This window comes from Vigna unguiculata, chromosome 10 (genome assembly GCF_037176805.1).
Source record: "Vigna unguiculata cultivar grain cowpea cultivar isolate G323 ecotype 2 chromosome 10, ASM3717680v1, whole genome shotgun sequence".
Taxonomy (NCBI): domain Eukaryota; kingdom Viridiplantae; phylum Streptophyta; class Magnoliopsida; order Fabales; family Fabaceae; genus Vigna; species Vigna unguiculata.
In genome coordinates, this window is record NC_140801.1 from 13,767,331 (window position 1) to 13,911,509 (window position 144,179).

General features: G+C 32.6%; 6 protein-coding genes, 3 long non-coding RNA genes and 2 pseudogenes across 25 annotated transcripts; 5 read left to right on the forward strand and 6 right to left on the reverse strand.

The window, feature by feature from the left end:
• Positions 1-329: 329 nt before the first annotated feature.
• Positions 330-6,995, reverse strand: LOC114166837 (uncharacterized). Of its 15 annotated transcripts, none has more exons than XR_014985099.1 (7): positions 6,501-6,994; positions 6,142-6,253; positions 5,164-5,552; positions 2,645-3,643; positions 2,488-2,566; positions 863-932; positions 330-794 (listed from the first exon to the last, which is right to left on the reverse strand). XR_014985099.1 is itself a non-coding variant. In XM_085667675.1 (5 exons), exons 1-5 carry the CDS (start codon positions 6,514-6,516, stop codon positions 927-929), a joined length of 315 nt encoding a protein of 104 aa, XP_085523801.1. In that variant the 5' UTR covers positions 6,517-6,992; the 3' UTR covers positions 330-926. The 15 variants fall into 15 exon arrangements, 4 of the variants coding, with proteins under 4 accessions (XP_085523801.1, XP_085523803.1, XP_085523802.1 ...); XR_014985100.1 differs by having other exon boundaries at positions 2,645-2,722; positions 6,501-6,992; XR_014985098.1 differs by having other exon boundaries at positions 2,488-3,643; positions 6,186-6,253.
• A 21,489-nt stretch (positions 6,996-28,484) lies between these two features.
• Positions 28,485-29,396, forward strand: LOC114167251 (multicystatin). Its single transcript, XM_085667603.1, has 2 exons — positions 28,485-28,927; positions 29,019-29,396. Exons 1-2 carry the CDS (start codon positions 28,529-28,531, stop codon positions 29,205-29,207), a joined length of 588 nt encoding a protein of 195 aa, XP_085523729.1. The 5' UTR covers positions 28,485-28,528; the 3' UTR covers positions 29,208-29,396.
• Positions 29,397-47,047: 17,651 nt separating this feature from the next.
• Positions 47,048-48,799, forward strand: LOC146882181 (uncharacterized; annotated as a pseudogene).
• An 11,952-nt stretch (positions 48,800-60,751) lies between these two features.
• Positions 60,752-79,357, forward strand: LOC114166447 (disease resistance protein RPV1-like; annotated as a pseudogene). The gene is made up of 10 exons (XR_014984934.1): positions 60,752-60,816; positions 60,981-61,085; positions 61,168-61,269; positions 64,235-64,345; positions 64,424-64,522; positions 70,570-71,673; positions 71,717-71,748; positions 71,924-72,199; positions 75,684-76,482; positions 79,245-79,357. The product of XR_014984934.1 is annotated as a disease resistance protein RPV1-like (transcript).
• On the reverse strand, positions 67,540-69,573 carry LOC146882182 (uncharacterized). Of its 2 annotated transcripts, XR_014985438.1 has the most exons (3): positions 69,281-69,573; positions 68,513-68,684; positions 67,540-67,935 (listed from the first exon to the last, which is right to left on the reverse strand). It is a non-coding gene; the product is annotated as an uncharacterized LOC146882182 (long non-coding RNA). The 2 variants fall into 2 exon arrangements; XR_014985437.1 differs by having other exon boundaries at positions 67,540-68,684.
• Positions 79,358-82,117: 2,760 nt separating the features above from the next.
• LOC114166448 (uncharacterized) lies at positions 82,118-84,740 on the reverse strand. The gene is made up of 3 exons (XR_014985439.1): positions 84,581-84,740; positions 82,827-82,861; positions 82,118-82,736 (listed from the first exon to the last, which is right to left on the reverse strand). It is a non-coding gene; the product is annotated as an uncharacterized LOC114166448 (long non-coding RNA).
• A 759-nt stretch (positions 84,741-85,499) lies between these two features.
• LOC146882183 (uncharacterized) lies at positions 85,500-86,363 on the forward strand. The gene has a single exon (XM_085667311.1). The coding sequence runs from the start codon at positions 85,500-85,502 to the stop codon at positions 86,361-86,363; it is 864 nt and encodes a 287-aa protein (XP_085523437.1).
• A 9,532-nt stretch (positions 86,364-95,895) lies between these two features.
• On the reverse strand, positions 95,896-100,126 carry LOC114167335 (glycinol 4-dimethylallyltransferase-like). The gene is made up of 13 exons (XM_028052395.2): positions 100,020-100,126; positions 99,848-99,901; positions 98,815-99,095; positions 98,240-98,326; positions 98,066-98,140; positions 97,901-97,984; positions 97,735-97,824; positions 97,224-97,325; positions 97,038-97,133; positions 96,863-96,934; positions 96,682-96,777; positions 96,392-96,496; positions 95,896-96,184 (listed from the first exon to the last, which is right to left on the reverse strand). The coding sequence occupies exons 1-13, from the start codon at positions 100,069-100,071 to the stop codon at positions 96,143-96,145; spliced, it is 1,236 nt and encodes a 411-aa protein (XP_027908196.2). The 5' UTR covers positions 100,072-100,126; the 3' UTR covers positions 95,896-96,142.
• A 5,950-nt stretch (positions 100,127-106,076) lies between these two features.
• LOC114166371 (glycinol 4-dimethylallyltransferase-like) lies at positions 106,077-111,134 on the reverse strand. Its single transcript, XM_028051090.2, has 13 exons — positions 110,978-111,134; positions 110,808-110,855; positions 109,118-109,398; positions 108,666-108,752; positions 108,493-108,567; positions 108,258-108,341; positions 108,092-108,181; positions 107,587-107,688; positions 107,403-107,498; positions 107,226-107,297; positions 107,037-107,132; positions 106,503-106,607; positions 106,077-106,411 (listed from the first exon to the last, which is right to left on the reverse strand). Exons 1-13 carry the CDS (start codon positions 111,027-111,029, stop codon positions 106,370-106,372), a joined length of 1,230 nt encoding a protein of 409 aa, XP_027906891.2. The 5' UTR covers positions 111,030-111,134; the 3' UTR covers positions 106,077-106,369.
• Positions 111,135-126,421: 15,287 nt separating this feature from the next.
• Positions 126,422-128,825, reverse strand: LOC114167434 (universal stress protein PHOS34-like). Its single transcript, XM_085668282.1, has 4 exons — positions 128,552-128,825; positions 128,307-128,416; positions 128,089-128,207; positions 126,422-126,714 (listed from the first exon to the last, which is right to left on the reverse strand). Exons 1-4 carry the CDS (start codon positions 128,724-128,726, stop codon positions 126,627-126,629), a joined length of 492 nt encoding a protein of 163 aa, XP_085524408.1. The 5' UTR covers positions 128,727-128,825; the 3' UTR covers positions 126,422-126,626.
• Positions 126,957-132,840, forward strand: LOC146882184 (uncharacterized). The gene is made up of 2 exons (XR_014985443.1): positions 126,957-127,796; positions 132,450-132,840. It is a non-coding gene; the product is annotated as an uncharacterized LOC146882184 (long non-coding RNA).
• Positions 132,841-144,179: the final 11,339 nt, after the last annotated feature.

The window sequence follows — 144,179 nt, forward strand, 5'->3', positions numbered from 1 at the left end:
ACTTTTTCCTATAGAATTCTACTCCTTTCCATCGATGCACGTAATGTAATCATCCACTTGAGTTTACTGAGTTATTTTACCCCTAATCTCTTAGTAGGTAAAATCTATTTATTGAATTCGAACTCTCAATTCCTTAGGTCAGTTTACAAAAATTCAATAAAATCATGAAAAATCAATAATCGTCTCTATTGCTAACTAATTAGATATGCCCAATTTTCCAATTATAACATAATCTATCCTGTCTTGTTTATAATCGCAAACAATCCCCAATTTTCCAATTGTGAAATTGCTCATAAATAAACGATAAAACCATAAACAAAGCACTGAGATGAAGAACATTAACAAAACATCAAATTTAAAGAGTAGAACCTATAATCTGAAGTCTTACATCAATCCTCCAACAAAGAGAAATTTGTTATGCATAATGAAAAGAAAAACTCTAAACGGTACCTAAAACAACAGACGAAAATAGAGAGAAAGAAGAAGGAAAGTTTTTTTTTTTTCGTGAACGCCTCCCTTTTATCTTTTCCCCCACGTTCTTTGCTGTGATGATTTTCTCTCTCCTCTAACTATTTCCCCCTATCTATCCTCTTTATATTTTCTTTTCCTTTTAAATCTTTGTGAGTCCACGTAATCTTTAAGTTTCTCCCTAGAAAATCCACAGGTTGTGGAAAAACCCATAGGTCACCTATGGAACACTCTGTTTTTCGCATGATCTTCTGAAGCAAACTCCATAGGTCGTAGAAAATCCACCAGGCACATGTGGAACACCCTGTTTTGTATCCTCCAATTCACTGCAAAAAACCACAGGTCATGGAAAAATCCATCAGGCACCTGTGGAACAAATTGTTTTGAAACTCACATCTTTGAAGCCAAATCCACCAGACACTTGTGGAACATGTTGTTTTGTGTCTAACTTAGTTCCTTCATACCTGTTTACACAAACAACGCATCAATCCAAATGTATGATCCAAAACTAGATAATGCATGATGAAATGAGTCCAATAATGCACAAATGAATAAAAATGTCCTAAACTAATGCATGAATATACCTATATATTATATGCTCATCCTACGAAATCACAGCGTCAGAAATTATCTACGAAAACTGTTCGTGAAAAAAAATATTTGAATTACCTACAAAAGATTTTGTAAGTAATTTACCTGCGAAGATTTTTGTAAATAAATTACCTACGAAGATTTTCTTGGATAACTTAAGTATAAAAGAATTGAAAAACATTTTGAATTCGTGGAACGATATATAGACCTCAATGCAATAGTTAACAATATATTATTCTTAACTTAGTGGTAGAGCATTTGTCTAATCTTCAAAGGGTCACGAGATCAAACCCACTTCGACCATTTTTTTATTAGCACTATAATTAAAATATCCAAAGGGGAAAAAACATCTAACAACTAACTATCTCAAGTAATAAAAGTTTCAATCATGGATTAACATTCACCCAACATATGATAATCAAAAACACTCACTCTGCTTCCTTTATGAAACCTAGGAAAATAGGTAATATCAAATAAATAAAATCCTGAGAGTAGTATGAGTTCAACAAGTTTCATATAAAAAATTAGAAAACTACTAGAATGAAATAAATGCTAAAGAGACTAATCCGACAAGTTTTAAATGATGAAACAATATTTAGGAAAATCATAACAGATCAAAATGAAAACTTATACTAAAATTAGAATGGCAAGTTTACAATACTATTGAGCTATGCAAAAATTAGAAGACTACTAGAATGAAATAAATGCTAAAGAGACTAATCCAACAAGTTTTAAATGATGAAACCATATTCAGGAAAATCATAACAGATCAAAATGACAACTTATACTAAAATTTACTATTCAAAACTAGAATTTAAAAACTATTCTAATAACTAGCAACTAGAATGAGTATGCAAAACTAAGACATGGCTAACACTATTAGGATTAACTAGAAATAACTAAACAAGTTTGAATGCATCAAATTAAACTACTTATACATGTATTTACGGATATAAATTTGAATTGCACAAATACATTATATGCCTAGAAGTATACCACTGAAACAGAATCAAAGAATAAAATCTAAAATTGACAGTAAAGAAGTCTAAACAATTATGGTTTATTTCTTATCCTCTTTCAGGTACAGTGTGTGCGTGGGTTGAGTTTTGAAGGAAAATTTTTGGTTTGTGTGAGCCAAGTAATGTAGTATTATGAGAAATTAAGAATAACTCAATTTGTCTTTTAGTGAGTACGTAAGTCATGTATTGCAATGAAGGTTCACTCACATGGCAACTATATATATATGAAGAGAGAGAGAGAGGATCTGCATATTATTCTGCTGGGATGAAGGAACCATGAATTTGGAGTTGGAGATAGAGAAATTAACAATCTACAGACAACTACATAGTAGTGAAGCTAATTTCATCTATTGAACATTAGTCAACTATTCAACAATGACAATACCTCAAAACAGGCTAACATTAATACCTCAACAACCTTTAGAGACTTCTTCAGCCTTTTGGGCTCATTCTGGATAGATTGTAAGATGCCAATTCCATATTGGATGCTCGCAAAAAAAAAATCTAATGATTAATAACATGACCCTTAAGAGTTTTATATGTGCACATGTATATTAAATAATTACCTCTTAGAAGACAACACGAGCTTTGCATCATGATCATTTTCAACATTGTAGCCGAACCAACAATATTCTTCTCCACATCTGCAATATAGTCAACCAACAATATTGTCTTGTATGGATTTAGATATCAAGAATTACTTAGATATTGTTCTGGTCAAGAAAAGTGCCAGATAATTCTTAACCAAAAACAAAAAGAAAGAAATATTTTTAACCATAGCTTAAGACTTGCTTAGGTCAAAAAAATCTCGGTCCCTTGACCATGGGAGTAATTCTCTTATTTATATCATAATTAGTTACAAAATATTGATCCCCAAGATTCACCAAATAATAACTAAAAGAAAACCCCTTATCTAATTCTAAAATATTTCTTAAAAATAACAACATCTCTCAGAAACAAAATTATCTTCTACTCCTAAAATATTTAAGGATATAACAACCTCATTAACTCCTAAAAACGACACCAAACACAGAACTTAATTCAGTTAATATTCTCCCTCGGTCTGCAACCGAATCACTCCTCTGGTCCAGTACATAGCTCTCCAAATTTTGCACGGTCTCATCTTCAAAACGAGGCGAGCAGAATTTGTCTTGTCAACAACCACTCCTCACCACTTTCCATAAAATCATCATTACTCCCTATCTTCACGCTCCACAATTTCAACCTTTTAAATTAATTTAATCAACTGTTTATAAACCGAGCTCTCACTCCTGCAAATATCAAAACTCCAAAGCAAATAATGACTCGTTTATAAACCGAGCTCTCACTCCTGCAAACACCAAAACTCCAAAGCAAATAATAACTCGTTTATAAACCGAGCTCTCAATCCTACCAACTCGTTTATAAAACGAGCTCTCACTCCTGCAAACACCAAAACTCCAAAGCAAATAATAACTCGTTTATAAACCGAGCTCTCACTCCTGCAAACACCAAAACTCCAAAGCAAATAATAACTCGTTTATAAACCGAGCTCTCAGTCCTGTTCATAAACCAAGCCCCTCATCCTGCAAACACCAAATTAAAGAAAATAGAACTCCTTTTAACCTCGAGTGTACAAACTCGTAATTTTATCATCAAGTGTATAAACTCGTAATTTTATCATCGAGTGTATAAACTCGGAAATTTATCATCGAGTGTATAAACTCGTAATTTTATCATCAAGTGTATAAACTCGGAATTTACATCAAGTGTATAAACTTGGAATTTACATCGAGTGTATAAACTTGGAATTTACATCGAGTGTATAAACTCGGAATTTACATCAAGTGTATAAACTCGGAATTTACATCGAGTGTATAAACTCGGAATTTACATCGAGTGTATAAACTTAGAATTTACATCGAGTGTATAAACTCGGAATAGAACTCATAGGTTCTTTAAACCTCAAGCACATAGGCTCTTTCATCTTATTTCCAATGAAGCCAATCTTCATTGATTTAAACATGATGAATGAACTTTTAATATATCTACGAAATTCCCGTTAATAATTCACATAACATCCCATGTATATATATGACAATTGTAATATTTATATATAAAACATTTTATAAATTTCTTAATTTTAATTAAATAATTTTCACTTTAAGCTGATTAAAATAACATACTATTATAAAATAATTACGTTTGTTATTTAAATAAAGTAACACCAGAACACATTTATATCTAGTAACAATAAATTTATTTTAAAGATAACTAGTAATATTTACTATAATACTCACATTTTAACATATGTATCAAAATCTTAGTTTATATATTTAAACAATCTTATTTTATAATTCTAGCACCATATAAAATAATTATATTGATATTTTGAAACAACTTTACGGTAGATTAAATCTCCCTAAATTGTTAAGAATATTTTCTTAAAACTCCTCTAAATATAAAATACTTCGCACTAAAAGTTATTTATTTAATAATATTAAATAAAATATTAATGAGAAACATACATTTTAATATAAATAACACAACACATATTTCATTTAATAATTCAAAGGCAAACTTTAATGTAAAAGTCATTTAGTTTTATGCATTGAAAAGGACGACGAGTAATTAATTCATAAAACTTGTATTATTCATTAATTTCACTATTTTGCTCTTTTTCTAATAAAATGGTTAAAAATAAAAGGAAGAATCGATAATAATAATTCTTTTATATAAATATATTTTACTATCTTTTAGCAAATCAATTTATTATTCCTGTACACCCAATTAAGATTACATTATCCGACTATATATTTAAGTTAAAACAACATAACAATGTATATTTTATAAATTACAAAAATAATATTTTTTTATTAATCATTCTAGCTTTTTATTTTTAGTGCCCTAAAGAAATCATTTAATCAAATTTGTAAAACTATTAAATTTATACTTGTGACCCCTACATAATACAAGAAGAGTAGAATGATTTATGATTGTGATCAGGAAATTGTTTAGATTTTCTGGTTTGTAATTTTTGTCCAATTTTCTTTTTTTTTTATATCAAAAAATAGCAACATACTTGGAACTTTGGGTTTTTTCGTACCTGTATCGAGAAAGAGCGTAAGCTTCAATCGCAATGAATAATTGTTGATCTGTAAGTAGAAACTGAGCATAGAATGATCATCTTCTCATGATTTGCATATGTCAAAAGTTTCTTGTGAGTATTGCAGAGGCGTAATCTGCTACTGCATGTTTTCATTGAGTTTTTTCAGTTGCTTTTGATGATGAAGGACTTCCTCCAGCCGACGATGGGTATCCTCGGTCTCCTTCCGAAGTATCTCCCTTTCTTTGAGTGTTTCTTCCCTTAAGAGTCGTAGATCTTCTTCTGCCTTCTTGCGCGATTCATCTCTATTTTTTGTTGTAGCGTTTATTATTGAAATTTGGTGGAGTTGGGATCGAGTTTTACCGAGCCCCACGGTGGGCGCCAATGTTCTGGTCAAGAAAAGTGCCAGATAATTCTTAACCAAAAACAAAAAGAAAGAAATATTTTTAACCATAGCTTAAGACTTGCTTAGGTCAAAAAAATCTCTGTCCCTTGACCATGGGAGTAATTCTCTTATTTATATCATAATTAGTTACAAAATATTGATCCCAAGATTCACCAAATAATAACTAAAAGAAAACCCCTTATCTAGGACTGCAACCGAATCACTCCTCTGGTCCAGTACAGATATCATAAAAGGAAACTACTCTTTCATTAGTGATTTAGAAAAAGCAAGCCACTAAACTTTACATATCTAATTAAAAGAAAGTAAAAACATGTTGTCCCATGCATTTAGTAATTGTTTCAGAAAATTAAATTTAAAATACAACTTTTTCCCAAATTTCAACCAATAAGCATTTTTCTCATCCCATCGAGAAGTTTAATTCAACACACCAAGAACAAAGATATAGCACATGCAAACACACCAAGAATTCTTCTCATCCTATGGAGAACCAAGGGCATAAATTTCAAATTCTTAAAAAAAGGTGACAGTTTTTAGTTTTGTTCTCAATGGGGAATCTTATCTGTTAGCAGTACTTGTGCTTTGAAGCAAAACCGTATAGTGTCACGTCATCTCTTACGAGGATTTGGAGATTTATCTTTTTCTTCCAAAACCCCTGAACTTTGAACTGATATAACCTGATCAAGACTGGAAACAAGAATTCATCAATCAACAAATGGCTTTTATATTTTGCCTAAAGCAATTATATTAAAACATCAAACACAACTTCGAAATTAATTCCACAGAAATTGGATATATCATCACCGTAAAAGGTAATAGAATCAAATTAATGGAATTTAACATAAAATTCAAATTAAAATCTTCCAAGGCTATGTCATGTGCGTTAATGTAAGATCTAATTAAAATCTAGTGACCAAGATTCACCCAAACTTACTTGCAGACCACCACATACAATCCCTTTCACCATCATGTTAACTAGGATATGGAAGACGAGGGCATGGGAGCAGACCACATGAGTGCCATCAACAATATGCACATGACCTTCACAGTGACAAGGCGCACTAAGAAGGGCGTGTTGTCGAATTCGAGCACAACGTCAACATTAGTTGAGATAGCGCCCGTCTCCTCTACACACGATGGCTGACATTCGAGAGGTAGCGGGCGAAGAGGATCTTGGTGGCAGGTTTGGAGAACGCGAGGCTACTCGTGCTCAAGGTTGGCAGAGAAAGCAAGTAACTCCAAAGAAGGATTGAGCGATTTGGGGGTTTAGGGTTTTCAGACACCTTGGCTTTGCGGACCGAACATTAGTCCTGTTGCTGTCGATGAAGTCACTTTGTGTGGGTCGATGAAGGTCGACGTGAGCTGTTGTGCGGGATGTTAGTAGAAAGAGGCTCTAGAATGGAAAACTTATTCACTTCTTGTTGTGATTATTCATGCCATAAGCAATACAATTTATAGGCTTTACAATTTTCGTCCGTTGTACTCCCAACGGCTATAAACGACTAGTACATTAACTACCCAACGGTTAGTGCATTAACTATTCAACGGCTAGTACATTAACCATCCAATGACTAGTACATTAACCACCCAACGGCTAATACATTTAAGTTTATTAAAATAAAAACCCAACAAAACTCCCCCGTAAACTTAAATGTTTCTTTTATCCTCCATCCCGATCAGTTTCTTGCAGTTATTGAACAACACAGTCGGTAGTGGTTTTGTAAACAAATCTGCAACTTGATCTCGGCTTCCCACATGCACCAGCTCCACATTACCTTCCTTTACCTGTTCTCGGATGAAATGAAAACGCACATCAATGTGCTTGCTCCTTTCATGGTTGACCAGATTCTTCGCCAACTCAATGGCCGACTTGTTGTCCACTCGTATCACAATACCTTCTTGTTTCATCTCTAGTTTTCTTAGAAGATTTCTAAGCCATACCGCATGACATACACACCATGATGCTGCAACATACTCAGCTTCACATGTTGATAATGTTACTATGGGTTGCTTCTTTGAAAGCCAAGTGAACGCTGTGTGGCCCATGAAAAATACATACCCAGATGTGCTTTTCCGGTCGTCTACATCTCCGCACCAATCACTATCTGAGTACCCTACAAGTTCGTAGTTGTCTGACTTAGTATAGTATAGTCTGAGTGATATTGTTCCTCGAATATACCTTAGTATTCGCTTCAGAACCTTCCAATGATTGTAGCTCGGCTCCTCCATATACCGACTTACTATACCAACACTTAGTAGTAAGTCTGGCCTTGTACTCATCAGATAGCGAAGGCTTCCAACCAAGCTTCGGTACTTGTTGGCATCAACTCGGTCTCCTCCATCAAACTTCGAGAGTTTTGTACCCGGTTCCATTGGGGTCAAAACCGGGTTGCAGTTTGTCATCTTGAACTTGTTCAAGATCTCCTCGGCATACCTTTCTTGGGACACAAAAATCCCTTTCTCACCCTGATTGACTTCCAAGCCAAGGAAGTACTCCATCAATCCCATGTCTGTCATCTCAAACTCCTTTGTCATTATGTCCTTGAATTCTTGAATCATCTCAGCATTGTTCCCCATGAATATAAGGTCATCTACATAAAGAGCAACAAACATTACATCACCTTTACTTTTCTTTATGTACAGAGCATGTTCATATGGACATTGCTCATATCCTTTCTTCTTGAAGTACTTGTCAATGCGGTAATTCCATGCCCGAGGAGCTTGCTTCAACCCATAAAGCGCTTTCTTCAATCTTAGTACTTTCTTCTCTTCTCCTCTTCTCATGTATCCCAGTGGTTGTTCAACATAAACTTCTTCCTCCAGGATTCCATTCAGAAATGCTGACTTCACGTCCATCTGATAGATCGACCATTTGTGCTGAGCTGCCATTGAAATTAGCAACCGAATTGTCTCCATTCTAGTGACTGGCGCAAACACCTCAGCATAGTCAATTCCCTCCTTTTGTTTATAGCCCTTAGCAACAAGTCGGGCTTTGTAACGCTCTATTTCACCTTGAGCATTCATCTTCTTCTTATATACCCATTTCACACCAATGGGTCGAGCTCTTGTTGGGGGATTGGACAACTCCCACGTGTTATTGCGCTCAATTGCATCGATCTCCTCATCCATTGCAAGTCTCCACTTCTCATCTTGCACCGCCTCCTCAAAGGTTATGTTCTCAGAACCTACCAAAAGACAAACAACATGTACCTGTTCAGTAGACTCATACAATTCTTGTATGGTTCGTATTCTGGGTCGTCGGGGTTCATCTTCATCGTCAGTGGTTTCAAAATTTTCTGTAGCCGATGGTATAGCAATTGAAGGGCTAGTATCTCCACTCATCTCTTCAACTGAGTTGTTCCAACTCCACTCATTGGCTTCACCTACTCGAACATCACGACTTACTATCACTTTTTGGTTTATTGGGTCTAACAATTTGTAGGCTTTTGTCATCTCATCATACCCAATAAACACATACTTCTTGCACTTATCCTCGAGTTTCGTTCTTTGCTGACTTGGTACGTGGGCATATGCTACACTGCCAAACACCTTGAGATGAGACACACTCGGCTTTTGTCCACTCCATACTTCTTGTGGTGTCTTTTCGTTCAACCTTGCATGTGGACACCTATTTTGTATATAAATGGCACATTGTACAGCTTCTGCCCAAAACTCCTTTGGCATATTCTTACTCTTCATCATGGACCGAACCATATCAAGAATAGTTCGGTTTTTCCTCTCAGCTAAATCATTCTGTTGTGGTGAGTATGAGACTGTCAAAAATCTTCTTATGTCGTGCTCATCACAGTACTTCATGAACTCTGTTGATGTGAACTCGCCTCCCCTATCAGACCGAACAGCCTTAATGTGTTTGTTTGTCTCCTTCTCCACCATCACTCTAAACTTCTTGAACACCTTGAACACCTCAGACTTTTCCTTCAAGAAGTAGACCCATGTCTTTCGTGAAAAATCATCTACAAAAGAAATAAAGTATCTCTTACCACTGAACGATTCAGGAGTAATTGGTCAACACACGTCGGTATGAATTAGGCCCAGTTGTTCCTTTGCTTGGTACTTGGCATTTCTTGGAAACGAAGTCCTCGATTGTTTGCCGAGTATACATTCTTCACACAATTTACTTTTGAACTCCATGCTTGGCAACCCATGCACCATACCTTTTTTCACCAATTCCATCAACCCGTCAAAATGTAAGTGACCAAACCGGAAGTGCCACATCATTGTCTCATCCTGGACATCAAGTTTCAAACACTTCTCTTGTATGATCTTTAATTCCAACTTATACATTCGATTTTTCTTCATCTCTACACGAGCAATCAAACGTCCAAGTTTGTCCTTCAAGTTTAGTACTCAATCTTTCATCAAAACCGAGTAACCCTTTTCCATCAACTGTCCCATGCTAAAAATGTTACTTTTGAGATCAGGTACATAGTACACGTCTCGAATTTCCCCAACTCGACCATCCTTCTGCAAGTACCAGATCGTTCCTCGACCTTTTACCGCAACCTTTGAATCATCTCCAAAAGACACATCCCTAGCTTCTACTTTTGCTAAGTCTTTAAAGAAGTGCTCATCTCCGCACATGTGGTTGCTTGCACCTGTGTCAAGGTACCACACCGAGTTGGTTGAACTTCTTTGTTATCCTGTCAAGTTGTTCAATTGCATATCCTCGGCTATTAACATCATCAACAACCCTTCATTCTCTTCAACATCTTCTGTGAGAAAATTGGTCGTCACTTCCTTCTTACTTTCAGATCGACACTCTTTTGCAAAGTGCCCAACTTTACCACAATTGTAACACCTATCCGAGTTACAATCCTTTGCATAGTGACCGTACTTGCCACACTTGTAGCACTCAACGTTTGAGTTGCTCACCCGACCTCCTCTCCATGAACCGCGACCTCTTCCGCGCCAATTTTGGGTGTTGGTATGTTCTCTCTCTCCTTCCTGTCTGTCTCGACCTCGGCCACTGCGACCGTTTCCTCTACCTCCCCGGCCTCTTCCTCTGCTTTGAGTGTTCTGAGTATAAAACGCCTTTTTCTCCTGGAAATTTGTCTTTGCTTGGAGTGCTTGGCCAAAGTAGTCTTCCTTCGTCTTTCTTCTTCTTTGTTCATACGCTTCCAAGGACCCAGCGAGCTCCTCCACCGTGAGTTTTGAGAGGTATTTGGATTCCTCTATGGAACACACAATGTTGTCAAAGTCAATTGTCAATGACCTCAAAATTTTCTTCACAACTCGGTTTGCAGGCAACGGCTCCCCATTCTTGCCGAGTTGGTTTGCTACCGTCTCCACCCGAGATATGAACTCGGTTACCCCTTCGTTCTCCTTCATCAGCAGCCTCTCAAACTCTCCTCTGAGAGCTTGAAGACGAACCTGTTTCACACGGTCATCTCCCTTATATGTTTTCTCCAGGATCTCCCACGCCTCTTTTGAAGTCGTAGCGTTTGCTAACTTCTCAAGGCCTGCATCGTCCACAGCTCGGTACAATGCATACATAGCTTTCCTGTCTTTGACTCGTGTTTTTCTCAATGAAGCAATCTGGGCGACTGTCTGTTCATCAGAATCCTCTGGCTCTTCGAAGCCACTTTCAACTACATCCCATACGTCTTGGGATCCGAGGTAGGCCTTCATCTGCATGCTCCACTTATTGTAGTTGGCTTTTTGTGTCAACTGGGGTAAGGACATATTGTTGGCCATCACTCTCTCACTATTTGTTTCACTGAGACACTCGGACAACTGACTCTCTCTAACACTCAAGAACAACCTAGCTTTCTCTAGCTCTCTGGCTGTCTACCTGGCTCTGATACCACTTTGTTAGTAGAAAGAGGCTCTAGAATGGAAAACTTATTCACTTCTTGTTGTGATTATTCATGCCATAAGCAATACAATTTATAGGCTTTACAATTTTCGTCCGTTGTACTCCCAACAGCTATAAACGACTAGTACATTAACTACCCAACGACTAGTGCATTAACTATTCAACGGCTAGTACATTAACCACCCAACGACTAGTACATTAACCACCCAACAGCTAATACATTTAAGTTTATTAAAATAAAAACCCAACACGGGATACGGGCCAAGTTGTTGCGTTGCTGCAATGGAGGCACGGTCCAATGCCAATGGAGGTTTTGAGTGAGGGTGGATGTTTCGAGTGATGTCGATGGAGGTCCAAGTTACTGACTTGGAAAAAAAATGCCTAGATAAATATTAGTTACAATGTCTCTAATTTAAAAAATTATATTTTTAATAAAAGATAATATAATTTTTAGGCTTAATTACTCGGATCATACCCATTTTGATTCGAAAATTTCAAAATGGTACCCAGTTTGAACTTTGTCTCAATTTAGTACCCAATTTTGATTATTGCATCAATGTAGTACCCTCCGTTAAGTCTTCACAAACGTCGTTAACTACCTTGCCACGTGTCAGCCTCTGGATTTTTTAATTTTTTTTTTAATTTTTTTTAAAAAATTTTAAATTTTTATTTTATTTTTTAATTTATTTTTTAATTTTTGTTTAAATTTTTTTTTTGCCACGTGTCAAATCCTTGATGTGACACGTGGCATTGTCAGTGACACGTGGCAAGGTATCGCCACGTGGCAAGGTACTTGACAAGTGTCATTGTCTTCATTTCAACTTAGTCCTCATATATGTCTATTTGTTTCAATTTAGTACCCATATATGTTTATTTGTTTCAATTTAGTACCCCATTTTTTTGTTTGAATTTTATCTGAATATTTTTTTACAAAATAGAGAAATATTGTGTCTCCCTTAAGATCAAATTTATTATTTATATAAATGTTATATTTATATTTGTTATTAAAAATGACTTACAAATATGTTATTCATGACTTTTACCATTAACTTTAATATAAATTTCAATACTTAATTTTATAATTGTAGGTAACTCTTTTTTTAAATAATTTTTATAATTTTTTATGATATTTATTATCTACACTAAATTTTGTAAGTAATGTTTCGTAGAAAAAATTTCTAACAAAGTCTTTCATGTTTATATACAAAATTTTCGTCAATAATTTTTTTTATCTTTATTCATGAACGTTTACTTTATCTACGACCAATTTTTTTAAATAAAATAAATTATTTACGAAAAATTTCGTAAATAATTTTTTATAAATAATATAACCAATTTTTTTTAATGTATTAAGACTCTAACGACTAATTTATTTAAATCCTGTATGACCCCTAATTTTATATCAGATATTGTTATTTTGTATTAATATGTGAAGAATTATAAATATTTAATTACTACTACATCACTATAGACAACCTTCGCATATCCTACAACATATACTATAGGGTGTTAGAGATTATACTAAGCCACTTTTACACATAAGCGTGCAACTCTTCCATCATATTCCTACAAGACACCTTCGTACAAAAGTAACCCAAATTCCTATAAGACATCATTGTAGAAAAGTTAGTGTATAATGTACACATAATGTTTAATCTCATATTAGAGTTAAAGGCAATTCACAATATAAAAATGAAGATAAACTTCACCTTACAAATCGATTTTATAGGGTTGCGTTAGGTTTAAAATTTACTTTTAACGACTTTCCTTCCCTCTCTATTTACTTTGGCAACCCGCCAAAACATTATGCAGAAGACTTCAACTTGCATCACTGTTGGGAGGGTGAGGATCTTTTCTTCCCATGAATGTATGCATATATGTTATTTGCGCCAGGGTCCACATCATTTATCTCTTCTCTTCCATCTACTTGTTTGCTTGTTTTTTAGCACTCCCTTAATGTTGGTTCTAACCTGCATTTCATATGTAGAACACAAAGTCCTTCCCTTGCGTAAAAATTGTGAAGACTTCTACCCATAATTATACTAATTTTAGGAGTTTACTGTCTTTGTAACCTTGTAATAATACTAAAGAGTTTACCATTTATTAGGTATCTTCTATACAACATGTTTACTTGTAATTCCAAATCCTCTCATTATTTGCATTGTTTAGATCACTTAACTATCCACTACTAAAAATTTTTATATTTTATGCAATTTTTTGTTTAAATTTATTATAAAACTTTTTAAGAAATGATTTTTTTACTATTTTTCCTAATAGTTTAAATTTGTAGAAAATTCTTTCTGAATAATTATTTCTTAAAAATATATAAAATTAAAATATTTCTTACAAAATTTTCTGCATAATGCAAAATAATTTGTAAAAAATTGATAACAATCTTACAAATTATTATTCATAACAAAGTTTAAAAGTATTTTCTAAGAAAACTTTTATAAAAGAAAATTGGGAAAAATTGTATGCTTTTTTAACCGTGTACTTCATAATTTGACCTTTCGAATTTTCCAATAAACTAAAAGATTTTTATGTTTTCTTTTTCTTTCTTATGAATACCTATAAAAGATGAAAATAAAATCAATAATAATTTTTTTTTACAATTAGTTTATTGGTAAGTTATTTATATTACGTTCTTGGAAAGCTTATATTTTGTTAGAAAATAATTACTGAAATAATACTATTAATAATAAAATTATTATAATAATTAGAAAAATAATAATATTGACATGTGTATGAATCAAAGAATATTGATCAGAGTCTCAATAATGTTTATAACAATAATAAATAAGAGATAAAAAAATAAATGAGATAAGGAGTACAAATAGCCTGAGTTGAAACACGCATAGTGCTATCCTTAGAGAGAAAATGTCGCACTACACATGGCAATACAAATACACAGTTGTATGTGTTTCAAATCATATGTGTTTCTCTCCCAAGATACAACAACCCATCAGATCGATCGAGTGTGCAACAAAGGATCTCCAAACTTTATGAACACCATTGTTTTAAAAGATAATATAGAGAAGAAAAGAAGAACACTTATGAGAGAACTCTAATATTTGTTTGTCTTAGTTGTTGTATTTTCTTCCATGACTATGTGATATTTATGAGTAGAAAATAGAAACACAAGAATAAATTGTAATAAAAAGATATAGTCGTTAACCATAAATAGTATTAACCCATAAAATTAAAAAATTCATAAAAATATAAATAACAATAAAACTTTTATTTTAATTATTTACTTTTTAAATTATATTAAAATATTTTAAACATATTTAATCATGCACGTGTTCTGATAAGCCAGTAATGTTAAATAAATAAAATTGAATAAAATAGATTAATTCAGTAAAATCCAAAATTCTATCCATTTATAGCTAATGTTTTGTCATAAAATATCCTTGTCATTTTGTTTTGTTTTTATTAATTATATAAATTTCCAAAAATAATTAAGAAAAATAAAACGAAATAAAAAAAAATTGTACTTATTCACATCAAAACACATTCTAAACATTGGGTGAGTTGTGTCCACAAACCTAAATATCGCCTGTAACTTTCATATAATTTGTACGACTTAAGAACGATGACAAAAAAGTCCTTTTGTTCACATACAAACACGTTCTCCACATTGACCAAGTTGTGTCCATAAATATTCACCCAAAAACTTAATTTAGAATAGGAACGTTCTCCCAACGGTGTTCTTAATGTCTTTTGTCTTACTCTTAGATAATGTAGAATTATCGACTGTACCTAAATATGACACACGCTAAAAAAATTGTTAAATTTACGAAGTAAAAACAGAAACAATAATTTGAAAATGAAAAAAAAATCTTGAATTTAAATTTTCTGTTAAATTTTACTATATTGTTTATTTTTAGAATATATTTATGTATATTAATTTTAAAGTTTTAAATAACTACAAAAATACAACTTAGTAAAATAACTATAATTTTTAAATAAGTAAAATATTATTAAAAAAACTTGTATTTTCTATCAATTTTATTTTAATTTTTTTAAAATACTTATAAATTTTATTCATGAAACGATTATTTGTAGGAAATTTCTACTAATTTTTTTTTAAATATTTTATATAAAATATTTTTTATAATAAATTTTATAAAAAATGTTTACAAATTTTATAAAAATAATTATTCATGAATAAATTTTTTAGAAAAAATAGTAGAAAGAAATATTGTTTTTAAATTTTTTTAATAAATTTGAATAAAAATTATGTAATATAAGAATTTTTATCGGTGATCTAGTAAAAAATTGACTCAATAAACATGCAATAAAATACAACCTATGATTCAAATTCTTGTCGGTATAAACATCCACGTGTAAAAAATAAGAATACCTCCACAAATGAAATCTCTCGGAAGACAGAAAAACGAGATACATTGTTTTTTGTTTTTTTTCATATCACATTATTGTACTATTTCCCAACCACTTTGGTATATTTTTGGGTATAAAGAGTGGTAGAAGAGAGAGTGATGAAGAGCAGAGAAATATGGCAGCAGCAACAGAAACTGCAGGTGGCATCATTGATGTGCCTGGATCTGCTAATTATTGTCTTAGTTGTCGTATTTTTTTCCATGTATATTTATGAGTAGAAAATAAAAATATAAAAATATATTGTAATAAAAAAATATAGTCCTTAATTAATAAAATTAAAAAATTCATAAAAATATAAGTAACAATAAAACTTTTATTTTAATTATTTAATTTTTAAATTATATTAAAATATTTCAAATATATTTAACCATGTACACATTCTGATAAATTCTTACTGTATCAAAAAGTAGTTGAGAAAAAAAAAATCCATATCTGCCTAACAAATTTAAAATAAATTTGAACATACTATTCAATTAAATAAACAATCGATTAGATAAACCAGGAATGTTAAATAAATAAAATTGAATAAAATAGATTAATTCAGTAAAATCCGAAATTCTACCCGTTTATAGCTAATGTTTTGTCATAAAATATCTGTCATTTTGTTTTGTTTTTATTAATTATATAAATTTCCAAAAAGAATTAAGAAAAAGAAAACGAAATAAAAAAAATTTACTTATCCACATCAAAATTCATTCGTATTGTTTACATTCTGTTTTATAAAGTGGAGATGTCTATCACACTCGACCTGAATAATTTTAAATTTACTATTTTGTAGGTTAGTTACAACCACACACAAAATTAATTTTAATGCAAAATTAATGTTTATTAAATTCAAGTTTCAGTTTATGCATTACAGGACACCTATTATTAATTTTTAAAATTATTATTTAATATCGTTGGTTACACAAACTAAAATATTTAATTTTTATAAAAAATAAGTTATTAAAACGTCGATTAAATTTTACTGTCTGAGCCCGCTCTAATTTTGTTGCATGAGCCCTACGTGGCTAACAATAGACTTAATAAAAAATTTTAAGTCATTTTTATTTATGTTAGTTAAATCCATGTTATTGTTATATTATTTAGTCATTCTCTACTATTTTATTTCTATTAAATGATGATGTAAGTTATATTTTATTTTAAAAATTATTAACTAGACATTAGAGTGGGCTTAACCCACTTTAAAATATATGACTATCTTGTCTTTATATAAGGATGGACTAGACCGTCTCCTACAGCGTCCCATTTTTTGCCTTCACTTTTTTATGGAAGCTAATTTGTCGCATTCTTAATCCATTATTATTTTTTTCATTAATATCAAATATTTGTTATTAAAATAGATCCACTATCAAATACTTTTGAAAATAAAATAGATACGAGTATTTTTTAAACCCTCATACTAACGAGGCAAGTATAGTATCACAGTATCCATACTCGTGGATACCCATATCCGCTATACTCTAATTTAAATTAAAAAAAATGCTTAAAACATTAACACATTGATTCTGAATGGGTTATTTTTTACCAACTGGTTTTACAAAATCTTCATTTCTTTGTAAACTGTCATTCAATCATGTTTAAATGGGTTATATGGATTTTGTTTGAAATTTATGAATGTTATATATTTTATTTTATTTCAATTTATAGTTAAAATATTTTATTAAATATTTTAATTTGTTTTTTTTAAATACCCATGGGTACTCGTAGATATCCATGTATATTAATGAAATATGTGGTTACCGGCATAACGGATACCTGCACCGATATGAGGACCGGCACGGGATGAATATTTATCCAAGGGGTTGGGTACATGAGAATTATTACTCGTACCCTACCTGGCCCATTGACGAATGAGTGAATCGATTAAAGTTTCACGAAACTCTTGTTTTGTTGAAGGACATGCTTTCTGATGGAAATACACTACCTAGTCATTATGAGGCTAAGAAAATTCTTTGTCCAATGGAAATGGAATATAAAAGATACATGCATATTCAACGATTGCATATTATACAAGAAAGAGTTTAAAGGTTTGAAAAAATGTCTCAAGTATAGGTTATGAAGTTACAAGTAGAAAAACAATAGTGAAGAGAGTAGTCAAGAGATAGAAAAGGATGGACCCCTGTTAAAGTTGTTTGGTACCTTCCGATCATACCCAGACTTAAGTGTTTGTTTGTGAACCCAAAAGAAGCTAAAAACCTTTGATGACATGCATAGAGATGATGTGATGGACTACTTCGTAATCCGACTAATTTTATGCAATGGAAAAGCATTAATCATGAATCCTTTTGGTAGTTTAAATACCAACGACAGGTTTTGGCCTATTATATTATTTATTTACAACTTATCTCTTGGATTGTGCATGAAGAGTGGAGTTGTCAAAGTGGGTCACCAACCCACCCACATATAAAGGGTCACACTATTCTTTTGAATTTGGGTTGGGTTGGACTATTTTTTTTTTTAGCCAAAATATTGGGTTGGCAAATGCAAACCTAAAATTTTTGTAATTTTGGTTTGTATTTAAGGTTGAACATTATTTTTGATTGTATTTGGATTGTATTGAAGTTTATTTAGATTTTAATCACAATTATAATTTATTTTTTTGGGACTAAGAAAAATATTATTATTTTTTTAATTAAGTGAGCTACTGAGCCAACTCATTTAACCCACCAACCTGTGGTGGGCCGAGTTGGGTAGCCCATTTTTACAACTCTAATGAAGAGAAAGTACATGATGTTGTCTGTGATGATCTCTGGTCCAAGACAAAAGGTAGACAATATATCTTTGGCATCTCATCAATTAGGTATATAATTTTGTATTGTATGCATCCTCCTAATTGATGAAGTATTATTTATCTTTCAAAAGTTTTTTTATGTTTTTCTCATGGAGAATTTTTAAATACATTTTATATATACATTTTATAGCAATGTCAGTATTGCTAAGATAGTAGTCAACAAAATAGAAAGGATAAAGTAACCCAAAGTCGTCTCCCAACGAACACAGAATTGATTTTTAACAAGTTAGTTCTTATAAAATCTATACAAAACGGTTAGTCAAATAAAATAATAAAAATGTGGGAGGATTAAGATAAAATGATAAAATAAGATAGAAACAATAGTAAAGAAAATAGATTGATTCCATTGCTTTTTCAAAATAGATTCATCATCGGTTATCTAAAGATTATTGCTCAATTAATTATTGTCGCATATTTACAAATTAATCAAGGTAAAGTCTCAATTAATTTGTTGGCATTCTCACTTTTAACCAAAGTACAATCTCAATTAAAAGTGAGAACTTTTAGATTATCCACAGTAAATTCAATCAAAGTACAGTCTCAATCAAATTTTACTATGCCTAATCATATCTATTCTTTAATCTCCTCACCAAATAAAAAGCTTAATTAATCAAAGTAAAGTCCCGATTAATTTTCGTTAGAGTAAATACCTTTAACCAAAGTAAAGTCTCAATTATTGATAAAAACTCATTTAATCACATGAAAGTTTCTAAACAAAATCAAAGTAAAGTCTCAATTAGATTTAAAAACCCTTGAAATCATATGATCAACATGCATATAGATTTGAAATCATTACTTTCTACGTGATTCAAAGATAAAAGACATAGATGAATTAAAACCTCAACAATAATAGAAAGAACAAAGAAATTAATTGATCTAACCTCAGAATCCAATTAAGAATTTACAATGGAATCAACCGAAGAAATTTAGAACTCCATGAATGCAAAATAGAAGAACGGAGAGAGAGAGAAATTTAGAACTTCAAAATCCCGAGCTTGTTTTTTCTTCTGCTTTCCCTTGGTCTCTTTATATAGGACTTGGAATAGGCTTTTCGGTTGTTAAAACCTCTCAAATATATTTTAAAATAAAGATAAATATTATTTATCTTTATAGTGATTTTAAAAATATTTGGAGAAATAATTAGTTTTAAAAATATTTAACAAACATAGTTGGTTAATAATTTATGATGTAATTAAATAAATAAATAATTTAAAGATATCTAATAAATTATCACCAAATAATATTTGTATTAATTTTCTAAATAACCCATTTTCAATCCTATAGTCCAATTTTGCAGAGACATCCAAAAATATCAATATTTGCAATTAAACCCCTCTCCTTTGACTAGAGTTGAGTGCTGCTTTGACCAATTGACCTGTTGACCTGTTTGACTGTGCAATAGCAGATTGACACGTGGCAGAGTGCACTTTGTCTCTCCAGACTAGGGTTTCCGCCATGGAGGAATGAGTGAGGCTGCGCATTTGGCCTCTTTGACGGTTACTGCCATGGTGGACTCCGACGCATTGCTGTTCCGAACGCGATGGCTATGGTGGTGTGCGACGCTGCTCCGACGAAGGTGTGCTCACGGTGTTGTGGTGCAAATTTGTTTCTGGCTCAAGCGTGGAGGCTCACAGTGGTCGCGCTTCGTGTAGGTTGAGGTTTCCGCTACTGTTTCACGTTTTCCAGCAAGTGTACTGATGGAGGATGGATGTTTCAATGGCTGGTGCGGTGGCTGACTGTGAGGTTTTGCTGCAGATCTTTGTGAATCTAGTTCGTCCCACCCGTGGATTGACTTCGTGTTGCAGTTTCCATGGCTGTTGCTCTCACATTTCCGCTGCAGGTGCATCGCCTTGGTTGTGCGGTGGCGGCGCAGATGGAAAAATGGTGACGGTGAGGTGCATAGATGATGGAGGCTTGCGACAGTGGACGGGTCTCGCAGGTGCAGGCACGGTGCTGGTCCAGGTGCCTGGAGCTCGCTACATTTGCACGATGGTGCAGAAGGTTGAAGATGGTGGAGTTGCGGTGTCGGCGATTGACGGCGAGAGTGGCGGCTGCCGTAGCTGACCTGATGAAGGCTGCTAGGGTTTCCAAGAGAAGAAGCTAGGGTTGAAGATGATGACGTGGCACGCCCTTATTGGTTCACATGCATGTGCAAGGATTAATGCCACGTGGAATGTTTTAATTAGACAGATTTAAAAGTTGGGGATTGCCATATGGAATGATCTGAGTGAGTTGGGTTTAATTGGTAGGAAGGGTGTAAATATACATATTAGGAGGTGCATAATAGGTTTTTAGTGAGACCCATTTAGAAAGAAGGGAGTGTATAAGTAAAAACTGGGGTGCAAAAGTGATTTTTCCAGAACGTGCTAAATTCAGCCTTATTTAAAGTTGTTCTGTAACTTCAATCAATTTGTTTTCCCACCTTGAATGAGCTTAATCTTCACTTCAGTTGCATCAACAAACCTTAAAATATCCAAAAATAATTTATGCAGCTAAAAATCACTTTTTAAGACATTTTTATCACACAAGCTCAAATAGCCTAATTATCAGAACTGTTAATTAAATCACTCTTTAAGCATACAAATTCAATTAAATACCCAGAATTAAACACTGAATGAGGACAAAAATACGCACTCATCAACAATCATATTACAAGGAGCTTTGTGATTCATATTGTGGACAATCTTCACTATGACCAGTCATTGCACCAATCATTGCAAGCTTGTAACTCATACTTTAAGCAGCCACCTGTCCAAACCAATTTTGAACCATCTCTAAAGCACTTGATGAAGCAATTCCAAAAAGAAAAATAGTACCATTATTCAGGAGATTAAAAATCAGATTGATGAAATTGTTACCACATTGAATAACATGTAACAAAAAAAAATAGTACCATCATTACATTTTGATTTATCACAAATTTCAAAAACTTATACAGGTTGTACTTGTGATTCTAGCATGTGTGATATATGTGTTGATATAAATTATGTTATATTTCCAATTCTTATTTCACTTGCATATCCAAACTTTTGTTCATATGACACGATTCTTGATGACATTCATAAAGCACATGAAGTTCCTGTTCATATTGATATTCCTATAATTTATGCTTATGTAGATTGCTTTGTTTCTTAACTACATATTGAACTTTTATTCTTCCCAGTCTTCTTTTAGGGATGAAATCTTTATGACCCCGTGTTTAAAGATTAACGACACATATTTATACACACATTTATAGATTTATTGTACAGTGACTACACTTTCTAAGTGTTTATTTTCAATTATTATCTCATTTCCTTTCAATAGTAATAAACTGGTTTCAATGTACATATTTTCTTTAATTTTTTATTTTTAACTCATTTAACATTTGCTCACCATAATTGTTTTATAGATATTATTTTTTGTTTATTCTAGTTGTATTGGATTTTTGTTGAAGTAGACGAGCCCCTCAAGCTAAAAGAGTTTTCATGATAACAAAATGATTATACTACCAAACGAGGAAGTCTCTAGTTAAATGAGAAACAACATTATACAAGTAAAATGGAATCTCTAATTGAAATATATACCTGAAGTGCATGATTACCGTGTTTTGCATATGAAAATATATATTCTAGACAAGTGTTCTCATATGTTTAATCTTTGATATTTAAGTTTCATAAGTGTTTATATAAGATGGATGTTTGGCACATGAAATAGACAATTTAGAATGAGTTGTGTCATTTGGTTAAGATTTTTCTTTTCTTTAATATTTGATTGATCATTTGAATTAATATTTTTATCTAGTCATTTGAAATTGAGAATTAATTAAATGAGCCACAAGGTTAAATAATTATCTTGTGACAATTGCATTCCAAAAGAATAAAGTTTTTGAATTAAATGATAAAGTCATATGGATATTTGGAAATAATAAATCTAACTAAAGACCAAATTATTGATTGATTATAATTATAAAATATTATTGCTTCAATGAAACAATTGCAAAAATCATATTAAATTGAGTTTTTGATGAGTGCACATTGATGCCTTCATTTAGCCTTTAGTCTTGGACTCTTAATTTGTTTTTGTGCTTTAAAAGACTATCTTAATTAAGATTTATTATAATTGGGTTTACTGAGCTTGAGATATAAAAATATGTTAAAAATAGCTTTTTAATTTCACAAATGTTCTTTGGATATTTTAAGGTGTGTCAATGTAGTTGTAGTTAAGTTGAAGGCATTGAGGGGTGAAAATAAATTTATCAAAGATTCATCAAACCTTAAAGATAAATACAAGAATAGCAAATAATTAAAACCACAAGAATCCAAACCAAGCATTACATGAAGAATGCAAGAAGGCATGAAAAAAATGAAGAAATTTTGCTAAACCAGGAAAAGGGTACGGGCAACAAAAAATTGGACCTTGTGATTTTTTATAATTTTTCTACAAAAAGGGGTTTGATAATATGTAAATCTTTATGATAAAAGATAATTTAGGACAAATATATCTTTAGAAATTTCATTTGATATTTTTAAATAATTATCTTAATTTTTATCAGTAAATAAAAAAAGATAATATTTGCTAAATCTTTTTGAATGTGGCAAGATCTTCTTAAATCTTTTTAGATCTTCACTACAACAAAATATATCCTGAAGATATTGGATTATTTAGAAGATAATTGGAGGAGATTACATTATCAGAAAGAAGAGTACAACAACAGAAAAGCTCAAAACAAAAGCTCAATCCAATTTCTGTAAAAAAAAGACTTAGGGAAATATATTATAGAAGCTTAAGGAACCCTTTTAGGGGACTTAATTTCGTCATCTCCACCATTGTTTTCTATTTTTATGCTATTTCTACATTCCATGGAGTGTTAAGCTTTTGGGGCTGATTATGTTGAAATTTTATTATGGATTTTGAAGTTAGAATGAAATAATTTCTTTGTTCTTTTATTACTTTTGTGGTTTATATGTTATATATGTGTTCTGTCTTCTAATCAAGTAAAAAGTAATACTTTTTACATTGTTACTAACCATCACGTTGTTTAATCTATTTTCATAATGAACATAATAGTTTAATGATTTTTAAATTTAATTGAGACTACTTTGATTTTATTTAGAAACTTCCATGTGGTTAAATGAGTTTTAAGCAATAATTGAGACTTTACTTTGATTAAAGATAATAGATTTTTACTTGTTTAGGAGACAAAGGAATAAACATGGTTAGAAATAGAAGAATTTGATTGAGATTGTACTTTGGTTGAATTTGCTATAAACAATCTAAAAAGTTCTCACTTTTAATTGAGATTGTACTTTGGTTAATACTGAGAATGCCAACAAATTAATTGAGACTTTATTTTATTAATTTAAGAATCTGAGACACTATTTAATTGAAAAATAATCGTTAGGTAACCAATGATGAATCCTATTATGAAAAAGTAGTAGAATCAACCCATTTTCTTTATTATTGTTTTAATCTCTTTTTATCGCTTTCCAATTTTCTTTCTTTCTTTATTGTATTATTTTATTATTTAATCTTTTTATTTTATCTTTAACTTCTTGTGTTATTTTTATTGTATTTGAAATAACCCTTTTAGTGTATAGATTTCATAAGAACTAACTTGTTAGAAATCAATTTTGTGTTCGTTGGAAAGTGACTTAGGGTTGACTTTACACTTTCTATTTTGTTGACTACTATCTTAGCAATATTGAAATTGTTGTAGTTTAGTAGTATTAATTTGATATTGTCAACAATGGCGCTATCAAATTTGGCATCATTGTTGGGGAACAAAATTAGAAGTTTTATTATTTTGGTTCTTATTTTATTTTATTTTTGTTTATCACTAACATTTTATTTTTCTTTATTTTTGCTAACATTTATTTTATTTTCTTTCGGTATTTTAATTTGGTAAAATTATTTCTTTATAATTTTTATATAGTTTGTCTAAAAAAAGTGCAAAATAATTTTTCATATGAATATAATCAACAACGTAATTTTAAAATGGACTATGATTATTATCCACAACAACCATGTGGTTTTCAGCAGCAACCAATTGTTACACCTACTATTATGCTTGATATAAGTAGGTTAACTATGTGTGAACTAAATGATCTATATTTTAGATCATTTTTTTGAAAGATGATTATCAACAACCATATGAGTATGGTTCTCAATAACAACAAACACAATTAGTTGCAACATCTAGGGATCCAACTCTAGCAAAAATGATGAATATGATGGCTGAGGTGATGAATGCATCTCATGAAACTCACCAACAAATAAAGGAATTCAAACAAAAGATGGATGCCATGAACTAGAGCTTGTAGAATTAGTTGGAACAATTGATCACTGATGTGAACGAGTGCAAGATTCAAATGTTAATTCAACCAACAATAGAATCACATCATGATGATATATCTACTAATGAATGTAATGATGTTGCTCATTGTGAATATAAATTTTTATATGTTTATGAGAATATGAGTACATATGATCCTTTTCAAGAGAAACATTGTGAGGATAATGCAATGAAAGAACCAAGTGTAGTGGAAGAACCACGGGAATTAAAAGATACACTTAAAGAACCTACTATTATAGTTGACTTGGTTAATGATGAAGCACTAGAGTCTACTACTTTAGGTTCAGAATTTTTGTCACAAGATGATGTCGGATTATCTTGTTCCTTTTAGAAGATTATTGAATATGGTGAAGATTGATTAAGAAAACCAAGGAAATTGCAACTAGACATTAAGATAGCAAGCTATCTAGATGTGAAGGTTCCTTTCCAAGATTCTTGAGAAGAGAAGAATGGACACACACAAATAAGAGTGGACAACACATAAAAAGAGTAAAACTCAAGTCACACACACAAAGAAGAAAGCATAAAATGGAAATTAAAGGAATGATAAAAATGTGAGAAGCACGCCACTACAAGGCTAGGCTTCATCATAGAAAAGTTAGTTTATAATGTACACATAATGTTTAATCTCATATTAGAGCTAAAGGCAATTCACAATATAAAAATGAGGACAAATTTCACCTTACAAGTCGATTTTATACGGTTGCGTTAGGTTTAAAATTTACTTTTTAACTACTTTCCTTCACTTCTCTATTTACTTTGGTAGCTTGCCAAAACATTATGCAGAAGACTTCAACTTGCATCACTGTTGGGAGGGTGAGGATCTTTTGTTCCCATGAATGTATGCATATATGTTATTTGCACTAGGGTCCACATTATTTATCTATTCTCTTCCATCTACTTATTTGCTTATTTTTTAGCACTCCCTTAGTGTTGGTTCTAACCTGCACTTCATCTGTAGAACACAAAGTCCTTCCCCTGCGTAAAAATTGTGAAGACTTCTACCCATAGTTATACTAATTGTAGGAGTTTACTGTCTGTGTAATCTTGTAATAATACTAAAGAGTTCACCATTTATTAGGTACCTTCTATACAACATGTTTACTTGTAATTCCAAACTCTCTCATTATTTGCACTGTTTAGATCACTTAACTGTCCACTACTAAAATTTTTCATATTTTATGTGATCTTTTTGTTTAAATTTATTATAAAACTTTTTAAGAAAATATTTTTTTACTATTTTTCCTAATAGTTTAAATTGGTAGAAAATTCTTTCTGGATAATTATTTCTTAAAAATATATAAAATTAAAATATTTCTTACAAAATTTTCTACATAATGCAAAATAATTTGCAAAAAATTGATAACAATCTTACAAATTATTATTCATAACAAAGTTTATAAGTATTTTCTAAGAAAACTTTTATAAAAGAAAATTGGGAGAAATTGTATGCTTTTTTAATAGTGTTCTTCATAATTTGACCTTTCCAATTTTCCAATAAACTAAAAGACTTTTATGTTTTTTTTTTCTTTCTTATGAATACCTATAAAAGATGAAAATAAAATCAATAATAATTTTTTTTCTTACAGTTAGTTTACTGGTAAGTTATTTATATTACGTTCTTGGAAAGCTTATATTTTGTTAGAAAATAATTACTCAAATAAAACAATTAATAATAAAGTTATTATAATAATTAGAATAATAATAATATTGACATGTATATAAATCAAAGAATATTGATCAGAGAACCAATAATTTTTATAACAATAATAAATAAGAGATAAAAAATAAATGAGATAAGGAGTATAAATAGCCCAAGTTAAGGCATGCATAGCGCTATCATTAGAGAGAAAACGCCTCCACTACACATGGCAATAGAAATACACAATCGTATGTGTTTAAAATCATATGTGTTTCTCTCCCAAGATACAACAACTCGTCAGATCGATCGAGTGTGCAGCGAAGGATCTCTGAACCTTATGAACACCACTGTTCTAAAAGATAATATAGAGAAGAAAAGAAGAACACTTCTGAGAGAACTCTAATGTTTGTTGTCTTAGTTGTTGTATTTTCTTCCATGACTAGATGATATTTATGGGTAGAAAATAGAGACACAAGAGTATATTGTAATCAAAAAAAATATAGTCGTTAACCATAAATAGCATTAACCCATAAAATAAAAAAATCCATACAAATATAAGTAACAATAAAACTTTTATTTTAATTATTTAATTTTTAAATTATATTAAAATATTTCAAACATATTTAACCATGCACGTGTTCTGATAAATTCTTACGGTATCAAAAGTAGTTGAAAAAAAAATGCATATCTGTCTAACAAATTTAAAATAAATTTGAACATACTATTCGATTAGATAAACAATCGATCAGATACGTCAGTAATGTTAAATAAATAAAATTGAATAAAATAGATTAATTCAGTAAATCCAAAATTCAATCCGTTAATAGCTAATGTTTTGTCATAAAATATCTGTCATTTTGTTTTGTTTTTATTAATTATATAAATTTCCAAAAAGAATTAAGAAAAAGAAAACGAAATAAAAAAAAATTTACTTATCCACATCAAAACACGTTCTAAACATTGGGTGAGTCCACAAACCTAAATATCGCCTGTAAGTTTCATATAGTTTGTACGACTTAAGAACGATGACAAAAAAGTCCTTTTGTTCACATCCAAACACATTCTCAACATTGACCAAGTTGTGTCCATAAATATTCATCCAAGAACTTAATTTAGAATAGGAACGTTCTCCCAACGGTGTTCTTAATGTCTTTTGTCTTACTCTTAGATAATGTAGAATTATCGACTGTACCTAAATATGACACACGCTAGAAAAATTGTTAAATTTACGAAGTTAAAACAGAAACAATAATTTGAAAAAAAAAAAAAATCCTGAATTCGAATTTTCTGTTAAATTTTACTATATTGTTTATTTTTAGAATATATTGATGTATATTAATTTTAAAATTTTAAAATAACTAAAAAAAATAGAACTTAGTAAAATAACTATAATTTTTAAATAAATAAAACACTACTAAAAAATTTATATTTTCTATCAATTTTATTTTAAAATATTTTAAAAAAATACTTATAAATTTTATTATAAAAGAATTATTTGTAGGAAACTTATGCTAATTTCTTTTAAAATATTTTATATAAAATTTTTTACAATATTTGTAAAAAATATTTATGAATTTTATAATTTTATAAAAAATAATTATTTATGAAAAATTACTTGTTAATTAAATTTTTTAAAAAAAATAGTAAAATAAAAATATTTTTTTATAAGATTTTTTTACAAATTGTGAAAATAAAATATGTAATATAAGAATTTTTAACGGTGAAATAACTAAAATTTTAAAAAGCTCTAGTAAAAAATTGACTCAATAAACATGCAATAAAATACAACCTATGATTCAAATTCTTGTCGGTATAAACATCCACGTGTAAAAAATAAGAATACTTGATTTTTGTTTTTTTTTTCATCTCACATCATTGTACTGTTTCCCAACCACTTTGGTATATTTTTGGGTATAAAGAGTGGTAGAAGAGAGAGTGATGAAGAGCAGAGAAATATGGCAACAGCAACAGTAACTGTAGGTGGCATCACTGATGTGCCTGGATCTGCCAATAGCGTGGAGATCGCAAATCTGGCTCGCTTTGCCGTTGACGATCACAACAAAAAGCAGAATGGAGTTTTGGAGTTTGTGAGAGTGATAAGTGCAAAACAGCAGGTGGTGAGTGGGATCTTGTACTACATAACCTTGGAGGCCAAAGATGGTGAAACCAAAAAGGTGTATAAAACCAAAGTGTGGGTGAGGGAATGGTTGAACCCCAAAGAGGTGCAAGAATTCAACCTCGTCACTGATTCAGCAATAGAAACAAAAGACGGTGGAGTTGGCGATGTTCCTTCTGATACCCTTCACATCGAGAATCTCGCTCGCTTTGCCGTTGATCAATACAACAAAAACGAGGTTTACTTTTATTCTTCTTCCTTTCTTTATTTCACTAGGGAACCATTATTCGATGATTGATTTTTGGTGCGTGATTTTGTTGATGACTCAGAATGCAAATTTGGAGTTTGTGAGGGTGATTGATGCGAAGGAACAGGTAGTGGAAGGGTTCATATACTACATAACTTTGGAAGCAAAAGATGGTGAGAGTAAAAATGTGTATGAAGTGAAGGTGTGGGAGAGGTCATGGTTGAACTCCATAGAATTGCTGGAATTCAAGCCTGTGGATGTTGCTGTTTGATCCTCTTTCGGTCTCATAATAGCACTTAGAAAGGTGAAAGTTTCAGCACATATCTGAAGACTGCTTTAGTATGCATGTGTGGTATAAATAAATGTAATTAATGCTACCTACGATGTATGGGGTGCATGAAGTCCACTACAAATAAATGTTATATATCATAGAATTATAACTAATGTTGCGGATTATGTATTTATGTGCGTATTATTAAGCTTATTGTGTGTATTAATTTGTTTGAATCACGGATATGGATGCATTACTGTGGTAAAAAGGTGGATGTTGGAAGTGATTTTGAGTTGATGAAAAACTCTGGTAGAGATCGTGAAGAAGTAGGAAATAAGTTGTTTGGCTGGTTTGCTTCGTGAGGTCAATTACAATAATTATAGTTTTTCACTATAAAAAATATTGTATATTAATTATGAAAAATTCCTTAACTATTTTGTTAACAAGTTTTTCAATAGATTAACTACAAAATTCCCAAAAAATATTCCATCACTAAATCTAGGTAGCCAAATAGAGAGATTAACTGCAATCTAGGAAGTTTTATTATCAATCTATGGTTAAATATCTTCGGAATCCAATATACTCTCTAATTAAATTGTAACTAATTTTTTTGTTTTTTTTTTCATTATGGTGTGTTTGGATGAGACGATTTAAAAGATAATTCATTTAATTAGAAAATTTAAAATTTAAAAAAAAAATATACGTTTGGATGAGGAAATTAAAAGAAAATGAAATTGAGAAATTCTAAGAATGTATTTCAAATAACTAAAATAGTAGAATTTGAAATTCACTCAAAAAAGAAGGAAATTGAAATTCTTCAAGTTGTGGAATTGCTCATTGGTTAGGACAAGGCCTGGCTGGACCAAAAGTCAAGAGTGGTTGGGCAAAAATTCAAGTCGTGTCAGCCCACACTGAAAGACGAGTTCGGTCGGCCTGCTCCGAAGGTCGAGTCATGCCGACCAAGTTCGAATGTCGAGCTAGGCCGAAGGTCAAGACAAGTCAGGTTGGGTCAAAGGTTAAGTCGGACTAGCACATGTCGGAGGTCGAGCCATGCTGATACAGGCCAAAGGTTAAGTCGACACGAGCTAGGTCGGGTTGTAGGTTGTGACGACCTGGGCTACGCATACTCGGATCGATGGTCAAGCTAAGTTAAGTTAGACTCAAAGATAGAGTTAATTTCGCCATAAAATAGAAATTAAATTGCTTTATCTAAACAAGAAAATTGAAATTTAAGATATTTCAATTACTTCATTCAAATTAATTGTTTAAGAAATAAAGAGAATTCCATTGCAAATAATTTAATTATTAGGTATTTCAATTTCTTGAAATTGTTGAAATCTCTCTTCCAAATACAAGGTTAGGTAATTCTCGCAACATTACTCTTACTAATCCCTAACAACGTTTTTATCACGAATCTCAAACTAATCCCTCATATAACAATTCGCTCTCTAATCACTACTAAATAATCGATTGTATTCCATACCAAATTTCACTACAAAAAAAAGCACAAAAAAGAGACGAAATAAAACCCTTTCAAAAGGAGAAAAATTGACTCTTATGCGTCTTTCTGTGTCGGATTAGCGTCCAAAATTAGCCCATCTTTATACCATGGTGACTAATGTAGTAAAGCAACAACAAACACAGTAGTAACATCCCATTTAATAGTTGTTACACTACTAAATAAAACATTATATCATGATAAAACAAAATATAAAGTATTTTTAGAAGGAAGTCAATATAAAGTATTAATACAGTCATCCAAAATAACTATAATAATGCTAGCTATATTTGCAACAAGGCCAGAAAATAGAGTTAGAAGATTTCCAACTCTAAACAAAACATACAAGCAAATACTACCACTAGTAGGTCTTACTCTACCATCTCAACTCCTATCCAAGAGGGGAATATCCTCACCTGCATCTTTCTCTACTCACACCATTTAGTGACATTGCAAAAGGAATAACCAAACACAAGCTAAATTGGATTAAAAGAATCATATAATTCATTTATAAACATAATATTGATTTCATGTTTTCACCAAAAATCACTAAATCATGACAACAACGAAATAGACAGTTGACACTAGACTCAATTATCCAGATCTATGTAAGTGGCTCGCACCTATGTGTGGTTTCTAAACTCTGTAGAGTTTGGCCTCAAGGGATTATCACTCAACCACTCAGAAGGTCATCCCCCTTCTCATCTAGGACCTGATCAAATACAGAGACTAAGACCTTCTACTACTCCTCACGATATAATACATTCTGCTCTATCTGAACGTGAATGATTATTGAAATTTTAGGATACCTTCAATAGTGAGTCCTTATGCCCTTACACACACTGATGACATATCTTTTAGAATTTCTCCTTGAAATTCTCAAATCCACAACATGTATCATATTCTAAATCATTCATTAAATTCACACTTATTATCAAACACCATCTCATACATGCCCATTCAACAATGTCATGCTTTAAAATTTAAAGTACTCATTCATCCATAACTCACAGAAATTAAACACTCCACTGTTGTGACTTTCGCTCAAGCTAAAAGGTCTCACCCAAGCAAAAGAAGTTCTCACACCTAAGCGGGTCATTCTCGCCTGAGCGAGACTCAAACTAGAGAACAAACTAAAACTGTGTGAATTCTCGCTTAGGCGAGATTTTCTCTCCCTCAAGCGAAAACCACTCGCCTAGGCGACAACTCGAACAGTGGGCAAAGATGAGTTTCTGGTATTTTCACTCAGGCGAAAGTCGCTCGCTTGGTCGAAAACATTTGATTCCCAATATGCTCTACATGCAAAATCAGAAAATTCAAGCATAAACTATATTCACAGCAAAATCATGCGATTCAAGCATCAGCCCAACACCAAATCATGCAATCAAAGTCATCAGAAGATGGTTTCTATGCGAATTTAAATCAGACAATTTAACTTCCCTTACCTCTACTGAAATTGAGCTTGGTGAGATCCACCTCAAACAGTAAGGGCAAAAAAACTCAACTCAACCTACAAAATTACAACACAAGGTCACAAGGGAAGAATAAATTTCAGATTAATTTTAGAATAGGGGCGAGATTCTAAATTGGAAGCTGAAAGAAAACTGAAACGGGAGTGTTGACTTACTCTGAGAAAGGGAGTAGAGAGTGTGATCAATAGAGGGCTCTGTAGAGACTTCACTTCCAGAGTTTGATTGCAAGAGAAGAAGGGTTATGGATGGAGAACAAGATGAGCAACAAGTTGAAAGAGAGTAAACTGAGAATAGTGTGGCAGTGGAAAGTGTTTTTGAAGGAAATTGGCTTGGTACGCTTAGTTAATGAGAGAAAAGAAGAAAGGGGTCTCCCAACAGCCTTCTCAGAAAAATGATGGCCAAACCCCCTCTTCGCTCCTTTGAATCCACATTTAGTTTTAAAAAATTATTAATAGTATTAAGGGCAAAGCCCTTGCTAAAACTTTATCTTAAAAAGTTATTAATAATAGTGAAGGCAAAGCCCTTTCTAAGGTTTAATTTTTTAAAATAAATAATTTTTTAAAATGATATCTCTTACGAGGGTTTAGCCCTTTCTACACATATGTTTAACCCTTGCTACACCTATTTATTTTTTAAAATAGTATTTCAATTAACATGGGTTAGACCCTCGCTATGAAATTAATAATTTAATTTGGCATAATATTAATATGATATATAGTGTAGGCCTAGTTGTCTCTTGCAAATGAAATTTAAATTAATTTATCATGTAGCATAGGCTAGGTTGATGCTTATTTGAAAAAAAAAATTGAAGGCCAGGTTGATGCTTATTTGAAAAAAAAAATTGAAAGGTCTTATTTACCTACTACAGAAACCAATATTCAGCAAACCTAATTCAACAAATATACATTTCAATTTTCCAATAGATATATATTTCAATCTCAAAGTCTAAATCAACTCATACTAATTAAATTTATGTCCAACTACAAATAACATTTCCAAATACCATCAAAGTCCTAAACAACTCATCAATTTAAATTTTTATCCAACTACAAATAAGATTTTCAAAGACCAATAAAGTACTAATATAATTTGTTTTTTCTAAAATTAAATTTTGAATAAAGGAGTAATATCATTGTGTCCATACCTATATTTTCATTTAGATGAAATACCAAAACCTATATTTCATTTACATGAAATACCAAAAAGAGTTGTTCTTGACAACAGAACAACATAACATTTCATTTACTTGAAATAAACAAAACAAGTAAATCCTCCATGCAAAATAAAGGTATCCTCCACGACAAAAATAAGGGGATCTTCCACAGCAAAACGGCATTACGGTTATTTCTTGCTAAGGTGAAATAGTTGCAAAAGCAATAGAAATAATTGTTAAAGTTGTTATAACGACTTGTTATATCAGCTACCTTGCATGTATGCATCATACACCACTTATAACCTTTTATAAAAACAATCACAACCTTGCATGTATGCATCATACACCAGTTATAACCTTTTATAAAAATAATCACAACTGCAACTTTTTTATGTCCAAGACATAATAGTGAAAACAAATCCAACCCCATATATATTATATACATTAACATTCCTTCATCTAAATTTGGATCCAAAGCATAATAATTTTCATAGAAAAGAACAACTTGATAAACACCTCCACTAACACAAAAAAGTCCTATAACGTCACCCCAATAATGTCTGCCTAAAAAATGTACAACATTAAAAATGACCAGTGGCATTTTTGTAAACAACGGGAACATTTTAACGTCTGTCCGCTCCACGTCAGATGTTACTTAACGTTGGTTATAAAATACCCCAACGTCATTTAAAAAAGGACGTCGGACCAGCATGCGACAAACGTCCCTTAACGTCGGACCAGCACGCGCCAGACGTCCCTTGACGTCGGACCTACCCACCCCCGACGTCACTTAACGTCGGATACCTCACCCCGACGTTAAGCTTTGTTTATCTTCTGCGCGAGACGCAGAAACCCTTACGTTGTTCATCGTTTTCGCGAGAGTTCCCGCCGGCGACGCCATTTCCGACCTCCTCTAGGTGAGTTTCGAAAGGTTTTCGCCATCAAACTTGTTGGCATTTTATTATGGGTTGATTTTACGCGTTTTGAACCGATTATTTTACATTTTCATCTCTGCACGGCTCTTTAGAATATAGGAATCGTTGTTTTCAAGGATGATGAGTCACTTCCACGGGGAAAGCAAATTTCACCCTCTCTGCGATTAGCGATCGAAGAGTCTCAAATATCTGTTGTTGTTTTCTCGAAAAATTATGCCGAGTCGTGGAAGATTTCGATTGAGGAAGAAGAAAAGGTGCTGGATTGGAAGCAGCGTTGGAGAACGAGACTTGGTGAGACTGGTGGTTTCTCAGCGACTAAAATCCTTAGTGTCAGGCAATGAAGCGCTCCCTGTTTCCTTTGATTTTTTTTAGCACATTGTCTCTAAGAATAACATTTTTTAAATTCATAACATGAATGTAGGTTTGAAAGGGTAAACAAGCCCCTGGAGCATTGGAAAAAGGCACTTTCTGTAGTTGTTCAGAGCTCAGGAGTTGTAGACTTAGATCCAAGGTAATAGAAACGCTTAATACTTCATGAATTTTTACCAAACATTGTCTCTCAAAATACTAATTATGATATTCATGACATGTACCAAGGGGGAAAATGAAGATTGCTGATAGGATATACTTCCTTGTGGAGATGTGGATGGTGGGACTTCATATAGGTGCTGAAATCCCAATTAGGTAAGTAGTAAAATCTTGTTAATTGACGTCGAACTCTTAATGGACCGACGTCAAGTGACGTCTGTTATTTTTCTGAAGTTATTTTGATGTCACCCGGTACGACGTCGGTGTTTGGGCAGACGTCAAAAGTCGAAAATATCGGACGTTAAAAGTCTTTTTTGTGTTAGTGCTCCAAATTCATACATCCACAGTTTCCAACCCTTTATATTAATATACCTTATCACATTATCAAAAATACAATTACCCTAATATATATATATATATATATATATATATATATAGATACATATACATACATATACATATATATACATATACATACATATATATACATATATATATATGTATATATATGTATGTATATGTATGTATATATATAAGCTCTCTCCTCTGGTAAAATTTATGCCAAGAATCTGAAAGCTACTTAGGGTGAAATGATGTTATAAAATCAATAAATAAATATAACAAAAAATAGTTATGACGTCGATTTGGGATATGGCGATTGATCTTGTACAAAGATGAATCTTGATTCAAATGTTAAAGTAAGAAAAAAGTAATAAAGGTTTATGAAACTATGCACTTGGAACTAAGCTATAAAAATTCTTAAAACATTGATTATGCATGCCATAAAATGTTTATGAAAAAATGTTTTATTATTATATTTACTTATATAATTGATACTTGTTTTAAATGATTTTCCCATGAAGACATGGTCCAATTTGTAATGGCAACCATTGTTCTTTCCAGCAAGTTGTTTTGTCTTAGCTTAGTCAACAACAATCAACATAGTAACAAATGAAACAATCATTATATTTCTATTTTTACATACATTTTGTTTTTTACTAAGTCCTTTTACTAATGCATATTGGATTTTTACTATAATATGTCAATGCTTCAATCCTCTACCTTGATGTAGTTATTTGGTTATCCCTAGTACACCTATTGCAACTTAGCTTAGGCATTAACAAAATCTGACTTGGGAATTACACACAATTCTAGTAATGTTATTTACATATTTTGTGAACTTAACTAGAAAAGTTTCAAAAGACATCATAGAATAAAAGAATAAAAGCAAAGGGCTTCTCATAGTAACCTCTTTTAGTACACAATACACATGTCTAACTTTAGCAGAGAATCTTGCTCCTTCAAATACTCTAAAAATATAATGTGCCTGACACACCATAAGTATACAAGAGATACATAAATGACTATAAAAAGGTTTCTAAACAACAAAACTGCAATATAGGAAATAATATGTTAATGTAGCTCCAACATGTAGTGGCTGGTAAAAGCTTCGTAGGCAGTGGAAATGGAATAGAGACAAGTGTTTAAGGCTCTTGTAGCAATGGAATTTAGAGTGGTGAAAGGAGAACTAGACTAGAAACTAGACTAAAGGAAGGTGGCTAGAGGAAATGTTGGAAACCTCTAGCTTAGGTGCTCTCAAAATAATAGAAGAGTTGATGATCTCAACACAAGCATTCTATTAAAAATTTCAAGAGTCAACTCTACAAAGTGCAATAGGACTCTCTTTTATAGAAGAGAAGGTCACTAATGCACATACACATGAAATTGTGTTTGAAATGCAATGCAATCTTGGAGAAGAATTCTCCTTCTTGGCCCTTGGATGCGTGACAAGTGTCATGGCACTCCTTGGCAAGCCAAAGTCGCACCTCCCTTATGGTGAATGGAGTGTCTCGACCTATGATTCCTATTGGGCTTGGATTAGCCCAATTAAAATCCAATGGACAAGTTTATTTAGTCTACTATTTATGAAAGCAAGGCCTAAACAATGGCCCAATTTTAAAGGTCACTCTAATGTTCAATCATGCAATCTTTTCATATCTTGACATCTTCATTGTCCCATGAAAAGAGTAATTGAAGCCCATGAGAAGTGTGGCCATTTTGAGAAAAGCTCATTTGGATCTTCTTTAGAATGCTCCTTGTTATTGGGCCTCTTGGTGGGCTTTGTACTTAAGATACATATGGGTCATGGATTGGGCCTTGAGCATGATGTGGACTTAGAGGGTCTTCATCATATGCGCAATAGATATGTATGAAAACTCGTAAATCATAACAAATGAATAATAATTTCAATTTAGATTAAGGGCATAATTCTTAGATATTACTTTACTTCCAACCACATTGGTCAATAACTATAACACAAACTCATTTTTTCCACAATAACCCAAACACAAACCTCTAAAACATTAACACTTTACAATATATTGGTTTACAACAAAACTCACCTTAGGATGTGTATACAAAGGCTTTCACCTTCTTCTCTGCATCCACCTAATAAGGAACTCCAACTCAAATCCAAAACCTTCAATGCACAATAGGATTCTCAAACACTAAAGACTTCGAAAACAATGGCAATAGGTTATAGTAGAAACGCTTACCTCATTTGCACTATTGGGACATCATACCTCAGCAGCAACAACATTGGACACGGAGGAAGTGGACACGGAGGATGGAAGCATGACTTCCCAAAATGAAGGCAACATAAAGGATAAAAACCACAATTTGCAAAATGGAAGATGGAAGTGAGTATTGAGAGGGAGGATGAAAGCGAGGTTCAAAATGGAGAATGGATGGATTTAAAAAAAGGACAAAATAATGGCTAGCTCTAAGAATATAATGGAGCGCACGAGTTTAGACAGTGGTGAAAAACAAAGAGACAAGGTTAAATTAAAACAAGCAACTTTACTCTTTTACTCTGTTTATTCATTTGACTTAATTTTTTTTAATAAAACGAAAGCGACGGTTTGTGCGTCACTTATTACCTATCAGAAGTTTTTAAAATTTATTATTGATTAATGTATTTTTTAAAAACGAGGGAAATTAAAAATAAAGGGAAATTTATTCGTATTGTTTATGTTCTATTTATAAAATGGAGATGTCTATCACACTCGACCTGAATAATTTTAAATTTACTATTTTGTAGGTTAGTTACAACCACACACAAAATTAATTTTAATGCAAAATTAATGTTTATTAAATTCAAGTTTCAATTTATGCATTACAGGACACCTATTAATAATTTTTAAAATTATTATTTAATATCGTTGGTTACACAAACAAAAATATTTAATTTTTATAAAAAATAAGTTATTAAAACGTCGAATAAATTTTACTGTTGCATGAGCCCTATGTGGCTAACAATAGAATTTTAATAAAAAAATTTAAGTCATTTTTATTTATGTTTTAGTTAAATCCATGTTATTGTCATATTATTTAGTCATTCTCTACTATTTTATTTTATTGAATGATGATGTAAGTTATATTTTATTTTAAAAATTATTAACTAGACATTAGAGTGGGCTTAACCCACTTTAAAATATATGACTATCTTGTCTTTATATAAGGATGGACTAGACTGTCTCGTATAGCGTCCCATTTTTGGCCTTCACTTTTTTATGGAAGCTAATTTGTCGCATTCTTAATCAATTGTTATTTTTTTTCATTAATATCAAATGTTTGTTATTAAAATAGATCCACTATCAAATACTTTTGAAAATAAAATAGATACGAGTATTTTTTAAACCCTCATGCTAACGGGGCAAGTACAGTATCATAGTATCCATACTCGTGGATACCCGTATCCACTATACTCTAATTTAAATTCAAAAAAATGCTTATAACATTAACACATTATTTTGAATCGGTTATTTTTTACCAACTAGTTTTACAAAATCTTCATTTCTTTGTAAACTGTCATTCAATCCTGTTTAAATGGGTTATATGGATTTCGTTTGAAATTTATGAATGTTATATATTGTATTTTATTTCAATTTATAGCTAAAATATATTATTAAATATTTTATTTTTTTTTGTAAATACCAGCGGGTACTCGTAGATATCCATGTATATTAAAGGAATATGCGGGTACCGGCATAACGGATACCCGCACCTATATGAGGATGGGTACGGGGTGAATATTTATCCAAGGGGTTGAGACATGAGAATTACTACTCATACCTTACCCGGCCCATTGATGAATGAGTGAATCAATTAAAGTTTCACGAAACTGCTTGTTTTGTTGAAGGACATGCTTTCATATGGAAATACACTACCTAGTCATTATGAGGCTAAGAAAATTCTTTGTCCAATGAAAATGGAATATAAAAGATACATGCATATTCAACGATTGCATATTATACAAGAAAGAGTTTAAAGGGTTGAAAAAATGTCTCAAGTATGGGTTATGATGTTACAAGTAGAAAAACAATAGTGAAGATAGTAGTCAAGAGACAGAGAAGGATGGACCCCTGTTAAAGTTGTTTGGTACCTTCCGATCATACCTGTAACATCCCTGGCGTACACACCCCTCTCCGTCCATTCATACCGGGTGGTGTCCCGACCATGTCAGGTTACTGCAGCCCAATGCACCCCAACCCCTAACCCTTCTCCGTCCATTCATACTGGGTGGGTTGTTGCCAGTGGGAATCGAACCCCCAACCTGACCTTTAACACCTCTGGCACACCAGCAGATGCTACCAGTTGCGCCAGAGGTGTTAAAGGTCAGGTTGGGGGTTCGATTTCCACTGGCAACAACCCACCCAGTATGAATGGACGAAGAAGGGTGAGGGGTTGGGGTGCATTGGGCTGCAGTAACCTGACATGGTCGGGACACCACCCGGTATGAATGGACGGAGAGGGGTGTGTACGCCAGGGATGTTACAATACCCAGACTTAAGTGTTTGTTTGTGAACCCAAAAGAAGGTAAAAACCTTTGATGACATGCATAGAGATGATGTGATGGACTACTTCGTAATACGACTAATTTTATGCAATGGAAAAGCATTGATCATGAATCCTTTTGGTAGTTTAAATACCAACGACAGTTGTTGGCCTATTATATTATTTATTTACAACTTATCTCTTAGATTGTGCATGTAGAGTGGAGTTGTCAAAGTGGGTCACCAACCCACCCGCAAATAAAGGGTCACACAATTCTTTTTAATTTGGGTTGGGTTGGGTTGGACTATTTTTTTTAGCCAACATCTTGGGTTGGCAAATGCAAACCCAAAATTTTTGTAATTTTGGTTTGTATTTAAGGTTGAACATTATTTTGGATTGTATTTGGATTGTATTGAAGTTTATTTAGATTTTAATCACAATTATAATTTAGTTTTTTAGGACTAAGAAAAAAATTATATTTTTTTAATTAAGTGAGCCACTGAGCCAACTCGTTTAACCCACCAACCCGTAGTGGACCGGGTCGGGTAGCCCATTTTTACAACTCTAATGAAGAAAAAGTACATGATGTTGTCTATGATGATCTTTGGTCCAAGACAACTTGGAAATGATATAATATTTAATTAGGTCCATTAGTTGAAGAATTTGCTATGTTTGATATGTTTGCTAATGAAACTTTTATGATGCAATGTCAAGAGTCATAAAACATGTCTTATACGTGAAGAAAACACAACATTTCATCGATTGACACACAAAAGGTAGACAATATATCTTTGGCATCTCATCAATTAGGTATATAATTTTGTATTGTATGCATCCTCCTAATTGATGAAGTATTATTTATCTTTCAAAAGTTTTGTTATGTTTTTCTCATGGAAAATTTTTAAATACATTTTATATATACTTAATTGTTGATTCATTTTATTGTATTAACTATGAAATGCTTTAAATTAGTAAGGTGAATCCTTCTAAATTGAAACGTTACACGAATTATGAGCAGTTGCCATAGTCCTTTAGTAGCCAATTCATCCTTTACAACCATATTGCAAGGAGCTTTGTGATTCATATTGTGGATAATCTTCATTATGACCATTCATTGCACCAATCATTGCAAGCTTGTAACTCATACTTTAAGCAACCACTTGTGCAAACCAATTTTGAATCATTTATAAAGGACCTGATGAAGCAATTCCAAAAGAAAAATAATACCATTATTCAGGAGATTAAAAATCAGATTGATGAAATTGTTACCACATTGAATAACATGCAACAAAAAAAAAATAGTACCATTATTACATTTCTATTTATCAAAAATTTCAAAAACTTATACAGGTTGTACTTGTGATTCTAGCTTGTGTGATATATGTGTCGATATAAATTATGTTATATTTCCAATTCTTATTTCACTTGCATATCCAAAATTTTGTTCATATGATACGATTCTTGATGACATTCATAAAGCAGATGAAGTTCCTGTTTATATTGATATTCCTATAATTTATGCTCATGTAGATTGCTTTGTTTCTTAACTACATATTCGACTTTTATTCTTCCCAGACTTCTTTTAGGGATGAAATCTCTATGACCCCGTGTTTGAAGATTAACAACACATATATTTATACACACATTTATAGATTTATTGTATAGTGACTACACTTTCTAAGTGTTTATTTTCAATTATTATCTCATTTCCTTTCAATAGTAATAAATTGGTTTCAATGTACATATTTTCTTTGTTTTTTATTTTTAACTCATTTAACATTTGCTCACGATAATTTTTTAATAGATATTATTTTTTGTTGATTCTAGTTGTATTGGGTTTTTGTTGAAGTAGACGAGCCCCTCAAGCTAAAAGAGTTTTGATGATAACAAAATGCTTATACTACCAAACGAGTAAGTCTCTAGTTAAATGAGAAACCACATTATACGAGTAAAGTGGAATCTCTAATTGAAACATATACCTGAAGTGTTTGATTACCGTGTTTTGCATATCAAAATATATTCTAGACAAGTGTTCTCATATGTTTAATCTTTGATATTTAGTGTTTATATAAGATGGATGTTTGGCACATGAAATAGACAATTTAGAATGAGTTATGTCATTTGGTTAAGATTTTTCTTTTCTTTAATATTTGATTGATCATTTGAATTAATATTTTTATCTAGACATTTGAAATTGAGAATTAATTAAATGAGCCATAAGGTTAAACAATTATCTTGTGACAATTACATTCCAAAAGAATAAAGTTTTCGAATTAAATGATAAAGTCATATGGATATTTGGAAATAATGAATCTAAGTGAAGACCAAATTATTGATTGATTGTAATTATAAAATATTATTGCTCCTGAAACAATTGCAAAAATCATATTAAATTGAGTTTTTGATGAGTGCACATTTATGCCTTCATTTAGCCTTTAGTCTTGGACTCTTAATTTGTTTTGGTGCCTTAAAAGACTAGCTTAATTAGGATTTATTATAATTGGGTTTACTGAGCATGAGATATAAAAATATGTTAAAAATAGCTTTTTAATTTCACAAATGTTCTTTGGATATTTTAAGGTGTGTCAATGTAGTTGTAGTTAAGTTGAGGTCATTGAGGTGTGAAAATAAATTTATCAAAGATTCATCAAACCTTAAAGATAAATACAAGAATAGAAAATAATTAAAACCACAAAAATCCAAGCCAAACATTACATGAAGAATGCAACAAGGCATGAAAAAAATGAAGAAATTTGGCTAAACCAGGAAAAAGGAACGGGCAACAAAAAATTGGACCTTGTGGTTTTTTCTAATTTTTCTACAAAAATGGTTTTGATAATATGTAAATCTTTATGATAAAAGATAATTTAGGACAAATATATCTTTAGAAATTTCATTTGATATTTTTAAATAATTATCTTACTTAATTTTATAAGTAAATAAAAAAAGATAATATTTGCCAAATCTTTTTGAATGTGGCAAGATCTTCTTAAATCTTTTTAGATCTCCACTACAACAAAATATATCTTAATGAGTAACAGTAGTCCCACTGGAATTAGAGGCAGATGCCTCTTTCATCATCTTCTGCTCTAATTTATCAATAACCCCCACGAGACAATCTATGGGGGTGGACATTCTTTTTTGCTATCTCTTGTGCAGCTTTCCTCTTAGCCTATGAGCACCAAAGTATAAAGAATGATTTATGTTAGCAATATGTTCAATTAAATAGTTAAACCTACATATAATATGAATTTACCTGAAAGACAGGATTTAATCGCCTTTCCTTAAAAGTCTGCCATGTGTCTTCATCAAGGAATGGATACTTCTCACAACGTTTCTATCACTTAAGGGACCATAGATATAACGATTTGTAAGGTCCGTCTTAAAACCCTTCCATCGTTCCCCAGCAAATGAAATCCATTTCATCCTCAACAGATTACTGTTTGGGACATCATATGTGACCTGTATAATAAGAATGGATTACATATGTTAAATATCAGTTATATATGTACGTAATAAATTATATAAGTTAAGATTTCATACTTGGACACTTAGCCAAATTTGATTCTTTACTGTCTCTGGAACATGGTCCCAATCATCTATAAGAATGGATGACTTGCTCCTACCAAGCAGGGCCATATAGCTGGTGAATTTTGTGCTATTTTCTCCCAAAGCTTTACCAGTTTGCATATCAAACTGGATAGGCAATCTCTGATCTGCACTACGACTGACTGTTAATTCTCCTAACCTAGTTCCACGCCTACCATTTTTTTTTTGTACATGTATGAATCTTGTCCCCACCTTGTGCTGGAAGGTCACCAAATGGTGTGTCACCGGACATTTCCCTATTCAAATAAATAATTGTTAGTGAGAATTAATAAATAATTTCAATGTCCTTATTCAATGAAGGTGATTTAATGATACATTTTGATGTATATGAGAAATTTATAACAGTAAATGATCCACCAGCACATTATATAATTCAAAAAACTATTATTTCATCTTTTCATAAACGCACATGCGTGCCTAAGACTATCAAAGGCTTGCATAATGAACAAGTCAGTACATACACAAACACTTCATGTCAAACAGATTTCACACATTTATTGAGCTTAGTTCTAATTATCTAGAAGCTAAAGGCTTAAAGTTTCCTTTAGATAAACCTAAACAGAAGATTTGGCTCTTAGGTTTACGGGAGGAGTACAGGTGAAGAAAATATGACATGTCTTTTGGCAATATTAAGGTTATTTTGTGTTTAGAATGAAGGAGTGAAAGAAAAATTTTAATTTTTCTTAAAATCAAGTTTTTTCACTATTTCTTTCTTTTCAGCCAATCATACCATGATTTTGGAAAAAGAAAAATGAAAATATATAAGAAATTATCAATTTTCATCATTATCTAGAATTGTGTATACTAATAACATTATAGTAAATAAAAAACAACTTTAATCATTTCAATATTGTATTTCTTTTACGCTTGCATCATCTGTTGAAAAAAAAGTTTCCTTTACTTCTTTCTTTCTCTTTCTATAGTTCACATCATTAACATTTTATTAAACATGGTTATAATTAATAGAGATGGTATTTTGTCAACAGTTATATATACAATTCTTGATGTGGCTACTTTACTAAAAAATATATATAATAAAAGGTGTATTTATAGTTAAATAATGTAAAAAAGCATTAAAATAATAGTAAATTAAGAGTTATGTGAGTATAAAGAAAGGAAGAGTTGCTAAGTATCCTAGTCCTAGATAATTAAAAGGTGTAAAGAGGAATTTTTTATGCAATTTTTCCATGAGTGCATGGGAAACAAGATTGAGAAAAACCATGAACAAAACATTGGTGCAAACAAAACAACATTCATGTATGCACGAACCTTAAGTAGCAGGAGCACACGATGATTTTTAGAGACAAATCAAGAAACTCTAAAGATTGCTATCTTTGGCTACACAAGGTAATAACATAGTGCATCCTTTTCTGGTTTCACCAAAGATAGAGAAGAACACAACAGGGGAACATAATAGGAAAGATGGAGATTGATGCGTGTACGAAGAGCGAGAGTTATAGGAATGGTGTTGATGCAATCATAAAGAGTAGGCGATGATCGTTAGTGTGGAGCTTAACTTCTATCGTTTTCTTAAAAGGTGAGTTTAATTTGACTCTACAGATTGAAAATTATATTCCATTTTTATGTAATGAAATTTAGGGTTAGTGTGATTATGTAGAATAGTGTTGATATTTGGTAGTATCGAAAAAGTTAAACTCAACTCTATGTGAATCTCTTCGGTTTTGTTTTTCATTTTCCCCAATTTTTGGCTCAGTTCTGTGAATCTGTTCGATTTTGTTTTTCTTTTTTCCTCATTTCTTTCTTTCTTTTTGCTTGATTTAAGGATCTTGATATGCTTTGACAACTCATCCAAACATTACTATTATTAGAAAATAGGTTTCTCTTAAATCTTATAATTTTATTTAGTGCTTGATTCGTGACTTGTCAGAGCTCTCTATCAAAAATTTGATATCGGATGCAAATATCTTATTCCATGTTGTTGCTAATAAGCTGACACTGAAAGTGAGTGTGGTGGCTTCTTTGGTCAATTTCCTCTTCGGATTCTTGCTACTCTCGATTACATTGTGGCTTGTCTTCATGTAAGTTCTTCAGTTATTTTTTGTACCTTTTTATCTTTGAAATTTAGCGCACTCTACAATTTGAGTTTCGTAAGTTTGCTTACTGATATATTATATATTATTAGTAGTTGGAATAGAGAAAAGCCTGTTTTAAACTACTTGTCTGACACTTGAAATGGTTGCTTATTATTTAGAAGTCTTGTTTTCTTGTTCAAAGTGTTGTTGAACTATTGTTAGTAATGTTTCCTGAAGATAGTTAGTGTAGTAAAAGGCAACAGAACTGGTTAGGTGTATAGTCGAAGGGGGAAAGTGTTCTAGTTCTAGTGTCACATCACTCTTTTTCGATGGTTATGAAGGAGTTAAGTGATATTGTAACCAAAATTTTGGAGAATTGTTGGGGACCTGGTGTTTTCTTTGTCTAAGGGGAGGAAGTTATTGCTGCCCTTAGACTGTTGGTAAATTACATGAACACAGTGAAAGTGGAATATTTTATTTAACATTAAAACTACACATTGGTCCAACTTCACCATTGTTCAATTTTTCTTAACTAAATACTTTTCCATGCTGTTTAATTTTAATTAGAAAGTAGTGTTCAATTTAACACAAACAAAAATAACTATGCAATAATGATGATGATTTTACTAATGATTCAAATAATGAAAATATCATTTGTCCTTCTTTCTTAATGTCTTTAAATTCTTCCAAAGCTAGCATGTAAACCATTTGGAATGGGGAATTGATGGATTTAGGTTGAATTGCTTGTGAGTTGAATATGTATGAATGGCCTGCTACTTAATTGAATGACAAAAGGTGGATTTAATTAAGTGAGTAAATTGCTTATCCTCTGCCTTAGATTTTGTCCAATTCATAGAGTAAACTAAATTTTTTGTTCTTCAAGCATCGTTATTTTCCTACTTAACCTCTGAAGTTATTGAGAAGTCTTCAAAAGTTTACTAAGATTGCACTATATTAGGATTGCACATCTTATGAGTACCAATACTATAATATTGCTCAAATTTTGGTTGCTCTTATTATGCAAAAATAAATATGGCAAATATAATATCTTGCTTCAATTAGTGTTTACTTATATTTACTTTATTTTAACTAATTTTTGTTCTTAATTTTAATTATGTCTTCAATTAGTGTCAATCAATTCTTTTCAAGTACAAATTTCTTAAAAGCATAATGTTGACCAATGTTTAAACTATCTACAAGGACAATGAGACATGATAAAGGATGGATGTTGCGAAGAAAAGATCAATTTGGTAGTATAACTGAAGAATTTAGAAATGGCGTTGATGGCTTCATTGAAGTAGCTAAAAGAGATCCAAAATTTGTTGATGTAACAGGGCGCATTCCTTGTCCATGTGGAAAATGTAGGAATCGTTATTGGGATATATCATTTAATGTGGAAAAGCACTTATATCAGCATGGATTTATGGATGGGTACACAAATTGGACCCTTCATGGTGAAGAAAGGTGGACAGATGGTGCGTCTATTGTCCAAGACCGTGTTGAAGGAAGTGCAAATCTTCATGTTGGCCGGTTTTTTTAACACCTTACAATCTTCCTCCAAGCATGTGTATGAAAAGGGAATACATATTTCTTACTCTTATGATTCCGGGACCCAAATCACCTGGTAAAAGTTTAGATGTTTATCTCCAACCTCTAATCGATGAGTTAAAGATCTTATGGGATATTGGGATTAATACTTTTGATGCATGGAAAAAACAAAATTTCATTATGAAAGCAGCATTAATGTGGACAATAAGTGACTTTCCAGCTTATGGAATGTTATCTGGATGGAGTACTCATGGAAAATTTGCTTGTCCCTATTGTATGGGGGATATTAAATCATTTACTTTGAAGAGTGGTGGAAAACCTTGTTGGTAAAAGCAACCCGACTTTGGTAAAACCCATAATTGGGTTAAGAAGAGCATATTTTGGGAATTGCCTTATTGGTCTACTAATATGGTTCGTACAATTTAGATGTCATGCATGTTGAAATTTTTTTTTTTGACAACATCTTCAATACTGTGATGGACATAAAGGCCAAGACAAAAGATACTGCAAATGCAAGACAAGATTTGAGGTTGATATGTAAACGTCCCAAGTTAGAGTTGGTGTTGGAGAATGAGAAGTATAAAAAACCCAAGGCAACATATGTCTTGAATTCTGACCAGAGAAAGATGGTGTGTGAATGGATAAAACAAATAAAGTTTCCAGATGGCTATGCGTCTAACATTTCACGTTGCATTAATGTAGATGAGGGGAAAATATATGGGATGAAAAGTCATGATTGTCATGTTTTCATGCAAAGACTTATTCCTTTAGCATTTTGTGATATGTTGCCAAAGCCTATATGGGGTCTTTTAACAGAGGTCAGCTTGTTTTTTAAAGAGATTTGTGCAAATGCAGTGCATGCTTCTGTCATGGAGCACGCTAAGATTTCTACATCAAAACAATTTGTAAGCTTGAAAAGATTTTCCCACCAGCATTCTTTGATTCAATGGAACATTTGGTTATACATCTCCCACATGAAGTTAAGGTCGGAGGACCTATGCAATATAGATGGATGTATCCATTTGAAAGATGCATGTTATATTTGAAAAGAAAGGTTCAAAATAAAGCAAAGGTTGAAGGGTCCATTTGTGAAGCATATGTTTTAGAAGAAATTTCTAATTTTGCTTCCATGTATTTTAATCCATGCAATCAAACAAGGCGTACTCAAGTTTCTCGTAACGATGATAGAAAGAAACAAATATTTTGGAATTGGTTAGCTGATAACTTTCTGAAAGGAGATATGATATGGAGAGTTGGAGTTACATTGTACATGTTTGATATAAACCAACTTCCACACTAACATGGCAGAAAGTAAGATGAATATGTTCTTTTTACTGTTATTAAGGAAAGTAATGAGTTTTTATACATAAATTGCATTTTTTTTTACAGGAAGAAGAATACAAACGCCCAATTTCTTATGGTGAATTATACAACAAAGTTCACAAAAGAAAAGATGGTCAATATGTGTCTAACAAAGCAAAAAACTTCATTGTAAGAATGTGTTTATTTTATAAATGTTAAACTACGTATTTATAATATTGCTAACATATTGATTTGATGTAGGAATCATATGAAAATGCTATGACTGAAAAATATGGGGAAGACACATCAAAGCATCCTATAGTTAACTCTGGTGTTTGGATAAAAACAGGTGGTGAAAATAGGAAAGGTAGAATCTATGGAATTGGTCATAGTTTGGATCTTGGCATTGGTCCACATGTTTCATCCTCAACAGTTGAAGGTCCCTCTTCCCAAAATCTAAATCCAACAGCTAAAGAAATCACTACATTGACTACACAAATATCTAATTTGCAAGAGCAGGTGAAAACACAGTTGCAAGCACAGACTGATATGCAAGCATTGATGCAAGCACAAATGAAGGCACAAGCAGAAATGCAAGCATTTATGCAACAACAGATGCAAGAGCAAATGCAATCTTTTAAGAGAGAATTGTTGTTTGCTTTGAAGAAACAAGAATGAAGACATGCCTCAAAGAACCCAAAACTTTGTTTGTCTTCTAATTGTGTTAATGCATTACTCTTTGTTGATACCCTCCACTTTTGTGTCCTAAAACTATTATACATTGGTGGAAACTTTTATGTTGTTTTGTACTGTTGGATGGATATACTTTGATCATTGTAGGATTGATTATCTATCCTTTTTAAATAGGTATTGCAAATATTGGAGGTATTTAGACACTTTTTGTTAATAATTTATTTTCTGTTTTCTTTTTTTATTATGGGCATAGGTTTATGGACATGACTCATAATAGATAATGAATATCAGTTAAGTAATTGCAATTAACAAAATAATATTTATAGGAGATTAATAGAATTGAGATAAATTAACTAATCAATTGTGATACAAATTAGTTATATAAGAATTGCGACAAATTAGCTACAGATTAGCGAGAAAAGAATTGCGACAGATTAGCTACGGATTAGCGGGGAAAAATTGTGACAGATTAGCTACCGATTAGCGAGAACAAAATTGCGACAGATTAGCTACAGATTAGCCACAACAGAATTGCGACAGATTAGCTACGAATTAGCGACAACAGAATTGCGACAGATTAGCTACGGATTAGCGACAACAGAATTGCGACAGATTAGCTACGGATTAGCGACAATAGAATTGCGACAGATTAGCTACGGATTAGCGATAACAGAATTGTGACAGATTAGCTACGGATTAGCGACAATAGAATTGCGACAGATTAGCTACGGATTAGCAACAACAGAATTGCGACGGATTAGTTATGGATTAGCGACAACAAAATTGCGACAGATTAGCTACGGATTAGCTAGAAATTTTAAAACTTTTTCACCTCAATTAACGATGGAATAGAGAGGGATTAGCTATGAATTAGCTACGAATTAGCTAAAAATTTTAAAACTTTTTTATTTCAATTAGAGAGGGAATAGAGAGGGATTAGTTATGAATTAGCTATAGATTAGCTACGGATTTTTCCCTCTCTAATTAGCTACCTGTATTTAGCTACGAAAAGTTCTCTTGCAATTTGATAGGTAATCTGTCGCAAAATAATTTAGCTACGGATTAGCTACGGATCAGCTACGAAATGTTCCGTAGCTAATATATAAATTTTTTGTAGTGGCATTCATGATGTTTCCAATAAATTTTTAAGAGTGAATCAATCAGTTTAGATCATGTGAGTTGCATGCACATTGGAATTCCACACTACACATGCTTTTTGGTTAAAAAAATCAGAAAAAGCAACACATTTGCTTCTCCACTCTCATCTTGTGAAGAACTACTTTTTGAATCATCATTGTCCTCCCATGCAATGTATGCACGTCTCTCCTTTGGTTTCTTCTCCTTTTTCCTATCAACACTCTTCTCCTTTTCTTTGTTAGCATTTGGACATTCAATTTTGATATGTCCTTGTTTTCCACAGTTTGATTCATTTCATTTGGATGTATACCTCTTGAGATTACCTTTGCTACCTTTCCTTTTGAGATACTTACCAAACCTTTTGACAAGAAGATTCAAGTTCTCACTATCACTTGATTCAGCCACCTCATCATCGGGTTCCTCACTTCTTGGTGCTAGTCTTCAAGGCTATGTTCCTTACCTTTTTCTCATTTGACTCTAGCTCATTAGGCCTTTGCATCTCAATCTCATGCTCCCTAAGGTTACCAAATAATGTAGTTGTAGTCAATGTAGATAGATCTCTTGTTTCTGAGATATTTGTGACCTTTGGTTGCCAAGATCTATCAAGACACTTTAACACCTTGATGTTTAACTCCTTTTTATCAAATTCCTTACCCAAATTTATGAGATGGTTGACTATGTGAGTGAATGTCTTTTGTACATCCGCTATAGACTCTCTTTGTTGCATCTTGAATAGATTATACACTTGAATCAAGGCATGCATCCTTGCTCTCTTCACATTATTGGTTCCTTCTTGAGTCACTTCAAGAACCTCCCACATTTCCTTGACACTCTTGCATTGTGAAACACAAAAAAATTCATCCATGTTGAGAGATGATGTAAGGACATTCTTAACATTGCAATCATATTTAGCTCTTCTCCTTTCTTCACCAGTCCATTGAGTCCAAGGCTTATCAACCTGCACATTTTCAATAATATGCTTAGGAGTACATAGTCCATTTATGATTACATCCCATATCCCTTGATTTATTGATTAAATAAAGATTTTCATCCTAATTTTCCAAAATTGGTAATTAATGCCACTAAACATAGGGGGCCTATGAATTGAGGCACCTTTAGCAAAGGGTAACTTGTTTTCAGTCATTTCAAGTAGTTCAAAAACAGATTTAAGACCTTACTTGAGCAAATTTCAAGTACCTAGCTCTAGATACCAATTGTAAGTTTTGAAATGGTTGAAATGCTAGGAAGGGGGGATTAAAAATTTAGGCAATCTTTAAAGGCTAAAAACTATCTTGAATTGAATCAATTCGATCATCAAGTTTGGATGCAAAAACCTCTGGGCAATATATTTTCAATCGGTTAAAAACAAAGTTAGTCGATTGATTTGGCTAATCAAACTTTGTACTAGTATAATCAATTGACTGAAACAGAAAAAACAGTCGACTGAAATACTAGGAAAAATGCAGAAATGCAAATTTGAAATTTGGAGCAAGAACAATGTAAAAGAACAATCAAGATAGGTTTTAATTGATTATGCAAACATGCTCATTGCTCCAGATGTCACCAAAACACTCAAGAATATGAAAAAGATGGTTTAAATCCAAGTTCTTTGAACTTTAAATGATAATGGAAGATAGAAGGGTTAGAGAAAATATTGGATCAAAAGATTTTTATACTGGTTCACTCAAACCTAAGCTACATCTAGTTTGTCTAGGCAACCCGAACCTGACTTTGCACTATTTCAAAAGATTTACAAAGTTTACACTCCTACACTTTCAAAATAAGCAAAACACACATACACACACACAAGACTCTTGAATCCCATAAGAATCACAGAAGCATAGCAAGAAACCTCTTGCAGACCTGGAAAACTACCAGCCACACACAAAGCTTAAGAAAGATCAAAGCTCAGTGGTAGCACGACCCTACCTACCACAAACACCTTCTCCAAGCTTCAAACACAAGCTAAAAGCTCCAAGAATCAATCAAAGATCAATCTTCAACAGCTGTAGTCTGAATGATCACGAAAGAGAGAGAATTCCAAGGTTTATAGAATTCGCGTTCAAATATGGCCTTGTTACTTCTCTTTTGAAAATCACTACACTTATAGTCAAACTATTACGAAATTCAACGGGTTGATTTCCAAATCAATAAGTTGATTTCACTTGACTTAAGTGAAATCAGTCGATTAAAAAATAAATCAACTGATTGAATAAGTCACAGTTTAAGACTACTACAACTAACCTTTTAATTTGTTGAACATCCATTCAATAGATTAAAAGACACATTTTAATCTGTTGAAAACTATTTCAACAGATTAAAAAACACAAAAAGACCAAATACATCTAACTAATGCTACAAGGTCTACAATGTGAATTACAAACATCAAGCATTCTTTCCTAATGATTAATCATGTGGATGGCACGTGTTTAAGGCTTGTTCAACATGAATAAGATCAAATCTCCATAACTCCATCAATGCAGCATGATTCCAAACAAATGGCTTCAAGTTAGTTCAGTAAAGCTTCATCAAATCTTCATGAGACACACCACCATGCTTCCATGTCAATAATTTTATGTTCTTAATTTTAATAAAAATTTTGTTATAATTGGGTTTATTGATCATGAGTATAAAAGAATGTTAAAAATAATTTTTTAGTGGCGTAAATGTTATTTGGATGTGGAAATAAATTGATTAAAGTTTCATGACACCTTAAAGATAAATCCAAGAAGAGCAAATAATCAAAATGACAAAAATTAGACCTTGTAGTTTTCTCTCTTTCTTTCAACAAAGAGGACTTTGATAATTGATAAATCTTTATGATAAAAGATAATTTGGAACAAATATCTCTTTGAATACTTTATTACATATTTTTAAATAATTGTCTTATTTAATTATATCAGTAAATATCAAAAGATAATATTTGCCAAATCTTTTTGAATAAGGCAAGACTTCTTAGATCTTTTAGATCTCCACAACAACCAAATATATCTTAAAGATATTGGATTATTTGGAAGATAATTGGAGGAGATTACATTATCAAAAAGAAGATTACAACAATAGAAAAGCCCAAAACAAAGTCTAGTCCAATTTCTATATAAAGAGACTTAAGGAAACATATTAGAGGAGCTTAAGGAACCCATAGGGGGACCTAATTTCTTCCTCTGCACCATTCTTTTCAATTTTCTTATTATTTCTACATTCAACGGAGTGCTATGTAAGTTAATTTGTAGTTTTCTTAATTCATTCTAGAAAACTACTCTAGGATCTTAAAATTCACAATTCTCACACATTAACACGCATAAATTGTAATAGAATGTTAACCTTGATCGATGAGAGATCCAATAAGAATGCATTCTTTAATCTTTGTTCTTCAACTTCCTTTTCCCAATCTATCTATTTCCCTTTCTTTGTGAAAGAACCTTATGGCAAGAGACAAAATCCTTATCCTCTTTTATAAACTAACGCCCATCAAGTCGATTTTTGTTTTATCTTTATTTTATTTTTATTATAACTTCCCATAATAACCAATAGGTCCTTAAATTTTATTAAATCATATTTAGAACTTTCATAATATTTCAAATGAGTCACATAATATAATTAATTTGTTGATTAATTATGGCTTGTTAAGCCTTTGGAGTTGATTCTACTATAATTTTATTATGGATTTTGAGGTTAGAATGAAATAATTTCTTTGTTCTTTTTTATTGAGATTGTAATTTGGTTGAGTTTGCTATGAATAATCTAAAAAGTTTTCAATTTTAATTGTGATTGTACTTTGGTTAATATTGAGAATGACAACAAATTAATTGAGACTTTACTTTGAATAATTTGAAAATCCGAGTGAATAATTAATTGAACAATGATGGATCCTATTATTAATTGAAATATTAATTGAATAATTACTTTGGGTAACCAATGATGGATCCTATTAATAAAAAGTAGTAGAATCAACCCATTTTCTTTATTATTATTTTTATCTTTTGCCAATTTTATTTATTTCATTCCTTTAATATTTTATTGTTTAATCTTTTTATTTTATCTTTAACTTCCTGTGTATTATGTTTGACTAACCCCTTTTTAGTATAGATTTTTTAAGAACTAACTTGTTAGGAATCAATTTCGTGTTCGTTGGAAAACGACTTATAGTTGAAAGTAGGTGATAGCAATGTGTGGACACCTTGACTTAGGGTGGGGGAAGCAAGGTGTGGAATTGTCTTAAAACGGAGGAAGTAAGGTGTGGAAAGTCTGACAAGGTGTACAAACCTTGACTTATAACAAAATGTGAGAACCTTAGTAAGGTGTGGAATGTAACACCCCAATTTTTGGGACGTCACGGAACATTAAAAAAATTTTGCGTTTAGCGGAAAAAGAATTAACATTGAAAATGTACTAATAAAAACTTTTAATTTAATTTAAATTACATAGTTCATACTGTCACTTTCTCAAAAACTTCCAATAACATTTGCGACCAAAAGAAAATTACATAATTTCTAGTATCTGATTTAAAACACAACTAAATATATTATAAAAACTCCCGAGTCCACCCCAGCCTCTCGTCAATCTACTCCATGCCAAGATTATCTGCAATATCATCTGCTCCCGTATAACACACACGTTATATGGTCATCGCACATACAACAAACACACAAACAAACAAATAGGGATAAGCTAACCATAAACAATGATATTCATAAAAGAAATTCATAAATACAACTTGTCCAATAATACTCAACATCGCATTCAAGTAACACGGAAACTTTATGATCACATTCCATCCTTGGTTTGAACACACAAACCCCAAATCCAAACAATCATACTAAACCAAACATAGCATCACATTCATCTAAAATCTTCATTAAATTCCACCAAGAGCTTTCAAACAAGGAAAAACACTCCCAACATGCAACCCATGAGAATTACATATTGCCAACAAAATATACACCATCACATCATGCATGGGAAAATAAACCATAATATAAACCCATCAACTTATCAAATAATACATTCATACAATGAACCCAATGAGTGACATTCATTCAAACACAATATAACATCACACTCAAATAATTATCCTCAAACCACCGCTTAAACTACATAACCATGCAACCCATACAAACCAAGAAAAACCACTAATCACATAACTCATTTATTCACGTCACTCTCCCACCATGAATCACAACCTTGGACACCTTCATGCCTACTAAGTTCAGGAAACATTTTCTTTAACTTGGACAAGTGAGGGTGACCAAGCCGATCATGTAACATTTTAGGATTTGGAGCTGCAACACATGACACCCGTGGACGAGATCCAAAATGGTATAATCTGCTTGCTTCATATCCTTCTCCAATCTGTCTCCCTGAGCCATACTCCTGTATAACAAAAGATTTGTTATCGAAGGTTACAGAGCAATTCAATGTTTTGGTTAACTGACTTAAAGAAATTAAATTGAAAGGACAATTAGGGACAAAAAGGACATATTTTAGATTTAAGGAGGGAGATAGGATGGCTTAACCGACTCCCTTTGAGGATGTTTTAGAACCATTCGCAAGGGTTATAAAATGAGATTTTTCTTGGAATGAAATGGTTAAGAACAAGGAGGTATTACCAGAAATGTGATCAGAAGCACCAGAGTCAATTACCCATGAATTGTGACCTTCCATGGATTGAGAGATGCAAACAGTTGATGTACTTGGAGCTTGAGATGACTGTGCCAAGCTGTTGGATTTGAGTCGTAGGTACTCTTGATACTCGTCCTTAGTGAACTTGGAGTCAGTAGTCTCTGCCTGGGAGACATGGGCTGTTTTGGTAGGAAATCCATGTAAAGTGTAGCAGTTTTCTTGGGTATGACCCATCCTTTTACAATACGTACACCGAGGACGCCCACGACCTCCACGTCCACCTCCTCTAGTTCCACGACCTCCTCTTCTTCGGGTGGCAACCATGACAGATAGTTCCATTACAGCAAGAGTTTTTAGAGTTTGAAGAGTTGGAACACGTATCATGTGGGAGATCAAAGTTTCCATAGAAGGAACCTCATGAGAGGTCAAAAGCTGATCTCGGATATGATTAAAGTCTGGGTGTATAGCACGGAGAATCATTACCATATAGTACTTGTCAAGCTTTTTCTTCATTTCATCTAGAGAGTTGACTTCCAAGAACATTCGAAGTTCTTCCACAACAGCTTGAGCGTCATTCATGAATGAAATCATATCATGATTAGACATTCTCATAGATGCCAACTTGTTCGCCGAATCATAGAGGCGCTGGATATCATTTGCATAGATATTCTGAGTTCGCTTCCAAAATGAGTGGCATGTTTTGAAGGCTCGTAGGGACATCAAAAGTCGTGGTTCCACCGACTGTCACAATAGAGCACATAATTGGAAATCTGCTTGTTTCCACTGTTCAGCTTTTTCAGAAGGTACGTGGCTGCCATCTTTCTCAAGGTGGTCGTGATGTCCTTGACCGAGAAAGCACATCTCGACGGCAGCGGACTAAGATAATTAATTTTGGCCATTTAGTTTCTCAGAAGTAATGCAGGGGCTTCCGAAGAATGAAATAGCACTCCCAGTACCTCCAGTGGCCATATTTGATGAAGAGAATAAACAACAACAGAGAGGATCTCGGAAAACAGTAAAACAGTGAAGCCAAGCGCGGCTTTCAGGCTCTACTAAATGAGAATTCCCGACTCTTAGTCATCGCTCTGTGAAGGAGTGGGCGAATAAACATCCGGCAAAGGCATAGCTAGCGCACGGAAGGTGACACCAATCACACTCCTGGTCGATTTCTCAGAGTAGATCCTTATTCTTGATAGCACCGAAAAGGGACGATTCTCTGTGCCTACCTATGCCCAATCACACACAAGTCCTATTTGAAATGGATGGTGTGAGTTTGTCAAATTCTCGACAAGCCGCTACATTAGCGGTGCATAAACCATGTTCGTCAACCAATGCAGAAATTTTTCTCATTATTACAATGGATCTGCAAAAAAAAAGAGTTTGATTTTCGAATACCTTAGGGAGATTTCCACAAGGAGTGCTACTGGACTTCACCGGAACAGAGGTTTGAAGGTCAAAACGGGTAGAGGAGGCTCCGGCGACGGCTATGGAGGTGGCGCGACGACTGGACGGCGGTGCATGGGCTGCACGTGCCTGACTGTAGCGAATAGAGATGACGCGCGTGGGGGTGCGTGGCGACGGTGCTGCCTGCGACACCGGTGGGGTTGGCTGTCGCGCGGAGAGGCGGTCCAGATCCAGTGGTTTTCGGACGGAACTGCGTCGGTGGACGGCAGCGGACGGCGACGGACAGCGGCGGAGAACTACAGACAATGGCGGATAGTGTTGAAATTTTGTTTGACAGTGTTGGGTAGTTCAGAAATGAGGTTCAAAGAACTTGGACAGCCGCGGACAGCGGCAGTGACTAACGACGATCAACCGCAGACAGCGGTGACTGATGATGGCGGACCAGATGAGACAAAAACCAGATCGGGATCGACCCGCTCTGATACCAACTTAAGATTGAGACTTAAAAATATATGAGTAGTGGACAACAAGACCACTCTCCCTCTCTTCTATTGATAATGAAGCAAGTACATATGGAATATGAAAAGACTGCTCTAAGATACTAGGCATGATTAGGTACAGCAGTAGATATGGCAGTAGATAGTTTCCCACACTCAACACCCTATACATAGGGTTAATGATACAATAGGTAATAATTCTAACACTGTCGTTCTTTTTTAATGGGACATGCTTACCTGGAATCCTCAATTTTGTAAGGTTGAGTTAGGCTTTCAGTCCACTTCTTAACATTTTTCTTACTGCATGTTATCTTATTAATCGTATGCCATTTTCTATTTTAGATAACAAAATTCCTTCTTCTATTTTATTTCCTCATGAATCTTTCCATCCCTTGCCTCTTAAAGTTTTTGGGTCTACATGTTTTGTTCATAATTTTGATCTTGGTCTTGATAAGTTATCTCCTACATCACACACATGTGTTTTTCTAGGGTTTACTCGATCACAAAAAGGATACAAGGGTTTTTCTCCTTCTCTTAATCGCTATTTTGTGTTTGCAGATATCAACATCAATATGTTTTCTTTTTACCTTAAGGGTCCCTCTTTCTTCTTTTGATATGTTTCCAGCTACTATAGTGACTATTCTTGTTATATGTGATCCTTTTGTTGTGCATAATCCACCGTTAGCTTCCCCTTCTCCACCATCTCTTCTGGTTTATAGTTGAAGACATCATCCCCAGCAACCACCAAATGACTCACTTCAAGTGCCAATTATTTTGTCTCCCCCAGATCCGACATCCTAGTCTGACCTTCCAGATGCCCTCTTTTGAGGTATTCATTCTACTTGTAATCCTTCTCCTTATTATATTGCTTTGAGATACCATAGATTATTTTCACCTTTTTTTTACCTTTCTTTCGTCTATTTCTTTTGTGTCCATTCCTAAATTTGCCCATGAAGTCTTACCTTATCCTGGTTAGTGTCAAGTCATGCTAGATGAACTAAATGCTCTTCAGAATAGTGAAATTTTGCTATCAAAGTTGGTGCTGATAGTACTACTAATCACCTCAAAGCTCGAGTTGTAGCCAAATGCTACACATATTTTTGGATTGGATTATGGTGATACTTTCTCTCTAGTGGCAAATATGACTTCTATTCGCTTATTTCTAGCCATGACTGCTCTTCGACAATGGCCTCTTTATCAATTGGATGTCAAAAATATTTTCCTTAATGGATATTTGTAGGAAGAAAGTTATATGGAGCAACCTCCTGGATTTGTTGCTTAGGGAGTGTCTTCTAAATTGGTGTGTCGTCATCGCAAACCTTTATATGGCCTAAAACACTCTACTAGGCCTGCTTTGGAATGTTTAACGTTGTTCAACAATTTGGTGTTACTTGAAGTGAGATAGATCATTTAGTTTTTTACCGTCACTAAAGTGTTGGATGTGTCTATTTGATAGTATATGTTGATGACATTGTTCTTACATGCAGTGACCACCATGGCATCTCCCAGATGAAACAACACCTTTGCCACCATTTTCAAACCAAAGATTTTGGCAAACTCCGATATTTCTTGGATATTGAGATAGCGTAATCCAACAATGGTATTGTTATTATCTCAAAGGAAGTAAGCGTTGCATATTTTGGATGAATCTGGGTTATTGAATTCAAAACCTGTTGACATACCTATGAATCCTAATACTAAACTTCTACCAAATCAAGGGGACCCTATTCCTTATACTTACTCGTCTTGACATTTCTTTTATCATCAGTGTGGTAAGCTAATTTATTAATTCTAAATGTCAGGATCATTGGAATGCAATCATTCGTATATTAAAGTACACTAAGGGATGTCTTGGAAAAGGTTTGTTATATGGTTCCAATAACCATACAAAAGTTGTTTGCTATTCAAATGTTGTTTGGGCATGATTTCGTTCTGATAGAATATCTACTTCCGGGTATTGTGTCTTTATTGTGGCAACTTGATTTCTTGGAAGAGCAAGAAAAAAAGTGTTGTGGCAAGATCTAGTGCAAAAGCAAAGTATAGAGCTATGGGCTCAACCACTTGTGAACTTGTTTGACTTAAGGAATTGCTTAGAGAGTTACAATTTGGAGATGTCACTCAAATTATACTTATATGTGACAATCAGGCTGCACCAGCTTGAGGGGGAGAGATATATCGTGTTAATTAGGGAAATATAGTGTCTATTATTTATTAGGGAAAATAGACATTGTTTGATATTGGTAGATATTGTTTATTACAATATCTTCTATTTAACATATTTATATTTGGTTGCCATGTATACTTGTATCACTCTTTATTATAAATACATTCATCCTATGTGTATTTTAGGTACAAGGGAGATTAACCCTATACAGTTTTTCTCAATATTCAACACATCTGATATATATATATATATATATATATATATATATATATACACACACACACACACATAGATTAATTGTATAAATTTGGAAATAAGGTCTGCCTATTCTAAGAAACTGTTAAAAAGTGGACTTTAAGTCTAATTCAACTCAACAAAACCGTTTTGTAAGGTGAGGTTTGCACCCACTTATATACTTTAAATCGGTCTTATTTGTAGTCGATGTGGGTGTTCCAACACACCTCCTCTCGTCAAGGTATATACATCTCGAGTGTGAGACTTGACATTAATGGATGGTTTGATAGTGGCCTGATAGCGGGTGGAATAATATGCCAACAAACAACAAATCTTGGTAGGGTAGGTTCTAACCTTGGCTCTGATACCATGTTAAGAAGTGGACTTTAATCTAACTCAACCCTTCAAAACTTGCTTTTAAGATAAGGTTTGCACCCACTTATATACTTTAAATCGGTCCTATCTCTAGTTGATGTGAGACTTCCAACAAAAACAAATCCCTAAGGTTGTAGGATTGATATGCAAGGAACAAAATCAAGATATAACTAATATACAAAATTAAAAAATTGTTGAATTTAGTTCAATAGGTGTGCTTGCTGGTTTGTAGGCTGTTTGACCAGCTTCTTGTAAAAAATCAATAATATAATTTTGCTGAGATATGAAGATCCTTATTTGGAATGGGCTAATTTGATTCTCAAAAAATATTTAAACTTTCCTAAAGTCTTGATTTCAAATTCTTTGGCAAGACAATGGCTCAAACCACTTCATAATATAGTATTGGAGCTACTAAGAATCTATTCTAGTCAAGATTTGGGAATATCGTACCATTCACTATTAGGCCTCTCTCAATTCCCATGCAGATGTCATTGGCGTGATGTGATGTGGTGTGTTAGATATCTTATATTGACTAGAAATAAAGTGAATCAAAGGTTAGTCCGTGTGAGGTATGTGACATTTCCAAGGACAAATGTCTCTCTGATTCATAGCCAAAACTGGAAATCAATGGCTTAGGGACGAAGATTGATGTTGAAATCTTGAATATTGGAGACAAGACATTTGAACATTGAATCTAAAAGTATTGTTTATGAAATTGATTACATATATGCAGTGGAGAAATGAAGATTGCTAATGTGATAGAATTCCACGTGAAGAATTGTAGGGAGGCACTTTTTGCGGCTGCTGACATCTCAGTGGGTGCAGTCTTGAATTCCTGGTAATTACAACATTCAATGCTTGATCATATTTTCACTGAACGTTGTCTCTAAAAAGTAACATTTATGATCACATGTATGAAGTGAAGAAATGGAGATTCGTGATGCGATAGAAATCCACATGAAACATTGGAGGGACGCATTTTCTGATGAAGTTGGTGAAGTCTTAGATTCTGATTCTTTTAGGTAATTAAAACGCTTTCTGCTTTTAGGTTGTTATTGTATCCTTTTTCTAAAAGTATTGTGGGAGGTTGATTGTGAGATACGGATCCTCCAGAATCATTGGAGGGAGAAACTTCATGAGGCTTATGGTACATCGGAGGATAAACATCTATATTCAAGGTAATTGAAGCATTTCCAGCTTTCAGATTTTTACATTACATTATTTTGCCTAAAAATAACATTTATGAAATTCATAAAATGTATCACATTATTTTGCCCAAAAATAACATTTATGAAATTCATAAAATGTATCAAATAGAAAATTTGAGATAGAACGCGACTTGAAACATTGGACAAAGGCACTTACTGAGGCTGTTGACATCTCAACACACGCAGTCTATAAATCGAGGTAAGGGGCAACTTTAGTAACTCTCAGAACTTTTTTTTTTCCAACTGTACAATTAGTTAAAATCTGTTTATTATTATAATTGTTTATACCTTTTGTGTAACATCACATCAACAGTTATTTTACTACTAATCATCATAAGATAAATAAGCATAAAGATAATATTTACATTACACTTTTAAGTTTTTTCAAAATAAACTTCCCTCCTCATAGGGAATTGTAATATATACATCTCTTAAATAACAAAGTTTTGAGAAAACAAAACATATATTCATTTTCTTTTTCTCTAGCCTATCCCAAATTCCATAGTTATATACTCAACATGATTAGACTCATGATTCCTCTTACCAAATCCCAAATTCCGTACACAACCTAAACCTCTCATAGTATTCCCTCTCTTGAAATAGCTACGTTTATAATACATAACATAATTGATATATATTCTTATATTAACATCTTTTTACATTTCACTAGTCATTATTCACAACTTATCATATAAACATATATATGCACACTCCCACACACCAATATGAACATATATCATACTCAACTCAACTACATTATTCATACATATATGTATAGCCCTCATATTCATTGAATTAAAGAATTCCACCTTTTGAAACCAAAGAAGTGTTCTTGGTCTTTACTACAACGAAAATTGTACCAAGATCACTCAAATTTCCAATTTAAATTTTGTGTGAGAGATACAGTTTTTCTTAAGTGGAAATTTTTCGATTTAGCAAAAGTTGTCTCGATATTAACTTCACAAAATTTTCCAAATTTTTCCTTGGGCTAAAACTTCTTTCTAGAGCGAAAATTGCCTCGAGAGCAACTTCACAAAAATTCTGAGCGAAAATTTCAGCTTTTCCAATAAGCAACTGTAACACTTAATTTTTGTTCCCAAAAGTTTTAGAGAAAATATTTTCCATCTAATCATTTCATTCTAATATGATAAAACAAAACATTTTTACACTAAAACTCAATGTATATTGAAATCAACATATATCTCAAAGACTTAAACTAAAATTCAAACCAGTTTCAACCGACTAAGTTCATCAAGAACTTGCACAACTTTTCAGCCACAAACAATTCATAACATAAATCAATAATTTTCAACAATCTTTACTATATCAAAATCATAGCTAATATATGAAAACTCTCAAAATTACATATTTTTACATTTTCAAAATATACAAGTTCAACAACTCTTACAAAAAAAACATCCCTGCGTAAAAGATATTAGTATGACCAAGTGACATTTAGGCAGTCTAGCTCTTCTACCCTAAGGTTATATTAAAGTCCTTACCTTTTCAATTTTTTTGTTAATCACGCTTAAGTTTCCAACTTCACTACTCTCACACGAAGGTTAAACCTGCACATAAAATACTCTAATCAATGATCTAAACACACTATCATGCTCTTGGACTAACAAAAATTCATCTTTGCCCCAAAAATGTCTCAAGCTAGATCCTATCTTAATCTTAAGCCTGCCTTGTTTCCCGTAAAACTAACTCAAGAAAAGAAAAGGGGAAAGAGAAACTTAATTAATAGTGACATTTGATTGGACAAAAGTCACTACTAAAACATCTCATATTACATGAGAATTTTCTTATAAATTTGTTAAAAAAATTTGCAAGAAAAGACTTTTTCCTGTTATTTTTTCTAAGAATTTTAATTGACAGGTAATTCTTTCGTGAGTAATTATTTCCTACAAAATTATAGAATTCGCAAGTATTTCCTATAAAATTTGTTGCGAAAAGTGTTTTATACAAAATATTTTGCAAAAGAATTGGCAGGAATTTCCTACAAATTTTTTTTTTCATAACAAAATTTATAAATATTTCCTAAAAAAAAAAATTCAAAACAAAATTGGTAGGAAATATGAGTTTTTGTAGTAGTGAGTACTCTACTCTTCTCTAGGATCTCTAAGGTGGACTTAAAGTTAAATCTATATGATAAGATGAATGACTATTTTAGAAATTTAGAGAGAAGGCAGAGGAAAATGATTTTAGGAAGATAATGGTTTATATGAAATTAAAGTTGAATAATTAACTTACATAATCTTTATAACTTTTGTTGAATATTAAGAAAAACTATATAGGTTTTATCTCTCTTGTGTCTAAAATACACATAAGGTGAATGTATTTATAATAAAGAGTGATATAATATGACAATCAAACATAAATATGATAAATAGAAGATATTGTAATAAACAATATTAACCATATCTACAATATCAAACGATGTCTATTTTTCCTAATAAACAATAGACGTAATATATCTAACAACTTTAATAAAATATTCGTACTTCATCTCGTTTAAACCATTTCTACGCAAACAATTTAAGTCAGTCCTTACATTTTCTCTCATTTTATGAACCATTTTCATGATTTAGAAATTAAACCTATCTAAAATAGCAAGTTCTAATCAATTTGAACAAATAGTGAAAAGAAGGTTAGAAAGAGTGCCAAAGAGATTCTCTTACCACTCCTCTCCGAGAGATAATTGAAACACTTTGTGGTTTCATGTTTTACTTAACATTGCCTCTTGTACTAACATTTAGTAAATTCTTAATGTGTATAGAAGTATCAAAATGCTGAAGTCTTACAACCGCATAGAGAGCCTTGTGAAACATTGGAGAATGGCACTTTATGAGGCTGTTGGCATCTCGACATTGGTAGTCCAGCATTACAGGTAATGAAACCCCTACTTTCTCCCGTTTTTACTAAACATTGTCTCTAAAACTAACAGAAATTCATAATATGTATGAAGAGGAATAACGGATGATGAGATCAAGTACCACATGAAGCATGCTAGGGACGCACTTCGTGAGGCTGCTGCCATCTCCGGGATTGTAATCCTCAATTCTAGGTGATGAAACACTTCTACTTTCTCTAATTATTTTTTTAGTGAAATACTATTAATGTACAGTACCATAAATGCACAAGTTTTAAATTTTGATAACCTTTTAAAACAGCCTTTTCACTGCAGTTCTTTTCCTCGTTAATTTTATCATTCAGAGGTCATGTATAAAGAATCTTATAGAAAGATAACTATTCAAAAGATGAAATCAGAGGAAATATAAATGACAATGTAATAATAATTATGGTAAATGAGTGCTGATAGAAAATATAAACTTGAAAATTCATATGAAATAATATTTATAATTAATTAGAAATTTAATACTACACTACTAGAAATTTTTATATTTCATGCAAATTTTCTTGCAGAATTTTTACAAAAATTTGCAAGAAATGTGTTTCTTGCCATTTTTCTTATAAATTTTGATCGGTAGGTAATACATTTGTGGGTAATTAATTACCGTAGAATTTAAAATTCGCAGAAAATGTTTTGCAAATGTTTTTACAAAAAACATTCGCAACAAATTTTCTTACAAAATAAAATTCGCAGTTACTTTTCTTGCGAAAAAATCAATTTAAAAAATGACAGGTACTTTTTTCTACAAATTTAATACACCCCAACCCCTCACCTCGGGTTGTTGCCAGTGGGTATCGAACCCCAAACCTGACCTTTAACACCCTCCCAACTGGAGAGATGTCACCAGCTGTGCTAAAAGTGTGACATCCCATTTTAATAGATTAATCTACTAAATAAAGCATCACAAAATTTTGATAACGAGAACCAATCAGATAAACATGAAACATACGAAAGGTAACTATTATAGTCATCCCAAAAGTACTTCGAAAGGAAAAACTAGGCATGCAACCATGCCACAACCAAAGGGAAAACTAATAGAATTTAACAGTTTAGCAAAAGGAGTTGCCATCGGGGCAACCATTACAAAAGGCCCCATGGCCATGAAACTGCCCCTAAGGTCATCAAGACAAGAAAATCTAGGCCGCACCGCTACGTCCCCCGGATCCATCTCGAACATCCCTCTCATCTGCTCCCACCAGAAGGTGATCATCGCAAAAGAGAAAACATAAAAGAAACAAACACAAAATGCAAGGGTAAGCTAGTGCAATGTAATCTTATCATAATATAACGGACAAGTACTTGAACACTCCTTAACATGCAACACAACATACACAGGGAAATCATGTTATAGCAAACAAGCAAGACACTATGACTCAATTATCCGGATAAATATACTAAGATCGGATTCACTGGACGCTTGCACTTGTGGTGGTCTCTACTGCTCTGCAGAGCCATTTCCAATGGGTTTCACCCTACCACGCACAAGGTTAACCTTCAAGCATCTAAGGCCATTATCCTGCCAAAGACTAAGGCCTCCCGCCACTCTCACCACTTGGGTCAGTTTGCTCTACATGAGACTCACTGACCCTTTAGAGTTTCGGGATGCGATCCTTACTTGAATCCATATCTTAATATATACACTACACGCCACCATGGAGTCTCCCCACGAGGCTCATGGAATTACGCCTACCACATGCGATTTTCATGTCTCTCATACCACAACCACCACTTTCATCTCATACATCCAATTCTCATTTCACCCAATCATCATGTACAATTCCATGCCATCACTCATACCAAACATACCAATTTCGTTCATAAAACCCAAACTCCCAAGCATATTCACGTACATCATATTTAGGAAGAATAATCCAGACAGTACATGCAATAAATCATCCAAACAGTCAATAAAATAGTGCACACACTCACGAACTCGCTTAGGCGAGGGGCTGGCCTCACTCAAACAGCGGGCTCTCGCCCAGGCGAGACATGCAACAGTGGGGATTTCACGAACTCTCACTCAGGCGAGGCCTTCTCGCCTGAGCGAGACATGGCGTCGCTCAAAACACGAACTGGTCGCCTAGGCGAGTGCTCGAGGCAGAACCTTAGGCGAGCCTCTGATATTCTCGCCTAGGCGAGACAAGCTTGCTTGGGCGAGACTATCAGATCTCCCCCACTGCTCCACGCATGCGACCCCAGAAACAGACCACATCAAGCATTTTAAGTCCATCTTACACAAATACACATATCCTCCAATCATTTCATGCATAACAGTAGTGGAAACAAGCACATGCAACAAAAAGAGACGAAAAACCTAGCTCCCCTTACCTCTGTTTTGGAGTACCAAAAGCAACCAACCCTAGCTATGGGGTATCGCAGCTACAAGGACTAGAGTAGAGCTGAAACACGAAGATCCGGACCAAAACGGGGTTAGGAGATCGAACCCTAATGTACCCAAAGCGCTCAACAGCAAAGAAAAGGGGAAGAGATAAACTAAAGCTCTAGAGTTCGACTTACCAGGAGTACAAGATGGGTTATGCTATCTTGGAGATGGGAGATGATACGTGTCCTAGTAGAGCTTTGCTTCGTAGAGGGAGACAGGAGGGAGTTCTGTTTCTGAAAACCCAGGCAGTGAGAAATGAGGAAGCAGAAAGGGTATAGGGGGTCCTACAATTGGGCTGGCTTTGGGCCTACGAAAAGACTAGGCCCAATGAATTATAACGGTAAAAAAGGGTTTACACTTGGGGTTTTCAAATTCGCAAGTAATATTTTCTGCGAAAATGAATTTGTAAGAATGCTTTTTCTACAAATATTTTCACAACAAATTCCGTAAAAAAAATAAATTTTAAAAAAATATATAATTTTTTATTTTTATATTATTTTTAAATGACAAAATAGCTTATAAATGACTCATGTTTAGTTATTTTTATAGATGAGTCATGTTTAATTATTTTTATATCGGCTAACATAAAATTAAATAATCCTTAATTTTAATATTTATTATTTATGAGAAATAAACACATTAAACAAGTTATACATTTCTATTATTCCAAATGTAGTTATTTCTATAACTTTTTGTCTAACATTTTTTGTAACTACTGCTGCAATACAAGAGATGTTCATAAAGGAATGTAAGTCATCGTAACACAGTTTCTGTTTCATCCAACTAATTATCAAATATAATCAATTTTTTAATTATAATTTCTTACTGATTAACACTATGAACAACTTTTTTATATTAAGAGTACATAGTAATTAGACTCTAATTGTAAATAAATCTAACATAAATTATATATTAAGAATACTTAGTAATGCGAGTTTTGTCTTCATTTCGAACATAGCTCCCTCCAAGTGTTTGAACCAGATTTACATTCTTCTATGTGACCATTCGTGCCCTTCCAATAGTAGCAGACCTACTTTCCTCTTGGGAGCATTGTAGAGTGAGCAAAGTCATGAAGAAGGAGTGAAGGTAAACACAAGCAGATTAACATAAATTAATAAATCAAAGGAAATATTTTCTCTTGCACCACAACATGAAAATGAGTCTCCCAATTCCTATCTGAAACCTATTAATGTAAAACATAAGGATCGATTATTACCCGTCAGATAATATATGGATAAATTTTTTCATAAACATTGTAAGAGAAGAAAATAAGAAAAATTTCTAAGCAATAGCTAGTAAAAAAAATGTTATCATTAATGCACCAATAACAATATAAATTTCTCCAGTATATGCAAAATCAATCAACACTTGACACTTGGCCCTGTTTTAGATAGATATCTCCTTTTTTTCTGGCTTTTATTTCTCTTAAATTCTACAAATTAGATTCAATGATGTCTAAATCTACTTATATTCTCTGCCATAGTGATTATATCAAGCATTCATGTTTTATCAACATTACAAGTATTGCATAAACATCACGTAAACATTTTATACTTCCTTGGCTAATTAAAACATGTAATTCAGAATCATAAAGGAAATAGTGTATACATAAAGAAACTGTGTGTTAATCATTGCATGACTGATTATGTGAAATGTAGGCTTTACTGACTTAAGGTTACCACTAGATGTGAATCACATAAAGATTAAAGAGTACGGTAGATTTTGCTGCATGAGACAAATTCTGTACTTTGAATAATTACCGTAAAATAGTAAGAGGAATCAAAATTAGTTGTCAAACCACATCTCGCTTCATAGTTGCATATGAAACTCAATGCAACAAAAATGTTTGAAACTCAGTGTAACAAAAACAGCCTTCCTCGCACCATAATATGAGTATCCCTTGACATTGTTTCTGCTGACTCTTCCCAAATACTGTAAAGTTGAGCACGACATTAGTCATAATCAAAGGCTCAAATACTCTAACATACTCTGCCATTAATTCAAATCGGCTAGGAATGCACTTAAGCTTAGTATCTTTGAATGACAGGATCTTCAAACCAACAATTATAAAAAAACAAAAAAAAAAATTAAAAAGGAACCAAAATTTTCCACCATCTCTCAAGATCCTCCTAGCTTCTCTCTCCTTTCCCATAAACACACTACACTTCGGCACAATCTCAATGGCCATCGACGGCAACCCTTACAAACAATTACAATTCAACCACAGCAGGCAAACAACTAATCACTAACTAACACTCATGCACATAAACCGAAGAAATCCATTGGATTAATTAACAAACACACAATTACTAATTAACATCAAAACCTTAAGATCGCAACGAGCATAGAATAATCTGGTAAATTCGCAAAAGATCTAAACTCTACAACACGGAACACAATAATTAAGCAAAACAAAAAATAAAATCATCCAAAAATAAGAAATACGACGAAGTCCAACGGTGAATCTGAAGCTTCGGATTTTAATCGGAGGCGGAGAGAGGGAATTGGATCGGAGGAAAGTAAGTTACCTTAATATCTGGATGATCCTTGAGGAGAATGTCGTGGTTACGTTCCTCGGGGAGAGCTCGTACCAGAGGCCAAAAGAGTCTTCCTGATCGAAGTCTTTGAGTCTCTCGAGCAGAGCTTGCAGCTGCAGAGAAAACGTCGTTGCCTTTGAATCCCACCGACAATTCCCTCATTTCTCAATCACTCTCACATGCTATCTCTCAATTCCATTTGAATTCAGATCTCTATATTCAATTTTGATTCAGAGCTGAATTGTGAAGAGAATGAGAAAGTGAGGTCAAGTGTTGCTGTTATAGTTAGTTTGTTACCCAAAAAACAAAATAATCGATCATTTAATTTATTTTGTTGCGAAAAAATATCATAGGAAGATGATAAATTTCCTGCAAATTCTAAAATATCATAAAACTTATTTACGAATTTCTTTTTCTAAGAAAATATGCATGAAAAAACTTAAAAAATCTGCTGCTTTTGCTGCTCTTTTTTAATTCCCAAAATAAAATAAATAAATAATAAGTAAACTACAAGTTTTGTAAGAATTTTTGTAAAATATTTTTGCCTCAAATTAATACTCATATCAAAATTGATAAATATTTTCTGAGAAAATTTTCTAAAAAAAATTGGCAAGTAATATGTATATTTTAAATAGTGAAGTTCCTGCAAAACAAAATTAGTACTTTCCTTGCCAAATTTTATAAAACATTTAACTTTTTCTTACTAATTTAAATTTGCAGAAAAATTTACAACAAATATAAATTTTTTATGTGAAATTTTTCAGAAATTTAAATTTGCAGGAAAAAAATCATATATTAAGGTAACTTAATTACCTGCCAAATTTATTGCAAATTTTTTTTACATGAATTTCATGCAAATGGTTTGATGATATAATAGTTCTTGTTTACTTAGCTGTATTTTCAAGAAATCAAACAAACATTGGTTAAAGTACCAAGAACAAGATCATGCTTGTTTCATGTTCATAAATGGATTTGTTTTTATAAAACAGAAAAACAGGGATAAAAATGTTTCAAGAGAAGTAATTTCTACAAACTATTCAAAAAATAATCCGTTTCACTTTAGTTTTCGATTACTTACATTCTTAGTTGTGTCGCTCCAGATTTTTCTCCACTAAATTTCTTGTCCCATTCTAAAGGATAGTTATCGACACGTGCTACAAAATAGTTCTTAAAAATCAAAATAGTGCATTAGATGAATGAAGAAACACACATTTGTACAAGTATAACTTACTAAAATTTTCCTTTTATTTTGATGCATATAGCACGGCTTTTTGTTGTAGGAATGAAAGCGAAGCTGTGAAAAATATTGTTAAAAATGTTACAAGTTTGTTGGACAAGACAGAGTTGTTTGTTGCCAGTAATCCAGTCGGAGTAGAATCTCGAGTGCAAGAAATGGTTCAATTGCTTGAACAAAAACAATCAAAGGATGTTCTCCTACTTGGGGTATGGGGGATGGGAGACATTGGTAAAACAACTATTGCAAAAGCAATTTACTATAAGATTGGCCGTAATTTTCAGGGAAGGAGTTTCCTTGCGGATTAGGGAGGTTTGGCGGCAAGAAGCTGGCCACGTTTGTTTACAAGAACAACTTCTATTCGATATCCACAAAGAAAACAATACAAGGATACATAACATTGAAACAGGAAAAATTATATTAAGAGAAAGACTTTGCCATAAAAGGATACTTCTTATACTTGATGATGTAAATAAATTACAACAATTACATGCTTTGTGTGGAGATCGTGAATGGTTTGGTTCGGGGAGTAGAATAATCATCACAACCAAAGACATACATTTACTTAGAGGGAAAGGAGTCGACCAAGTTTTTGCAATGACAGGAATGAATGTAGATGAATCTATTGAGCTTTTTAGTTGGCATGCATTCAAGCAAGCAAGTCCCAAAGAAGGTTTTATTGAACTTTCAAGAAACATAGTTGCTTATTCTGTGGGATTGCCACTTGCTCTTGAAGTCCTTGGGTCTTATTTATTTGATATGGAGGTAACAGAGTGGAAGAGCGTATTGGAAAAGCTTAGGAAAATTCCTAATGATGAAGTACATGAGAAGTTAAAAATAAGCTATGATGGTTTAAGTGATGATACTGAGAAAGGAATATTCCTTGATATAGCATGTTTCTTTATAGGAAAGGATCGAAATGATGTTATAAATATATTGAATGGTTGTGGACTTTTTGCAGAAAATGGGATACGTATCTTGGTAGAGCGAAGTCTTGTAACCGTGGATGATAAGAACCAACTTGGAATGCATGATTTGGTACGGGACATGGGAAGGGAAATTATTCGTTCAAAATCACCAATGGAGCTTGAGGAGCGTAGCAGGTTATGGTTTCACGAGGATGTGCTTGATTGTGTTATCAAAAGAAAGTGTAAGACCTTCATTTATTATTCTAGTATTTGAAATATATAAAGCTAATGGAAGCATTGCGCACATTTATGAGTTGGTTATTAACATTCATTTGTTCGATTCATTGTCACAAGAATTTTAAAAATTAGTTTGGTTGTGAATTGTTTGTTTCTTTGTATGTCCTAGAAAAAAGGATTTTTTTTTCGATCAGGGTTTTAACTGCTATGTATCTTTAGCTATGCATATTTTACCGTTCCTTTTTTCTATTATAGGGAACAAAATTTATCGAGGGATTGACTTTGAAGTTACCAAGAAGTAATACAAAATCTCTAAGCACTAAAGCCTTTATGAACATGAAGAAACTTAGGTTGCTGCAACTTTCTGGTGTAGAACTTGTTGGAGATTTTGAATATCTTTCCAAAGACCTTAGATGGATTTGTTGGCATGGATTTCCTTTTGCCTTCATACCAACAAGCTTTTATCAAGGAAGTCTAGTTTCTATTGAGTTAGAAAACAGTAAGATTACCATGGTGTGGAAAGGGACTCAGGTATTAATTTAGTTTTTTGAATTTAATGCGTTGTTTTTGATTTATTTAAATCATATAAGGGCATTACAATAAAACATTAACATCCCAACTAGGTTGGCATCTTAAAGTCTCATCACCACATGAAAATTCAATAAAAGAAAGTGTTTTGGTATATGTAATAGTTTCATATCGCTTAGGAGTTGAGGACAGGATAATTTAAATACACCTTTCTCCTTTCCTTCATGCCTCCAAAGCGTTTTTTAAGAATAAAACTGATAGAAACGAAAATGAAACTGATAGAAACGAAAATGAAGTTCCTAAGATAAACTTCATTCTCCTTAGTCCCCGACTTGAGGCCTTGTTTCAGTACGCCCAATAGTTGCATGACCCTTAGAGTCATTGCCTAGAGTAAATTTAAATACATCTTCGTTCTCCAACCCTTGTAGGTGCCTTTTAGGGGCAAAACCGTGATAGGAGTTCCAAACTTCAAAGCAGACAATATCTTGGATGTGGTTATTGTCACTAACACGAGAAGGTAAAGCATCAAACCATAGAAAATCAAATCTATTAACAAGACCAATGTTAGCAAAACCATGGCACATCCATTACCCACTAAAGATATGAGAGACTTTAGAATCCATAACTTTGAGGATGTTAAGAGCATTTTTCAGCCTCCACAAAACAATACCAAAATTATGGAAAGCATGGCAAATCAAAGAGGAGTCACACTCAAGCTGGACATGTCCGTAATTGTTAGCTTTAGAAATCTCTATTGCAACAATGACGACCATCAACTCAGCATAAATTGAAGACTTGATGCCCAAATAGATAGTACATTCTCCAACAAATTATCCTCTACTGCACCTGAAGAAACCACTACTTGTAGCATGAATGGGATAGCCTTTAACACCTGTGTCAACATTAAACTTTAACCAGCTAACATCAGGCATAAACCAATGTTCCTGTTTAGGTCTAGTAGCTTTGTAATTTCTACTCTAAACATTGAAAAACTTAAAATTGCAAATATCAGTTATATCATTTTGTATATATTTAGAAGATCTTTTACTTGCCATCTGAATATTCCATTGAACCCAATGAAGTGTTGATTGAAAGAGGATTGGTTTTTTAAATCTCATGATTTCTAGTTTTCCAAATGATCCAAATAATAAAGGTGATAGTAGCAAACCTAATGTCACAAGTGATACGACTAACTCTTTCATATGAAAAGGACAAAATATCATTAATAGAGTGCACGAGAAATTAGGAAGAACATAATTTAACTAGGCCCAAAGATTCTTAGCAAAAACACAATAAAAAAAAAAAGATGAATCAGATTGTATTCGTTAAGATTGCATCAACTACAACTGCAACATAAGCTAATGCCTCTTGTCTAAAATGTTTATCAGACGGTGAACAATTATGCTACAACTTCCAATGAACTAAAGATTTAGCTGGTGGAATGATATTAGACCAAATAATCTTCCTCTAACAATGTGAAACAAAATTGGTATGAATAAAGGGATGAGTCTTCATATTAAGGAAATCAAACTCATCCATTATCCAAACAGGTTCGTCAATCGTATCAGTAATAATAATTAAAATTGATGTTTTAAATATCTTCAATATTATTTAAAAGACTTGGGATGTACCAACTAATACCATTCAAGGCATCACAAACCCTAAACCTGAGCTTATACCTGGGGGGTTTTAGGAATGCCAAGACGCTGAAAGATAGAAATATCAAAAAGACAAGAATCATTCCAAAAATTAACATATTGACCATTACCAATGATCCGATTAGGATTTTCAATAACAACATCATGCCAATCATTAGTGTCGGGCCAAATAGATGAAGTTTTATGAAGAGCAATTCTTTTATTATACTTATTTAGAAAACGTGCTCTCATAACTCGAGACCAATTTAAATTACCATAAGTAAAGCTCCAAACCAACTTAAGCATGTCTAGATTGTTTTCTTATCCAAGATTGATCACACCCAACACTCCATCATGCTTATGAGAACGGACAGTCACAATATAAGCTTTCAAGATATCTTTGGTTCAAATGTAAGTACAAATCCATCCCTCCACCCCTTTTAGAACAAATTAATAGGTAATCCATAAACCTAAAAGCTGTAAATCCCAGTGATACGAGAATTAGCTAATTGGATCCTACCCATCATACTAACAACTTACCTTTCCAAGAACTCAATTTATTTTTAATATTATCAATAATAGCTCTAAGAAATTTGGATTTATGCACACTTTTAAAAAAGGGAACACCCAAATAAGTGTTTAAACCCAAGATATCTTTAATAACTCTAGAAGGGGTTAAGAGAGTTATTTGTATAAAAAGGACTTCTACCACTATTGAACCATTGACCTGAATAGCTGCATAATACTACCAAGACTTCTCTTATTAGCGCTGCAAAAGACAAAAACATCATCTACATAGAGAGTATGAATACAGAGTATGAGAGGGAAACAAAGTACCTTTAAAATTCACCATAGGGAGGATGTGCTTCATATTAACCAAAAGTGCAACATTCTGCTTATAGATTCCTTTCACATCAGCTTCTCTCTTATAAAATGAGAATCGGTCTCTAGGTGGTTGTCTTTCATGAAAAGTAGGATTGAAAGCAATATGGAGGGTTACCTGATTATCACAATGCAACTTGATCTTATCAATTTCTTAAAATTTCGATTGTTAAAAGGAGTTGTTTAATTCACACAAGTTCAAATGTGGCTAGAGCCATAGATCTATATTTAGCTTCTGCACTAGATTGGCTAACAACATTTTTTCTTGCCCTTTTAAGAGACAATATTCCCTCTAATGAACAGACAATATCTTGTTGTGGATCTTTTGTCAATAGGACAACCAAGCCAATCTGAATTACAATACCTCAGGGGATCATGAAATAAGTGATCATTTAGAATTTTGGTATATATAATGAGTTTATCCAATATAAATCAGCCTGTGATTGGTTATAGTGTAAACAATCGTAATCTGTTGTTTGCTAGACAACTTACGAAGAATCAAATAGACGATCAAAGTCTAAACTACAGGTGAACAAGAGGCAATAGAAGTCGTATGACTTCTCTGATGATCGAGTCTTTGATGACTGAGGTCGTAGCATTAGAAGATTGAAGCATCGTACAACTCTAATAGCATATTGAAGGAATAGTCTCACATACTTCAAAGAAAATCCTGACACATACAACCTATTTTCTGAACGATGTATGCTTATTTCAATGCAGTCAACTTAGCTACTTAGATAAAGCGTTTCTTTTTACTCATAAAAGGATTATGATAGCCATGTCAACCAAAAGTCACCAGGATAGCCATGTCTATACAAAAGGGAAAGCTAAACCAAAATATAATAGCCCAACAAAAATGGCATCATGAGTATATATGTCACATCCCACTTCACTGTTTATGACATTTTTAATTGCTTTCATTTTTTTTTCATCTAATTTATTTCCATTGTATTTCTTTTTTTTTGTAGCTGATGGAGAAGTTGAAAATTCTTAATCTTAGCCATTCTTATTATTTAACAAAAACTCCAGACTTTCTAAATTTGCCTAATCTTGAAAAGCTTGTACTCATGGATTGTCCAAGGCTGTCTGAAGTTTCATATACCATTGGTCATCTCACTAAAGTTCTACTAATAAACTTTCAAGATTGTATTAGCCTGCGTAACCTTCCAAGAAGTATCTATAAGTTGAAATCTCTTAAAACACTCATTCTTTCGGGTTGTCTAAAGATTGATAAGTTGGAAGAGGACATAGAACAGATGGAGTCTTTGACAACCCTTGTTGCTGACAATACTGGAATAACAAGGGTGCCCTTTTCGATAGTTAGATCAAAAAGTATTGGATATATTTCATTGTGTGGTTATGAAGGATTCTCACGCAATGTGTTTCCCTCTATCATTTGGTCTTGGATGTCACCGGTAAATAGTCTCTCTTCTCGTGTTCAGACATTGGTGGACATGTCTTCTCTTGTTTCTTTAGATGTACAAAATAGCAGTTCCAATCAGCTATCTTATATATCTGAGGAGCTTCCAAAGCTTCAGAGTCTTTGGATAGAGTGTGGCTCAGATCTTCAACTTTCTCGAGATACAACGAGTATTTTGGATGCTTTAAATGCGACAAATTCTGTAGAATCTGAGTCATCTGGAACAGTATCACAGATGCTGAATATATTTACATTAATTGAATGCAACTCAAGATCAAAATTGTTTGAGAAGACACTTTTAATTCTAATGGGAACGAGCACTACAAAAAATTATAATTTTTATGGAGGTTTATTAACGAGGGTTATGATAACCTCTTCTAACAAATACACTAACGGAGGTTTTCCAAACCTCTGATAACTAGCTGAAGTTTTTCTAATTAACCTTCATAAAGTTCATATCCCTGTTATATTTTCAGAAATCCTCTTTTTATTCGTGGAGAGCCTAACATTTTCCCTCTTCTCTCTTGTTTTTATCCAGTGCCCTAAAAATCCTTTTGAAATCTTTATCTCTTAAAAAAAATTCGTTTTCTCTGAATGAACCACTCCTCCCGATTTCTCTCCATTTCATTTTTCTTTTCTGCTATGTGAATCCCAACTTACAATCACTCTCTTCGAATCTCGTTCTCCCGACCGCATATTCCAATTGATAATGTTTTTTTTGTTCTCTTTGGCTTTTGAAATTTTCTTTTCACTCTCTCGTTAGACGTTTGTATCTAAGAATAGTTTTGCTTTCAGGTGTTGCATTTTTTCAAATTTGCGGTGCATTGTTCAGTACCTCTCGCACCCACTATTGAGGCCAGTCGCATTCGAACTCTGGCAACCGCTATCAGTGTCGCACAAGGCGACAAGTCTCTGGTTCTAGTTTCCCTGCCGCCAAGTTTGTCGTAGAATTGGAGAGACTCTGATGGCATGCCAAAGAATTCAGTTTTTAGTACCAATGGATAAGCGATGCCAACGGTAGAGCAGTTGTCGGCAAGGTGAAATGCGAAACACGAGAAATTTCCAGAGGAGGTCGACGAGTTCGTGTTAGGGCACAATTCTATGAAGTATGAGCTTATTGATTAACCTGATTTAGGTATTAAAATATTTTTTAATTTTGACTTGAATAATTGACTGGCTCATTGATTTGTTTTGATTTTGGATGGAATTAAAGTATAATTTAAATTTTGGAATGTATTTCGGTTTTGGTTAGCTCATTGATTTGAATTAAACTGTGTAGTTCCTATTGGGTGTACAGTGTTCAAAACTCCATTTCGATATTAGGTTTGGTGGTTCTGATTCTGCTTGTAATTGTTACTGCCGTGAGAGGCACTCATGTGAACCTGACTTAGTTTGTGTTCTTAAAGATTTTGGTTTTGTCTATAACAAAGTTGTCGGGCGCAACAGTTTCTAGTTTTGTTTAGTTACTCATAAGTTGGGAATTGTGTCATATTTTAAATTTTATGATGGAATGATTGGAAAAAAAAAAAGATGATGAGGTTTGTTTCTCTATTTGCAGACATTCAAGCATATAATGAAAGAGCTCCAGTGGGCTATAATTATTGATTCAACTTTTCAATATAGTGGACATATATCAGTGTTAGTAAGGTATGATTTTGGGATTTTTTCTTTACTTGATTGTTTTTATTTGATTTTACATATACACAATTCAACTTTTCAAGTCAAGTGCACGAAACAAAGATTAAATTGAGGACCCCCTCCATAGCCTAAGCCAATACTATTTGAAAATTTTCACAAAAAATCTAGAAAACTTCGATACTTTATCGAATTGAAGATAGAAAAACATATTATTGATTCCCAACTGAAAAGACACAGAAAAATAGATAGATAAAAAAGCAAATTAATCACAAAGAAAATGGAAAAGTAAAATTAAAGATTGCAAACATGTTATTTTCTAAAAGAAGTTGCTTTGCTTCTTCCTTCTATATAGGTACTGTATGTATATCAGAAAGTGAAGAAGATATGTTAAGAGTGATTTAATAAACCAATAAATGAATTGATATTATCAAATAATTAACAATGAGAAAGGTATTCAATCAATTGATTTTGATACACAGGTTTGGCATCAACCAAAATTCACCGAAGAAGTTTTTTTCTCTCTTTACAATGCAATGAAAGTATTATATATTTATGCATTTACTGTTATTATTATTTAAAAAGATAGACTATCAACTTTTTTTTAGTACTCTTGATTTGTCACTCAATCATTTACTTGTTTTATTTTAATAATATTTTAAATTATAACACAATTTATACTAAAAGATAAAATAAAAAGTAGTATTTACTGTTGTTATTATTTAAAAAGATAGAGTATCAACTTTTTTTTAGTATTCTTGACTTGTCACTCAATCACTTACTTGTTTTATTTCAATAATATTTTAAATTATGACACAATTTATGGTAAAAGAAAAATAAAAAGTAGCATTTACTGTTATTATTGTTTAAAAATACAGAGTATCAACTTTTTTCAGTACTCTTGATTTGTCACTCAATCATGTACTTGCTTTATTTGAATAGTATTTTAAATTATAACATAATTTATAGTAAAAGCTAAAAATAGAAAGTAGCATAAAATACAAAAACATCTAATAAAACTAAGTATTATATCTTTTATTCCAATATGTTTTTATTATTATATGTAATTAATTTAATTTTACAACAGGCTTCTGTATGCTTGCTACCTGTAAACCAATTGAAAATGTTGTCTTATTAGAAACTCAAAATCTAAAGATAAAAGTTTCTCTTTATTGAAATTCAGGTGCTTTCTCTAGGTCAGTTGTTACTTGTTAACAACAACACAGGTGCAAAAGAAACAATTGTGTCAAATGCACTGATTAGTCTCATTGATCTCATTGATTAGTTTAAGAGAGTTGATAGAAAATGGATATAAATGGTAGTTTCCTAAACTAAAATAAGTTGGTAATATGCATATAATACCAGTTTGTATATGCATTATTTACCCCTGTGTTCACTTATGTTTGCTGCATTCTTTGTTAAACAGTAAATAATTAACTTATTTCTGAATATGGTTTCGTTTTTGTTATTGTAGATGTGGTTAGTGCAATGCTCATTTGTGCCACTGGTGAAAAACTCCAGGTGGCATACAATTCAAGCTTACAATTACTTGGCCTTTGTGATTTGTCAGAGAATTCAGGTCGTTAGCATTTGCTTCCAGTATGATCTTCTGTTCAAATTTCATATGATTATGGTTGTTTGTGCTTCTCCCATTTTTATATGTTATTTTTAAGTGATGTATAAAACTGGTGTATAAGATAAAGATATATTGTACAATCAAAGAGAGAAATTTTATTATGTGCATGTTGCATTATAAGAAAATTGTAACATGGTACTTGATGAAGATTACTGCTAGTATTAACCATTAGATATGCAAGGGGTGTCCTTTTTGACTCTTTGCTTGCTTTTCTTCCCTCTTTTGGGATAGTGTGTTAAATGTGAAAAGAAAACATAGGAAATGAAACACCTTGTCAATCATCACATGTTAATGGGGTTTTTGTGAACCAGGAAGGTATATGTTGTCTCCTGAGTTAGATTAGATAATTGATGAATTTCATGGATATAAGAAAATAATCATTCTTACATAGTGTCCAATACAGTAAGGAGGAGCACAATGGCTATTCCAATCATCCTATTCACATGTTAAATTTATCTACTGGTATAATTCCAATTAGGAATGTAATCATCATCAATATTATTATTTAAAATGTTCTTAAGTCGATTTATCATTAGTAAGTTTGATAATCCATACAATCTTAAGAACTATGTGGATCTCTTGTGTCATTTTTTGAAGCTTTTTTTATAACCTCAGAGTCATGCTATGTTTTCAGGCTTTAACTCCCTATATGCACTCTCTAGTTGGGGACTCTTCAAATAAATATATTGGAAAGCTAATGCAACCTATTATGGGTGATCACAATCAAGGAAATTTTTTCATCAATCTTTGGAGAAATAGTTTTAAGAAGCCTTTCACTTACACTTGAATTTTATGTAATTTTCTAACAGGTGATGGGTAAAGAAGGTGCTGAAATTCCATCATCCACCCCAATGTTTGATAATGTCAACTTCGGCTCTGAAGCATTTGCTTAATAAATGGGCTCAAGGTCTGAATGTATGAATTTTTTTACCTATTTTTTTTATCTAATAGTTTTAAAACATTGCTCGAAAACTCCTTTCTTCAACAGGCCTATACCACTGAACTTCTTCGTGAAGAACACCAAGCTTTTGGACTCTCAATAGTAAGCATCACTAGCTCTTTTACATTGTTACTCTGAGACAAGCTCCAACTTCTCACTACCATCACGAGTTGATCACAGTGGCTACCAATTATGGACATGGTGCATCTAGGAGAAGAAGAACTAGAGTTCACAAACCAAGGTACCCCATATTTGTTTTGAAGATTTACAAAGTGTATTCATACGCCTTTATAGCTAAGGCTTCTTGTTGACGTAATGGATTAATGTTATGATGATAATAAACATTTGTTAAAATGATTACCATGGTATCTACACAACTCGTGGACAAGTTGTTTGAGAATCTTATCATTATATCTATTTGAAATTCTAAATTCTTGCTACCTTGAATCATTCTTGTTTTTATTTTCTTCTAATATCTTGACTTTTTTGCCTAGTTATGCTATATTGACTTCTGTAGAAAATTGACATAAAATAAAAAATGGTTTATTTATTGTGAAACAGGTTATTATTGATGGAGTAAGAATCTTTAGTGTGTGCCTTGGAAGAGATTTTGTTTCTAGTGGATTTCTACACTCTTCACTTTATTTATTGCTGGAGAATCTTAGTTCTTCAAATTACAGAGTTAGAAATTCAGCAGATTCTGTCTTGCATATACTTTCAACCACATCTGGCTTTCCAACTGTTAGTCATGGTCTTTGTTAATTTTATAATTTTTCAATGATTATTATTTATTGCTATCTTTTATATATATATATATATATATATATATATATATATATATATATATATATATATATATATATATATATATATATATATATATGTAGGTTGGGCAGTTAGTTTTGGAAAATGCAGACTATGTGGTTGATTCAATATGCCGACAATTACGTCATTTGGACCTAAATCATCATGTGCCAAATGTGCTAGCATCCATGCCGTCCTACATAGGAGTGGCTCACAAGATTTTGCCTCTTCTTGAGGAACCAGTATGACCATGGCCTCTTATTGCCATTTTAAGCAAACTACCTTCCTCATTGTTGGCTATGCTGCGATAATTCTTCTTTTGCAATGTGTGTCAATGGAACTTGAAATACTGGGTAGACATCAGCATCCTGATCTAACTATTCCATTCCTAAAGGTATGTTGCAAGCTACAACCTCTAAAATTGTGCTTCCATTACCTTGTTGAGTGGATTTTAATCACACTATTTCCTCCATCTTTTTATATTCATCTTCACCTGGTAGTAATAAATCCTAATTCCATCATTGAATCCAGGTTTGGAACAGTTTTTCAAAATATCTACATGAGATATTTACCACTTTTTTATTTAACGATAGATATGATAGCATTAGTTAGCACCACCATACCCAAAGATTTTATGCATTTCCTATATCTTTATATACCAACCTATCTTGGAGCCTTTTGAGGGATTTGAGGATACAAATGACAACCTTTGTTATTTTTGATTTTTGGATTCTTATTTCCGCACTTGTTTTGATTCAATTCTCTTTTCCATAATCCAATGCTATTTTTCTGCATATTTTATGTTTCTATGGATTCAGTACAATTTTGCATCATGACTTTGTATTCAGCTTGAAGATTATCAAGCTTGGCTTGATGCAGCCTTAGTTTCTCATGTTCTTGTTGAGGAGCAGCTTCAATAGCCTCTCTTAAAGCTTAGGATTACGAGCAAAGCAAATAACTTATTCATTCTCAATGATGGGTCGGTCATTTTACATATAAATCTCACCCTTATGACTTAGCAATGGCTGGATGTTGTTGCTTGAAGTTTAGACGATATTAATGTCAGAAAGACAATGAAACCCTTTTTGACTTTGGTTTTAAGTCTGGTACCATTGATTGTGACAGTATTACATGATGATTTGGTAATAATATGAAAAACTTACACAGACAAAATCAACTTATATATATAAACTATCAAAATAATCATTCGTGCATTTTTTTAAGAGCACATAATATCTCAACAATCACAAGTTCATGTAATTTTAAACCTATATCAGTTCAACCAAAGAAACTCAAGGATAAGGTGATTTCCAAGTAGGAATTAATTTCTTGGCTTCTGATCTTAGACAAGAATCATTCATGCATTTTATGCATTTGTTGCAGACTCTGCAGAACTTCCAGGGACCTTTAATAGAAGTAGTAAAATAAAAATAAGAACAAAATATACATGCTCTCCCAAGAAAAACACTACCAGTTCCTTTCATTGTGCAATTTACAAATGAAAAACCTGTGTCTTCATCTTCTGAGTTTCTGTGATGAGCTGCAATTGCTCCCGAAAACTCAGCTACAGAGTATACAACACACTCCTGGTTCCACCCACCAACAATACCAAAGTGTCAAAAAACTTATTCTGCATAAACTGTTTATGGAGAACAAAGTAAACATTTGTTACTTACATGAAAGCAAAGTCAAAAGATCCTTCATTTGCAGGCTGCACCCAAACATTCAAATATGTTTTTAGATAAAACAGTAAACATTCAAATATGTTTTTAGATAAAACAGTAAACATTCACATAGTCTTAGAATCTTAAAATTTGGTTTACCTGTTACACTTTATATTGAAATCAATTAATAGTTGGAGCTATTTCACCACACTTATGTAATTATGTAATGAGATGAATTCTTTGGTCAATACTATGTTTTATTAACGGTCAAAGGTGGCGGCTTATAAAACCATCTACTCAGAAAAAAACTGTCAAATATTATATTATATATATTATCAATGTGTTATGAGCTTTGACTTTACATATTACCTGATACTAACATATGTGTTTGTCTTATTTTTTAAAGACCACCTGAAGATGAAGAAAACATTAACCAAATGGAGAAACAAATGACTCAGATCAAGATTGATACAGAAGAATCTTATTAGACTTTCATTTGATTTGACTTTATAACAAGTATAACAAATATATTGTAATATTTCAGTAGTTTGAACGTTTAAACTTTATTATTTACTTTGAACTTATAGACTACGTTCCTTGTTTTTATGAATGTTATATCTAGTTATAAACAAATATCTAAATGTTAGAATTTTTTCATATCATATGTTTTATGAATTATATGCATTAAAAAGTATAATAAATAAAATTAAGGGAATTTAAAAAGTAAAAACATCAATAAATAATGAATTGCATTGTAGGGGTAAAAAATGAACTTTCAATACTATTATACCGTATAAAGGATTTAAAACTACATACAAGAAATAGGTACTAGGGGTTTTAAAATCTTAGATAAATACCAGGGATTACTAGGGGTTTCGAAACCGCCTGTAATTACCAAGGGTTTCGAAACCGCCAATAATTACTAGGGGTTTGAAACCGTCGGTAATTACCAAAGGTTTTGAAACCGCCGGTAATTACCAGAGTTTGAAACCGTCGGTAATTACCAGGGGTTTCAAAACCGCTGGTAAGTGCTGCTTTACTAGGGGTTAGTGAAAACCGTCAGTAATCTGTTAACGACGCTGATTTTTCTAGGAGAAAAACAAACTGCCGGAAACTCCTTTAACGGGGGTTAAAACCCCCGGAAATGCCATAAATAACCTCTAGTAAAAATTGTTTTTGTTGTAGTGGAGTTGGGAAATCTCACATTCTGAAACGGAGAATTTTACAGGTTCCTTTCTTTCTCTTACTCTCTTAAATGCATCTAATTGTAATATTTTTATGATATAAATATTTGTCAAAAATTCAGGTTAGAAAATCTACATACTTTTTGGCAGTTGAATTTAATACATCAATTATATGTGCAAGTGTATAGTATTATACGCTGTCAACTTAAAAATTTATAGATGATATTTTACTCACACTACTTTAAAATTATCATACAACAGATTTTTTAACTACCATCATATATTCTGCCATTAAAAGTTACCATCGGATTAAATTCAAGAAAGAGACTAATAATATGATATTCTTATGCATAACATTGAATCTTTTTAACAATTTACTTCTTTCATGCAAGTCATCATCGCTTACTTTTTGGCAAAAGATCATAATTTCAATTAATGATAAAATGAGTTATTATCTTGTTATACATAGGTTGTTGAATTTATTATAAGGCGGTATTGAGGCATCGATTGATGAACTTTTAGCATATATATCTTGATTTTTACAGAGTATGACTACAAGTGATGGTGGTGATTGTTTGCTACCTGGAGATTGTTATCCAGATTGGTTAACCTTCAACAGCGAAGGTTCTTTTGTGACTTTTGAAATTCCTCAAGTGAATGGGCGTAACTTGAAGACAATGATGTGCCATATCCATTATTCTTCCTCTAACAATATAACATCAGATGGCTTGAAAAATTTGTTGGTGATAAATCATACAAAGAGCACCATTCAGCTTTATAAGAGAACTGCGTTAGCATCATTTGAAGATGAGTGGCAAAGGGTATTATCAAAAATTTGAGGCTGGAAACAAGGTGCAAATTGTTAGGTAAACTTAAATGTGGGTAGTTGGTGTTAGGTAAACTTAAATGTGGGTAGTTGGAAGTTGTTGTATTAATTGTGAGTTAGGTAGTAGTTATATTTAATGAATGTAGTTGAAGGGTCATGTCCAAAGGCCTATAAAAGGACCATGTAGTGCTTCATTTCAATACACAACAAATCTGAATACAAAGAGTGTTTATCCATAGAGACTTGTTTGTCAATAAATTGGCATCAGAGCTTGAGAGCCTGAGTGTTTGAGTGAGTTAGAGAGTTTGATCGAGATGGCCAGCTTAGCTAACAGCATGCCCCTGCCGAAGTTATCAAAAGGCGTCAGCTATGATAATTGGAGTCTTCAAATGAAGGCTCTCCTTGGTTCCCAAGAAGTATGGGAGGTGGTCGAAAATGGGCACCAAGAACCAGAGGATATTTGAAAAAGCTCAGATTGCTACGTTAAAAGCAACACGAGCAAAGGACAAAACGGCTTTGTACGTGCTATACCGAGCTGTTGATGAGTCCGACTTTGAGAAGATAGCAAATGTTATGTCTTCAAAAGAAGCGTGGGATATTTTGGAGAAGGCTTAAAAAGGGGATAACCATGTCAAGCAAGTTCGGCTTCAAACTCTCAGAGGCGAGCTTGAAAGGATGAGGATGAAGGAAGATGAAGGGGTTGCCGAGTACGTCTCCCGAGTTGAGAGAGACACTGCCTGCTTGCCGAGTGGTGGAGAAAATCTTAAGGTCGTTAACCGACGACTTCGAGAATATAGTTTATGCAATAGAGGAATCCAAGGACTTGACAGCGCTCTCGGTGGAAGAGCTTGCTGGTCGCTTGAAGCGCATGAGCAGCAGAGAAGGAAGAAGAAGGAGGAGTCCCTTGATCAAGCACTCCAAGCAAAGGCAACCATTAGGGAGAAGAAGGTTCCTTATACTCAGAACACTCGAGGCCGAGGTGGTAGAGGCAGAGGATATGAAAAAGGTCAAGAACAGGTCGGCCAACAAAATTGGTGTGGTCGAGGACAAGGTGGAGGTCGTGGTGGTAGAGGCCGAGGAGGTCATTCGAACAACTCAGGAATTGAGTGCTTCAAATGTGGTAAGTACGATCATTTTGCTAAAGACTGCTATTCAGGAGTCAAATATTACAATTGTGGGAAGGTTGGACATTTCGCGAAGGACTATCGATCTGAAAGCAAGAAGGAAACGAACTTCCTTTCTGAGGATGTTGAGGAAGAAGGAATATTGATGATGTCTAGGAGATCAGGTGCCGAGCTAAGTCCGAGTTGTTCTAACAACTCAGTTTGGTACCTTGATACAGGAGCAAGCAACCACATGTGTGGGGACGAGAATCTTTTTAAGGAGCTCACCAAAGTTGACGCTGGACACGTATCATTTGGAGATGCATCAAAGGTGGCAGTAAAAGGCCGGGGTACAATCTGGTACCTGCAGAAAACAACCAAGTTGGAGAAATCAGAGATGTGTACTATGTACCCGATCTCAAAAGCAAAATATTGAGCATGGGCCAACTGATGGAGAAAGGCTACTCGGTTCTGATGAAAGACCGAGTACTATACTTGAAAGATAAGTCAGATCGATTGATTGTCCGAGTAGAGATGAAGAAGAACAGGATATACAAGCTGGACTTGAAAATAGTCCAAGAGAGGTGCTTGAAACTTGATGTGAAGGATGAAGCTATGATGTGGCACTTCCGTTTTGGCCACTTGCATTTTGGTGGACTAGCCGAGTTGGTGAAAAAGGAGATGGTTCGAGGACTCCCGACGGTGGAGTTTGAAAAGAAATTCTGTGAAGAGTGCGTGCTCGGGAAGCATCCAAGGACCTCATTTCTGAGGACTGCCGAGTACCGGGCAAAGGAACAACTTAGATTAATTCACACAGACATTTGTGGACCAATTACCCCTGAATCTTTCAGTGGGAAAAGGTATTTCATTTCTTTCATAGATGATTTTTCAAGAAAAACATGGGTGTATTTTTTGAAAGAGAAATCCGAGGTGTCCTAAGTGTTTAAAAGGTTCAAAGCAATGGTTGAAAAGGAGACCGGCATGCCTATCAAATCTGTTAGGTCTGACCGAGGAGGTGAGTTCATCTCATCCGAGCTCATGAAGTATTGTGAGGAGCAAGGAATAAGGAGATTTCTAACAGCACCATACTCACCCCAACAGAATGGAGTAGCTGAGAGGAAAAATCAAACCATACTTGACATGGTTCGTACAATGTTGAAAAGCAAGAACGTGCCTAAGGAGTTCTGGGCAGAAGCAATGCAATGTGCCATCTATATGCAAAATAGATGTCCACATGCTAAGGTGAACGAGAAAACACCGCAAGAAGTCTGGAGTGGAAGAAAGCCGAGTGTGTCTCACCTCAAAGTGTTTGGCAGCATTGCTTATGGTCATGTTCCAGCTCAACAAAGGACCAAACTTGAAGATCGGAGCAAGAAGTACGTGTTTATTGAGTACGATGAAAAAACCAAGGCGTATAGGTTGTTCAACCCAATAACAAAGAAGGTGATTATGAGCCGATATGTTCAAGTTGATGAAGAGAGCGAGTGGAAGTGGAACAACTCGGAGAAGGAGTCTAGAAGCTTGGAAGTAGATACACCACCAGTTGTGAGAGATCATGAGACTTCTGATGAAGAAGATGAACCTCTACATCCTAGAGTGCGAAGCTTGCAAGACATATACAACTCGACTAATGAAGTACATGTTGTATGTTTCTTGGCAGATTCGGAAGACTTGAGCTTTGAAGAGGTCGTGCAGGAGGAAAAGTGGCAAATGGCAATGAATGAAGATATCGGAGCAATCGAACGCAACAACACATGGAAGCTAACCGATCTGCCCAAAGGAGCTCGGCCTATTGGCGTAAAGTGGGTGTACAAGAAGAAAACAAACGCTGAAGGAGAAGTTGAGAGATATAAAGCTCGACTCGTAGTGAAGGGGTACAAGCAAAGGGAAGAAATAAACTATGATGAAGTATTTGCTCTAGTGACAAGGATGGAAACAATCAGGTTGCTGATTTCCTTAGCTGCTCAACACAGATGGACAATCTTGCAGATGGATGTGAAGTCAGCATTTCTTAATGGAGTCTTGGAAGAGAAAGTATATGTTGAACAACCACTTGGATAAATGTGAAGAGGCAAAGAAAAGAAAGTCCTAAGATTGAAGAAGGCACTTTATGGCCTGAAGCAAGCTCCACGAGCATGGAATGAAAGAATCGACACTTACCTCAAGAAGAATGGGTATGAGCAGTGCCCTTATGAACATGCTCTTTACATAAAGAAGAAAGGAGAAGATGTGATGTTCATTGCCCTCTATGTCGATGATCTTATCTTCACGGGGAATAATGTTAAGCTAATTGAAGCATTTAAAGAAGTGATGAAGAAGGAGTTTGAGATGACCGACTTAGGTCTTATGAAGTATTTCCTTGGTTTGGAAGTCATTCAAGGAAATGTAGAGTTAGAGCACGTCGAAAGTCAAGCACAAGCTGCATATATGTTTACAAAGCCGCTGCCATCCTCTCTGTTCGAGAACAATAAGATGATACTCGAAATGAAGGACAAGAAGATCATTTAAGTTTACGGGGGGATTTTGTTAGGTAAACTTAAATGTGGGTAGTTGGTGTTAGGTAAACTTAAATGTGAGTAGTTGGAAGTTGTTGTATTAATTGTGAGTTAGGTAGTAGTTATATTTAATGAATGTAGTTGAAAGGTCATGTCCAAAGGCCTATAAAAGGATCATGTAGTGCTTCATTTCAATACACAACAAATCTGAATACAAAAAGTGTTTATCTAGAGAGACTTGTTTGTCAACACAAATTGTTGTTGTTTTCTGGAGCACAATAATGGTTAACAAGACGACAATTTATCTTATACACTAGTGCAGTAAGGGCTTTTGGCTCCGGTTGTTTTTGATATTCTGCCCCGGTTTTAGAACCGAGGCATATTGGGATGAGGCCAAAAGGGTTGATTTTTGGCCTCGGTTGTCCACCGAAGCCATAGTGGTGTTTTTCTGCTCCGGTCACACCTGAACCGAAGCTATAGATCTGTTTTCCAGATCTACTTCCCGGCATTCCAGATCTGCTTCCCGACATTCCAAATCTACTTCCCAACGTTCCAGATCTGCCAGATGCGTGTTTTAGTTGGCTGTGTGAACGCCGTTTATGTAGATCTGTCTTGATGATGTAGTTGCATGAGGTAGACTCTCCGGAGAGGCTTCGTGTGAACATGGAAGAGTGCTTCGTCAAAGGTGTTCGACTCCAAGCGCGGTGGTGGGCTGCATTTCATTCGACTCTAAGCGCTGCAGTGGAGGTTTCGTTCTTCTCTTTCGAGGCATGGTGGACCTGCTACGTTTTTCGTGGATGAGGTGCTGCAATGGCTTCGTGAATGGTGGTTGGTCTGATGGAGGTGCAGGTGGCTTGAAGAGAAATGGAGCGGTAGAGAGAAATGGATGAGGAGATGGAGGCGACGAAAACCCACGGACGACGACGGCAGCTGGTCGGCGACAACGTCGGAACTAGTGGTGGCAGAGGGTGGCGTAGCGTTCGTGCAGAGAGAATTGGGGAAGAAGATGAATAATGATCGAGATTCGCGAATTGGGGATTTTAACAGGCTTTATGGCCTCGGTTATTTAAAGAACCGAGGCCTAAAGTGGCTCAATGGCCTCGGTGAAAGGGGACCCGAAGCCAAAGGGGGCGGCGCTGATGAAATTATTAAATTAGGGTTTTTGGGCAGGGTTATAGGCTTCGGTTCTATTTCAACCGAGGCCTAAAACACCCCAATATTGCCTCGGTCCAAAAGCACTCGAGGCCAAATGTGTTTTTGCTGGTGGCAATTTTAAAATTTTCATTTCTGGGCTACCTTATAGGCTTCGGTTCTATTTCAACCGAGGCCTAAAACACCCCAATATTGCCTCGGTCCAAAAGCACCCGAGGCCAAATGTGTTTTCGCTGGTGGCAATTTTAAAATTTTCATTTCTAGGCTACCTAATAGGCTTCGGTTCTTAATGAACTGAGGCCTAAAACTGCTTACGGCACCGGTTGTTTGTAGAACCGAAGCAATATAGGTTGATGAAATTGCAAAATTGCCACCGCCTCCTTATATGCTTCGGTTCCGCTATAACCGAAGCCTATAAGGCGAGGTAAAATATCAAATCTACACTAGTGATATATGAGGCAATTGATGAAAAAGTAGAGCACAATCATGCACCAAATATGAATGTTCCTAGTTATGAATCTTTATGTGCTGTTGGGTCAATCTCACCTCGAGTGGAATCCATGGAGGACTTGAGGGGTGCTTCCGTTAAAAGCTTAACTAAACGCTTATTGAACAAATTCTTATTATGTAAATACTTTTGTAAAGGGAAAGTTGAAAAGAAGAAAAATCAAGGTTAAAAGATGGTGAATGAATGTAAGGTTACAGTTGTTTGTTATGGTTACTGCAAACCTTGTAATTATGCTACTTTTTTCTGAGTCATGTACAACACCTATTTAAGGAGATGCTATGCTCTGTAAAGGACCGGGAAGATTTGTCCACAAATTTGCACCAGTCTTTCATTAATTTTTGTGCTTTATTTTGTTAAAATACATTCATAATATAATATTTTGAAATGTTAAAATTGTGCGTTTGTTTTAAATATTAGGATAGAGTCCAATTTCAGGATTTCCAAAACTTTTAAGACAGCCTGCTTTTACTGACTGACCAGGATAAGGCAATTTCTTTTTCTCACCCGTGTTTCTTGTATCTCTATGGGTGTTAGAATGGTCTTAAATACTATGCTTTATTTTTTTGGTCGGTGGAATTTGAAGATATGCTATAAAATACGATTATGGATTATCATGTTCGAAAATAAATTTTAAATTACTTTGGAATATATTTCTGGATTTTAGGTTTATATAATTTGGAATGTGTTTCCGGATTATGTGAATTCAAAATGAATTTTTAGTTTATATAATTTTGAATGTGTTTTCTGATTATGTGAATTCAAAATAAATTTTTAGATTATGTAATCTATAAATAATACTTTTATGAATTTCACAATTTGAAAATATATTTCATATTGTACGATTAAGAATGTATTTATAAATAATTTAATCAAGATTATTTGAAAAGAAATTTTAAAATTTATAATCTAAAACATATTTATGGATTGTGAAATTTGAAAAAATATTTTGAAATGCACATTTTGAAAATACGTTTTGATTGTATAATGTGAAATAGATTTGAATTCAGTACTATTCTTATCAGATCAAGTTGTACTTTGTCAAGTCTTTAAGGTTCCATTGGCGATTGGTCTTCGTAAACTGGAGGTTATTCACTTCTAGCGATCCTTGTCCATGATGCAGGGGTGCTTACAAAAGACATTTTGATACTTAGCACTAGTGATGTCAGAGAATTTCAGAATATACTAATTGTGTAATGAATGTATTGAATAATGTGATATATATATATATATATATATATATATATATATATATATATATATATATATATATATATATACACTTATTATTTTACGTGTGGATCCCACTAAGACGGTTACTATGGGAATCTTGGTAAAAGCCAGTACCTAATACCTAGGCCTTGGTGGTATGATGTCGGGTATGGGTACTATGAGAATTTTTATAAAAGCCAATACATAGTGCTTGGCCTTGGTGGAATGAGGTTAGGTACGAGTACTATTGGAATCTTGGTAAAAGGCAATACCTAGTACCTCTCCCTAGGGGGATAAGGTCGGATACATGTACTATGAGGTTTTTTGTAAAAGCCAGTACCAGTACATGGCCTTGGTGGGATGAGGTCGGGTACGAATATTATGGGAATCTGGGTAAAAGTCACTACCCTGTGCTTGACCTTGGTAGGATTAGGTCTGGTACGAGTACTATGGAAATCTTGGTAAAAGGTAATACCCAGTACCTATCCTTGGTGGGATAAGGCTGGATATGGGTACTCTAGGATTTTTTCTTAAAGCTAGTACCTATTATTGGGCCTTAGTGGGATAAGGTCGGATACGGGTATTATGAGATTCTTGGTAAAAGACAGTATCCAATACTTGGCTTTGGTGGGATAAGTCCGAGATAGATATTATGGAATTCTTGGTAAAAGTCAATACCTAGTGCCTGGTCTTAGTGGAATGAGGTCGGGTACGAGTACTAAGGAAATTTTTGTAAAAGCCAATACCTAATACCTGTCCTTGGGGGGATAAGGCTAGATAGGGGGTACTATAGGCTTTTTAGTAACACCCAATACCTAGTACGTGACGTTGGTGGGATAAGGTCGGGTACGAATGTTGTGGGATTCCTGGTAAAAGTCAGTACCATGTGCCTGGCCTTAGTGGGGTTAGGTCAGGTACAAGTACTATGGGAATCGTGGTAAAAGACAATACCTAATACTTGTCCTTGGTGGGATAAGGCCCGATATGGGTACTATGAGATTTTTTCTAAAAGCCAATACCTATTACTTGGCCTTTGTGGGATGAGGTCGCGTATAGGTTCGATGGGAATCTTGGTAAAAAGCCAGTACCCATTACCTAACTTTGGTGGGATAAAGTTGGGTACAAGTACTATGGGAATCTTGGTAAAAGCTAGTACCCAATACCTGGCCTTAGTGGGATAAAGCCGAGTACGGGTACTATGAGATTTTTGGTAAAAGCAAATATCCTTACTTGGCCTTGGTGAGATAAGGCCGGGTACGAGTACTATGGGATTCTTGGTAAAAGCTAGTACCCAATGCCTAGCCTTGGTGAGATGAGGTCGAGTACGATGGGAATGTTGGTAAAAGCCAGTATCCAATACCTCGCCTTTGTGTGATAAGGTTGGTTGGGTACAAGTACTATGAGAATTTTGGTAGAAGCAAGTACCCAGTACCTGGTCTTATCCCACCATGCCATATAAGGTTTTTAATGTTAATTGGATTTTAAACCTTGGAATTATTGGTAGATACCAAATTGCCTTTGAAGGACGGTTGTGCTTTGTTACCTCATTAATGTTGTCTTGATCACCATCTTTGACCTTATAATGTAACAAACTACACTTTGGAATATTTTTTTAACTATGCAGACTATTTTCTATATAAAATACAATCATTAGGACATGCATGAATCTTTCGATATTCCATACCCATCGAACAAAGTATCTTCTTTGCCTCATACATTCATCGAGTAGTGTATTCCCTTCAAGAATCATTTCCTTCAATAACTGAAGCAATTATGTAAAGTTTTTCTCTATCCACCCATTTAATGTCATGAAATTGATCAACCTTAATATTGTTGATAATCATGTGAAGTTAGTTGAACTATAGGATATAACAGAATCTCTTCATTGATACATATATTTTCATAATCCGCTTCAATAAAGGAGTCTCTGCATTTGTAGACATCACATATCATGTCCTTTAATCTATCGTCCATTGTCCACTCAATAGATTGATGTGTTTCGGATACACTTGACATGCCTAACAATTCACCTTATCACGTCCATGTTGTATAATACTTCAGAAATTTTCATCGCACAAATATATGTTCTCTAATATTTGAGCAACATCCAATATTCTTCCATTCAAATAATTCATAGTAGGACACCTCATCCTTACTCTGTTTTGTACACCCCTCTCTTGTACTCATGACTTATAAGTGGCAAATTAATCCAACTTTGATCCATATTTATGTTTTGTAGATAATGGTCACAATTAGTTTTCTTTGTCGAAGGTCAGACATCTCCAAACTCAATCCTAACACATTTAATAAATATTTCAAATTACAAAGTAAAACAGACAAATAAAAAGTACTAATTAAATTAAATAAACACTATATAAGAATTCATCCTAATTTAAAATACAATTTACATAATACAAACACAGTTTGACACGGTTGCCCAAAACCCACCAATGGAAACTCGCAGCATCCCAAAAGATTGAATAGTATGGAAGAAGAACGAAGGGCGATGACGCTAAGCGGCAACGTTTGGTTGTAGCAAGAACAAAGGAAGAATAGAGCACACTGCTGCGACGACTTGGAGCGACAATGTTGGCTAGCTGGAGAATGGAGTGCGGTGACGAGGAGCTTTGCGGTGACGAGGAGCAGTGTCGATGGTTGCTGAGATAACGGAGGGGTGCACTGTGGTGATCAGTGGCGGAGCACTGTTGGTGCAGGGAGGGGCATGGCCCCCCCAAAGTTTTAAATTTTTTTTATATCATATATATTTTAATTTTTTTATATTATAGATATTAAAAAATATATTATAATTAAATAAAATATTTTATTTCTTTTATAAACATAATAATTAATGTTAATAAATAATAAAATATAAAATTAAACATAATAAAAATAAAGAATAAAAAGATTTATCAAGATATTTATTTATTTATTATGGTTTGAGTTTCTCACAAATTGTTTTCATATTCCATTCTCACCTGTTTTTTCTTGTTTTTGAAGATAAAAAGATCTATTGTTTTTGCTCTTATTTATCCTCTGTCCTTTTCCTTCCATTCTCATGGAAGTAAAGAAGAAGGTAATTCTTTGGTCTCTATTGATAGTGAAATATTAGTTTAGTAATTTATTTAATGATCCTCTTTTATATTAATTGTTTATTTCATGAATATAGAAAAAAAAATATTGTACTGTGTGTTTTTTATATAACCGAATCTTAATTGTGGTTCCATTATATGTCTTGAGTTTCTCACAAATTGTTCTCATATCTCATTCTCAGCTATTTTCTTTTGTTTTTGAAGAGAAAAAGATCTATCATTTTTGCTCTTATTTCTCCTTTGTTCTCTTCCACACTCGAGGGGAAAAAAAAGAAGGTAATTCTTTGGTCTTAATTGATAGTGAAATATTAGTTTAATAATTTATTTAATGAGTCTGTTTTATATTAATTTTTTATTTTATGAACATAGAAGAAAAAATATTATACTGTGTGTTTTTTTTATAACTGAATTTTAGTTGTAGTTTCATTATATGTCTTGAGTTTCTCACAAATTGTTCTTACCTATCTTCTTTTGTTTCTGAAGAGAAAAAGATCTATTATTTTTGCTCTCATCTTTTAGCGGTTTTCTTCCATTCTTGAATAAATAAAGAAGAAAGTAATTCTCTTTTGTCTCACTTGATAGTAAAATATTTGTTTAATCAGCCTCTTGTATATTAATTTTTTATTTTATGAAAATAGAAAAAAAATATTGTACTTTGAGTTTTTTATAACTGGATTTTAAGTGTGATTTGATTATTATTGAATTTTCTTTTGACAATTTTGTAGATATGTGTGATTTTTTTTAATTATTGTTATACTAAATTAAATATTTAATTTTATTTTATTAATGACAAAAATTAAATATATAGATTTTTTATATATTATTTTGGCTTCCAATAATTCTCGTCAAGATCCACCACTGTTGGTGATGGCGACGAAGTGAGACGACAATGGGCTGGTGATTTAGTGGAGAGAACTGTGCAACGATGGCGGGAGGGAGAAGAGAACACTCTGCATGCGCGGACAAGTGAAAAGGTTAAAACTTTTTAATCTGGCATGAAATATAACGACGGTTGTTTCACTTAACCGCAGTTAATAGAAATATGACGATGGCCGCTAAAGAATCCGTTGTCGTTTTTGTGATTTTGCCGGTTCATCGATGGTCGGTCATGTAGAAAATTATCGTTATAAAGTTGAATTTAATTATAGTGCTGCCACAGCTGTTTTATTACGCGAGTGACATAAACGTCGTTATTTAACGTTGTGGTATGGATACTTTGCATTAGTGTTTAATTTATTTACAATAATAGGTACTATAGGTTATAATAAATAAATATTTTAGTCATTAAAACTGTTTTTCTTTGTTGGAACTAGTCAAATATATTATACTTTTTTGCAAGAGGTAGTACTTTTTTTACACATATTTTGGATTAAGTTCAATACAAAATCTAATGACAAAAAAACTTCATTTTATAACTTTATTATGACCATATATAATTAACACAGAACATAGAGAGATCCAAAGATGAAAGATAGAAGGTAGAATTCCAGTATAGAAGGTTGAAGGTTCATATCATTCATATAAATAAATGAAATTACATCTCATTAATGGTCTTCTTTTTTACATTACATCCGTTAGATAAATGGCAATACTTTATCAAATAACCAATTTAGACAGGTTACACATAAGAAAGAATACAACAACTACTTCAAAAAAAAAAAATATCTACACTTTTGACAGTTTTATTAACTTAGAAGCAACAAATCTCGTTTACTTTTTTCAATGAATCGTGAACATTGCTTTAATCTTCAACAGCATATCTTTATCTGATTAAAGGCATGAGGAAGTATGCTACGTACAATAGCTGCAAAAACAAACCCAACATCAATACAATATATGTTTCACGCTGTACAAAGAAAAAGACAAGAATATACGGCAAACAATTTGAAAATAACTATAAAATGTGTCCCAGTAATCACGTTCTAACATGTTTTGCTCCTCAAACGATGCAGAATTTTGTCACAGCATGAACTAACTACCTTAGATTACAAACATTATTTAAGAGTATTACCTTCCAAATCAACATGTAGTAGGATCTAATAGAACCTTTGTCACTCAAATCTACAAATTTGGCCTGGTACCACAGAATTGAAGCAAGAACAGCATGTCCCAGACCCTAAACGTTTTACACCCAAAAAGTTCCAAGCATTATTGTAAAGATTTAAATATATCTATTATGCTAATTAAATAAAAAAACAAAGCATGATATTTAAGAAAGACAAAAAGAAAGAAAAATAATTCTCAGAGGTGACATTATTCTCTATTCGTGATTACAATATATAAGTCTGAAAAGTGTATTACCGTGACAAGTTTAACCCAAAGGAGAGAAGATGATAGTCCTGCTAGAATGGCAACTCCAAAAGCAGATTCCAAAATGGAAACACAGATCCAAAATACCTAATAATTAAGGAAAATTCGTTAGAAACATCAATAGATTTGTTTTACCAAAAAAGACATCACATGTTTTACTCAAAAAACATACCTTTTTTTGACCTAGACGTGTTGAGAAAGATTGGATGCCAAATGCTTTATCTCCTTCAATATCAGGTATATCCTACATGTATAAAGATCCAATAAAATATTTTATACTAGTCACATATTGTACCAAAAGTTTGATGTTTGAAAAATGTATCATTTGAGAAAGAATAAACATTTACCTTGAACAATGCTATACCCAATGAGTATATGCTGGTGAATGCAACAAAGAACATCAGTGGCTTAAGAGAGGTAACAGCTCTCTTCAACACAAAAGTCTGTGCAATATCACAAAAATCATTTCATTAAAAAAATACTCTTCCATCATGTTTTTCTTACTTTAATTAATAATATGTTACAGGATAAACCTTCATGTGATAGAAAAACGAAATGGGAAATATAAGAGCCAAACTGCAAAATATGCAAGTTGCAGCGAGCAGCGGATTTTTCTTCCATCTCAAAAGGGGACCCTGAAAAGTTACGAAATAGTGATAGGTTTATGAGATATGTGATGCCACAAGAAGAAAAATGAAAACAAAAATGCAAGAATTACATATATATATATATATATATATATATATATATATATATATATATATATATATATATTGTGTGTTTATCATTGCTTTTATAAAGACAGGAGTTCATGATATTATTTATATTGTTAAATAGAATTTATTTTTCCTCATATTCCTATTTATCTTTTTCTTTTTTTAATTTGATATGGATGTTCTATAAGCCATCCTTATCAAATGCACCTATATGTACTTTTTTTTCTTTAGATGTTATTACGTGATTTTAGATAATGACACCTAAAATTGTAAGAGAAAATTGTCAAAATTTAATAGTTAAAATATCATTATCCTTAAAAAAATTCACCTTGATTGAATAACCACTCCATATGAGAAAGAATGATAGAAGACCCCAAAATAATGGCCAAGAACCTATCATATAGGTAGCCAAGAAACCCTGTAACCAAAATAAAACAATAAGCCCTCATTTACTATAAAGGGAATATAAATTGTTGTAAAAAAGGGATTAATACCATGATTGCAGATCCTACGGTAACAACTACACCAGTTGTAAAGGAAAATGCCCCAGATGGCAATGGAAGAAAAGGTTTGTTTATCTGCAGAAAAAAAATAATAGCCGAGATTAATAAAATACAAGCAATCAGTTCTTCCTTCAATAAAGTTTAAAAGTTTCATACCTTGTCAATTTCATAGTCATATAATTGATTCACGCCATTAACATAAAAGTCCATAAACATGAAAGGTAGCAGAGCCTGAAACATTTTTAAAATGTCAAAAAATATTAATTTACAAAGTTAAAGGATTGCTTTTAATTGAATATTTAATAAAAAACAACATATTTGGAGTCTCACCTGGAATAAACCAATGAAAAATAAAGGAGATGATATATCTGATAGTCTTTCCACTGCTAGGAGTGATGCAGCAATTGTGCTTAATGTCTGTCAAAGTTAAATAAAATTTTAGAAAATGAGTTTAATTATAATTTATTGTCACAGACTTAATATTATAATACATTTTTTCTCACTTAAAAACATCGAACGTGAGAAATTAACATATTTGATGGCGGACCTTAAGGTGACATAGGTGCTTGGACCCGTTTCTTTTTTTTTTTTTACATTTATATAATTTAATTTAATCTTTCAAATTTTAATATATTCTATATATATATATAGTATTTTCAAAAAAAAATTATACAAAGATTTTGTCACTTCCAAAATATTTGTTGAAAGATGGTCACTGATATATAATAATCGTTTAAATTTGTCTTCGGTTACACACTGCATATTAATCTTATCATTATCCGACTTGTTTGCAATCTCTAAGAGAGAATTGTTCAAAGTAATGTTTCATACAAATCAATTTATCTAAATATTAATCATAACATTTAAGGATTACATCTATTAAAGGAATACTAAATTGAACTTACCCGACCAAACATTGTGTAAGGATAGCAAAACCAATATAAGGCAACAAGGAAGCGTTTCACAGAGCCAACAATGTCTTTTGTTTCAGAAGCACTAGATTCCTCAGACCCAAAATATTCTTTAGAGATTGCTTTGGGTACATATTTCTTGTTGTTTTCTTCATTCGTTAACCCTCCTTCAACACTTTTGAACTGATTCTTCATAATCGGTTGTTGCAACCTCGTAAGGTTATACTCTATTTGACTTTTCCTTTGGTGCATTGAAGTTTTTGGTGCAAAAGAACCTACAACACAAAAATGTTAATTGCATGCAGTATAGATGACCATGCACAACAAAAGTCAAAATATTTGATGTTCAAAGAAATCATTATTTCTTAAATAGTTGAAACTGTTTTGAACAATTTATTTTTCCCATGGTTCGTCAATTATGGTCGCTGTACATACCCTTAAGTGCTTTGAAAAGTCAAAAAAAGCCACATATAATTATTTTTTATATCTTTTGGAAAAATAAATTCATTTCCCACTTGACATCCAAATGACATTAAAATTTATTCATTGAACAAAATATTTGTGAAACAAAATAAAAATTAACGCAAATTTCCATATGTTAAGTATTTTGTGTATAATAACTTTGATTAACCTTTCACTTCGGAATTGACCACTTAATCTTTCTATTATATATTGCAGATTTTATGATTATAAATTTTTTATTATATGGAAAATAATATGGAAAAAGGCTGAATAATGACGACAGTATTTAATAATATTTATATCTCGTGACAACTGCAGCATTTGAAACTAAAAATGTATTAAAAAATTGGACTAGTGCATGCACCTTTTTACTTTTTATTTGATAAAAGAGTAGAAAGTGTATTAAAAAGGTATCAAGAGCAAATTCATGAGGAAACTAAAATTTTATGGTACAAAAACATGAAATAATTTTAAAAAATAATATTTCTATTACTATAATAGATATATCAAATAAAAATATATATTATTTCAAAGTGTTAAGAGGAACAATATATGTGAAACATACTTCCATCATAGGAAAATTTTTTGTTGGAATGTTTGCTTCGCCAGAGATTTCCACCTACAATTACCAACGTTAATCGTATTAGTAACCAAAAACCTTGCAATGATAAAAAAAATCAAGTTTTACATAAATTATTTTTGAAATATAATATGAAAGTAATTGCTGATATAGGTACCGTTTGCGAGTGAACAGACATTGGGAGAGAACCTAAGAGACATTGAAGCCATGGAAACTGAACCTTAATTATGACAAAAGTACTTTCTGATAAAGAAATAAACAAACACACCGGTACTTAAGAAGACACGGGTAGAGAGATTTATATACTACGCTCAATTTCATTTAATTTATTCATATATTGCATTACTTTTGACCATCCTTTCAAAGACAAACAAATACACCAATAATATAATAATAAATGAATACATAGCCGCCGAGGAATAATTGAATTGATTATTTTTATCATATCTATAGTTGTCAAAATAGAATTTTTAGTTAGTCTAAAATATTTGTTCATATTTATTAAAACAAGCATCACGGTGGCTCTGAGATAGTTTTTGGACGGCTATACTATGAATTTAGAATTTAGGTTGGAAAGGTGATGATTGTTTAATTTCTTCTTAATGTTTTCCCCAGAACTCTAGTGTACATTGGTCAAATATTTTGAAAATTTTCCACTAGAACTCTCATACCAAATTAATGTTAAAACTCTAGTGTACATTGGTAAAATATCTTGCATGTTCCACATTTTTAATTAGATTAATTTAATTGAGAAGGTTATCCGTAATAAGCAAATCTGTCCATGTATCTGTGTTTGGTTCTCTTTTTCTCTTTTTCTCTATTTCTATTTTTTTTTCTTTGTTGCTATGTTTGTTTGATTTTTAAGTATAAACCCTTGTTATTACGAAGGAATGACTCAATTATAGAGTTAGTGAGGAAGTCTCTCATTATTGACATGGAATTTGAAAGCAATAATTGATTAAATATTTTAAAAGTTTTTTGTGTTGAGGGCCTACATCATGCAAATTATGAATCATCACTAACATTATGATTGAAACATCAAATCCCTAACTTCTAAGTTTGTTTTAAGTTTCTTTTTTTTTATCAAGAATAAAAATAAATAAAAAATATATAATACATATTTACAACAAAGCATATGCTAAATTGTTTACAAACAAACAAATCATAAAACAAACTCGAAAGACCTAAACTTGTTTTATGTTATATATAATTATAAATAAAGGATTAAATACATATAAAAAAAATATTTGATATAAATAATTAGTACCTTAATAGTTTATGTAAACATAACTCTTCTCCTTTTGTATCATTTTTTTTCTTCTGATTCTTTCCTATGATATTTTTTACTATCTTCCAATTAACAACTATTTAACATGTACTACAATTTGTTTATGGCACTTTCCATGGTAAGAAGTTGTGTATCACAATGTGGGGTTGAGTTCAGATTCACAACATGTAGCAACTTTTCTATTGTCTTCGTTGATGACAATAAAATATACAGATGTTAGGTATAAAAATAAAATAAGGAATGTATATTGACTTGGTACATTAAGAATTTTACTTTTGTTAACTCTACGATTACTCTTCTACAAACTAAGAGGTATATCAAATAGAAGAAATGTGTGAAATTGATTGTAGCAACCCATTTTAACACACCACATAACTTACTTAACATGTATAATTACTTTGGTTTCAAAAATTCAAGTTAAAATCAATCGTCTAACGCTCTTCTCACATTCACCAATGTATCGTCTAATACGTTTATATTTCATTGTATTGTCTAACACGTGCAACTCTCTTTATTGATATTAAGAAAAAAGCTAATCAACCCTTTATTTGAATCTCGAAAAAAAGAAAATTGAGCTTTTAAACAAAACTGAAAATTTGTTTTTACAACTTAAAACTTTATTCTAAAAGAAATAAACATAAGACGAAACTATAAGGAAATAAAACCCTTGGAATAAACTTTTATCACCTATCATTCTGTCTTCAATATTGTGAATCACTACATGAGATATCTTTTACTCCCCTAACATACATGATCATTATAGTCAACAGATACAGAAGGATAAGTTAACATAACAAAGAACAAACCACCAATTACTTGATGCAAGAGGTGTTGGATTTTTACAAAAGGCCATATCCAAGAGCATTTTTCAAGTAGCGAATGATCCATAAAGCCTGTTGCATATGTGGTTCACACGGAGAAGAAACAAACTTGTTGAGTTGTTGGACAGCAAAACTAATATTAGGCCTAGTATTAGTCAAGTAAAGTAATCGTCCAATCAGACGCCGAAAGGAAGAAGAATCTGATAGAAGAGCTCCCTCGTCGACATGAAGTTTGATAGAAGGATCAGATGGCGTTGGTGCCAGTTTACATCCAAGCATCCCTACCTTTGAAATGAGGTCCAAACAGTATTTCCTTTGATTGAAACTAAGCTATCAAGAGAACGAGAAACTTCAAGGCCCAAAAAATACTTGATATGGCCAAGATCTTTAATATGAAATCTAGAATGAAGATGAGCTTTTACAACATTAATTTCAGCAATGTTATTGCTAGTGAGAACCACATCATCGACATAAACCAATAAAGCAGTAATATCAGAGGCAAATTTCTTCACAAAGAGAGAGTGGTTAGCAAAGCTTTATGTGTAACCAAGAAGAAGTAGCTCTGAAGTTAATTTTTTATTCCAATTACGATTGTTTTATTTTAAACCATATAGAGATTTGTTAAGCTTACAAACAAGATTTGGCTGGGGAAGAGAAAGACCAGGTGAAGGCTTCATATAAATCTCTTCATGTAAGTCTCCATGGAGGAAAGCATTGTCAACATCCAACTGATGAATAAACCAATCACTAGCAGTGGCCAAGGCAAAAAGGATGTGAAAAGTAATAAGTTTAACAATTAGAGAGAAAGTTTCGAAATAATCAAGCCCTTCGGTTTGAGTAAAACACTTAGCCACCAACCGTGCTTTAAACCTATCAATTGTGCCATCTAGTTTATGTTTGAGTTTGTAAACCCAGCGGCAACCAATTGGCTTAATGCCAGAAGAAGGAGAAACTAAAGTCCAAGTCTGGTTTCTTGAAATTGCACCTTGATGTTTTGGTGCAATACAATGCTACTGGAATGGCGAATAAAAAATTGCACTGGCTGTAGAGAGTGTTGTGACAAATGCTCATAATATAGCTTGTGCTGCATGTATGGTTGAGCATGATAAAATGAAGAGCAATGTCCAAATGCAAACTGGTGACTCATGATAAAATTACACAATGAAAAATGACACTGAAATAGTAACAAACTATGTAAAAACAACACATATCAACACATGAACTAAACTAAAATTACCTAGACTAAATAACACAAATCAAACTCAAGAATCATTCACACTTTACCTAACCCCACCAACGACGCCATTTGATAAACCTCTACCAAGGATTAATCCTAAGATAGGCTAGGGAGTTTAAATGATTCTTGAATGTGCTCTGTGAATTGGAGGAAATCTAATAAAATTTACTAAAATAGATACTAAAAGGACTCTAAAATGTTATGGATATGTATGAGTCCAAAGTGCTTGATGAAATGCTTAAGCAAACTAGAATACACGTATGATGTTTGATGAAATGCCTAGGCTTCTAATGCACATACACTACACAATGTGAATATCCTACACACAATCTAAACATGTGAGATGCTTCTAATGCATGGATTAAACTAAATGAAGGTACTGAAAATGAATTAACAACATTATAAACAGGAAATCAAAATCTGAAAAATTTCTCATGAATGCGCATATATGAAATGTGCAGGACATGATCGTGAATCGCTATAGAATGAATGAAATGATGATGTGATGATACAAAATGCTTAGAAATGGTTTCAATAGAATTTAGAAACTAGTATCACGCGAAATGGTGAAGTAAAACGCAAATTCCCAAATCATGAACCTTGTTTAACGAAATTAACTAACAAACACGCAAATGCGAAATTGAATGCAATGAATGACGAATTGGATGTTGAAATGGATTGAAAACACTACGTCTAGCATCATAATGGAATCACGAACGTGAAACAAGCATGAAAAACACTAAAACATTGAATTCAAATTTAAAATTTGATAGAACCGTGTGTGAAAGTGTTGTGCTGAACTGAAGTCACAAAACCAGAATTGATGACTTGAGTTTTTGTGATTCTAATCAAGAGACACTTGAATTAGTTTAGATGACTATGCATCATCTAGTTTTCAACTTGTTTCCTCATTGAAACCGATAAAATTGTGAATCACAACCCCAACTATCAATATCAATTGTTGACCAGTTCAGCAAGGAAAGAAAACTGAAAAATGGAAAGAAAAATTGGAAACACAATTTGGAAATAGAATTCATCCCATAGAAACATTACAAAGGTAAAATAGTTTATACAAAGATGGAAGACTCAAAGTCCTATGCCTATTGTGCGATCACAACATCTTGAATGATCTATAACAGCAGCAAAACAATGGTGGAAAAAGGAGAAAAAAATCGGGTGAAAAGTGTATAGTTTTGTTACGAAGTGGATGAGAGTTCTTGCATGAATGTGAATGGCGTGAATGCCATTTTTTTTCTGGTGATGTATGTGTGTGGTTTTTGTATGAATGAATGGCGCCAAAGATATCAGTTTCCAGCACATGTAACTGGATATTACAAGTTGGATTAACTGTCAAAATCTCTATCTTACACTAATACATTTCTTTTCGAAAAAATAAAATAAATATATTTTTTCAATTGATAGTAGGTAAGGAAAAAACACGTGAAATAAGTTTTCTTTAGATTTTTAAACTCTAAATTTAGCATAAAAAAAGAAAAAAAAGGAAGAACTCAATTGTTTTTAACTATCACACCCCTTTTCATTAGCCCAAAGAATTTATATTTATCTTCACCCCCACCCTTTACTATTTACACTCCTCACATGACATGTTAACAAAGGATATTTTAGATATTTTAAAATCGCTATTGTAAAGAAGGGTATAATTTTAATTATTAGAAAAGCAATATTTATCATAATAATTAGAATCAATATCTTGATATTATGATTTGATTTATGTGGTTGTCTCATTGGGATTATATTTTAATAATTAGAAACAATATCCTGATAATAATATACTAAATATCCTAGATATTACACTATGATTTGATTTTTGATTTATGTAATGTTTGTCATCAGAGCCAATTCTTACCTTATAACATTCATGTGTAATTAAGGTTGAAATTATCCATCAAAACCAATTCTTATCTTATATTTTTCATGTGTAATTAAGGTTGAGATTACAATTGTATTACAATGTGTGTCCATATAAGCAAACAATTTATCAAGTGAAGGAGAAGAACAAAAGCTTTTCACCTTTTTTAGGAAGAAAATATTCTACACTTAACAAAAAAAAACTTAGAGAAGGAGACAAGGAGGAAAAGAAAAACGAAAAAAAGAGAAAAGAATATGGAAGAAAAAAGTGTGATTGATAAAGAAGGTATGTCAGTTTTTTCTTTTTGACTGTTAGGATCATTATTTCTTTATTAACAAATATTTTTTTCAAGAAATCATAAAAAATATTTTTCCTCATTTATTTTTGTGTTTGTTTGGTTGCAACTATTTTATAATAATTCAAAAAAGATAAAAACAATATAAAATTTTCAAAAATTAAAAATCAACATGTTTTCAAATGTTTTTTTTAATAAGAACTATGTGATATTTGATTCTCAATTGTGAAGGGAGATATGTAGGAGTAAGGTCAATCCTTGTTAGGTTCACTTCCAAACAAATTAAATCATTAGTCTTTCTAAATAACTACATAACATTGATTTCTCATTTCGAATGAGAATACATAGTAGTAAGATCAATCTTTGTTGGACCCAAAAATTAAAAATATATTTTTTTGTTTCTTTTGCATGTTTTTTTATTTTTTTTTATTGGAAAAATTAAAGTTTGAAAAGCACATTAATTTTTATCTTTAATCAAAGATACTATCTTCAGCGGGTGTTATATAGTGTGTAACACCTTTCTTATGCATAACCGACATTCAGATCTCAAAACTTTTTCTCTCACTAACTTGCCTTATCTTTATAATTTTTTATAATTTTACAAAATAAAATATGATAATAATTTCAAACTTTTTTTGTTTCAAGTTTTATTTTTAGTTTGTCGTCTTTGTTGCAAGATGAGATACGAAAAATGCATGTGGAATTCCAATATAAAAGGTTGAGGTTTCAATATCATTCATACAAATAAATAAAATTACATCTCATTTCTTGAGGCCATGTAATGGTCCTCTTTTTTACATTACATCCGTTAGATAAATGACAATACTTAATCAATTAACCAATCTAGAAAGGTACACGTAAGAAAGAATTAATAATACAACTACTATAACAACATTCTCTATACTTTTGACAGATTTATTAACTTTAGAAGCAAAACAAATCTCGTTTGTTTTGTAATGTACTGTGAACATATTGCTTTAACCTTCAAACACATCCTTATCTAATTAAAGGCATGAGGAAGTATGCCACGTACAATAGCTGCAAAAACAAACCAAACATCAATACAAATACGTTGTTACATTATCAACTAATTATATCTTACATTATAAACATTATTTAAGAGTATTACCTTCCAAATCAGCATATAGTATGATCTAATGGAACCTTTGTCACTCAAGTCTACAAATTTGGCCTGGTACCACAGAATTGAACCAAGAACAGCATGTCCCAGACCCTAAATGTTTCCACCCAAAAATGTTCAACCATTATTGAAAAGATTTAAATATATCTATTATACTAATTAAATAAAGAAATTAAGCATAATATTTAAGAAGAACAGACAGAAAAACAATTCTAAGAGGTGACATTATAGTCTCTCTAACAAAAAAAAAAGGTTCAACTAACACATTAATATATGACATTTGTCTGTACATTTAAAAAGGTTAATGAATAGTTAATATATATTTAGAGATGGAATAAAAACGATTAATTTATTGATTATATGATGTGATAAGAAAAAATAAATAATATATATATATATATATATAAATATATATAAAATAAGTGTATATTAAATTAAGGTATATGTGTATCGTTAACACATATAAGAAGAAAGATACATCATATTCGTGATTACAATGTATACGTGTTAAAAGTATATTACCGTGGCAAGTTTAACCCAAAGGAGAGAAGATGATAGTCCTGCGAGAATGGCAACTCCAAAAGCAGATTCCAAAATGGAAACACAGATCCAAAATACCTAATAATTAAGGAAAATTCGTTAGGAACATCAAAGAGATTTGTTTTACCCAAAAAAAAAAAAAACATCCCATGTTTACTCAAAAAAACATACCTTTTTTTGACCTAGACGAGTTGAAAAAGATTGAATGCCAAATGCTTTATCTCCTTCAATATCAGGTATATCCTATACATACATAAAGATCCAATAAAATATTTTATACTAGTCACATATTGGACCAAAATTTTGATATTTGAAAAATGTATCATTTGAGAAAGAATAAACATTTACCTTGAACAATGCTATACCCAATGAGTATATGCTGGTGAATGCAACAAAGAACATCAGTGGCTTAAGAGAGGTAACAGCTCTCTTCAACACAAAAGTCTGCAATATTTCACACAAATCATTTCATTAAAAAGAATATTCTTCCATCATGTTTCTTACATTATTATTAATATGTTACAGGTCAAACCTTCATGTGATAGAAAAACGAAATGGGAAATATGAGAGCCAAAGTAGTATATATGCAAGTTGCAGCAAGCAGTGGATTCTTCTTCCATCTCAGAAAGGGACCCTGAAAAGTTACAAAATTGTGTTACAACAAAAAGATAAAAAAGATTAATATAATATTAAAAGTTAGCACGAGAAACATATAGGAAACAAGAAAACGTAAGGTATTAAGAGTCTATTTTTGGAAATATATAAAAAATTAAAGAAGCTAATGAGTTAGACAAATTAACTACGGAAATTTAATCTACTATAAGAAAGCCATCGTTATCAACTTTGACAATAATATAGTCGAGTCACGTGACGACAGCTCAGAAAAAACTACTTATTTTTTCTCATATTCCTAGTTTTTTTATAATTGATATGGATCTACTATAAGTCATCGTTATCAAGACTTTGACAACAATAGTGGAGTCACTTGATAACAACTAAGGAAAAAAAATATATAGTTGCAATTTTTCAGAACTCACCTTGATTGAATAGCCACTCCATATTAAAAAGAATGATAGAAGACCCCAAAATAATGGCCAAGAACCTATCATATAGCTTGCCAAGAAACCCTGTAACCAAAATAAAACAATAAGCCTCGTTTACTATAAAAGGAACATAAATTGTTGTAAAAATAAGGATTAATACCATGATTGCAGATCCTACGGTAACAACAACACCAGTTGTAAAGGAAAATGCCCCAGATGGCAATGGAAGAAATGGTTTGTTTATCTGAAAAAAAAAAAAGAGCAGAGATTAATAAAATACAAAGGAACCAGTACTTCCTTCAAAAAGTTTATAAAGGTGGCATTTTTTTTTGACCATATAGAAGTGATAAATTCTTCTTGATTCAAATTATTCATTTCTAATAGTAAGTTTATACCTTGTCAATTTCGTAGTCATACAATTGATTCACGCCATTAACATAAAAGTCCATCAACGTGAAAGGTAACAGAGCCTGAAACATTTTTAAGAAGTTAAAAAATATTATTTCACAAAGTTAAAGGATTGTTTATAATTGAATATTTAAGAAAAACAACATATTTGGAGTCTCACCTGTAATACACCAATGAAAAATAAAGGAGATGATATATCTGACAATTTCTCCACTGCTAGAAGTGATGCAGAAATCGTGCTTAATGTCTGTCAAAGTCAAAAAAATTGAAACAATTAGGATATTAGAAACTACTTTAATTATAATTTATTTTCATAAAATCGATTCAATTCTAATACACTTCTTCATGTTAAGAAAATGGAAGATTAAAATGAAGTAAATCTAATAACGGGTGACAATATAGATTTGAATTTCAATTAGTATAAATTTTAAATTATTTTAATACTTGATATAAATTTTAAATATTAAAAAATAAATTTAAATTATCTTTTATAAAACTGTGATAGAAAAATAAAATTCATCTTCAATTATACATCATACATAAAAATAAATTGGTTTAAGTATTAATCATTAATTATATCTATTAAAGGAATACCAAAAAGATTGAACTTACTCGACCAAACATTGTGTAAGGATAGCAAAACCAATATAACGCAACAAGGAAACGTTTCGCAGAGCCAACAATGTCTTTTGTTTCAGAAGAACGAGATTCCTCAGACTCAAAATATTCTTTAGAGACTGCTTTGGGAATATATTTCTTGTTGTTTTCTTCATTCGTAGACACTCCTTCAACACTTTTGAACTGATTCTTCAGAATCGGTTGTTGCAACCTCGGAAGGTTATATTCTATTTGATTTTTCCTTTGATGCATTGAAGTTTTTGGTGCAAAAGAACCTACAACACAAAAATGTTAATTGCAAGCAGTATCAGTGACCATGCACAAAAAAAAAGTCAAAATGGTTGATGTTGACAAAAACTATCGTTACTTAAATAGTTGAAACTGTTTTGAATTTTTTTTTTTTCGCATGGTTAGTCAATTATGGTCGCTGTACCTCAAGTGCTTTGAAAAAGTCACAATTATTTTTATATTTCTTAGAAAACAAATTCATTTCTTTTAAAAAATAAGACATAAGCAGGTTTAAATATTTATTCTTCCTTTTATTTATCGAAGTGTCTTGTAAAAATAAAATCGTGATGCAACGGTCACTCCAAAGCAGATAATAATTTTAAAATTAATTCATTGAACATAATATTATTACAGTGTAAAAGAAAAAAGAAATTAACGCAAATTTCTCATATTAAGTATTTTTGTGTAACCTTCACTTTCACTTAATCTTTCAATTATTTGCTTGATTTTATGATTGTCAAATTTTTTTCACTTTTTTTATTGCTTTTCAATTTTTTATTATTTAGGAAATTATAAGAAAAATGCTCTTGGGCCCATTTTAGTAATATCTCAAAATTGAGTGTTCAATCTAATATTTATTTCCCATAAGATGAAAGTATTTAATTATTTATATCTCATGATGACTGCAGCATTTAAGAAATACAGATACTTATGGAGGGATAATCCGAACCGACTTACAAAAATTGGACTAGTAGTGCACAGCCGTTTTATTTTATAAAGAGGAAATACCATGAATTTAAAAAAAAAAAGAAGATATAAGAAAAATATAATGAACAAATTCACGAGGAAACTAAATTAAAATTTATGGTACAAATCAAATGAAATATTTTTCAAACAAATTTACTTCTATTAATATAAGAGATATATTGTAAAGATACGATATTAAATAAAACCACACTATTTAAAGTGTTTAAGACAATAATACATCATTAAAAGACAGTATTAAATACTTTAAAAAAGTTCAAATAATATAATTTTAAAAAACTTTATTTATCCTTTATTTTATTACAATTTATATAAAATTTTGCAAAACAAATAAATAAAAAATAAAAGTATTTCCTTCAAACAAGGAAAAGTCTTAAAGTAAAATTTCTTCAAACAAAGAAAGTATGAAAGTAAAAAATATATTTGTTGATTCTCAAGTGGTAATAAAGGTATCATATCAAGTGATAGAAAGAAGAAAAATGAAAAATGTATTTTAAAATTATCATTTCAATCTTATAAATCTTTTTAACGTTGAATAATTATATTTTTGAATATTGGGAAATGGAAAGGTTGAGATGCCGAACCATTTCGAAATTAGTTATAATAATTAGGAAGGGTTAAGTAATAACAAATTAAAGTTATAACAAATAAAAAGGTTAAATAATTGAAAACAGATGATATGTGAACATACTTCCATAGGAAAAATTCTTGGAATGTTTGCTTTGCCATAGATTTCCACCTACAATATTAACAACGGTAATATTATTAGTAACCAAAAAACTTGTAATGATAAAAAGAAACAAATTTTACATAAAAAATGGTTGAAGTATATATAAGAAGAAAGTGTTGATATATAGTTACCATTTGTAAGTGAAAAGACATTGGGAGAGAACCTAAGAGACATTGAAGCCATGGAAACTGAAACTTATCACAAAAGCACTTTCTGATGAAGAAATAAACAAACACACCCAGGTACTTAAGAAGACAGGGAATGAGAGATTTATATACTTCTCTCAATTCGATTTAATTATTTATATATTTCATATCTTTTGACCATCCTGTCAAAGACAAACAAATACACTAACAATATAATAACAAAAGAATAAATAGCCGCCTAGGAAGAAATGGATTGGTTATTTTTATATTGTATTTAAAAGTGGTCAAAATTGATATTTTTAAATTAGCCTCATGAAAATATTTGTTAATATTTATTCTGAAAACATTACCGGGGTCATTTTTGAATCACGATCTAAAATTCAGTTCATTTGACCACCAATTAACTGAATTATCTTAATTTATTCACTCTCCATGACGTTCTACCATCCATTTTATTACTTTTATATTTAATATTTTAATTTATATTTCAATTAAATAACTTGATTTGATGTGTTGTTCTTTACTCTCGGATAACGGTGTAAAAATAGTGAAAAAATCTTTTTCTTAAATTCCAGAATGAGACTGTCCGGAAACTACGTCTTCGCTGTCTCTGTTCTCAGATATTCAATAATTCACAATGTCGACGTTTGGATTCAAGATTGTTACAATTCTTGAAAAAGTCTACAACTGTTTTAATTTAATATAAAATTTGGATACACATGAATCTGGTTCGGAATATTAATTTAATATAAAATTTGGATATAGTTCTATTCCTATTAATATTAGTAATGTTTTTCATCAAAATTTGATTTCTATTTTTTATTAATTAATTTAATAAAAATTCATGAAATATAATTACCTATATCTCTGAATTTAATTAGGTATAATATTGTTTTGAATTTTTTCTAGTTTAATTATATGATCTATATATTTTAGAATTAATTTTTTTAAATGTAATAGGCTAGCTAGATTATTATATTTGCTCAGAAGTCCCAACACTCTCTATCTTTATTTTTGACTTCTTCCTCCTCATATTTCAGCTCGGCAATTTCGTCATTGTTAGGCTAGATTATTATATTTGCTCCAAAGTTTGACTACTTTATATTTTGCTTCTATTTCATAAAGCGCCAGAGAAAATATTTTAAAGTCATGTACTCAATCTTTTCTTTTCTTTTTTCCTTTTAAATTATTGTTTATGTTAATAATACAAAATCATAACTTAAAATCATAAAATTTGGAATATCTTTAAGAAAGTCTATCTATTTAATAGTAAACTCGAGACAACATTTAAAATGTATTAAATTTTAGGCAGATCTTCAAATATTTGAAGTTAATTAAAATCAATCCTTACTTTTTTACTATTTGTAACTTAATAAGAAAGTGAGAATCCAATCTAATATATCTGACTAGGTCAAACCAACCCTACTCGATTCAACAAGTCTCGACATAGTTCAATTGGGTATGAACTTGGAAAACTCTGCCCTAGCTTGAATTAGAATTGCATGATTTGAACTTGGCCCAAGACCTACCACATGTAGACTCAACTCGGTCCAACGTCAATTTGATTCAACTCGATCTGATGTGGGCTTAACTCAACTCAACTAAAGGCCAGTTTCACTCAGCTCAACCAAAGGTGGGTCTAGCTCCACTCAACTTGGGGTGCGCCTGTAACATCCCGATCGAATGTTACGAATTTAAATAAATTAAATAGAAATAATAATTAAACATAATTTATTATATCGTCTTTTCCCAACACGCGAGAAAATTAAAACTTTTATTTCACCGGAACATGGTCCAAAATCCATAACGTATAAAACTCGAATCAATATATAAAAGTCTGTAACATAAATGTTTAGAAAATTATTCAAAACCATAAACAATAAAAGCTCTAATAAAGCTTTTTCCCCAATCTAGCCCCGCTCCAGCTCTATGCTTAACCAGTACCACCTGAAACATCATATGGTCCCGTGTAACGCAATAGACGATCATTACAAGACACAAGCAGATATGATGAGCTAACAGTAACATATAATAATTCAAATTTGCGTAAACATACACTCATCAAAGGAACTCTATCCTTTTATTAAAAGCCACATGGTCACCATCATGTTATCCATGTTCTACGTCTTTAGATGATAACCTCAAGATACCCTTTACTGCCTCTACCTACAAGCCACAACTTGTAGAACACATGTGGAAAACCTATTACGGACCACACTTCGTAACGTCAGGTGGAGTTCCCAATACGAACCATAGTTCATAATTGTCCCAAGACTACCAAACTCGCCGGCTAGCGCCGAAGAGGGAAATCTTCTTAGACCCATCTGTACGAGCCACAACTCGCACACTCACACCGACAATACTCGCCAATCTAAGCCATAACTCAAGGAATGCTCGTGTTCATCCGCCATCCCGAGCCACAACTCAAGGGGTGTTATTCCGAGCCACAACTCAAGAAATGTAACGTGTTTACCCAATATCCCGAGCCATAACTCAAGGGATATCATTCTGAGCCACAACTCAAGGAATGCTACAACAAAGTTCATCCTTAAGGTTTCACCCAAAGCCTCGTAGACCACGCACATTCTAATCACCCAAGCAATTACTTGACCATAGACCTAAGATTACATGCTCCCACGAACCTCTCTGCTCATGGTCTTGCCTCTATGAACCTCCTCGCTCATAGTCCAACTCTACGGACCTCCCCGTCTGTAGTCTAACACAAGTGATCCAACAACTACAAACCTCCCCGCTCATAGCAGCTCTCAAGTGTGAGCATGGAACATACGAACCTCCCTACTCATATCCTCACACGAGAGCCTCATAATTTTAACTTTCCCACTCATATTATCACGTGTTCACCACCAGCCATGAACCTACCTGCTCACGACACAAAAAAGCATCTCTTAGTCCAAGTCCCATATCACAAACACGCAAAACGCAAACCAAAAGAGCACACTACTCTTTGTTCTGTCGCTTGACGCTGCCTAAGCGTCGCTAGGAGAAATCACAACGCAGACTGCCTGGCGAAAATATTTCGCCGCCAAGCGCCAAGCTCAAACCAAACTTATCTAGCGTTTGTTGCTTGGCAAGTCAATCCTCACCGCTAGGCACCACACGCTCCAAGGTTCTATCTAGTCCAAACTTACATCCAGATTACTTGTTTAGGTTTTTATACCTTGCATCAATTTACACATTATAATTCCACTCCACATACTCCAAGTCTTATAATCATACATATTAGTATTCATGTAAACTCATGCTACTAAAATTGGTCAATATTGCATGTTTTAAAACAACACAACAACCACACCTACCTATGATTAGTGAAATACACAGTCCAGACCACCTAATGAGGACGTCGACGCCGTTCATCGGTGGAATGTGGCTCCAATTGATGGTGAATGATCGGAACGGCCTCCAACAATCGATTTGTTTAGTGAAATCGACCGAATATGCAGTGAAAGACTCGATTATGGTATGAATAACTATCGTTCTCTCACGGATCCTCACAGCACTCACGGTGTTTCGAACCCTAGGAAGAGAAATCCTCGTCTAAGGTGAAGGGTGAGCTGATGAAGAAAGGGATTAAACCACAATTCATTCATCTAAGCTAGCTATTACAATGTGTTTGGTTTGCCTTTATATATGTGAAGACAACCGAAAAACGTGAATGAAGACGTCGTCTAACAACAACCTAACGACAAGAAAGAAAGAAGAAACCCTAGATTAAGAGTTTGGAGGTAGATTTGATGGAGAAAGACAGAGTTCCGGTGGAGGAGAAAGGAAACCCTAACTATGCTGCGTCGTTTACATAATGGGTTGGTTGACTAAAGTGAATGTATTTGGTGAAGTGTTGCACATGCGGAAAGGAAGTGGGCTGCCACTTGCAAGCCCAAGAGGGAAGCTGATTTCATTGTGCCTTCCATACGTGATATGAAACAATCATGTTGTAGATGCTTTGAAATCTGGCTGGTGTGATAATGGGCTTTAAATGCCACTTTCAGGCCCAATGCCACTCACGTAGTAATGATGGTGCACGCATGATGTAAAGAAGCCTTCACACTCCAAGGGATGATTTGGGCTGCTGGATTCAAAAGCCCACGACGCATAATAGTGACCCACATGTGTGCTCATGGAGTAGACTTGGAAATGGGCTGTATTAAAAAACAAACACAATTAGAACAACATTTATTTAATTAAAAAAATAAAGAAAATAAAAGAAAATAAAAGAAATGGGCCTAGGCGTTGACCCAATGTTATAAGCTTTGTTGGGGTCACATTATCCCCTCCCTCTTGAAGAGGATCTGTCCTCAAATCAAAAGGGTTGTTGAAAGGCTTACAACAACCAATTTGGAAAGTTCCACCAGGATAAAAAACAAATCTTCAATAGTCATAAAAAAATGGTATTAAAATCATAATGACCATGCAATATAATTGATTGGGCAATGTGTGAAAATGGGCTTTTAACGAATGAGAATGATGATATCCAACCCATTACACACAAAGAGTGTCTTGCACTTTGACTTAGTTGATGTTTGAAAAGAATTTTAAAGTCAAAGTGTATTTTGGCACAATAATTTGAGGAGGATGAAATAAGGGAATGAGATGGAGAACAAAATGTTTGAGAGGGAAACAAAAAAAATTAATGAAAAAGTGAGAAGAGTTTAAAGAGGGGATTACTCCCTTTGGAAATTAGGTCTTCATAGAAGGGAGTGGTGAAGGATGGTACACCAAATCCCTAGCAATGAGTTCCCTTTTTTCTTTGGAAATGCTCTTTAACTCTACCACTTGTGAATTTCTTTCAAGCTCACTCTTTTGTCTTATTTTCTCTTTTTCTTCAAATTCTTTTCTCTCATTCTCTTCTTTGGCTTTTCTAAGATTCTCCTCTTTATCTTTTTCTTCCTCATCTCTTTTCTTCCTCTCTTTTGTCTCTTTTTCCCTTTGTTCTCTTTTAGCACGAAGCTTCTCAAGCTCTTCTTTTGCTCTCTTCTTTTCATACTCTTAAAGCTTTTTAAGTTTTGCTTGCTCTCTCTTATGTTTTTGTCTCTTTCTCTGTTTACTCAAGAACAAGTCCAAATTGTGCTTAAAATCTTTTAATAGTCTAGAAAACTTAGCAAGATTTTGGATGAATGCATCACCTATATCAATGAAGTCTTCTATCCTAGACTGTTGCTCTTTAGTTATCCTAAATGAAGGGGGAATGAAATGTTTCCACATGCATGTTTTTAATTCATAAAATGTGTTAATGCATGATTCTCTCCCCTTTTGCACTTTAGATTGTCTCTTTTGCCACCACTCAGATAAACGTCCTATAAACCTAGAAGTAACATGCCTAAGAATGTTAAATTGACTATATTTATTAAAATATGGTTGCACCAATTTCTCTGTATCCCACATCCAATCTCTAAATGATATTGGTCTTATATCTTCCCCAAAGAATGGAATGTCACTATAAATGGTATGATGCAACTCATGACTACTATGCTTACCTAAATGCACACTACTATACCTACCTAAATGCATACTGCTGTAAGGAAAACTCCTTTTCAAAACGTTTTTGGAAACACTTTTATCCAAACAATTTTTCACAAGATACTTGAAGAATTTCTAAAGAGAAAATGGAGTGAAAATGGTCTAGAAATACTCCTAGGAAAGGGAGGTTAGTCTCTTGGACAATCTTAAAAATCAAGTCTTTCCTAGCCAAAGATCTCTAAACAACTTTCACAAAATTTCTCAATGAACATTCTAAACAAGACAGATTGGGTGAAAAACAATTTTCAAAGTGTGTGGACTAATTGAAACCTAAAGACCAAAAGAAGGTCAACTAGGTGTTAAACACATGGCACCTACATATCATAGTGACCTAAAACATAAAGGCAAACACACAAATCACACAAAACCTGGACATTTGAAACATAAAGAAAACATAAAGACTGAAAACATAAACTAGACGACAAATTAAATCCTAAGTGAAAATGCAAGTGGCCTTTGGAACCCCTTGACGCTTCACACTACACACGATTAAACTATTACAACCTTGCTAAGGATGGGATTGCTCTAAAGCATTTTCCCACCTAAGCCAAATGAAGCAAAAATAGCAAACTGAAAAAAATTACAACACAAAATACCATGACATGAAAACAACAATAATCACAAAATAAAATAACTATGATATGCTATGTTTCTCTCGGTCCAGTGTTGAAATTTTTCCCAGCTCACTCCTATGAATCCTCTCATGGTTGCACTCCTTCCAACATCACTATGGTGCTCTCAAGTCCCACTCACTCATGTGTCCTGTCGGCAGTGTACTCTCACAACAGAGTCACTCATAACAATTCCACCTTCAAGATGAAATTTCACCTACAAGGGTTGCCAAACAACAGTGAGTGTCCAGAGCAAAGAAAACCAGGAAAATCAAGTGTTGCCACTTAAGAAGAGCAAGTTAGAAAATCAATAAAAGTTCAAATTTAAGATTGGACTACATCAAATGATGAATTAAACAGACAAACTCAAAGAGTAATCAAATAAGACAAGCAAGAAACAAGCTAAGAAATAAAGTTGGCACACAAAAGGAACCTAAGGAATAGGTCTAGAATATGATCAAACAAGACTTAAAAAAATATTGAATCAAGAGCATATGCAATTTTAACTAAAAATGACAATAGTCATTTGGTGAACTGTGCGAGACAACTTGTATTTTGCTTAAACAATTAATGTTTTCAGATTCAATCAAGACTGTTTCATTCTCTTTCAGATGCTTTTTCTCATCATATTTTCTTTTTTTTCACTAATTTCTTTCTTCTTCTCAAAAACTTGAAGAACAACTCACACAAAGGTCAATTTTCTACCACCAAATCAATGAACAAATGCATATGACAGATTGCAAAGATCCAACTCAAAAACAATTTTAAAGAAACACACAAGGAAACAAAGAAACAGATCTTGGTATGGCAGTGTAGTAATCAATCAACAAAATTGTTTCACACAAGCAAAATTGATTTGGTGATTCAAACAGATGACACAGTTGCACTAGACAAATTCAACAGTGTAATAACACAGACAGATGCAAAAGAATTTGAAGCATTGATGCTAGCCAAAGTAGTTATAAGCTACGAGAATCAGTTCACAACATAGTGGATACTGCATAAAAGAAAAAAATAAAGCTGCAAAACTCACAAGTAAATCCACGGGCGGTGCACACATATGTGAACCAAACCAAGAAATTTGCAACACAATCAAGGCAAGAATGAAGCTGATATACATGTCAAAATGCATAGTCTACGCTAATCACAGAAAACAAGAAATGTGATCTAGTTGTTAAATAAAAGACACGAACTACAGTTTTTCCAATCAGTTTGAAATAGCCCAAGAATGCATCATATTTTACTCAAACAGTTTGGCAAACCGAAATAGCAGAATATGAATTTCAAATAGCCAAATATACAACATCAAACATAATAAACTGACTGGCTAGGCACTTTAAAATCCAAATTCTTGCAGAACAGATGTGAACAGCGGCAATCAATAGAAAAGCACCAAAACAAAATCAACCTAAGCATCAACTAAACCAGTTGATTTCCACTGGATTTATCTGAACAAAGACAGATCAATCATATATATGGAATCATTCAGATATGGTTCAATCGACAAGCATCACTGGCCAAACATACACACCTCAATCAATAAGAGGAAATACGAAACAATGAAGCAGAGAAGCAAAAACTTAGCATAATTGAAACAGAAAACAGTGACAATGTACACTATAGAACAATTGCTATTAATCTACTAGCAATTAAAGAACCAAACAAAACATAGGAAACTAGACACATTCAATGAACTGAACAAATTCAATTAACATCACATTTTAACAGCAAAAGAAAAACATAATAGGTACTACTTCTATGGAATTAACGAACATGTAAAATAGCTACACAAAAACCCTAAACCCTAAACCCTAATTCAAAGCTAGGTAAAAAAATTGAAATAACCTATTAGACATGCATTGAACGATAGGATCAAAGATCTAGACATGTTTTGCCATCAATATTGATTCAAGAATGTATAACAAAGTTTTTCAAACCAATTTCAGCAAGAAAAACACCACGACACATATTCAAGTAGAGAAGTAAATAATGACCCACATGTGTGCTCATGGAGCAGACTTAGAAATTGGCCGCATTATAAAACAAACACAATTACAACAAGATTTATTTAATTAAAAAAATAAAGAAATTAAAAGAAATTAAAAGAAATGGGCCTAGGCGTTGGCCCAATGCTATAAGCCTTCTTGGGGTCACATCACCACCTCAAATATACTCAATCTGACACACTTCACATACAGGCCTACAACTATTTTTTTTCACATATAATATGCCAAGCTAAAATTTACCATTATACATGATCATACTATCATACATAGACATAATTCCATAACAATTTCCCCATTCACACATAATTCAAAAGTAAAAAATAACTTAACACCCGCTGGATTCAAAATGTGCCCAAAAACAACCAAAAGACTACAATGTCATTGTTGCCAACTCTATCGCCTGGGGGGGCAAGAATGCGCCGCTAGGTGGCACATCATATTCTAGGCAGAAACCTAGATTTTTCTCGCTCTAGTGAAAACCCTAAACCCCCAATTCAAATTTCAGTCAATCAAGTGCATAAAATCATAACAATTCAGATTTCCTACATGCATATTCATTATATACAATCATAAACTCTCAATTTCACCATGCTTTAACTCCAACAATCACATTAACAAATTAACTCCGACCCCTAACATTACTACCTCATGTTTATGCTTCCCAAATCAATCACTAAACTCATATGAACATAACATTAATCATCAAGTACCTAATTTTTATTTGTCAAATCATGCATAGAAACATTACTAAAGATCCAACCATCTAAGAATCCATAGAAAATTGCTTCAACGTAACAAGGGTTCATGTCGCTTGGCGGAAACACCCCTATTGTCAAGCGGTTCATCTCAAAAACCCGAAAATGGGCTTCTCGCTCATACATCGCCCGACGGGTCTTCAAAGCAGCTAGGTAGTTTCTGGGAAACTTCTAAAAACTCAAAACAATGGAAATTTAAAACAAAATAGGCAACATCCAATCATACCATACATCACGAAAATCATACAATAAGTATACATGTAAAGGAGCTCCCCTAACCTGGTTTCCTTACTTCCAATTGCCAAAAAAAAAATTGTAATCCTTGTTGGTAGCAACGTCCCCCTTCTTGACTCCTTCTACTGTTCTAGCATCAATAGGCTTCCAAATTCCATTTTAGCTCTCTTTTTTAGTGCGGATTGATTAAGGATATCCAAAAGAACTCTGCCTCACCCTTAATTCACCATTATTCTTCCTAAAAAGAGATTTCGCAAAAAGAACTTATTTTGCTTCAATAAGGGCTTGAACACATAACCATCCAATTGTCAATCCAATGCCCAACCATCCAACCAATTCATGTTTCGTGATAGTTCCTATAAATCTAGAATTTTATTATCACTCATCATGATCAAGAATATTATTAAATAATATACAATTAAAATATCACACATATGGAATATATAGGACTTGAACCTAAGTCCCCTCATAATAACCAAGTACTCTCAACCCCTTGAGCTGGTACTTTTCCTCATCATAAAAGCTAGCATTAATTGTCATAAAGCTTTCCACTACCCGTATTCATTAAATAATTATTTACTTAATTATTTAAATTTCTTGGATCTTATAAGGCCAAATTGACTTAATCTTATGTGGGCCTAACTAAACTTAACACCACATCGGCCTGAGTGACTTCATTCGATGAGCCCGACTATACTCAGCCTAACATGGACACAACTCTACTCAATCCAATGTGGGCTTGGCTCAACTTATTCCAAGGTAGGACTAACATGACTTGGCTAAAGATAGGCACAACTTATAACACCCATATCGAGATGTCACGTGTAAATTTTTTTTTCTCTTTTCAAATCAATGAAAATACTTCAATACCATCCTTTTGACATGTGAAACAGGTTCTAGGGTAAACTTTAAGTTGTTTAAACTAACATTATTTGAGATATTCCAACTCAAATATCAGTCTAGAACATCGTTTAACAAGTCTAGCAAAATTAACATCATTGGATTAAAATGACTGTTTTCATTTATTTTTAGAGTTTGAGGGCTAAAATGTATCGAAATTTGGGACTAGGAAAAATTCTAAATTTGCATTCAAGTTTAAGGATTAAAAATATATTTAACCCTTTATTTTTATTGAACCCGGTAATGTTGAGTAGCGAATTCATGTTTGTTTGTTTGTTTTGTTTGCTTTTGCAATGTAAAGGTGAGAGGAGCAATCATATAAGGCAAAAATGGTAATTGGAAAAGATGAAAGGAATTGTTTTAACTCCATAATCATTCACAATGATTATTGATCGATGTAATTCAAGCAATGACATTCAACTTGATTACATGTCTGCAATTTATCATGAGGTAGTTGATTATAAGATGCATCAATCCTGCATGAATGTTCCATTTGCGTGTGATGTTGATCTTAATTGTTCAATGTTGTTTGGTGTTTGGAGCCCATGGAATTTCAAAACTAGAGAAGTTGATTAGTGGTGTGGTTCAAACATAATGATCAAACACGATGGAGTTTCGTGGATAATCAACGTAAATTGGAAATGTGTAGTGGTTGAGTGATCAACAAGCAACTAGGTGATTAAATTTTATAGTGTGTCTGCATGAGACAATTTAAGAGAGTAATTTATTTATTTGAAGAATTTGAAAATCTTTTGAGGAAAATGGCATGTTTATACGAGGAAATTAAAAGAAAATTGAAATTGAGGAATTTTAAGAATACATTTCAAATAACTAAAATAGTAAAATTTGAAATTCGCTCAAAAAGAAGGAAATTGAAATTTCCTAAGTTGTTGAAATGCCCATTGTTGAATCGCTCCACATCTGCTCACACCAATAGCATTGGTGATCATTGTAAAAAAGAAAACCACACAAAACAGACAGGCACAAGCAAGAGGGTAAGCTAGAGCAAAAATTCTTTTAATCATGTTATAAAGCAAATCAATATTCAGATCATATTATGCACAGTCAAAGCAGTAGGCACCCAAATCATGTGAAAGCAAACAATTTCAAGACTCTATGACTCAATATCCGAATCATACTCTTGATATAGAATTCTAAAGGAAGTATGCGCCTGTGCTAGCTTCTAAACTCTGCAGAGTCTAGACGCAAAGGGTTATCACCCAACCACACACATGGTTAATCCTCTAATTTCTTGGGCCCAATATGTCCCAAGACTAGAACCTCATGCCACTCTCATCACATAAATTATTCTACTCTATGTGAGCGTGAATAATTTTTAGAGTTCAGGATACCTTCTTTTATCTAGACATCTCCTATATCAAGGTATACACTAACGACCATCACCAAGAGTTTCCCTTGAAACTCTTTTACCAACAAAATCCACATGCCATATCAAGCATTCAATTGATATGGCATGTGGATTTTGTTGGTAAAAGATTTTCAAGGGAAACTCTTGGTGATGGTCGTTAGTGTATACCATGATATGCCATATCATATGCATTTGTTCATTGATTTGGTGGTAGAAAATTGACCTTTATGTGAGTTGTTCTTCAAGTTTTTGAGAAGAAGAAAGAAATTAGTGAAAAAAAAGAAAATATGATGAGAAAAAGCATCTGAAAGAGAATGAAACAGTCTTGATTGAATATAAAAACATTAATTGTTTAAGCAAAATACAAGTTGTCTCGCACAGTTCACCAAATGACTATTGTCATTTTTAGTTCAAATTGCATATGCTCTTGATTCAATGTTTTTTTAAGTCTTGTTTGATTTTGGTTTTGTTTGATCATATTCTAGACCTATTCCTTAGGTTCCTTTTGTGATGAATACTATTTGGGATGAATACTATTTTGTGATATCAAGGTATACACTAACGACCATCACCAAGAGTTTCTCTTGAAACTCTTTTACCAACAAAATCCACATGCCATATCAAGCATTCAATTCTCATGCCAAACCACCACCAATCAAACAAGTCATGTTTTCCATTTCATACTCAACATAACAAGATTTCATTTAATCTCATACTTTATAAATACATACAATGACATACATATATCACAAAATAGTATTCATCCCAAATAAATGCGTACCAACATTTAAGTACCTGCAATTCCATACACTCAAGCACAACACACAACCATAATTCTTACACCAAAATTCCTAAGTAAATTTATTATCACAAAACTAAATTCACTGCAGTAATGCGTGACAAATTTCTCAAGCTACAAACATCTAATCGACGATCCAACCAGTCAAACCATAAAATAACATGTTATGAACCAAATGTCAAACTTTGACCTCAATCCAACGGTTAATGAGTCGGAAAAGTCAATTTTACTAAAACTGCGCATATTAGAAAAATGACACAATCGCCAGCGACCAATCACTCGCCCAGCGACCACCCGACGCTTCTAGAATACGAGAAATAACGTCAAATATCACAGTTTCATGAATATTTGAACCCCTAACTTGGAAATACACCAAAAATTAACGTTTTCCCCGATCTTGACTCATATTCCACAAAACACTAATCAAACTTAGCCAAACGAAAAAAGAACAAGCAAAACAACTTAAAAAAAAGTGAAACCCTAGCTTCCCTTACCTCTTTAGACGCTAGCAAAAGAATGGTAAAACAAGAAAGAGCAACAGGGAACTGGAGCAAGCTACGGAGCTGAAAACAAACACACCCAGAGTTGAGAATAGGGTTTCAGGGAGAACCCAAGACAGAACTAGAGCCATCTGAACCGAAAAAAGAGAAGAACAAAGTTGAAGTTCAACTTACCCGAGGAAACGAATCAGTTTAGATAACTAGTGAGGGGATGAGCTTATGCCCTAGGAGAACGCTTTGGTGGAGTGAAGGGCGAGGGAGAGGAAGCTGGGTTCTGGAAAAGAGTAAAGAGAAAGTGTGAGGGGCTGAATATAATATTGAGGGTCTCTTACTGAACTGGCCTTGGGCCTACGAAAAGGACTAGGCCCAGACACATACAAACTAAAAAAGGAGCTTACAGTAATAACATAAAAGTGTTGAAACACTAAATTGTAAAAACATTAAATTGAAGAAAACTAAATGCAATAAAATTAAATGTAAGAATAAAAATAGTTGAAAACGAAAATGCAAACAAATCAAGAAGATAATAAATAAAAAAATTGTTAATGTAGATTTGATGCGAATTGATCTTCAAATAATTAACTCTTCATTATTAAGCAATATAAGACGAAACAGTAAAGAAATAGAAAAAGGCAAAAACTAAAGGAAGAACAGATAAGAGAAAACAAAAAACTAAAATTATGAAAATGCAAATGAATTTTGTCAACAACTTTTAACATATTAAAGGTCTTATATAAGATCAGAAATCTGAAGCTGAAATGAGTCTGATACGGATTTTAACAAAGTTCTTAAATTCAATTACAGAAAAACAAGCTAATACAAGTCAAATTCATTTGTTCTTTCTATAAATTTTCAATAAATGTGTCTCAACTTCTAAATATCATATACTCAAAATGAAGTTTTAAGGGTAGAATTCAATGCATATGAAATTAGCCAAAATGATATTTAAAAATAAAATTATAACAAAAATAGTAAATGAAAATCAGATGAATTAAAAATGTAAAATCAAAGTATATATGTGAAAGAACTTAATTTATTACTAAAAATGGAAATGAACTAAAATGTCATCATTATACAATAAAACTATAAAAATGCATACAAATGTTATCATCGATGTAGTCAAACACAATGAGTTTGATAGGTCAATACAGAGCGGTGCAAGCTACAAATTCAAAGCAAGAACTGCAATTTTGTATCAGCTAATATTACATTGTTCAATTAATGCCATTTTTTATTCGAAGAGTGGTTCAATTTTCAATTTTATTACGACTGGATATATTCTATTTAGTGAATTCATTGAGCGGAATCTTTCTGAAGTAAGCAACTAATGTTTTACGTGACTGGTTAGAGTGATGTTGGAAGTAAGCAATTGATGTTTCGAGTGATTAAATAATTCAATAACCAAAGTCTAAATCAAACCAAGTCAGTAAGTTAGATGTATTAATAATTTATTGATCTAAAGAAATAAATTACACATATGATATGTAATACGTGTATCGAATACTATATATATGTTAATATATTTACTATAAAATTAATAAAATATGACACGTAATATATATTAAAAAATATATAATAATTCTTAAAAATATTATAAGATCTTATGTAAATTAAAATTAAAATTATAAACATAAAAAAAAATTATAAATTATTATAAGCATTAAATTAATACTATTTTATAAATTAGATTATTTATGATAAATATTGATAAAATATTCTTAAATGAAGTCTATCTCTGACATGGCTACCCTCCAAAAGCTACGATATTGACTTGTAGATCTGAAAGGATACATTGATATACGTCCTTCTCTTGGCTTTATCCCTATTTCTTTCGATATACATTGAGTTGTCTAAAGAATAACAAACGTTGATCTCGAATAAATTAGGTAAAAAAAAAAACATTTTTTTAGATCTTCTCAATTCTTGTAAAAACAATTTATAATTGTATTTAATTCTTAATTTTAAAAGATATGTGAAAATACTGTTACATTCCATTTTATAGAAGTCCAGTTTTATATGAAGTCCAGTAACATGTGTCTTGTTTAATCATGTAAAAAGGCTATAAGTTCTACGAAGATTATTTTCCTCAGTTTCACAGTATAACGTTAAAAATAACAAGAAAAAGACAAACATATAGATAATAGAACTAAAAATTAACAAAATTATCTAAAAACAAATATAAGAATCGATCAAAACTGTATCAAAAAGAAATTTAAAGAATAATATTAAATATAATTAAAAATCTAAAGATTAAAATTGCAGCGAAAAAGATAACAACAAAATTAAAAGTTGTTTCCGGAGCACTGTTTTCAAATCATCACGCCAGAATTTTCGATATTGCTGACCCACCAACCTATGCTGTTCACATGACAGTGGATCTTCATGGTTTACAAATCTTTGCACCAAAAGCGTGTTGCTTGTGGATGCCAGAGAGAAATTATTTTGGAAAATAAAAACGGCAAAAGGAATTTTCTTTTTCCTTCTAACAGTCAAAAGAAATGGCGTAGCATATTAATTTTTAAAAATGCCATTTGGATTGGGTCTTCAACTTTTCATTATGAAATCCTTTTCTTTTTCTTACTAAAGATTTGTTTTGACAATGGCAATGCCGTGCAAACTTCGATACATATCAAGAGTTTATGCAACAAAACATAGAAATTACGTAGGATTATGATTTCAACAACATTAATATAAATCTCGGAAATTTAAGGACTACAGTATGGCACTCAAATTAAATTATTCCTTCAAAGTCAAAGAGTGAGCTAAAATACACAAGTATCGCATATGACTCATTCTTATTATCATTCTCATCAGACACCATAATACTTAAGAAAAGTGAAATATGACTCTGCTAGATCAAGAACACTGCAAGGAAAATATCATATGAAACTTAAAACTTAAATGTTCTCTCCCAATTGATTATCTTTACTTGCTGCTGCTAGGTTCCTTCACGATAGTCACTGGGCAAGAAGCATGAGTCATCACAAAGTTGCTTACACTTCCCAAAATGATCCTGTTTTTTAACAGAATGTAAGTGAGACTCATATTTCAATAACATAGGAGATATATGAGATTAATATAATTTTATATCAAAATTATCATAATAAGGAGATCATGAAAAAATTACTTATATAAATAACTCATACCATTTGGTAGAAAGTTTACATTGCACTTTTGTACATAGGTGTCCTTCCACCCTCCATTGTTTTTTTCTCTTTTTAAGAAATTTTTCATAAGATAAAAAAAGTGGTGTGTTTTGATACGCCACTATAGCTAAAATACCAAGTGTCATGATGATGCCTAATATGAGTTTACTAACAAAATAAGTCGTATTATTTTAATAAAAGCAGTTGAATCATTTTTGTACAATTTTTTCTTACAAATAGTATTTATTTATAAGAAAATTGAATCCCTATTGTACTAATAATAGCATCCCTATTGTTAAACCACTTGTTCTGAGAGGAACAAGTGGTGAGACTCTGTAGTTGCTGTCTAACTATCTGCATTAAAAAAATAAAATCCAAGGGAATACTACAATGTCCAAGGCTAATAAAAAGGATACTTGTATTTCATTTTTGTTCTTGCTATGAAGGCTTATCTCCCCTCTTTCATTATCATTTACTATGACTTTATCTCTATTTCTCTTTTCTCCCTCCCTCCCTCTCTAGTTTCCATCTTTTTCTCTCCCTTTTCCCATTGAAATTTAAGGCAACAAAGGGTGGAGTCTCCATTGATTCAACTCCAAATGGTTTTCCTCCAACAAGCCACTTTCTCTACTCTTTTCCTAAAGACAACAACATCAACAACAAAAGAGGCCAACACTAGTGGAGACATCTTAACATGGATTCCACAACTACCAGAAAAAGGTTTCCATCATCTTCTCCAAACACCAACACCACCTCCACCATCTCCTTTCAAGTCAACCTTACCTCAGATGACAAGAGGCCCCACATCGATGAGAGGAACTTCTTTGGAATTGAAATGAAAAATAGAAACTTAGAAGTTGTCACTCCTGTAACAACTTCTGAGAAACAAAAACACCAGACAAAGACTTCACAGTTCAAACAAATTAATGCAGGCAAAGACTACTTACAGGTAATTTTTTCAATGTTTATCCCTTTCCCTAATTTTTGTATACAATTGCAATTTTTTCCAAAATCTATCTATTGTCTTAATTTTTGTATAAACCAGCAACCATTTAAAGTAAATTCCCCAATAATGCAGATTATAAAATCCATCACAACAAAGAAGGATATTATTATCAGCAAAGTCACACTCACAACAAAAGAAAAATGAAAAACAAATATATCCATCAATGCAAATACTTCTCTTTGAAATAACTGGTGAGAGATGAAGAAAAAGAGAATTAGGGGTCAAAATTAGGTACCTTTGGATTGTGCTAAGGCCCCTGCTTCCCAAAACCAGCGAATCCAGCTTCAGATCTTCAATTGCATCCAGAAGTTTCTCTCTCGCATCCCCCCAGTAAATTTTTGCAACAATGTGCACCTAAAAAATCAACAAGTTCAGACGCAACACTGAAACATGGGAAAACCCAAAACCAGGGTTGTCTAAATTGAATTCCATTCGTAGAATCAAGAATATCACCTCCTTCTGTCTTGAAGCAGTGTCAAGAATATCAAGAACCTCAATATCAGGGTGAACACCATACTTTTTCATAATCTCAGGCTCTCTGAACTCTTGCAATGGAATCAGAGCTTCAAAAACACAAAGCAAAATCGAAATCAGACCAGATCTGATCAACCCAGATCAAAAGATTCCTAAAAAGTGATCATCAGATGAATAAATAAATAAACAGCCGAAAGTAAAATTGACAGAAAATTGGTACTCACGAGAACCAGATTTTTCCCATAGCTTGTTGCGAGACTCGTCTATAGAATTGGAGCTGATGTGAATGACATAAATGGTGTCACCCTTATCAGCTAAGTTCTCAAGCGCCCATTTGAGAGCATTCTTGCTGCTGTTGGAGAAATCCAAAGCCACACCAATTGTCCTGTCCTTTGCCATGGTTTGTGTCTGAAGTTGGCGAACAGAGTAGAAGTAGAAGAACAACACAGAAGTTGACGAAGGGTTTAGATTTCGTACAAAGTAGTATAAAGTTTAGCATCTATAAAGCGTATATATATAATAATAATAATAATAATAATAATAATAATAATAATAATATTATTATTATTATTATTATTATTATATATTATGATAATAATAATGGGTGCAGCTATTGTATTAATATTTTTTATTCTGTCCTCTTATTTCAATTTTTACAGTAGATTGCTAAGGATCTATTATCTCATAATTGTCTTAAATTTGATGATTTGAACCAAGGGCTAGGTATTTTCAGGGCAAAAGAAATTTTTCTGCTATAAATAATATTTGTACTGAACTTGATTTCTTTTGTTATAAATTTCTTATTTCGCACAATATAATGATCTTATTTATAGAGAATATTTTTCTGTTTGTATTAAATTCTTATTTAGTTAAGTTCTAAAAAAGATTATTTCAAGTAATATTTGTAGCTTGACTTATAAATAACTTATACATTTATTCATATGTTGGATTTTGTTCTCTATTAAATAGGTTTATTTCAAGTAAAATTAGATAATATATCTATGCTTATTTACATAAGTCCTTATTTATTTATATAAGACTATTATCTATTGTCTCCCTCTATTGGATTATCTTTTAAAGCGTGGTATTACAATTGTGTCCTAATAAATTGAGATTAACAATGGTCTAATTCATTATTCTAGATAATTACAACTAATAATAGAAAAATCATATTTTTTACTACAAATTTATATTTGTTAATTTTTTCCTTAAATTTATTTATTTTAGAGAATTAAATTATTGCATTGATTTTGATGGGTTTCATATTAATGTAAATTTATTATAAAGATCTGTATGTTTTAAATTAGTTTTTTATAACTAATGAACAAATGAAATTAATAGTTAATATTGAAAAGGAGTTTGAAAACCTATTTTTAAAACCTTTTAAAGCTTGATATGTTTATCGGCTCTTCTTCAAGCATATGTCTTAATTGTGAAAGGTTGTGTGAAGTCTAGTAACTTTAAAATAGGTGTAGATATGAGTATTTGTGTAAGTTTTTAATAAGTAATTAAAGATTGATAGTTATACATTTAAACAGAACAAAATTTATATTAGTTTTGATCATCATTGATCATTGATTCTATAACGTTCCATTTAATCAATAAACATAATTAAAGGAAGTGTCACACAAAGATAATATAACAGCAGAGTCTTGGAGTTTTAAACTTAACTCCTTACAACCCAAGCCACACCACAATGCCCGAAAAGAAACAAGTTATGAAGTTTAATAGAAACATATAGAAATCTAAAGGACAGACCACTACATGGGTCATAACCTTAAAGAAAAGCCCAAAAAGAACATGAAGTCCAACCCAAGTAGACTATGTAGCGGAATCATCTCTCTCCTGTTGACCACGAGTACCTCTCACATATGCTCCCAGCAATAATTGATGATCATCGCAAAGGTAGAAGAACAACACACAAAGCAATCAAACAAGCAAAGGGTAAGCTAGAGCCAAAAGATTTTATCATGCAATCATATATACTTTCACAGTCCAATATACATACATCATCCAAGCATGTTATGACCTTCCAAATCAATACACTAAGACTCGACTCGACTCATCTGGATACATATAATCTAGTCGGATTCAGCGGATGCTTGCACTTGTGGTGGATACCTCTACTCATCCTCGAGCTGCTCACCCTCGAGCTAAGTGTTACAAGTGTTACAATGTTTCAATCCCCCACACACAAGGTTATCCCTTAATGAGTTTCAGGCTTCCCGCTACTCTCATCACAGGAGTCAGTCTGCTCTAAGTGAGACTAACTGACTCCTTAGAGTGTCAGGATGCAACCTTACCTTGAATCCTTACCAAATTATATAGATGGGGCACCACCATGAATTCCCACTAACAGGGGTCATGAAATTACGTCTCGACCACTAAAGCACGACCCTAAAATCTCACCTAGAGATTTCAAGGATTTACGCACTGACCACAGACCAAACATATTCAAACGACCAAGTAATATTTATCATGCAGGTATGTGTATTATGTCAACCTTTATAACCAATCCCTTTCATGTTCCCGGTCAAATCCATACCAACTCGTCATACTCCATCCATGAATATAGAAATTCAACTCATCTCATTACCATGCCACTTTCATACCCAACCATCCCATGTTCATTTCATGCCAAGAATTATTCAAGTTTGTCATTCACAACTCATACACCTTCCCACTCATGCATATTCATTCCATGAAACAACCATGCATGTAACATGCTCAATTCACATTGAACTCACCCATCACAGAACATAGCTTATCTCGTTCATACAAAATTACCCAATTCATACCTTAAAAGTAGGATCCACACAAACATAAAGCCAACAATCCAGAACAGGGAAATAACCAAAATAGGCCGTATTCTCGCCCAACTTCTCTCTTAGGCAGAAAGGCCTCGCTCAAGCAAGAGGGACTGTCGCTCAGGCGAGCTCCTTTCGCCTAGGGGAGAGCTCGACATCAAGAACAACGACCATCAGCTCCTTCTCGCTTGAACGAGACACTCGCTCGCTCAAAACGTGGTTAGTCGCCTGAGCTACAACTCGCGTGAAATGGCCTAGGCGAGCCTCAGTTAATCTCGCCTAGGCGAGACATGCTCGCTTGGGCGAGAAAACCAGTGTTCACCACTGTTCTCTTGTGCAACAGTCGCTCAAACATGCCCCAAACAGTTCAAACATGCATTCCAACCACTCATATCCACACACAGTCCATTTAATCAAGGAATAAACGTACAATAATCAGATCTTATGGAATATACAGAAGGATCTAGCTTCCCTTACCTGGAAATAAGCTAGCACAAGACTCCTAAACCAAAAACTAGCGAGCACAACAGCTCCGAGATTAGCTCAGTGAACTGCAGAGACGCAGAACAGAGGCAAAACTGGATTATTAGCAAGGAACTTCGGTTGAGACCAAGACAGTAGGGATAGAATAGGAGAAAACAGTTGGGAGGTTAACTTACTTGAGTCAATTAAGTCCTTCTAGCTCAACGTAAGAGGGGATGCAAAACCTTAGCAGAGCACCGCTTGTGGAATAGAAGGGCAAAGCAGCTGTCTTTTTTTCTAGAACGAAAGGAGAAAAGTGTGTTAGGACAGACTTAGGATCTGGTTTCCCTTTTTGGGCCAGCCCTTAGGCCCAATAGTTTAGGGCAACCTTTAAAATAAAAGGGCCCAATGAAAAGTGGGTTTTACAGATCCTACATTTAATTTTAGTTTTCTCAATCTTGAAGCAAATTGCTTTTATTATAACAAAATTTTGTACAAGCAACCTACCTTACAAACTAACAATAGTTATAAGCTCTTGAACACATTCAAACAAATATCAAACTCAACGAGCATATCAGCTTCTAACAATTGTGGATCACAAAGAAGATATATGTCAGATTAAACCACTTCAAGAGAATCTTAATGTTATCAACTCTTTATCAACCCAGAAGATATTTTGTTGGAAATATTTTAATATAATTTAAAAAATAAATAATTAAAATAATTAAACTTATTGTTACTCATGTTTTTATAGACCTTTAATTTATGGGTTAATGTTTTTTATGACTAACGACTATAGTCTTATTACTATTTACTTCTTTGTCTCCATTTTCTACCTATAAATACCACTTAGGTGCATGGGAAAAGACACAACAACAAAGAATAACAAATACTAGAGTTTTCTCAAGAGTGTTCTTCTTTTCTTCTCTATATTATCTTTAAGACAGTGGTGTTCATAAGGTTCGGAGATCCTTCGCTGCACTCGATCAATCTGATGGGTTGTTGTATCTTGGAAGAGAAACGCATATGATAAGAAACACATATGATTGTGTATTGTGTATTTGTTTAGCCTTGTGCAGTAGAGGTGTTTTCTCTCTAAGGATAGCGTTATGCGTGCCTCAACCCAGAATATTTCTATTCCTTTCCTTGTTTAATTTTTTATTTATTATTGTTATTATAATCGTTGATCTCTGATTAATATTCACTATTTTATATATGTTTTGGTATTATTATTGATTTAATAATTATTATTATATCATTATATCATTTTATATTTTTATTATTATTAGTATTGTTTGAGTAATCATTCAATAACATTCTTAGAGAGAAAAATTTATCTTGTTATTTCTATTTTTGATTACCCATATGTATTCATTTCTAAAATTAAAAACAATATAGAGCTGAAGACTGAAAACACATTTTATGAACTAATGTGTGTTTCTTATGGTTATAATTAAATCAGTTTCAACTAAGCCTAAATATTTATGTGTATAATTGTTTCTATTTCTATTGGTAACAATAAACGATATTATGGATAAATGAAATTCCTTCTCATTGAATAATTTTTTTTGTGATGTCTATAACTAATGTTTTTGTTGTTATATTAATTTATGCTTTAATATTGTCAACTTTTATCATTGATAAAGATGTTCTATATCATGTACATATTTTAAGTGTTTTGTATGAAAATAATTGTAAATAATTTTTCTTACTAAAACTACTATTGTGTTATGGAAAACACTTAAACTAAACTTTGCATTTGTAAATGAAAAAAAAAATAGCTTGATATTTATATGAAAAAAATGACTAATAAATTATCAGATTTATGAATAAAAAGGAGTTTTTGATGTTTCTGAATTTAGAAACTTTCTTGTTCTCAACAAGATTATGAAGTGGTTTCCAAGTGCAATAAGATTATTATTTCTAGACATGTGTTTTGGTTGGTAAATGATATATTTGTGATGATTTGTTTGAGTTAAGTACCTTTATCTTGTAATAAAATATTTATAAGTTTTCTTTGATTATTTCAAAATGTTAAGTTGTGATTTATGACATGCTATTATTATAATTGTTGAGAAATTTGGTTAGAGACCATTCAAATTATAAAATTTTGAGGTACAAAATTAATTAAATAGACAAGTAATGATACATGTATTTATAAATGAGTGTTTTTATGTAAAATTCATGGTATAATTCATTAAGCAACATTTTCATATAGTGTTAATCTAATGGTGCAGTGAAAGAAAGAAAACAAAAATGTTCTGATATAATAAATGTTATTCTACAAAATCTAGCTTGCCTAACATTATATTAATGAAATTTTATATCGTATTTACCATATTTTGAACACAAAAGATTGTGATAAAACTTGTTATGAGTTATGAAAGAAAAAAGAACCACATTTAAAATATTTCAAAATGTGGGGGTGTCTTGCAATAGTAACATACTTGTTAATAAAAAAATATTGGTTATATATTATAAAGTGAATGAATATATACCTCACTATTTTTGCCATCTAGTGTAATATTATTTGTGTTTCTTCTAGTTATGGCAATATGTCCAATTTCTTAAGATGATTGAAGGATAATGTAAATTGGATATTGATTTTGGTGACAAAATTAACTACTGGTTATGGTTATATTCTATACCTTGGATGGAGGTGCACTATCATGAAAATATGTTAAAAAAGTTATTGTCATGATCTACTATGCAAGCATAAATGATTCATTTTTTCCAATGCATTATGACAATTAAATTGATATATTTAAAGTTTTTTATATAAAAATGTCAATGAAAATTTGAGATATGAGAATGAGAGACAAATATATTAAAAACTTAATTACTCATGGTATTGTCTCTTTTGACTTTGTCAGGTTAAGAAGAAATATTGCAGATCTGCTTATCAAAAGGTTGATGCATCAACAACAAGTATTTGAGTCGTCGAGGGGAATGAGATTATAGCCTATAAATTAGTTGCAACAATGAACACCCATCTCCACATGAATGGCGATCCTATGGAATGGAGTTCAATGGGTAACAACAAAGTTGTTGTTGACTAAAGTACACCAAATAATTTGATTAAATTTTATGTCTCATTCATATGGCGAGGTGTACTATAAATTGTGGCAATAATAAGGTTGAGGTATGTGCATCATTATGCTTATTTTATAAAATACCTCTTAATAAACCCAATGACAATTATTGTAGGGGTGTGAGTCACAAACCACCCTTTGAGGGTTTACTTATTGAGTGTGATGGTGGGACTGCCATTGTGAGACATGGGCAAGTCTTTAAGTGACACTCATGAAACAAGATACATGCACAAGGCCGTAACGTGCACCCACTAATTAGAACCTATAATGAACACTGATATTGTATGTGTTATTTACTAAAACCCGGTCATAGAGGATGTAGCTCAAGGCAATTAAGTCTCTGCATTTTCTCGGGTGGAAGTTTATAAGCACTAGGTGTAAGGGTCAGATCCGAAAGGTTCCTTATGCTGAACTACAATATTTTGTTTTAAAAGATAATATATTTTGTTTTATTTATTTTTTAAATTATGTGGGGGATTGTTGGAAATATTTTAATATAATTTAAAAAATAAATAATTAAAATAATTAAACTTACTATTACTCATGTTTTATAGACCTTTAATTTATGGTTAATGTTTTTTATGACTAACGACTATATTCTTATTACTATATACTTCTTTGTCTCCATTTTCTACGTATAAATACTACTTAGGTGCATGGGGAAAGACACAACAACAAAGAATAACGAATACTAGAGTTTTTCTCAAGAGTGTTCTTCTTTTCTTCTCAATATTATCTTTAAGATAGTGGTGTTCATAAGGTTCAGAGATCCTTCGCTGCACTCGATCGATCTGACGGATTGTTGTATCTTGGGAGAGAAACGCATATGATAAGAAACACATATGATTGTGTATTGTGTATTTGTTTAGCCCTGTGCAATATGGATGTTTTCTCTCTAAGGATAGTGTTATGCATGCCTCAACCCAGGATATTTCTACTCCTTTCCTTGTTTATTTTTTTATTTGTTATTGTTATTATAATCGTTGATCTCTGGTTAATATTCACTTTTTATATATGTCTTAGTATTATTATTGATTTAATAATTATTATTATATCACAAATAAATATTGAAGTTGTTGTAAATTGCAAAAATTTCATGTTCTTATTTTGTTGTTAGAGCTTCCTAATTGACTATATTAAAAACATTAAGCAAAATTGAACTTTGCAATGCATGTAATACAAAGTGCCTTGTACCAATTTGAGCTTTTTGTTACTCCACAGAATGTTGCACCTAGTTGCTCTCCTTGCAATATCACATCATGACCTTTATGTTTAAATCTCATTATAAGAGTTGCACAATTCATATAACTTTCACCAAGTGTACTGAACTAATGCATACCTAAGATGATCATAAATGTTTTGATAGGTAACACTAAAACATTTGGTTGTAAATGTATGGTCATTGAATCTCCATTTTATACTTACACTTTCTAGTGATTAATAGCATTTGGTTAGAAGCAACCATTATTGGAAAACCCTTAACACATGTGTTTTCAACCATAACAACTTTACCAATTTGTCACTAATAAAAATTTTAGCACTCTTTTTGTCCATAAAAAAAATGTAGTTTCTGCTTCTTTATTAATCATTTAAACTACAATGTACTTCCACCTTATATTCCTTGTAAATCATTGAGGGGGAAGTGGACATCTACATCTTGTATTATGGTTAGTGTGTTATATACTAATGATTGTTCTTCCTCACAATCAAAAGTCATCATTACATATGTCTCTACTTCTTATAATACTAATTCATTTGATCATGTAAACTACATCCAACTCCCACTCAATTGGTTGAATTCCACTAAAAATATTAATGATGTGAATCACAATATGAGAATTCTTTGAGTTCATAGTCATTTATGACTCAAACAAATATTATTTCACAAGTCGTTTCTGGCTTAAACAAGTGTTCTTTGTCAAACAATCACTCTTGGCTAAGATGAAGAGATTGCATGATTTGTGACCATTGATCACACTTTTCCTTGCTAGCAAAGATAATCATGTGCTGATGTATGTGAGATTGAAACACTTTTCCTCCTAACTTGATATATTTTAGCACTAGTACTATTATTCATTGAAGCTTTTGATTAACCCAAAAATATTAACAATGTTTTTGCACTGTGCGTGTTGTGTCACTGTCTATCTTTTTCTTAAATGGCTTTATATACGACTCTTGAAGAAAGTGATCGTTGTAGAGAAGTTTTTGGTCATTAAGTAGCTTCAACTCTTTTTAATGCCTTTTTCCTTCGTCTGAAAATCTTAATAATGATGGATGCATCTAATGTTGATGGAAGCATCTTCAAGCAAATAATGAAATACAAGAAAAATTATTAAAAACTTTGAGGTTGCTTATGGAACTTATCCAATGAAGATTATTTGGAGATAATTATTCCATTAAAGACCTTCAGAACAGGAAAACAAACATTTATACAAATCAATTCATATTCAACTAACGGTGATTCCATCTAGCCACTTTGCACTTTATGACACAAAATATGTGAAACTAATGACATTTACTATAACAAATCCAACAATTTCTTATATAATTTTTATGTCAATGAACATTTACTCCATCCACTCCATTCCAATTTTCAAATCTTTTGTGGTCATCTTTCCCACACCAATTATCATAAGTAAAAGTTGACTATCTGCAACATCAACATCAGTTTACACATTCATAATTCTCTCAGAAATTGAGTAACACCCCATTTAATTAATAACCCTAATTAAAGGAGGCGTCACACAGAATAATATAATAGCACAGTCCTGGAGTATAAACCTCACTCCATACAGTTGTTCAAAAGAAAACAGAAGAGAAACTAGGCATACCACGATACCGATATAAAGTATAATAACGTAACGACAGTATTGCAAAAAATAAAGCCCAAAGGCTAGACAATACATGGGCCATAGCCCTAAAAGAAGAGCCCAAAAGCGGAAACCACTTTAGAGGCTAAGCAGTGGAACCACCACCTCCCTATTGACCACGAATATTTCTCGCATCTGCTCACATCAATAAATTGATGATCATCGCAAAGAGAGAAAAACCAAACCACAAAACATACACCAAACAAAAGGGTAAGCTAGAGCGAAAAAGGATTTATCATACAATTATATACACTTTCACAGTCAAATATACATACATCATCCTATCATGTTATGACCTTCCAATCAATACACTAAGACTCAGACACGACTCATCCAGATACATATAATTAGTCGGATTCAGCGGATGCTTGCACTTGTGGTGGACTCCCCTGTTCTACCGAGCTGCTCTACCGAGCTAAATGTTACAATGTTTCATCCCCCACACACAAGGTTAGCCCTTAATGAGTTTCAAGCCTCTTGCTACTCTGACCACTAGAGTTAGTACGCTCTATGTGAGACTAACTAACTCTTTAGAGTGTCAAGATGCAACCTTACCTTGAATCCTTACTAAATTATAGATAGGGCACCACCATGAACTCCCACTAACAGGGGTCATGGAATTACGTCCCAACCAACTGAAGCACCACCATGAGGTCTCACCTAGAGACTCATGGGATTACGTCCTAACCACATACAATTCATGTTCCAACAACCAAGTATGTATTATCACACACACCAAACTCATGCCAACATTTTCCACTAATTCTTCATTCATAATTCATACCAAGATCAGGCCAACCTTATCATTTCCAAGCCATAAGTCACTTAACACATGCATACTTAACCCATTCATGCTCTAATAGGATAATAAAATCATACAGTAAATCACCAACCAAAAACATGAGACAGAACAGGTACCAAACAAACACTTGTGTCAGTCTCGCTCAAGCCAGGAACCCTCGCTCAGGCAAAAGGGTTATTTCGCTCAAGCGACAGGCCCTCGCTTAGGCGAGACATCCAACAATGTGGGTTTCTGATCACGCGACTTCTCGCTTAGGCGAGCCCTCCTCGCTTGAGCAAGGCCACTCCTCGCCCAAAGGTGAGGTTCCTCGCCTGGGCTGAAAACTACAGCGACATGCCAAGGTCCCCACGCGTTCTCGCTTAGGCGAGCCTCTCTCACTTGAGCAAGATGTCACCTCGCTCAAACGAGAGCTCTCTACCTGAGCGAGAGCTCGAGTGTGAACTTGGCCTGTTTCTACAAGTCTCGCCTGGGCGAGACAGGCTCGCTTGGGCGAGAGCATTAGTTTCTCGTCACTGTTTCCCTGCAACAACCACACATATGAATCCAAACCAACATACCAAGGCAGTCCATGCATTCACAGTATCATACCAACCATAAAATCGTAAACTAACAGCAAGTAAACAGAAAATGGAAACACACGAGTAAGCCCTAACTTCCCTTAGTTGGAAAGGGTGAGCAAAGGACGTTAACACCAACTACGGAGTAAAACAGCTCGCGGAACAGACTTAGAAGCTGGAAAAATAGTGGAACAGTAAAGGAACAGAGTTACTATGGAACTCTAAATGGAAACACGCAAATATGCTTTAGGGAGGATAGGTACGAGCTTGAGAATCAGTTACATGGAGTGAAAAACGAGACTGAGCTCACCGGATCGAGATTGGGGTTAAACCCTAGCAGAGCTTTGAGGAGAGAAAAAAAGAGTGTGAGTGTATTATTTTTGCAAGAATGACAAAAGTGAGAAGGGTGTGACTACCTTAGGGGCCTTGGACACCCTATGGGCCAGTCCTTAAGCCCATTAAATTTTTAGGGCAACCCTTAAATATTAGGACTGAAATAAGAGGACCTTACAAATTGTAGAACAATTTGAAACATAAAATTTTTATTTAAAAAACTAAACTATATATAAATATATCTATATATAATTCTAACTTTAGATCGTTAAACTAATTTTTTTATATTAAAATTAAAATATTATTAAACAATTAGTAACATATTTAATTTTAAAGTTAAATATATTCTTAATATCTGAACTTAGATGTAAAATTGATATTCGTTTCTATTTTAATATTATTGTAATTTAACAATATTATTTCTTTTTTATGTTTTAAACCGTCTTTTAAATTAAGTTAAGACTTATTAAATTATTGAAACAGTTTAAACACAATTTGAAATGTAGTTTAACAAAAAAAAATCTCGTAATTAAGTTATTATAATTATATTTATCTATTTCTGAAGTTCGAGAAGTAAAATATATTTTGAAATAAAGACAAATTTGTTTTGAAATTAAATTACTTTTTTATATCAGAATTAAAATATTGTTAAACAGTTAATAACATATTTAATTTTATTTTTAATTCTTTTGACTTCTTACAGCCAAAACAGCCCAACGAGGACATGTGGAGAGGGCAAATGGAATCTAACTAGCTTTTACAAAAAGATAAATTAATGCATTCTCATGTCAGTATCGCCATCATCATCACATATTTACTTGAATCACAGCCGTTCGTTTATTGGTATATATATTGCCATATTAGTGGGCCCACGCGTGGGTATGTATGTGGGCAATTATGCTTTTGCTTAACACGGACTACCATCTCCCGTGCCGCAACCGAAAACGAAACAAATATTGTTTGAGTGAAGGAACTGCATTGTTTGAGTACACGAATGTTGTCAAGATGGAAACTGAAAACAGTGTTATAAAATTTTAACACGTTCATTTTCTCTTTGCGTGCGTGAATAAATCATTAATTTTATTTTTATCTATAGAGCTTTTAATTTTCGTGGTGAATAACTATTTGAAAAGAAAAAAAAATTTAGATTAAATATGGTTTTTATTTACATATTGTTATAAGAAATTATGTTTTGTGTCTAATTAAATTATAAATTATTTCGTTTTTAAATTTTATGAAAGTAATATAAAATATTTTTCGAACAAATCATATAAAAAAAATTATATAACAAATAGAGTTCAAACTAATATAATTTTTATGCCATTTTTAAAAAAAAAAAAATTTTACATAACTTTCATAAAATTAAAGATGAAATAATTTATAATTTACACATAACACATTTTTTTTATAATAATAGTTTAGAAACGATAAATATATTTAATTTTAGTATTTTATACATATTTTTAATAAAGACAAAATGATAAATAAATACTTCAATTATTGTAATTACGGTCTTTTGTTTCTTCTTTAGACTTTGAAGTATCTCACAAGTTTTGGTCCGTTTGTGAAACAAGTTCTCGGTTTGAAACTTAATTACACTTATAATTTCTTGTATATATTATATTCTACTGAAAACAAAGACCCTGACATAGGTGTATCTACATTTTTGTCTTGTTATTTTAATTTATTAAGTTAAAATTTAATTATTACAATAAATTTTGTTATTTTACATATTAACGTGTATATTAATTTTAAATTTAATATAACTTTAATATATATATATATATATATATATAATTTTTAATGTTATTTTATTTAAATTTAATATATATTATTTAAAAAAAATTAATTTTACATAAAATAAAGTTGAAGTCATCACAAATGATTATAAAAAAAATAGAATGGAAGGATACAATGATAATTAATTTTGACTATTATTTGGAAGGATCATAAGACAACGGAATTAAAAAAATGGTTCTAAATATTATAAAAGATATGTTGGAAAGTAAAACTCTAACATTCCAATTTTAACAACTTAAGACTTAATAAAATAAAATAGGATGTTTCATCATATTGTTCAAAAGAGATAATTCAGTTGTACAAAATATTTTAATACAGTCTTACAAAAAGATAAAACTATAAAAATATATCATTTATACATTCTTAAGCTACAAAACTATGATTCTATTACAAAACTATACCTAACATGATCTAATATCGCTCAACTATTCAAACAGTGGACTCCTCAAACCTTTAGAGTTGCCTCTATCACCTGCAACGTCATCTGCTCACACCAATAAGATGATCATTGCAAAAGAAGCATACAACACATAACAGACAAACAAACAAGAAAGGGTAAGCTAATTTACAAAAAGAGTATCATGCATACATAAAATCTATAATTTACAAAAAGCAATCTATAAAAGACTAAAGTAACACCACCATAGAATTTGTTCACGATACCCATGAAATTAATCCAAACACATATGCAACCATGGAATCTACTCATGAGACCCATGGAATTATGCCAAAGACGCCACCATGGAATCTACTCATGAGACTCGTGGAATTACGCCAAAGACGCCACCATGGAATTTACTCATGATACCCATGGAATTATGCCAAACACGCCACCATGGAATCTACTCATGAGACTTATGGAATTACACCAAACATGCCACCATGGAATCTACTCATGAGATCCATGAAATTACGCCAAACATATACATTCGTCGATAAACATGAATGAACATCAAGTTCCTAATATCGAACAATCACTCATATTTGTATTCATCCATTAACAAGACCATCATCATTATAGTTTTATACATCATTGTTCATATATATTTGTAATTACTTTAACAACAAATAAGATTACATCAACACCAAAAGGAAACATATATAATGGTTGCCCAGCTACTTACCAAGTCAATGAGCTTTCTGAGTTTGGGGTCATCTAACAATTATATCCTTGCCCAACGACCACCAAGTTAGTGGCTCTCTAACTTTGGTTTTGACCAACGACTCAGTCCCTCGCTGAACGAGTCTGCAGAAAACGTAGTTCTTCAAATATATGCTACCTTAGTCATACCAGCCCAATCTAATAACACATATAGAGTTCAAACATACCAATTATAATTTCACAACATTCATCATCTCAATTTATCACATTTTCCATAAAACTCAGATAATATACTCACATTATGCAATTTAGAACTATAAACCCCAATTCAATCGATAAACTCATAGCTCATTCGGCATGACAATTCAATGTACAATCATATAATTAGTAATTTTAACGTTTCTATGATTTAGAAAGAGTACAATTAGCTTTTCTTACTTATTATCCAACTTAAATAGCTCTAAAAACACAAAAAACACCTCTAACTACACAGGATGTTTTATGTACACACAAACATCACAAGATTGATCAAGGCATATCGTCACTAATCAACAAAGACTCATACTAATGATTAAAAAGGCACATGCAAGTGAAATAAGGCTCACATGAAATGGTAAACATAAAGAGACCAAGAAAAGGGTTGAAACTCAACTTACACGAACAAAGAAACTAATTGATCCAATTTGAAGAGCTCGCTGCGAGGATCACTCCCATGGTCTCAGATCTTCAATCAAAAGAACAGAGGACAAGAACCTTTAGACAGAAGTCAAAGAACTATAGAAAAATGATTTCTAGAGAGATGATGTGTTTAAAATTAACGAAACACGTTCATAACAATTTTATTTATACTAAAACCTTTTAATATTAAAATAATTGAGCATCAATATTATTAAACCATTATCACTTTTAAAATGTAATTTTCTAAGGTCTTACATTCTCTTAACAAGAACAATTTTTGTCCTAAAAAATTCACTCATTAGGTAGAAAGCAAACTATGCTCTTCTTATTTTCTCTTACAACAACTACCTAGACTTGGTCAACTTATCAATCCCAACACCTTAACTAACTGAAAAACTTGCCTCTGCTTTAAGTGATACAATGTTCAATAGTGTAGATTGGCTTAGACACTACTCTCAAAGCAACTCTCAACCTTAAACCTAAAGCTTGAATGATCCTTTACGCCTAACCAATCAAATTTCATTTGATATACTAAACTCACCTTCCATATACTCTCCACTGCCTCTTGTAGGTTTTTAAAAAAAATATTAATAAAGCCTTTAGTCTTAACTAAAACATGTTCGTTATCACTTCATATCACCTAGTCCCTTCTGTCATATATGAAATGGTGATTTAAGCCAGGAAGAAAGGTTGAATTAGCTATTTAAAACTTTTTTGAAAGCTTAAAACCCTTTTTGATTGAATCAAATAGACCACAAAATTCAAATGTAAAAGCTGCAGAACAATATACTTTCAATTAGTCAAAAATAAAAACAACAGACTAATATGTTCAAACAAAAATCTAGCCTACAACCCTGCAGGAATCACACTCACAGACTTGAAATCACACCAGGTAAACAACCAGAGAGACAATAACTATAAAACCTGATGGTGGCTTTCCCTAGCCAACAATACACGAGTTCTTCAAGTTAATCAAAAACCAAATGCCTCCAAGATCAACCAAGATCTTCAATCTTCACCTTGTAGTTGTGTAATTTAGAGAGAGATAGAGAGAGAGAGTTTTCCAGTGATGAATAACAAGTTTTCGTGCTAAAAAACTCAGAATCGTGTCACTGCTATCGAAAACACATATTATATAGTTTGGTCTTAAGTGAAATCAATCGGTTGAATTTTCTGTACAATCAGTTGATTTCACTTGACTTAAGTAAAAACAATCAATTGAAAAACAATTCAACTTATTGAATGCATTCATACTAGAAATTATATACAACAAGCATTTTAACTTGTTAAACCCCATTTTAACATATTAAAAAGGACACACTAAAACTAACAAGACTTCTAACCTATGT

Excerpts from the sequence above, each read along its gene's own strand:
- LOC114166837 (XM_085667674.1), bottom strand. Across the intron at positions 2,567-2,644 it reads CTCGTGTTGTCTTCTAAGAG|CATCCAATATGGAATTGGCA; the intron begins GTAATTATTTAA and ends TTTTTTTGCGAG. Across the intron at positions 2,390-2,487 it reads AGTCTCTAAAGGTTGTTGAG|ATTGTTAATTTCTCTATCTC; the intron begins GTATTAATGTTA and ends AGTTGTCTGTAG.
- LOC114167251 (XM_085667603.1), top strand. The coding sequence starts at position 28,529 with ATGGCAACAGCAACAGTAACTGTAGGTGGCATCACTGATGTGCCTGGA. Across the intron at positions 28,928-29,018 it reads ATCAATACAACAAAAACGAG|AATGCAAATTTGGAGTTTGT; the intron begins GTTTACTTTTAT and ends TTGATGACTCAG.
- LOC146882183 (XM_085667311.1), top strand. The coding sequence starts at position 85,500 with ATGAGGATGAAGGAAGATGAAGGGGTTGCCGAGTACGTCTCCCGAGTT.
- LOC114167335 (XM_028052395.2), bottom strand. The coding sequence starts at position 100,071 with ATGGCTTCAATGTCTCTTAGGTTCTCTCCCAATGTCTGTTCACTCGCA. Across the intron at positions 97,985-98,065 it reads ATGACTATGAAATTGACAAG|ATAAACAAACCTTTTCTTCC; the intron begins GTATGAAACTTT and ends TTTTTTCTGCAG. Across the intron at positions 96,778-96,862 it reads CACGTCTAGGTCAAAAAAAG|GTATTTTGGATCTGTGTTTC; the intron begins GTATGTTTTTTG and ends CTTAATTATTAG.
- LOC114166371 (XM_028051090.2), bottom strand. The coding sequence starts at position 111,029 with ATGGCTTCAATGTCTCTTAGGTTCTCTCCCAATGTCTTTTCACTTACA. Across the intron at positions 108,182-108,257 it reads CCGTAGGATCTGCAATCATG|GGTTTCTTGGCAAGCTATAT; the intron begins GTATTAATCCTT and ends TTTTGGTTACAG. Across the intron at positions 106,412-106,502 it reads ACTATATGCTGATTTGGAAG|CTATTGTACGTGGCATACTT; the intron begins GTAATACTCTTA and ends TTGTTTTTGCAG.
- LOC114167434 (XM_085668282.1), bottom strand. The coding sequence starts at position 128,726 with ATGGCAAAGGACAGGACAATTGGTGTGGCTTTGGATTTCTCCAACAGC. Across the intron at positions 128,417-128,551 it reads ATGGGAAAAATCTGGTTCTC|CTCTGATTCCATTGCAAGAG; the intron begins GTGAGTACCAAT and ends GTGTTTTTGAAG. Across the intron at positions 126,715-128,088 it reads GGCCTTAGCACAATCCAAAG|GATCATTTTGGGAAGTGTAA; the intron begins GTACCTAATTTT and ends GTTAAAAAACAG.